The sequence below is a fragment of the Natrix helvetica genome (assembly GCF_964273705.1).
Source record: "Natrix helvetica genome assembly, chromosome: 9".
NCBI lineage: Eukaryota > Metazoa > Chordata > Lepidosauria > Squamata > Natricidae > Natrix > Natrix helvetica.
In genome coordinates, this window is record NC_138560.1 from 9,071,462 (window position 1) to 9,189,376 (window position 117,915).

The 117,915-nt window shown below is 44.8% G+C and overlaps 5 protein-coding genes across 16 annotated transcripts; 2 read left to right on the plus strand and 3 right to left on the minus strand.

Annotated features, from left to right (window-relative positions):
• The first annotated feature begins 862 nt into the window (after positions 1–862).
• UPK1A (uroplakin 1A) lies at positions 863–20,722 on the plus strand. Of its 3 annotated transcripts, none has more exons than XM_081962125.1 (8): positions 863–996; positions 11,921–12,024; positions 13,002–13,202; positions 15,113–15,187; positions 16,192–16,299; positions 17,741–17,920; positions 19,110–19,193; positions 20,491–20,722. In XM_081962125.1, exons 1-8 carry the CDS (start codon positions 981–983, stop codon positions 20,533–20,535), a joined length of 813 nt encoding a protein of 270 aa, XP_081818251.1. In that variant the 5' UTR covers positions 863–980; the 3' UTR covers positions 20,536–20,722. The 3 variants fall into 3 exon arrangements, with proteins under 3 accessions (XP_081818251.1, XP_081818252.1, XP_081818253.1); XM_081962126.1 differs by lacking the exon at positions 863–996 and adding an exon at positions 1,423–1,817; XM_081962127.1 differs by lacking the exon at positions 863–996 and adding an exon at positions 9,217–9,343.
• A 5,703-nt stretch (positions 20,723–26,425) lies between these two features.
• ARHGAP33 (Rho GTPase activating protein 33) lies at positions 26,426–68,973 on the minus strand. 2 transcript variants are annotated; one of them, XM_081962114.1, is made up of 22 exons: positions 68,638–68,973; positions 55,969–56,063; positions 54,586–54,670; positions 54,350–54,433; positions 53,481–53,618; positions 52,099–52,191; positions 51,187–51,309; positions 49,949–50,026; positions 48,119–48,185; positions 46,962–47,021; positions 46,677–46,826; positions 45,474–45,576; positions 44,293–44,437; positions 42,061–42,143; positions 41,799–41,906; positions 39,656–39,801; positions 37,762–37,951; positions 35,348–35,493; positions 34,436–34,510; positions 32,861–33,412; positions 28,717–29,075; positions 26,426–28,335 (listed from the first exon to the last, which is right to left on the minus strand). In XM_081962114.1, the coding sequence occupies exons 1-22, from the start codon at positions 68,641–68,643 to the stop codon at positions 27,226–27,228; spliced, it is 3,996 nt and encodes a 1,331-aa protein (XP_081818240.1). In that variant the 5' UTR covers positions 68,644–68,973; the 3' UTR covers positions 26,426–27,225. The 2 variants fall into 2 exon arrangements, with proteins under 2 accessions (XP_081818240.1, XP_081818239.1); XM_081962113.1 differs by lacking the exon at positions 68,638–68,973 and adding an exon at positions 68,331–68,410.
• A 5,566-nt stretch (positions 68,974–74,539) lies between these two features.
• On the minus strand, positions 74,540–95,008 carry PROSER3 (proline and serine rich 3). Of its 4 annotated transcripts, none has more exons than XM_081962118.1 (13): positions 94,874–95,008; positions 85,882–85,994; positions 84,816–84,924; positions 83,952–84,250; positions 83,609–83,754; positions 82,642–82,703; positions 81,733–81,812; positions 81,324–81,448; positions 79,198–79,385; positions 78,001–78,504; positions 77,105–77,276; positions 76,162–76,243; positions 74,540–75,433 (listed from the first exon to the last, which is right to left on the minus strand). In XM_081962118.1, exons 2-13 carry the CDS (start codon positions 85,890–85,892, stop codon positions 75,367–75,369), a joined length of 1,845 nt encoding a protein of 614 aa, XP_081818244.1. In that variant the 5' UTR covers positions 85,893–85,994; positions 94,874–95,008; the 3' UTR covers positions 74,540–75,366. The 4 variants fall into 4 exon arrangements, with proteins under 4 accessions (XP_081818244.1, XP_081818247.1, XP_081818246.1 ...); XM_081962121.1 differs by having other exon boundaries at positions 94,835–94,935; XM_081962120.1 differs by lacking the exon at positions 94,874–95,008 and adding an exon at positions 94,345–94,469.
• Positions 95,009–95,027: 19 nt separating this feature from the next.
• LIN37 (lin-37 DREAM MuvB core complex component) lies at positions 95,028–108,151 on the plus strand. 6 transcript variants are annotated; one of them, XM_081962138.1, is made up of 10 exons: positions 95,028–95,099; positions 100,091–100,144; positions 100,926–101,001; positions 101,573–101,623; positions 102,306–102,335; positions 104,308–104,393; positions 104,884–105,050; positions 105,992–106,141; positions 107,743–107,816; positions 107,971–108,151. In XM_081962138.1, the coding sequence occupies exons 2-10, from the start codon at positions 100,111–100,113 to the stop codon at positions 108,050–108,052; spliced, it is 750 nt and encodes a 249-aa protein (XP_081818264.1). In that variant the 5' UTR covers positions 95,028–95,099; positions 100,091–100,110; the 3' UTR covers positions 108,053–108,151. The 6 variants fall into 6 exon arrangements, with proteins under 6 accessions (XP_081818264.1, XP_081818261.1, XP_081818265.1 ...); XM_081962135.1 differs by lacking the exon at positions 95,028–95,099 and adding an exon at positions 97,318–97,397; XM_081962137.1 differs by lacking the exon at positions 95,028–95,099 and adding an exon at positions 97,329–97,362.
• Positions 108,152–112,522: 4,371 nt separating this feature from the next.
• On the minus strand, positions 112,523–116,575 carry HSPB6 (heat shock protein family B (small) member 6). Its single transcript, XM_081962142.1, has 3 exons — positions 116,315–116,575; positions 113,929–114,051; positions 112,523–113,068 (listed from the first exon to the last, which is right to left on the minus strand). Exons 1-3 carry the CDS (start codon positions 116,507–116,509, stop codon positions 112,877–112,879), a joined length of 510 nt encoding a protein of 169 aa, XP_081818268.1. The 5' UTR covers positions 116,510–116,575; the 3' UTR covers positions 112,523–112,876.
• Between the last annotated feature and the right edge of the window lie 1,340 nt (positions 116,576–117,915).

The window sequence follows — 117,915 nt, forward strand, 5'->3', positions numbered from 1 at the left end:
CACTTACACAGTTTCGCTTTCCTATATATAAATGTAATGATCCCTTCATTGAGGAAAAACCTGCATACATTACTAAGGGGAAAAATGGTTTGGATGATTTTGCAGCAAAAAGCGTGGAGGTTTGGGAGAAGAAATGGTTTAAAATGAGTGCATCTGGAGAAAGGGGCACAGTGGCTCAGTAACTAAGACACTGAGCTTGTCGATCAGAAAGGTCGGCAGTTCTGCGGTTCGAATCCTTAGCACAGCGTAACTGAGTGAGCTCCCATTACTAGTCCCAGCTTCTGCCAACCTGGCATTTCGAAAGCACATAAAATTGCAAGTAGAAAAATAGGAACCACCTTTGATGGGAAGGTTACAGTGTTCCATGCCCCTTCGGCGCTTAGTCATGCCGGCCACATGACCATGGAGACGTCTTCGGATAGCACTGGCTCTTCGGCTTTGAAATGGAGATGAGCACCGTTGGGAATAACTAGCACATATGTGTGAGGGGAACCTTTAACCTTTATATGGAGAAAAGACATGAAACGGCATACTTTTCACTGGTTGATTGCCATATTTGCAAGGGTTTTTAATAGAAATGCGTCATCAGCCCCAAGAAAAACTGAGAAAATTGTTTTGCAACACCCTATTCTTTAGACATTTAATTCCTATTTCCTTAGCCTGATTCATAGTTCTCTGGTTTTCCTTTCACCCTTATTCGTTAGTGTAAGCTCTGATTGCCATAACCAGAGCTTGTGTAAACCTAATTTGGAAACCACGGCAATTTATGGTTTGGCCAAACCTGAGATGGGGAAAGATCTCTAAACAGATGACTAAAAAGACTTGAAATTGAAATCAGCATATTTCGGTGAAATTATCTTCTGGACATCATCGTAAGCAACCTTTAAGCTTTGGTACCATTATCATCTAGTCATGATGTATATGATACACCCATCCTTATCAACTACCATGCAATTAGTGCTTTCAAAATCAAGGGGGACATGCTAGTTGGTGAAGGTAGGTCATATGTTCAAATCCAAATGCTGGACATTTAAACAATAGCAAATCCTTGCATTTTTCAAAAGGGACACCAGAGCATGTTCCTGCCAAGGAAAGTGATGCCGAATAGGATTATAGTCTAGCTGTGTGGCACCCCAAGGCAAGCTCTCAGAGGATTCTAAGCAGGGGTGAAATTCAGCAGGTTCTGGAAAACCAGTAGCAGACATTTTGAGTAGTTTGGAGAACTGGCAAATACCACCTCTGGCTGGCCCCAGAGTGGGTTGGGAATGGAGATTTTGCAGTGTCCTTTCCCCCCCCCCTCCCCCAGGAGCCAACAATGGCCTTTATGGTTAAACATAAATTGCACTTCAAAACGGTTGTTCACAAATGCAATTACAGTTGTTTGGTTCTAAATATAATATGTAAACCTACCGCTTTCCACAGCTGAGGATCAAATCGGAATCACTGCTTCTGAAATATATTGACCACGTTTGAACTCTTAAAGCCAAAGACATGACTGACTCCACCCAAAAGCTAAACTGGAGTTGATCTAATCATGATTGTCTAAATTAACTCATCTGGACTGTCGTTCACACAGCACCCTAGTCCGGAAACCAGATCTCTAACCTAGTTTGGTTGGCTTGACCTTCCCACGTTGTGTGAAGTACTTGTATTCCAGCTGAGTGCAATATTCCTTAGGGTGCTAGAGATAGGAGATAAAGCAGTTGAGAGAATCAGGATTATTGGTGGCACCAGAAGGATAGGAACAGAAAAAAGGTGTCTAGGGATCCATTCAGACTTCGGAAGTAGAGACAATTTGAAAGCTTGTTGCATTTGAAGTAAGTACCCATTACCATCTAAACAGCCATCAGTCCATGGATTCAACTTTGCCCAATAGGAATTATTTCTCCATTCCTGCCCCTCCCATTTTTTAGAACAGATGTTGGGATAGGCTACCAAAGGAATTATCATATACACTATTAATTTCCTGTATTTCGTTTCTAATTTCCTCAAGAGCCACAGTGACCCAGATTGTTGAGGTCAATATCAGGGGAGGGTTCCAGAAGGCACCACTGCTGATTCGCTTGTGTGTGCTTCGTGCGTCTGCGCCTGATGCGCACTGCACGGGCATGCACAGTGCAATAAAAATTGTTTTTCGCATGCGCAGAAGCAAAAAACAAGATGGCGGCACTTACGGTGCCACCTGGAGAACCGGTTCGGGGGCAGCACATGCCTATGTCGCTGCTGGTTCCATTGACCCAGGCTGCCAAACCACTACCGGTTCAGCTGAACCGGTCTGAACTGGTAGAAACCATGTGTGATTTTTTTTTAAAAAAAGCCAATTTGGTCTAGTGGTTAAGGCTCCAGGCTAAAAAACAAGAGACCGTGAGTTTAAATCCCACCTCAGCCATGAAAAACAGCTGGATAACTTTGGGCCAGTCGCTCTCTCTCAGCCCAATCCATTTCACAGGGTTGTTGTTATGTGAAAAAACAGGAGGAAGGAGGTGAGTTGGATAGGTTCTCCACCTTGAGTTATTTGTATAAATAATAAAAGCAGGATAAACATACGTAAATGAATCCCTTCTTTTCATATTTCCAGCATTGACTTGATATTCCTTTATAATTTTAGACAATTTAGCGTGTGTGTGTATGTGTGTGTGTGTGTGTGTACTGTATTTATTTATGTATGTATATATGTATGTATGTATATATACTGTATGTATACATATGTATATGTATGTACATATCTATCTATTTATCTATATCTATATCATATCTATATCTAATCTATTTATAATAAATATATATATGTTGTATTTGTGCTGATAAATATATATATTTATTATATATATATAATTTGTGAATGAGTGGGTTGTACCTGGGATTCTCCAAGGCAGTGTACTAACTTGATCATAACATCAAGGTATCAAATTATACAGATCATTCCTACCAATATTTGTAAAAACAGATTTTCCTACATGAAAGGAAACCTACAAACCTTTGCATCATATGCCTGATGATTCATCCATAGGCAAGAAAAGCCTGTTTGCGGAGAAGTGAATGTCTGAACAAACATGTCACACTAAGGCTGGTGCTGGAGCTTAAATGGACTCCAGAGGATGATAGAGGACAGGAAGGCCTGAAGGAACATTGTCCATGGGGTCGCAATGGGTCAGACATGACTTTGCAACTAACAACAAGGCTGGCAAAACTCTATATGTGTTTGCAGAGGACAAACATTCAGTATTCTGGGAAACCAAGATGGTCTATTACAGTGTTCTCAATCTTGGTCGCTTGAAGATGCATGGACTTCAAATCTGAGAGTTAAAGTCCACACATCTTCAAGCCAAGTTGAAAAATACTCGTCTATTAGATAAAATTATGAAAGATCTGCTTCTCCAAGGCAGTCTTTTCCATCCTGCTGTTTTCCAAATTGTTGGGACATGTGGGAAGTTCACCTCAATGAGGCCAAGGCAACTTTAAGTCTTCTGGACTTCAATTCCCAGAATTACCCATTTAGTATGGGGAATTCTGGGAGTTGAAGTCCACAGGTCTTAAAGTTGCCAAGGATGGATACACCTGCTTTAAAGTCTTGATTCCTATAGGTCTACTCCTTATATTTTACTAGTTCTAATTCTTGAATAAATTAAAGGAAAGAAAAATAGTCTTGTCTGAGGTTATTGGCTATATTTCCGCCTCTTACACATGAGACTGTAATTTTTTTTTCTCCAATAAATCTATTCACTTTAAAGTGAGTCTGAGTTTTATTATTTTGATTTTCACTTTCAAAAAGACAGGAAACAAATACTGTAAATAAATTAAATGTTAATGCTCATGAGGGGAGCATGTTATTTGGCTATGAAATATCTTCACAAAATCTCAATATATTGTTCCAACTAAACGTAAAAATTTAGCTGTTTGCCAAAAAACCTGGAAAGAATGTTGAGTTGATGAATATTAAATTATGTTTGAAAAATTTCCACTCTCAGCACACCCCCTCCAAAGTTTTTTTTTAATATTTATTAAATTGCTTTACAAAAGGACAATAGGATAATGTCACTATGTAGTCACTAGTGCAGAGGGGGGAGAGTTAATTTACTTGGTGCTGGTAGAGAATTTATGATATTTTATTATATAGAGAACTCATTCTTGTATGTTGCCCAAAGGTTGATGATACAGTATAAAAATACGGTTAATACATAATACAACTATGCATTTGAATTTTTAGTAGCATGTGTTTAGCTGTCTTTCCACATTAAAAAAAAGTAATTTGAGATAACAAATACGGGGGGAAATTAACATGTTATGCAAATTCTTAACACAATGTGTGAAATGAGCCCCTGTTTCCTCATCTATCTGCCTTGTAGACCTCCCAAAAATATTTAAGGGATCATTCTTTCTCTTCTATTGAACCACCCTTTGCTGAAAATGGTGTTGTTGTTGTTAGTTGCGAAATCACACCTGACCCATCGCAACCCCATGGACAACGTTCCTCCACGACTTCCTGTCCTCTACCATCGAGTCCATTTAAGCTCCCGCCCACTGCTTCAGTGACTCCATGCAGCCACCTCATTCTCTGTCATCCCCTTCTTCTTCTGCCCTTAATCGTTCCCAGCATTAGGCTCTTCTCCAGGGAGTCCTTCCTTCTCTTTAGGTAGCCAACGTATTTGAGTTTCCTCTTCAGGATCTGGCCTTCTAAAGAGCAGTCAGGATTGATCTCCTCTAGGACTGACTGGTTTGATCACCTTGCAGTCCAAGGGACTCGCAGGAGTCTTCTCCAGCACCATAGTTCAAAAGCCTCCATTCTTTTTTCTGGAAATGATAGTAGACAGTCAATCAAACAACTATTCCTGGGTGGGGCAGGAATAATTGAAAAGGCGGAAACAGGACACCAATCTTGGTTGCTGGTCCATCCAGCTTCTCAGCCAGAAAATCCAGTCCAGGTCCCTGACCCTTTTGCTCCCACCTCCTTCACGAATGTATAAAGGCCAATGTTGAGACGATTGTATCTTGCAGAACAGGTTAGAGTTGCCTGGCATACATCTAACAGGTAAGTGGGGTTTGTAAGGTGGGATCCCCTTCAAGAAAGTTGAGGAAGCAATTGTTGTCCTTCAGACCCATTGCTCCAAGTCTTACTGTAATAAATGCTGGATTAGAATAGTAGAATCAGAGCTGTACTTCATTAAAGTTCTTAATTGTGATGTTCTTCCTGAAACATAACCAGAATAATCAGCTGTAGCAAAAGCCAACTGGAGCCTTAATGCCATCTCACAGTCTAATGAGTTCATTGCAGTGAAAGCTTTGGGGACTTTAGATGTTTGTGATAAAAACGATCTCATCGTCGTCTTTTAGAGCACTTATAAACCCCTGACTTATTATGGTGATGGTTGTGCCTTGGATGTTCTACCAGTTCCCACAGGGGATGTTTACAACCTATGTTGATTAATAATGTATTAATAGCATGGATAGCTGGAAAATATGACTTTGTGTTGAATTGTTAGATCCTCAACAAGCTTAGCACTTTAAACAAATCTAACCCTTATAGTTCAGTATATCCAAAAACTTTGTTGGATGGATTGAATCGTGGATATTTGTGAAGGACCACCACCGAGAGAAAAGAAGATTTTAGGTTTCCAGAAATCTGAGTGGAGGATGGGTATTCAAATCTTGACGCCTCCCAAGTTTAACTGGGATGCAGAATCAATTATCCACTGTTTCCTGTGAAAAAATATGCAAACCAATATGATACAGTGATTAAAATATTGGGACTAGAAAGCAATACACGTTCAAGTCCCTACCTGTTCACTCTCTTAGCAAAATGTATGTCAACGAATAGCTTCTGTTTATTAAATTACAAGAGCCTTGGGCATCCAGAGTACATTATTGAAATGCAAATACATAAAAATAAATGAATGAATCATTCCTTGCAGCAACCTGGATATAGCCAAGTGCAGATATGCATGAATTTATATCAGATATCGCAAGGCCGGGTGCTATGATCCATTAAACCCTTTAATCTAGTGGAAGGGCAGATTGTCTCCTATGTCGTGGCTATCACAGTTAGAAGGCTTACAGCAGGAGTGTCAAACTTGATTGCATTGAGGTCCACATCGGGGTTGTGTTTGACCTCTGGGGGCTGGGGTGGGCGTGGCCAAAATGGGCATGGCCAGCTCAACATCATTCGTGCCGGGTGCCCCTGTGAAAATGGGCTCCTGAATTCCGTTTTCGGCTGCTACAGGCTCATGCAACCCTCTTCCAGGGAAAATGGAGCCAGTTCAGACTGGTTCGCCTGAACCAGTAGTGGAAATCGTGGGTGGCCGCATGCTCACATTTGCAAATCAGTAGGGAAAGTAAGTGAATACCACCCCTGGACAGCCCCTCAAATACTGGAACACTGGTATCGTGTCACCCCTAGTCCTTCTTTCCTGTAGACTAGCCGTACCCAAATCCTGCAACCATTCTTCATACTTTGTAGTCTTCAGACCTTTAATTATCTTAGTTGCTCTTCTCTACACTTTTTCCAAAGTCGCAACGTCTTTTTTGTCATGACCAAAACTCGATGCAGTATTCTAAGTGTGGTCTTACTTTCTTGCTAATTCCTGAGACAAGAGCAACATCACCATAGACAAGGTTCATTGTCTAATCTGGCAGCTGTTCAAACCAGGAGACGCTGCCAGAATTGTGAACTGTTACCACTCCTCCACACCCATCTCTCTGGAGGGATGGCCCTCCCATTAGAATAAGGTGGTGCCCCAGGGAAAGGCACTGATGTTTAAGCTCCTTTGCTGCTTTTAAATCAGAATCAGGATGGGGTGGTGTCCTTTGCTTCAAGCAATAAAATATCTTGATTTAGCCAAGGTATGCATTGTTAGCTTATTCCCCAATTTTATCCTCTTACCTTTCTAATATATAATATTCAAGATAGCTAGCAGTGATAGGGGCCTTCTCGGTCGCTTCACCTTTAATTCAGAAGGCCAAGTTGATGTTCTCTCTGTTGATTCTGTGGCTTGAGACATTCCTTTTTAAGACACCATTCACTCAGTAAACCAGGGGTGTCAAACTCAATTTCATTGAGGATCATATCAGGGTTGTGTTTGACCATGCAGGGATGGAATGGGTGTGGCCAGGATGGGCATAGCCAGCTCAATGTCACTCGTGTCAGGGGTTCCTGTGGTGGCCCTAGTGCTCTGCCAGTGAAAACAAGCTCCTGAGCTCTGTTTTCAGCTGCAATGGCCTCCTGTAGCTCAGGAGGGCTGCTTGCAGCCACCCTGCTGGCCACATCCATCCCACGGACCTTGAGTTTGACACCCCTGCCATAGACAATAAAAAAATCTTTTAGAAAGAACCTTTGTTTTCCTTTGCCTGTTTAAAGATGTTTTTGGAACTCTCCTTTGCATTTTTAGAAATGTATTTTTGGGGGGGAAGCTCTTTGTCTTTTTAAGTATTTTAAACGCAGTACCCTTTTCCAGCTTTGGTAATTGGATATGCTTGATTAACTGTCCCTGAACTCTGAAATGAAACAGAGTCAGGCTTTGCAAAATTCCTGGAGAGATAAAGTAGGTCAGGAAATCAAAACATCCTGGAAGAAGACAGGAGAAAGCCACTTTTCTACCGTTGCCAAAGAAAAAAGAAAAAGAAAAAAGAAAAACCATTGTATAGAGGATGGGTCCGATCTTAAAGCAAGGGTCACTTAACTTAAAGGAGACTTTTCTTTTCAATCATCTTTTTAAATGTTGTCATCGCTCTTGAATGAAGCACACACATTGAAAGAGCAAGGTAGAAATCTTTGGCGTGGGATGGGTGGTGTGTTTACCCAATAAAATTCATATCTTGCCAGTGTGTGTTTCTGTTGAGGCACGTGATGATGTCAGGGTGGGTGGGCGGACCCTCGCACCGCCACCACTACTAGATCTATCGGTGCCTCTGCCAGCGAAAACGGGCTCCGTTTTTGGCTGTGACATCCTATTACTACCCTCTGCTTTGGCACTCCCAAGCTCCGTTTTCACTGGCAGAGGCACCGTGAGCCATTCTCTCGCTGTTTCCAGGGTGGCCCCACAGGTCAGATCTAAGCACCCCAGGGATCGGATCCAGCCCCCGAGTTTGACACCCCTGCTATAAAGCAATTGCAGCTATTCCCAAGGTTCTTTGCTAATTGGCTTCGAAGGCCAACTCCCGCTTGGGAAAACACTAGTAAGGAAGCGAGTTGAATTTCTAAACCCACGTTCGTTTCTCTCAGACTCTGATCAGTAGATAGGCAGGTGCTCACCTCCTGAAAGAAAAGTTGGTATTTTCTCAGAAAGGTGGGGCAAAGCATACCAGGTGGGACTGGTTTAAGATGTAGAAAACTGGCTCTTGTTTTCCTCTCCTTCTCCTCGCAGAGCTATCCTGGATGGTGCAATGTGGGGCATCCAGGAATCTCTGCTATGCTGCCTCCTCAGCCTTATGTCCAACCTGACAAGTTAAACCTGCCCTTTGTGGATTCAACAGGGCAAGAAACAGGACTCGGGGACGGTCGCTCCCTGATCAGAGATACTTCCCCAGTAGAGTTTCAGTTGATGCTTGATTCTTTCCATCTGTCCCTTGCTTCATTCCGAGGCGCAAAGACGTTGCAAAAAGTTTTAATTCATCATTCCATGTCCAGTTTCGAAAGCAAAAAAGACGGAATCAAATGGCTGGATGTGTTTGTCAGGCACAGTGTAGACCAAGCATGTCCAAAACACACAGTCCATGGGCTGCTTGAGGCCCTGGGTAGCTAGTAATGTGGCCTCACAAGATTGCAAAATTTTTAACATTGTGGGATATACATATATTAACTACGTTATACATTTTATATATGGCCCAAGACAATTCCTCTTCACTCCGTGCGGTTGGACACCCATGGTGCAGACTATTTCTTGTTCTGAATTCAATCTTTTCTGAAGCTTCCTTCTCCCCCTCCTCCTCCTTCTTTCTTTCCTTTTCCTCCTCCTTCTCTTCCATCTCCTCCTCCTCCTCCTTCTTTCTTTCCTTTTCCTCCTCCTTCTCTTCCATCTCCTCCTCCTCCTCCTCTTCTTTCTTCTCTTCTCCCTTCTGCTTTTACTGTTCCTTCTCCTTCTCTCAACTCATTTAACAATAAATATGCTCTTTATCATGAATGATTTCGGACCATAAATACCTCTGGCATTCCAGATGGTACTTCACCATAGTCAGCTAACTCAGTCAGCAGTGAGGACTTCTGACACCTGAATGTCAACACCAGCTTTGTCCACCTTTGGATAATATTCCTCTAGGCTTCAGAAATGGCGAGCAGAACTTTCCTTGAAAATCTGGGGATTGGAAAAGAGGGAACGGGATTCCCTAAATTGCTTGAGGATTCCTTCTGCAGGTCAGATAAGATATATGATAAACAATATATTGTTGCATCTCTATTTTTCCCAAGCATTCCGTATTAAATTCCTTCTATCTTTCAGGAATGTTTCGGAGAGGTCAAAAGCAGTAGTTATATCAATGCACCTGTTGGCCTGGGAACCAAATGCATTTTCAAAATACATTCTTTTTCATTTGTATGCTGCTGCCTCCACCTTACACTTCTCACTTGTGCAAACTTGGAAGCATTTAAAGCAATGGAGTAAAACGACTGGGAGTATTTAGGAAGTTGCCGTCTTAAAATACATGTTTTCAAAAAAAGTAGCTAAGCATATCAGCAGGGCTACCTGGTGTACCATAGAAAACACCAAAAAGTATATGTTGATACAAATGGGCATGCCATGAAGCACCTGGCCCACAAATAACCAGCTTGTTAGCTAACTGGCAAACCAGAACATATTAACATTTTATGAAGTGCAGATGTGGAAGGTATGAAAGAAGCTGGCTTGTGCAAATGCCCTTCACTAGAATTAACTATCGTCCAGTCTCCAACCTCCCCTTTCTGGCGAAGGTTGTCGAGAATGTGGTGGCGCAGCAGCTCCCGCGACACCTAGACGAATCCGACTATCTAGACCCACGCCAGTCCGGCTTCCGACCCGGGCACAGCACTGAGACAGCCTTGGTCGCGTTGGTCGATGATCTCTGGAGGGCCAGAGATAGGGGTTGCTCCTCTATCCTGGTCCTATTAGACCTCTCGGCGGCTTTTGATACCATCGACCATGGTATCCTATTGCGCCGGTTGGAGGGGATGGGAGTCGGAGGCACCGTTTTGCGGTGGTTCGGCTCCTACCTCTCCGACCGGAAGCAATGTGTGTTGACAGGGGGGCAGAGATCGTCCCTGAGGCCACTCACTTGTGGGGTGCCACAGGGGTCGGTCCTCTCGCCTCTCCTGTTCAACGCATATGTGAAGCCGCTGGGTGAGATCATCCGTGGTTTTGGGGTTGAGTACCATCTTTACGCTGATGATACTCAGCTGTATATTTCAACCCCAAACCACCCCAACGAGGCTGTCGAAGTGATGTCCCGGTGTTTGGAAGCCGTCGGGGTCTGGATGGGGGACAACAGACTTAAACTCAACCCCTCCAAGACCGAGTGGCTGTGGTTACCGGCGCCTCGGTTCAGCCAGCTGACTCCATCGCTGGCCATAGGGGGCGAACAATTGTCCCCTGTGGAGCGGGCGCGCAATTTGGGCGTCCTCCTTGATGCCCGGCTGTCAATGGAGGACCATGTGGCAGCCGTGGCAAGGGGGGCGTTCCACCAGGTTCGCCTGGTGCGCCAATTGCGCCCCCTACTGGACCGGAGTGCCCTGCGCACGGTCACTCATGCGCTGGTGACGTCTCGCCTGGACTACTGCAATGCTCTCTACATGGGGCTTCCCTTGGGACGCGTCCGGAGACTGCAGCTAGTTCAGAACGCAGCCGCGCGGGTTATTATGGGAAGTACACGTTACTCCCACGTAACACCTCTCCTGCGCGAGCTGCACTGGCTACCTGTGGCCTTTCGGGTGCGTTTCAAGGTATTGATCATCATCTTTAAAGCGCTCCATGGCAGTGGACCTAGTTACCTGCAGGATCGCATCCTACCACACACGTCCCTGCGACCTATCCGCTCACACAGAGAGGGGCTCCTCCTGGTGCCGTCTGCTAGTCAATGCCAGCGGGCGACACCTAGGAGTAGATCCTTCTCTGTGATGGGCCCAACCCTCTGGAATGACCTCCCCCCTGACATTCGAACTACCACCGACCTCCGTTCCTTCCGGCAAAAGTTAAAGACTCACCTATTTCAATCAGCTGGCCTGGCACTTTCTTAGTTCTACCTCCCGGGGATTTATTCATTTTAATTGGGTTTGGGGTTTTAAAAAGTTTTTAATACACTATATACTATATTTAATATTTATTATTCTATGTACAGTCTTGCAACCTCCTCCACCTACGTATTTAATTATTTAACTGTTTTGTATGTATTTTATAACGTATTTTAGTGACTGTACACCGCCCCGAGTCCCTTTCGGGAGAGGGGGCGGTCTATAAATATGAATAATAAAATAAATAAATAAAAATAAATAAATAAATTGAGAAAAACAATGAATCTAATTTACAATACAATACAATAGCAGAGTTGGAAGGGACCTTGGAGGTCTTCTAGTCCAACCCCCTGCCTAGGCAGGAAACCCTATACCGTTTCAGACAAATGGCTATCCAACATCTTCTTAAAGACTTCCAGTGTTGGGGCATTCACAACTTCTGGAGGCAAGCTGTTCCACTGATTAATTGTTCTAACTGTCAGGAAATTTCTCCTCAGTTCTAAGTTGCTCCTCTCCTTGATTAGTTTCCACCCATTGCTTCTTAGTCTACCCTCAGGTGCTTTGGAGAATAGTTTGACTCCCTCTTCTTTGTGGCAACCCCTGAGATATTGGAACACTGAACATGTCTCCCCTAGTCCTTCTTTCTATTAAACTAGACATACCCAGTTCCTGCAACCGTTCTTTTCCTTCACTTAGCGAATTGTTTCTTGTTTGTTTGTCTCCCTTCTGCAGAATTTGAGGACTGGTATCCAAGGAACCCTTTCTGGAAAAATATGGAAGAAAAGAGATCTCCCTTTGTTGTGGGGCTGTTAGTGATGGGCAATGTTATTATTATGGTAAGAGACCTACAAGCAATACAGTGCTGTATCTCAGCAATGGGAAAATTCCTGAGTATTGACTCTGGTATCTGAAAAATAAGATGGGGATAGAATGACCTAGTTCGTGTTTCTGATTTTTTTAAAAAAGGTTTTGAAATGTTGTCTTAATCCAGGGGTGTCAAATTTGATTTCATTGAGGGCCACGTCAGGGTTGTGTTTGACTTTGGAGGCCGTGGTGAGTGTGGCCAGGGTGGGCGTGGCCAACTCAATGTCACTCATGTCAGGGGGCCCTGTGGTGACCCGATCACTCTGCCGGCGAAAACAGGCTCCTGAGCTCCGTTTTCAGCTGCAACAGTCTCCTGCAACCCTCTGCCAGCAAAAACAGAGCTCAGCATGGGCGCACGTAGTCCTCACGAGCTCTGTTTCCAGCTGCGACAGCCTCCTGCAACCTTCTTCCAGTGAAAACGGAGCCCAGCATGGCCAGACATAGTCCTCACAAGCTCTGTTTCCAGCTGCGACAGCCTCCTGCAACCTCCCAGTGAGAACGGAGCTCAAGGGTATGCATGGGGCCCTCCTGAACTCCATATTCACTGACAGAAGCACTGCAGGCCGGTCCATCGCTGTTTCCAGGGCAGCCCCGCGGGCCAGATCTAATCACCCCACAGACCGAATCCGGGCCCCGGGCCTTGAGTTTGACACCCCTGACTTAAACCATCATTCCCTGTATTTTGTTGAATGAATCATCATTGGCCACATTCCCATAAACCACCATGATGGGGTTCCTATAACACATGAAATGCAAATGCACAATTTGAGGGCCTTCCAAAATTACACAGGACCCTGAACCAGTGTGGGTGTAGCACCGGGAGATTACAAAAGGAAGCTGAACTAAACTAAACAACTCACTGCATCATGCCCCTTGGACATGCTAGATGACAAAGAACCTGGTTTGATTTCCGGTAGTTTGGTGGCTAACAACCTTCCTGTTTCTACAGCTTTCAGGGCTGGCACTTTGTGCTGAGTCTATTTGGGTAACAGCTGATCCCTATAAAGTCTACCCCATCCTGGGAGTCACCGGTAAAGACGATGTCTATGCAGGCGCCTGGATCTCCATTTTCACCGGGTTTTGCTTCTTCTGCGTTTGCGTCTTCGGTATCGTCAGCCTTGTGAATGGCAACCGCTTCATGGTGCTGTTGGTGAGTAGCAACAAGAATTGGACTTCTCTAAACTCTACATTTTCTCAACGAAACTCCAGTTAGCAATGGGAAAGAACCAGGTCAATACAAATAGTCCTCGACTTACAATGATAATTGAGCCCAACATTTTCATGGCTGAGCAAGGGAGTGGTGAGTTTTGCCCCATTCACGACTTTGGCTGCAGTTGTTCAGTGAATCACTGGGGTTGTTAAGTGAGTTGCAATGCCGTTAAGCGAATCTGACTCCCCCCACCCAATTGACTTTGCTTTCTAGAAGTCAGCTGGGAAGTTTACAGATGGGGATCATGTCATCCTGGGAAACTGCAGTTGTCATAAATACATGAAAATTGCTAAGCATCCAGATTTCCATCCCCTGACCAAGGGGCTACTGAAATGGTCATGTGAAAAGGGGGCATAAGTCACTTTTTTCAATGCCATTGGAACTTCAGATGAAAGGTTGTTACGTTGAGGACTACCTGTAATGCTTTCTCTTTTCTATGGGAAGAGATGAAGGTCAATGGAAGTGGAGATAACCAAGACAAAGTAGAAATGACTTGGTGGCAGCCAAAAAAAGGCAATACGATCCTAAGATAGATAGATAGATCGATGGATAGATAGATAGACAGACAGACAGACAGATAACTGATAGATGACAGAGGGATGATAGATAGATGATGATAGATAGATAGATAGATAGATAGATAGATAGATAGATAGATAGATAGATAGATAGAGACACAGACAGACAGACAGACAGATAGCTGATAGATGACAAAGGGATGATGATAGATAGATAGATAGATGATAGATAGATAGATAGATAGATAGATAGATAGATAGATAGATAGATAGATAGATAGATAGATAGGGATACAATCAAGATCAAAGGAGGTACTAATACCACTCTATAAAGCCTTAGTAAGACCACACTTAAGAGTACTACATCCAGTTTTGGTCCCCACGCTATAAAAAAAAGATGTTGAGACTCTAGAAAGAGTGTAGAGAAGATCAACCAAGATGATTAGGGGACTGGAGGCTAAAACGTACAATGAATGGTTGCAGGAACTGTGCATGGCTAGTCTATTGATGAGAAGGATCAAGGGAGACATGATAACAGTCTTCCAACATTTGAGGGGCTGCCACAGACAGGAGGAAGGGGTCAAGCTTCTTTCCAAAGCACCCAAAGGCCAGACAAGGAATAATAGACAGAAGCTGGACAAGGAGAGATTCAATCTGGAAATAAGGAGAAATTTTCTGACAGTGAGAACAATCAACCAATGGAATAAAAGTTGCCTTCAGAAGTTGTGGGAGCTTCATCACTGGAAGCTTTCAAGAAGAGACTGGACTGCCATCTGTCAAATATGGGGTAGGCAGGGTCTGCTTGGGCGGGGGGGGGGGGGGTAGACTAGATGACCTACAAGGTCCCTTCCAACTCTGTTAATCTGTATAGCTCCTGGCATGCAATTCCATTGTTGTCTCTGGTCGAAAAAGTACTTGTATTTTTCTACCTGAATCTACCTGATCAGAGAAAAAACACTGAAAGCTCATTAGAAATTTAGCTTGTAATCCAGCATTAAAGACAATACATTTCCGTCTCAGCCGTTCCTCTCCAGCATATGGAATCTACATACGGTCTCCAGATCAGTTCAAAAATGGTGTAAATAATGAACATTCATCAAAATCTCTTCTATATGGATTTGCTTATCCTTTTTTGAAAGTCAGGCCATCATCATGTCCAACTAGAGAATGGGAGAACAACAACAATAGCAACTAATCTGCATTATCTACAGATCAAGGGATACAATAATTATCTCTAATCCATAGTGAATATCCTGGGGAGGAAATGTTTCCAGGTGTGGTTTTTTTTCCCCTTTGACACTGAATTTTAATCTCTATTTTTTAACTTTTTAGTACCTGGTCCTGATCCTGGTTGTCTACTTGTTTGAATGTGCCTCTTGCATCAGCTCCTACACACATCGTGATTTTGTAAGTACAGAGTGCAAATTCTTCCCAACTTGGTCTTCTAAAAGATTTTGGCTCACTCTTTCCCAATGTCTGCTTTTACCATGGTAAATGATCCACCCAAAACATAATTCAGTCTGGGAATTTTAATGAAGCTTCCTTTTCCTTCCTTTGTCAGCCCCATTACTCTGATCAACTTTATGGTTGTGTTGTATAGTACATAATATGGGAATGTTGGTGAATTTCTTTGATCCATTGGCTCTTCAAAAACTTTCGTGAGAACCAAAGCTTAGATAAAGCTTGTACATTTTTGTCCACAAATAGACAGGAAAGGCCATAATTGCTTATTGAATAAGGATATGGATCCTTTGATCCTAAAAAGGTAAAATTAAGGTTCCCCTCGCACATATGTGCTAGTCGTTCCTGACTCTAGGGGGCGGTGCTCATCTCTGTTTCAAAGCCGAAGAGCCAGCACTGTCCAAAGACGTCTTCATGGTCATGTGGCTGGCATGACTAAGCACCGAAGGCGCACAGAATTCTTTTTCCTTCCCACCAAAAGTGGTTCCTATTTTTCTACTTGCATTTTTTACGCACTTTCAAACTGGTATTTGGCAGAAGCTGGGACAACAGGAGCTCACTCCGTTACACGGCGATAGGGATTCAAACTGCCGAGCTGCCGATCTTTCTGATCGACTAGCTCAGCGTCCGTTGCAGAATTGGCGTAAGATAGTACTAAAATCATTTCTGAAGGGGGACAAAAGTCATTTTGTCTCATTCTAAAAGACCAAGACAATCTAGAAACATTTGGGTTTTTCTTCTCTTTTTTGAACGGTATTTTTTTCCTCATAGATTGCAGATTAAAAAAGAAAAACCAGAATTGCAGTGCAAAGAGAAATGCATTTGGAAATGTAGAAATCTGTTTGCATATACAGTATTTATGTAAGCGGAAACTTTGGAAGTGAAATGTTTGTGTACCTGGGCTTGGGGAATGTAGTTGACCAACATTCTCTCCTTCTTCCCCACCCCAGGTAGTATCAAATTCCAGACTGGTAACCAAACAGATGCTGGGCTTCTACGCATCTGACACAGACCAAGGGCGGGAACTCACCCGGATGTGGGACCGTTTCATGATGGAGGTACATACCATCGTCCAGCCTGTGAGAATGCCCTTTCCTTGCGTCCTTCATCCAGATGTAGATCCAGAATGCATACATGGAGGGACTGTGAAAGCAATGCAACTTTGCTGCCAAGCTGGGTCAAAATGCTAGGGATTGGGAACTGGACTTCCTTGTTTTTTCTTTGAAGATGTTTCGCTTCTCACCCAAGAAGCTTCTTCAGCTCTGACTTTCAAACCCCACCACCAGCCAGAGCTGAATAAATTTTTATTTTATTTATTCATTCATTTTCTATTTGTCAACAAGTGCAAGGAAACAAGTATGAAAACACATGAAAAAATGGCACAAATAAATGGATATAAATGAGCAAAACATAGCCATAAACACATAAAAAGAGTACATATGAATGGGACAGTAGGACAGGGACGGTAGACACATGGGTGCGCTTATGCACGCCCCCTTAGGGACTTCTTAAGAAATGCCTAAGATTGTTGGTGGCGCAATACTGGAAGAAGGAAGAGTTGCCTACCATCCAAGAATGGACATTAAAAGTAGCAAACTTAGCTGAGATGGCCAAAATTTCAGCGTATTTGAAAGACCACTCGGATGAGAAGTACAAGCTGGATTGGATAAGATGGATTGACTACATTCAAAATAAATACCGGACTAAAAAATTTCAGTTAGCGTATGAATGAAGGCATAAAGGACATTACAATTTATTTAAAACTAGTTTAATAAAGAGGGAGTTAAAGCACAAGTATAGTAATAGGTTAAAATTAGTTAGCTTATCTTAGCGTATGGTTGTTAAATGTTTATACCCTGTACTTTGCTCTGGAAGGTCGGAGGGAGGGAGGGCGGGAAGAGGGAAGGGGTGATAATTGTAAAACTTATTGAAAATTTTAATAAATAAAAAAAAGAAATGCGTAAGATCCACGGTAGACAGCTTAAGCTTATTATAGGTTTAGTATATAGTAAGATTCATTTATATGTTTATGGAAGGATTTATAATAATAATGCCAAAGCTAAAGAAGCTTCTTGGATGAGAAGTGAAACATCTTCGAAGAAAAAACAAGTCCAGTTGCCTCTTGAAAAAGCACCTTTAGGACAGCCAGGACCAGGATGACTGAGAATCTCCATAGACATTTAGTGATTTGGAACATTGAAGATAGGGAAAAGATTGGAGTGAAACGGAAAGGCAGCATAAGGTATGGAGCAATAGCTATGCTCAACAACTAGCCAGGAAAAGAAAATAGTTTTCATCAGCTCTCCGTCCTTTGCAAAAATTGATAAAAGCTTCAAAGCTGCGAAATTCAAAGCAACTCAAATCAGTCTTAACTTTCTAACAGAGAAGTTGGATGGCAGAAAGTCTAGTCAAGAGAAAAGGCAGCAAGATGTCCTTTATAATGTGGCTCTTGGAAATAAATACTGCGTATGATCTTTCTTTTCACCGGTTCACTTTTAGCAACAGTGCTGTGGCGCCAATGATCCCTTGGATTGGGTAAACTATACCTCCGTCTTTCGAAGTAGATTCCCCGAAGCCGTGGCACCTTGGCCATTCTACTGCTGCAAACGTGATCGGAACTTTATCATGGTCAACGAGGAGGGCTGCAGATTGGGCCACATTGATTATATCAACACTAAGGTACCAAGGTCTTCCATTTTCGTCCTGATGTTTTACCTATCATTTTGGCATACTTGGCAGTGGTGGGATTCAAATTTTTTTACTACTGGTTCTGCGGGCGTGGCTTGGTGGGCATGGTAGGGGAACGACACTGCAAAATCCCCATTCCCTCCCCACTTCTGGGGGAACGATACTGTAAAATCCCCATTTCCACCCCACTCCTGGGGGAAGGATACTGCAAAATCTCCATTTCCACCCCACTCCAGGGGAAGGATACTGCAAAATCTCTATACCCTCCCCACTCCTGGGGGAAGGATATTGCAAAATCTCCATTTCCACCACACTCCAGGGGAAGGATACTGCAAAATCTCTATACCCTCCCCACTCCTGGGGGAAGGATATTGCAAAATCTCCATTTCCACCCCACTCCAGGGGAAGGATACTGCAAAATCTCTATACCCTCCCCACTCCTGGGGGAAGGATATTGCAAAATCTCCATTTCCACCACACTCCAGGGGAAGGATACTGCAAAATCTCTATACCCTCCCCACTCCTGGGGGAAGGATATTGCAAAATCTCCATTTCCATCCCACTCCAGGGGAAGGATACTGCAAAATCTCTATACCCTCCCCACTCCTGGGGGAAGGATACTGCAAAATCTCCATTTCCACCCCACTCCAGGGGAAGGATACTGCAAAATCTCTATACCCTCCCCACTCCTGGGGGAAGGATATTGCAAAATCTCCATTTCCACCCCACTCCAGGGGAAGGATACTGCAAAATCTCTATACCCTCCCCACTCCTGGGGGAAGGATACTGCAAAATCTCCATTTCCACCCCACTCCAGGGGAAGGATACTGCAAAATCTCTATACACTCCCCACTCCTGGGGGAAGGATATTGCAAAATCTCCATTTCCACCACACTCCGGGGGAAAGATACTGCTTTCCAGCTCCATTCTCCTGTGCAAGGCAACAAAAGAAGACCCAGCCAATCAGCTGGGACTCTGATCAGCTGGGACTCAGGAGGCAGCGAAGAGATGGGGGCGGGGCCAATCAAAGGTGGCATTTGCTGGTTCTCCAAACTACTCAAATTTTCCGCTACCGGTTAGCCAGAACCGATCAGAACTGGTTGAATACCATCTCTGATTCTTGGTACTGTCGGCAGCTCCTCTTCAAGGCAATCTCATTGGTTTGTCTTTCCCTTCTCAGGGCTGCTTTGAACACATTAAGCACGCGGTACAGAGCTATGCCTGGGGCGTCTCCTGGTTTGGTTTTGCCATTCTTATGTTCACAGTAAGTCCTAGCAGAAATGCTTTTTTTGATGTGTTGGGGCTGCAATTCCAAAATTCTCTGGTGGGAACTATAGGAGCGATGGCTTAAGAACTCCGAGATTGAGGAAAGGTGGTAACTTGAGAATTGAGAGCCCACTTTTCTGAAGTTCTGCTTATCCATGAAGCTTATCCTGAATGTACTCCACTCTATCTGTCCTCAAAAACGTCTACAGCACTACAGTTTTCACCAGAACCAGCCAAGGAAACTCACCACCAGGCTAGAGGACAATAGTCCCCTCCTCCTGCTACTCTTCAAGAACTTCAACAGAAGACAATATATGTAGTTTTGAGATTGAACTGTAGAGTTCTTGGTGCTCTTTTCAGCTTGGTTGTTTGCTTGCCGACATTTCATTACCCAACTCTGTAGCATTATCAGTATGTCTGATGACGCAAAACTCCAAGAACTGATATGTAGCACATATTTCTGCTTTTAGATAACATCTAGTTGACATGCCTTCGAGCCAAGCTTTCTCAACCTAGTGCTCCTTAGATATATTTGGCCTACAATTCTTCATTGTGCCTACAAATTCATAGAACATCATCCCAATTCATCTGTAGGCCATCGAATAAGCAATGCTTCTAGAAGTCTTTCCCATAATTGGTGTTTTCCATTTCAAAACCAATTTAATTTAGATTGTGGTTGCTTACCCTTGGCAAGGGATTGGATTGGTTGATCTCCGAGGTTCCTTCCAGTCCTTCTGATGCATGAGTGTGTGTGAGGATAAAATTGAAGAAGAGGTGGTGGTGGGATGGGACATAAAATTCAGCTTGAGGTACTCAGGATAAGAAAAGGCACCACGCCATTACAAAAAATTAAATAGGGGTGTCAGGGTTCCTACGGATGCCCTGATTAAATCAAGAGCCTCGAGCCAAGCTTCAAAAGAAATCCAGTTAACTATTAGAAGCAACATGTCAGCACACACCCAAGTGAAGCCAACTCTGACCCCACGTAATTTACAGCCCAATTATGACCCTGTTTCCCCCCCCCCTTTCCCTCCCCAGGGTGTGTCATAAATCACATTCTCCAATGGAGCACTTTCGTGGGCTGTAGAGATCACTTCCATCCGGCTGTTATGGGTAACTGGGGAGACAGCCTTGAGAAAGATATGCCTGGAATATGCTTCTGTTTGTGGCTGCCAAGCTGCTTCGACAGTTTCCCGTCCCCCTTGCCTATGGCAATTTGAGAACAGGCTAGGGATGCTTTGCGAGTTGACAAGGGGCTTGCAGTAAATGAGGATTATTGTTGTTGTTTTCCACAGTGTCCTGTCGTTCTTCTGGCTATATACCATTACACCACGATGTGAACAATTCCAGCTGAGTAAATGGAATTTTTCCTAAGAAGAGGAAGATGATGAACAAAGGGATGAAGCCCTTCTTTGAAGGGGGTGGGGAATCTCCATGGATTCCCTCTGTACTATAACATGTTCTCCAAGGCCTGACTACTCCCCAAGATCACTTTGGGCGTAGAGGTTATTGAGCATCTCTGGAAAAATCATCACAACTACTTTAGTAAAACCTTTTTTTTAATAAAAAATATGTATATGTTCTTTGGTAGGAGTGAAGAGATTTTTTTAAAAAAACATGCTTTGGGAAATTCTGTAAGGAACTTGATGTGCGACTGAGCTATGTGTATTCACAGAGAACGCCCCAGGAATTCAAATCAACTCGATCTGACAATTCAATTTGGGTTTCTAAAAATAGGATCGCAGTGATAAAAAGCAAAATCCTATAATCTCCTTCTCTTTTTTCCTCCTTTCTCCTCCCCTCTCTCTATGTATATAACTAAGCCAGTGGGATTTACAAAGGTTTTAAATGGCATGAAAACTCACCCTGCATTGACCTAGAAAATTATTCAGACACGGAGCATTTGTCATAAGCTAGATAACTCCCAGTACTGTACTGGGAATAGACCCACTCCCAGTCAAAACAGATTGGAATGGATTGGCAAGGAGAGATGGGGCTGGTGCTCAAGGTGGATCAGTCCGTCCGTCCATCTATCATTCTGTCCTATCCATCCTTCTGTCCTGTTTATTCATCCATCTTTCAGTCCTGTCTGTCCATCTGTTCATCTATCGGTCTGTCCAACTTTCTGTCCTCTCTGTCCATCCATGCATCAATCTGTCAATCCGCCTATCTTTTTAACCATGGCTAAAACTCATGGGTGTTACCGATCACGTAACCGCCAACCGCCAACCGTGTAGAGAAGTCTCATCAAAGCATTTAGTCTCCAATGGACCAATGACTTGCACAGAGTAAGAATAGAATAGAATAGAATAGAATAGAAGGGACGCGATGGGATGGGGATGGAATAGGAAGAGATTCTTTATTGGCCAAGTGTGATTGGACACATAAGGAATTTATAACTAGTACAGCAGTTTCTTAGCACTTGCTAGCAAGAAAACCAGTTTAGCTTCCTTGCTGGTGTGCCTACTCCAGGACAGCAACTAATCTCCATTGTAAAGGCCAATCGGCTCAAATGTCTCAACTCCTAAACAGATGAGAGATCCAAGAATTTCTCGCTGCAAATACTAAACGAGGAACCAAGTGGCCCATTGACCGTTTCTTAAATATGATGTAAAGGTAAAGGTTCCCCTCACACATATATGCTAGTCGTTCCTGACTCTAGGGGGCAATGCTCATCTCCATTTCAAAGCCGAAGAGCCAGCGCTGTCCAAAGACATCTCCGTGGTCATGTGGCCAGCATGACTAACCACCGAAGGCGCATGGAGCGCTGTTACCTTCCCACCAAAGTGGGTTCCTATTTTTCTACTTGCATTTTTACTTGCTTTCGAACTGCTAGGTTGGCAGAAGCTGGCACAAGTAATGGGAGCTCACTCCGTTACGCAGCGCTAGGGATTCCAACCGCCGAACTGCTGACCTTTCTGACTGACAAACTCAGTATCTTAGCCACTGAGCCACCACATCCCAAATATGATGTATACATACATACATTTTCATCCCGTTTCACCTCTGCAGACAAGTGAGACCACAGTGAGACCAAGATTGCCAGTTTGCCTTTATTTGTTAATTGGTTTGAATTAAGCCATTTAGTACAAGAATCCCAGAAAAAAAGGGAAGTCAACTTATATCCAAAAAAAAAAAAAAAAGAGAAGAACTGCAGCACATCAGAGGCAACAAGGAAACATGGGCTGTTAAAAACACAGGCACATATAGACAGGCCAGTATGGCAGTGATCGCTTCACAGTATCGGGGGAACATGGGACGGTCACGTCATCGGCTTCCCATTTGTAGTGCTGCCTCGCTCAGGGAGGCATCATACGAAGGAAAGAGCAGGGAGCCATTTTCCTTGGGGCCGTCAAGCCGTGGCTGGCCCACATGCTGCGGAATAAGGTGGCAGAAAAGCCACGGTGGGAAAGGGAGGGCAACTGTGCCCACTTTAACTACAGCTGCAACTAGGATGCTTTGGTGCTCCTGCGTACATTGCAGACGGGACAACAAACTCGGTTAAGAACAAAGCATCGCAATCTGCACACGTCAAGGATTCCAAAATCAGCCGCAGGCTGCAAGGATGACCCCGCCTTCCATCTCAGAAATCTAACTTCCAATTTTGTGCAATGGGTAGAGGCAGAGCTAACCTGCCAGGGAAAAAACAATGATCAGCCATGGAACCAGTTCCCTGCAGATTCCCACGTCAGAGTCTGCACCGTGGTTTACACGTAGTCCTCGGCTTACAGCCATTCGTTTAACGACGGTTTGAAAGTTAAAATCGACATGATCAAGGTAATAGATAAGCCACCCTCAAAGTTACGACCATTCCATCAATGATCAGTAGTCCTCATTATATACCTTGACTTGCGGCCACAAATGAGCAACAAGTTTCTGCTGCTCAGCGAGACACGCGCTTAAGTGAATCTTGCCCCATTTTATGACCTTTCTTGACTCATTTGTTAAGCGAATCGCTTCTGTGGTTAATTTAGTCACAGGGTTGTTAAGTGAATCAGACTTCCCACATCGACATTGGAGACACTGCAACTGTCATAAATATGAGTCACGGCGCCACGGTCATTAAGAGTGAAAAAATGGTCCTAAGTCACTTTTTTCAGTGCTGTTTTAACTTTGAACAGTCACTAAATGAACTGCTGTAAGTGGAGGTCTACCTGTACATCATCCCTGCAAGGATAACATCATGACTGTGATTTGGTTGCTTGGCAACCAGCTCACATTTACAATGGTTACAGCATCCTGTAGCCATGTGATTGCAATCTTAACCTTAACCTTCCCAGCTAGCTCCTGGCCTTATGATTCACATAACAACTTTATTTGCTTAACCACCATAGCAAAAATGGTTGTCGATTTGGGTCCAGTCGCATGATGATTCACTTAATCAACGCATCATTAGCGGCCAAAACTCTGGTTCCAATTGTGGTCGTAACTCGAAGACTAGCCTCTGTAGTCAAGGGCATTAAAAGATCCTCCCACAAGCTGCATTTAAGCTTCAAATCCAGTAGCACATAATTTCGGAACTGCAATATGTATCTCTCTGATCAAATGAGTATTGATAGAACGATCTTGTAACTATCCAACGTTTAGTGATATTGAGGTGGAAATAAGTCACTGCCCACCCAGCCAAGTGCCAGAAATTCATGAAATTGAAAGAAAAAGTGCTTGGCAATCACTTTAGCACACCCATAATCAGTACATTGCACCATAGAAGATTGTAGACCCCCTACATCTATTTTCATTTTCAGGACATTTCAAGATTTCGTTTAGCGTGGCCAGGATTTATTTCTGAACCTGGATGGTCTCAAGAACTTGGGACATTCAACCTTAGGTAGAACTAACAATAGTGAAAACCATCCCCAAGATTGCTCCGTCTCCCCTATCCCGATACAACCCACCACATGGATTAAGTTCCAACATTATCTTCTTTCATGGATCATTCAGCCCCTTTTCGCTCCCCCCGTGTGTCTTTGCAAAACTACGAGGGAAACAGCTTCCAATGTTTTTCAGGTTCCTGGAAAAACAAGGAATAGAAGCCATTGAGGATGTGGGACAACCAGGAAGTGTTTTTTTACCAGGGTGGGAGGTTTTTTTTTTTTTTGTTTCGTTACAAAAAGTGGTAAAGCTAGTGCAATTTCTCTGTTAAACCCAGATGTGGAACCAGAGGAGGGAATCAATCCCAGATCTAAAACTCTTAGCGCAGGTCCGAGACATCCTACGCCGAAAGCTGTTTAGTTGAAGATGTCGGATTCAATTGCATAGCCTTCTGAACGTAGAGACGGATGAAGCTGTGGATCAGTGGGGAACGTCTGCAGTGAGATCCTCTAGATCTTGCCACACAAGAGTGCCAGCCAGCTGGGGTGGCCAAGATCCCAGATCCCAAACTCTGGAGGAATTCAGCCCCTTTACCCACCCCACCCCACCCACCCCCAAAAAGATCCCTACGGGTGGCTTCAAAATAATGCAATTAAGGCTGTTGTCCTGTTGTGCATAAACCCAGGCATCAGTCTTGCATTCCTTTGTGGGGTTGACTTCCAAGAGAGCGTGCCCAGGAGCAGGTGATGGATTTCAGGGGGAAAGAGACTTAGAATTTGTGCTTGGCTCTCTCTGAAAGCAATAGGATCCCAAAGTGCTTGAATTAAAATTTGGAGTGCATTCAAGAATGTGTGTGTGTGTGTGTGTGTGTGTGTGTGTGTGTGTGTTATGTCACTAAGAATATGACTAGCTGATTATATGTGTTTGTGTGTGTGTGTGATGTCACTAAGGGTACGGCTAGCTGATGAGAGCTAAATAGCTTGAAATACATCTATACTAGTCTCCATTTATTTATTTATCAGCACAAAAATGATGTGTGTGTGTGTCTGTGCATGCGCGCGCTGGTCTTGTATTCGGGTCTTTTCCCATGTAAGATTGAGATTGTCTTGGCAACGTTTCGGCGAGGTCTCACTCACCATCTTCAGGCTGGGTTTCCAGCCTGAAGATGGCGAGTGAGACCTCGCCGAAATGTTGCCAAGACAATCTCAAACTTACATGGGAAAAGACCCGAATACAACAAGTCCAGCATATATATATATATATATATATATATATATATATGTATGTATGTATGTATGTATGTATGTATGTATGTATGTATGTATGTATGTATGAATGATGTATGTATGTATGTATGTATGATTGATGTATGTATGTATGTATGATGTATGTATGTATGATGTATGTATTTATGTATACACACACATACACACACACATATGCTGGAGGTACCGAAGAGGGGGGAGGATTTTCTCCCCCCCCCCCAGTCCAATGTTTCTCAGCCTTGGCAATTTTTAAAATGTGTGGACTTCAACTCTCATGAATTCCCCCAACCAGCATATTAAACATGAGCCACGGTGGCGGCGTGCTTAGAGTGCAGTACTGCAGGCTACTTCTGCTGACTACCGGCCGACTGCAATTTGGCAGTTCAAATCTCACCAGGCTCAAGGTTGAGTCAGCCTTCCGTCCTTCCGAGGTGGGTCAAATGAGGACCCAGATTGTTGGGGGGCAATAGGCTGACTCTGTAAACCGCTTAGAGAGGGTTGTAAAGCACTGTGAAGCGGTATATAAGTCTTAAGTGCTATTGCTCCTATCTTAAAATCACCAAAGTTGAGAAACTCCACCCCATCTGGTCCCCAACCACTGCTTCAGAGGAAGAAAGGCATAAATGTCCTTCTCTCTTCTTCCTTCCCCATATATCTAAAATACTGTCTTGTGGAACATGCACAACCACTTTCACAGACACACACACACACACACACACACACACACAGGCCAACTCCAGACATGAATGTACATATCAAATAGACGTGAATCCCGCTCTCAAGCACACCTCAAAGCCTGCAGCTCAGTCACACAGAGCGCTCCCATGCTAGGCACGTACTGTATGCATCTTCTGTCTTCCGCACAACCCGCCCCTCCCTGGTCCTTTTGTAAAACACACACACACCCATTCCGAAATCCTAAATAAATACAGAAATGCACGAGACCAACATGCTCCCCCTGGCTTTTTCTCAACGTGCCACTCTGCCTAAGCTGCAAACTCCCAAGGGGTGTGTGCTCTTGCAAGAGGAGGTGGCGAGCGTGCCCACCTGCCTTCCTTGGTGGCATCTTGGACATTTCCTTGGACGTCAATGTCCCAGCGCAGGGGATGGCTTTCTTCCGGGAATTGGCTTAATCTCTGGGAAAACCAGCAGGGGAAAGTGGTTAATATTTTAATTGAGTTAAAAGGGATGCTTATTACAAGTTAGGACTATTTTGGTTTGAATGCTGGAAGAGAAGAGGAAGACCGGCTGGGGTAGTTAACGGCTGACTCTCTCTCTCTCTCTCTCTCCTCCAACGCCTGCAGTCTTCCCTAGCGGTGAGCAAAACACAGTCAACAGCGCCTCCCTGTGTCAGTTCAGTTCACGGTAAGCAGCCCTGGCTGGATTTCCAAGCATCCTATTGTGATTCACGTTGCCAAAGCGGCCGAGATGATGTCATCCGGAAGGAATCAGCTGCAGTCATCCCATTGGAAGCAAACACTTTCCTCTGAGGTTACACGTCCCTGGATGGAAAGAGGACCAGGTGGAACAAAGCAACATGGGGCGTACCCAAAACAGGAAGATGGGACACAGAAATGGAACTGGCAGGGGTGTTACGGGGCCCCAAAGGCTGAAATGATGCCCTCGAATGTTCTTCGGTGTGATGTCCATGCTGATTTTCTGGAGGGAAACCACCTGCAGGGATAGGACCTGCCTTGAAAGATTCGTGCGCTCTCCAAACCTTACAGAGGTCCTCCAAATGAGGCAGGCAAAAATCGCCCGATGCGGGAGCCAAAGACGCGACCTTTGCATTAACCTAGTCGGATAGATCCTTCTGAAATCTTTAATTTTTTTTTGTTCACGGCAATCCGTACCGTGTAATTCCATGAATACTGGCAAGGAAGAGGAGAGGACAGAAACCTGGAGCCCAGCCCCGAGGATCCACACTCTGCATCTGGTCACACCGCCTGTCCTTCAGCAGTAGCTGTGCGTCTGGCCCTCAGCATACACTGTCCAGCTGGGTCCGAGGTAGCACCCGGACGGAGAGCCCTCTCTCCTTTCCACATTGCCGTACTGTGGGGAGGATTCATCCAGCTTCTGCAAAGGCGCCAAGGCCTGGCTCCCCACGCGGGGGGTGGGTCCATCATAGGTGATAATGGGTTCCGGACCGTAAGAGGGATGACCCCAACACGCAGAAGGTGGGCGGTAGAACTGCCACACGGCACGACTGCAAGGCAAAACGTCCATCAGTTGGCGGTGTTGCCCCGAGGGCGTGTAGCCCCATGCCAGCTTCTGCTTCTGAGGCAGGGGAGGTCTGCTGGGCTGGGGCAAAGACTGAGGAGCGCCCGGGTCGGAATGGCTACGGGAATGGGATGCTTCGGGGGGAGGAGACGGCATGGGGCTGACCGAGGGCTCGGGGAAGGGCACGTTGACGTAGATGGGCTCCTGGCGTGTGACTGCAGGCGGCATCGACTGGATCTGCAGCTGGGAATTCTTTAAGATGGGCTGAAGAGAGGAGGCAGCCGGGGAGAGATGGGTCTGGCGCCAGGGCCTCTCAAAGACCCCGTAGGAGGCGTTGAAAGTGGCCAGATACTCGGGGGGAGGACAAGAGGGCCAGGGCCGTGCCAGGCCGGGATAGGCAGGAGGTTCCCCCACAATCTCGTAATAGAGGTTCTCGTGCTCCAGCTGAGAAGGGGGGCTCCCATTGACCCCCAGTCGAGAGGAGGCCGGGAAGTGGCTGTGATGCCGGAGAGGGTGGTCCGTGAGGCAGGGCTGAAAAGTGGAGGACCTCGTTTTGAGGGGCAAATGACTGGTCATTAGGGGAAAGTGGGGAGGGGGCGGAGGCTTAGGCGGGGCAGCCGAAGGGCTGGACGAAGGGAAGGCGTCTTGAGGCTGGTGGAAAGCTGGATAGGGGACCGACAGGGGTGGGGGATGTAAACTGTAGGCGGGAGACGGGGAGGACAGGTAGTAGGGGTCCGAGAAAGGAAGTGCCTGAGGGTCCCTCTGGTCTAGCTCAGCGAGGACCCTCCTGTAAGGGGAAAAGGAATCCGAGCTACCCAAGGGAGAAGATTGGCTGAGAGGCACCTGCAGAGAAACAAGGCAAACTGAATGAGCAGCAAGAAAGCATTTCAAGCAGGCAAACACCTCCCACTCTCGCCCCTTCCTTCACCCTCTTCCTCTTCTACTCCATCCCATCCTCCTCCTGGAGTTAAAGTCTCCATCACGTGGGCCAGAAAAGCCAGCGCGGGTTTCCTCTGGATCGCGAGGAAGCTCAGGACAAGCGGGGGCTCTTTACCATACTCTCTTATCTTTTCGCCCAGATTGCAACATGGTGAGAAAATTGCAGCAAGAAATAACCGGGAGGGAAAAAAATATATCCTTCTAGAAATATTCCAAAATCTGTACCCTGCCTAATGGCAAAGTTATCCCAGCTCGGTCCCAGCCCTTCGTGAGCTGATCCCTCACCTGGCTGCCTCCCTTTAGGTTGCGGGTTTGACTGCCGATGCTCCTGCCCCTGGCCTGCGCCTGGAGAGGGGAGAGGCCAGGCGCCTTGGGGCTGGGGCGCACCATGGAGTAGAGCGCTTGTGCGCCGCTCGTCAGCTCCCCTGCCTTGCACTCCAGCGACAGAGAGCGCCGGAAATGCGTCCGGGGTTCCCGCTGCTTCAGGCTGGCCTGACGCTTTTGCTGCAAGGCTGCCTGGTGGGCACTCTCAGCCAGCGCCAGCGCCATCAGGCGAGCCGGGTTCTTGGGTGGAGGAGGAGGCGGGATATGCCGCAGCAGGGACAATGCACCAGGAGACACGGGAGCGGCTTCAGACTTTGGACCTGAATTGGGAAAGAAAGAGGGCAGCGTAAGGATTGCGTTAAGAAAAAACAAAGGCAAAGGTTTCCCCTGTCCAGTTGTCTCCCACTCTAGGGGGCGGTGCTCAACTCTGTTTCTCAGCCAGCATTGTCCAAAGACCCTTCTGTGGTCATGTGGCCAGCAGGACTATATGCCGAGGCACAATGAACACTGTTACTTTCCGACCAAAGTGGTACCTATTGATCTTCTCGCATTTACGTTTTCCATATTTTTATTTATATATATATGTGTGTGTGTGTGTGTGTGTGTTGCATTTGTGCTGATAAATAAAGGGAGACTAGTATAGATCTATTTCAAGCTATTTAGCTCTCATCAGCAGCCATACCCATATCTATACTAGTCTCCCTTTATTTATTTATCAGCACAAATACAACACAAATATAAAAAGACATTAAAAATAAAAATATGGTTTTCTGCCTACACTCATACACACACACACACATATATATGCATATATACAGTCCGTTTTTGAAAAGTAATAATAGTAGTAATAATAATATTCATATCATTAATAATAATTACATGATAATAAGAATATTTGCTTGTACATATTAATAAACCTTCATTGTATAGTTAATCATTCTCTTACATTTTTAAGTTTCTAAGTTCTGTTTCTGTTAACTAATCATTGGTAAAACAAGTCCCATGTTAAAACGTATTCTGTTTCTTCTTTCTCCTTTATTTTGAGTATTAGTCTATCCATCTCTGCGCATTCTAATTTTTATTTATTTTATTTTTTTAGTAAACTTTCCCCTTTAGGGATCTCTTCATTTTTCCACGGTTGTGCCCAAAAAAATTCTCGCTGCTGTTAGCACATGAATTTGCACGTTTTCCAACTGCTAGGCGGGCAGGAGCAAGAACGGGGACTCACCCGTCACGTGGCGCTCAGGTCTTGAACCTGGGCTGTCAGCTTTCCAGCTACAAGCGTTCCAGCTGACAAGCTCAGCATCTTCAACTGCTGAGCAATCGTGCCCCCCCCCCCCCCGCTTGCATTAGGAAAAGGGAGCACCAGCTCAGTGCAAGTTTAATCTAGTGGGTTTTTTTAATTATATTACTTAATAAATATTGTTAATCTAGATTGGAAGGCTGGGAGTATCATCATAGTCGGGAAACGACAGCCCTCCAGATGTCACACTTTTTTATTACTTCATAAAGTAATAATAAAGGGTTTTTTTATTACTTAACAAAGTAGGGCTGGAATGCTCATTGGAGTTGGGGAAAGGATGAGCCTCCAGATGTTACATTCCCCAGCAGCCCTCCCCAACACACTGCTGGGTGTTGCAGTTCAGCAAAACATATATATATGTGTGTGTGTATGTATGTATGTATTTATGTTACAACCCCTGGTATGACTAAATATGGGAGGAATGTCACTACTCCCTCTTTCTGTCCTTCGGCTTATCACAAAGACCATGCAGGCAGAAAACCATATTTTTTTTTTTACTGTTGCCTTTTTATATTTGTGTTGTAATTGTACTGATAAATAAATAAAGGGAGACTAGGATAGATCTATTTCGAGCTAATTAGCTCTCATCAGCTAGCCATACCCTTACTGGGATTAGAACCCGGGCTGTATGTATGTATGTATGTATATATATGTTACGGTGAAAGACCGAAATCTGGTGAATGTCGACATTCACCGGTGAAAGACCGAATATTTCATTACATTGTTTTACATTCGGACCTTCACCGGTGAATGTCGACATTCACATAGTCGCTTGGTGTATGTCCGAAAATACCCTTATCCTCTCGACACCCTTACCCTAATCCCCTTACCCTAATACCCCGGCTCCTCGCTTCCTTTGAAGCGTCTTCTTAAGGATCGCAGGTTTTTTTTAAAAAAACTCCGCGAATAGAAGACGCTTAAAAGGAAGCGAGGAGCCGAGGTATTAGGGTAAGGGGATTAGGGTAAGGGTGTCGAGAGGATAAGGGTATTTTCGGACATACACCAAGCGACTATGTGAATGTCGACATTCACCGGTGAAGGTCCGAATGTAAAACAATGTAATGAAATATTCGGTCTTTCACCAGTGAATGTCGACATTCACCAGATTTCGGTCTTTCACCGTAACATATATATATATGGAATTTTTATTTTTTAAAGATAAACGTACACAAACAAAATATAAAACATAAAAACATCTTCCAGTTACATCCAGCGTGTTGATGGGTTACAAAACCTTTGGGCATCCTCTCCATAATCCTCATGTACAGTTTATATAAAGTCTCATATTATCAATCTAATATATATGTATACATTATCATTATTAATCTTTTATTTGACTATAACTATTATTCCTTCATTTTACACGGGATATTCTAAATTTTGAATTAATTTATATTATAACAATTCATTACATCCTGCTAAATCCATCCAATAATAGTACATCTTTATATTATATTCTGTGCGATTCAATTGTCCTTGTATTGTAAAATTCTCAGTCATATTTCATTTCCATATTTTTTTGTCTAACTATTGGTAAAATAAATCCCATATCTTATAAAATTGTTTATCTTCTTGTTCTCTAATTTCAATTGTCAATTTACTCATTTCAGCACATTCCATTATTTTATGAATAACTTCCTCCTGCGTTGGCATTTTCTCATTTTTCCAGTTTTTAGCAAATACAATTCTAGCCACTGTTAACACATTTACAATCAAATATTTCAATTCTCTACTATATGTTTCCGATAAAATCCCCAATAAAAAGATTTCTGGTTTAAAGTCAATATGTTTTTCTATCATTTTCTATCAGTTTAGCAAAATCTTGAGGCCATAGAATCCCCTAATTCTACAGGGCATCCCGAAAATAGCAAACTAAAATTTGGGAAGATATTGATAACAGGGGAAAAGGGATTATGTAGTGTAAGGGTGAGAAACTCAAGGCCCGGGGGCCAGATCTGGGCCATCGGGTGTTTAAATCTGGCCCATGGGGCCACCCTAGAAACAGCAGCCCCGCGGTGCCTTTGCCATCAAAGCAGACGGCCGTCCTGAGCTCCGTTTTCGCTGGGAGAGTGCTTGGTGAACAACAAGCGTCCCCGACATGAATGATGTTGAGCTGGCCATGCCCACCCTGGCCACATCCACCCTGCCCCCCCCCCCCCAAGGTCAAACACAACCCTGAAATTGAGTTTGACACCCCTGATATAATGTGTTCATTTCAAAAGATATTTTTTCCTCAGTGAAAATTTTAGGACATCTGGAAATCGGGATGGGAAACAGACCTTTGGGAACTGCAGTATGCCTATAGGCAGAGGTTATGTTTTATGGAGCCCCGGTGGCGCAGTGGTTAGAGTGCAGTACTGCAGGCTACTTTTGCTGACTGCCTTCAAATCTCACCAGGCTCAAGGTTGACTCAGCCCTCCCTCCTTCCGAGGTGGGTAAAATGGGGACCCAGATTGTTGGGGGTGATAGGCTGACTCTGTAAACTGCTTAGAGAGGGTTATAAAGCACTGGAAAGCGGTATATAAGCCTAAGTGCTACTGCTATTTCTAACTGTGCCCACTGCCAGGAGTTTGATCCTGACCAGCTCAAGATTGACTCAGCCGTCCATCCTTCCGAGGTGGGTAAAATGAGGACCCAGATTGTTGGGGGCCATAGGCTGACTCTGTAAACCGCTTAGAGAGCGCTGTAAAGCACTGTGAAGCAGTATATAAGTCTAAGTGCTATTGCTATTATTCCACTCACTCTTTGTGTTAAGCATAGCTATGGCGGTAATAACAGTGAAGAATGTCAAAAAGTACTTACTGGGTGGAGACAAACGATCTTGGGCTTGAGCAATCTTGCCACGGACTTCCCGTTCACAAGAGTTGCTGAGTTGTCCACCTGCTGTACTCAGGAGCATGGAGATCATATGAGGAGGGGAGCTCAGCCCTCTGGACTCCCCACCAGCAAACATTTCCAGCACTTTGTCGGGCAAGGAAACAGACAACGTTTCTGATGCATCTTGGCTGACGTTGGGATGTGAGCAGGGGGAGAGCGCTGCAACGGGACTCGCTGAGCTGGAGTCGTCCGAGAGGGAGGGCTGCTGCACAGGCGGGCTACACTGGTACGTTAGCGGATCAAAGTCCAGCCCACGAAGTCCAGGAGGACTTAATTCCAACTCAGAGTCCAGCTCCGAGTCACCTTCCAGCCAAGAGGAACGCCGACGGGAGGCCATGTCATCTGCCCCAGTGGCCAAGCCTTCACCATGGCCGGACACAGAGGAACCCAGAGAAGAACACGAATGGCATTGTTTGAGGGTAGGGAAAGCATCACTGCTGGAATGTGGACGTCTCAGGGAAGGCAACTTGGGGAGACCTATGGGCCAAGACCCCAAAAAGAAAGAAACGACATAGATCAAAGTTCTCCAATCTGTTTATTCAACAGGCTAGATATCCAAGAGTCAACACTGTGAAGAAGAATAGTTCTGTCTCTGAAGAACGGATTGCTGGCAGGGACCCAGATTTTGGTAGAAGGCAATCGGTGCTTAGCAGATTCTTCTCTAACTGCATGCATTCACTTATCTGAAATGGTATAGGTTCTCCCGCTTGAGCAGGGCGCTGGACTAGAAGACCTCCAAGGTCCCTTCCAGCTCTATTCTATTCTATTCTAATTTCTCTTCTCTTCTATTTTCTACTCTACACTACACTACACTACACTACTCTACTCTACTCTATTATCCTATCCTATCCTATCCTATCCTATCCTATCCTATCCTATCCTACAGGAGCTTCAGTAAATGATGGCGGTACCTGCATTCCCACTGCAGGAGTTATAACTCAATGAAGAACAGCCTTCACATTCAGAGGGTCTTAAGGTTAATGCCTAACATGATCAGGTAAACATGTGATGAAAAAGCCTTTGCCAAAACCTGGAGAGCAGCTGCCAATCAAATCAGAAGATGATCAGCCCCTGGTTTGGACAGCAAGTGAAGGTCCCTGTGGGACACTCAACAGACAAAACACTCCTAACATCTGGCGCTTCTTTACACATCTGGTTTCATGCCAAACCCAGGTAATTGAGAGCAATAAGAAAATGTCCTACAGATCGATAGTCACATTGCTTGAAGGATGAAACCAGCTCCTGATTCAGAAAAGCTGCAGTTGTGCTAAAGCCTTGGCAAGTTCCAGCTAGCTGGACATCAACTCCTGGAACTGTCAGCAATGACCTTGCTGGCTATGAAATGGTGGGAATCGAAGCCCTGCTTGTCTAGAAGTTGCTACACTTGGGGAAAAAGCACTTTGAAGAAATATTTTGGGTGGGTCACCTTCAGTTCATGCAGAAAATTTTGACAGAGCAAAATCACGGGGGTTTCAGCAGACAGAGGGGGCGTTATATTACCTGTTAGACTAGCCTGAGAGGTTAGAGATTCTTCACTTTTGGCAGATCGCAAGGTGACCGTCTCACCACGGGTCCCTACAGAGAAAGAGGACCAAGGAACAGATGAGCGTTATCAGGGGGTGAGCTGCTATGGCTTCGCCCATGTTCAGGAGAACCCATAGCTAACATTATGGGCGGTTTGGAGAACCTCCAAATCCCAACCCTGGCTGGCCTCGCCCACCCCACCCCTCCACTGCCACCCCACCCCTCCCAGGAGTCTCCACGCAGCCCGTTTTGGATGCGAGGTAAGTGCAGGGCCCGTGCGGAGCCACGAGGAGAGGGAAAAATGGGCCTCCGGAAGCCGCCGGAGCCCAGGTGAGGCAGTTTTCGCCCTCCCAGAGGCTCAAGGAAAGCCTCCAGAGTCTGAGGAAGGCAAAAACAGCCCCCCCCCCCCCGTGTGGTGCAGGAGGCCGACTAGGTCACGCCCACCATGGCCACGCCCACCCAGCAACTGAGCAGAGAACCCGTTGCTGAAATTTTTGAAGGCCACCCCTGAGCGTCAGCCCTCTTAAACAGGCCCCACATTTGCAATCTCTCCTTGGCCTTGAATCTGTGGAACTCACGTTTTGCCCATTTAATATACGAAAAAAGATAACGGGATATACTGCCTTATCTGGTTCCATCGCATTCTGCTGATATCAAAATTCTGTCACAGTGAGCAAATTGACACAACATGTAAAACCCATAGGTTTAAAAAAAACCACACAGCATTCCTTACCGATAGCCATTGACAGGGATGCTGAGAGTCGCAGTCCAGCCACACTTAGTAAGCCATAGATTCCCATATTTGCTCCAGCTTACGAGAAACTTGGAAATACGTATGTGCTTGTGATGTTAAGAGTGATTTAAAAAAACGGTGTGTAGTTTTCCTACCTGGTAAAGATTCTCCAAGTCCAAAAAGCTCTCCCAAACGATGTGATTTTTTGCGGAACGGGACGGGGGCCTTGCCGATGGCAAAGAACGTCTTCCAACTTGGTCCAGATATTTTCCGCAGCTTCCCATTGTTTTCTGTCTTTTGCCTACAAAGTCATTTTGGAGCAGGGGTGTAAAACACGACTTCATTGAGGGCCGCATCAGGGTTGTGTTTGACCTTAGGGGGCTGCAGTGGGCATGACCAGGGTAGCATGGCCAGCTCAACATCACTTGTGTCAGGGGCGCCAGTGGTGGCCCAAGCTCTCTGCCGGGGAAAACAGGCTCCGAGCTCCGTTTTCAGCTGCGGCGGCCTCCTGCAACCCTCTGCCAGCGAAAATGGGGCTCGTGAGTGCCGCCGGCAGCCCTCCTGAGCTCACTTTTCGCTGGCAGAGGCACTGCAGGCCGGTCCTTCTCTGTTTCCATGGCAGCCCTGTGGGCCAGATCTGGCCCCCAGGCCTTGAGTCGACACCAGTGGTGGGATTCAAAATTTTTACTACTGGTTGTGTGGGCGTGGCATGGCTTGGTAGGCGTGGCAGGGGAAGGATACTGCAAAATCCCCATTCCCTCACCACCCCACCAAACTGTTTTCCAGCTCCGTTTTCCTGTGCAGGACAACAGAGGAAGACCCAGCCGATCAGCTGGGACTCGGGAGAGGCAGAGAATAGATGGGGGCGGGGCCAGCCAGAGGTGGTATTTGCCAGTTCTCTGAATTACTCAAAATTTCCACTACCAGATGGCCAGAACTGGTCAGAACCGGCTGAATACCACCTCTGGTTGACACCCCTGTCTTACAGCAATCAGCACCAACAACTAAACGGCACCAACAACTAAGCGGCACCAACAACTAAGCGGCACCAACAACTAAGCGGCACCAACAACTAAGCGGCACCAACAACTAAGCGGCACCAACAACTAAGCGGCTCAGATCCTGTTCCGGATCGGACAACTGACTGCTAATTCTCAGAAGGGGCTGAAATTTTTCCCTATGATTCTTGGCCAGGGAGGTAGGGAGGGATCCCCCACATAGCAAGTACAGGTAGTCCTCGACTTACAACCACAATTGAGCTCCAGATTTCCATTGTTAAGTGAGAAATGGATTTTTACCCCATTTTACAACCTTTCTTGACACAGTTAGGCAAATCACTGCAACCATTAAATGAATAATACAGTTGTTAAATGAATTCCCCATTGAGTTTGTTCATTAGAAAGTCATCAAAGGGGATCACATGACCCCAGGATACCGCACGATACCGTCATAAATATGAGTCAGTTGCCAAGCATCTGAATTTTGATCACGTAACCATGGGGATGCTGCAATGGACGTTAAGCATGAAAAATGGTCATAAATCGCTTTTTCCAGTGCTGTAGTAATTTCAAACAGTCACTAAATGTATTGCTGTAGGTCGAGGACTCTCTGTATTACAAATTCATTGTATATAACAATCTGATAGTAGTCTTTCATGAAAACATGAGAATTGGGTCCCTAAATCACCATATTCTTTCAACAGCAAATATTAATAAACAATTAACTGCAATTAGTTCCCGGGAGCTGGTTTCTACTTTTTAATAATAAATTTTATTACAAGTTGCATTGAAAACTAATAAAAACTAATAAGGACATGAGGAACAGAAAGGAAGAAAAAGAAAGAAAAGTTAACAATAGAAAAAGGGCTTCTGGTTTTCTTTACCGCAAATATACAGTAAGTTCTGATTATAAAATTATCTCTTATTCTTAACTCACTTTTTCTGTTATGTATATTTTTTCTAACCATCAAAAGTTCAAAACCACAAATCATAAGTGCATTTTTCCCCCGCTTCATGCAAAAAAAGTCTATAAAGGGTTTCCAGTCAGCCATAAATGTAGATATTGTTCTTGCTCTAATCAAAGACGTCAATTGAACCATCTCTGCAAGCTCTTATCATCTTCACCAACCATTCCTCTATTGTGGTCAAACTTCCCCACTTTGGAGGATACAATAATCTCACTGCAGTTGTCATAGACAAGAACAAAGTTCCATTTATTTTTCTAACTGCCTATTCATTAGTCTCCAAAGAAGCATCTCTGGTTTCAATTGTACTTTAATCTTTAAAACCTTCTCCAGCGCCTAGTGTCTAGAGCAGGCGTGGGGAGCTATGGCCCCTCTATGACTTGTGGACTTCAACTCCCAGAATTCCTGAGCCAGCCTGGGAGCTGAAGTCCATAAGTCATACAGGGGCCATAGCTCCCCACCTCTGCCTTAGAACCAGAGTCTTACATATTAAAAGGCTGCCTCAGGAATTCTGGGAATTGTAGTCCACTAAGGCATACAAGGGCCATAGTACCCCCCCCCCACTTCTGATCTAGAGTGTCTCGGGTCCATGGATATCACACTTACCTGGTATTAGGTGATCCCAAAACAGCAGAGAGCTTCCCTTGATCCTGTGGATCTGGAGATCCACGTCTGGTTTCCAGCTTGGTGATCTTACAGAGGGCCTGGGTGCGTGCTTGTGCTTCTTCGAGAGATAACAAGCGGGTGGAAGGGCAGCTGACCAACTGGGATTTGGGCCGAGAAAGGAAGCACCGCCCTGTTAGAGGAGACAGGGGATAATATAGCGATGTAAAAAATCATGGTGCACCATCAGGATTGGGATGAAGTCTCCAAAGAGACATCAGGCGATGCTTATTTATTTTATTTCAGAGGCAGGGATTCCTCAAGCTCTGCAGTTAGGCTCAGAGAGTCCTCGACTCCCAATAGTTCATTTAGTGACCGTTCCAAATTACGACACTGAAGAGACCTATGCCCATTTTTCACCGTTAAACCTTTGTAGAATCTCCATGATCATATGACTAAAATTCAGATGCTTGGCAAACTGGTTCATACTTATAACCGTTGCTGTGTCCCAAGGTCATGTCATTCCCTTTTGCGACCTCCTGACAGGTAAAGCCAATGGGGGAAGCCAGATTCACTTAACAACCGGGTTACTAACTTATCGACGGCAGTGGTTCCCTTAACAACTGTGGCAAGAAAGGTTGCAAAATGGGGCACAACAACTCACTTAACAAAGGTCTCACTTAACTATAGAAATATGGGGCTCAATTGTGGTCATAAGTCGAGGATTGCCTGTACCATGTTTTAATTGAGCCATGGTGGCGCAGTGGTTAGAGTTCTGTACTGCAGGCTACTTCTGCTGACTCCTGGCTGCCTGCAATTTGGCAGTTCGAATCTCACCAGGCTCAAGGTTGACTCAGCCTTCCATCCTTCTGAGGTGGGTAAAATGAGGACTCAGATTGTTGGGGGCAAGAGGCTGACTCTGTAAAGCCGCTTAGAGGAGGCTGTGAAGGACTGTAAAGCGGTATATAAGTCTAAGTGCTAATTGGGATGATGGAAAGACCATTTGTGAAATGATTGGCTGATTCATATGCTGTCACTAACACATAACCCCTCTCCCTTAAAAAAAATCTTGAATCATTTGCCAAGTATTTCTTAAAAGTTTCATGGGTTTATAAACAGAAAAGTGAAACCCACAGAAATGAGTATGCATCTGCCTGATTTAAAAGAGAACCTGTCTTGTTTCCTAAGGGGAGAATGAAGACTAGCACACAGTGGTGAAATTTATTTTTACTATTGGTTCTGTGGGTGTGGCTTGGTGGGCGTGGTGTGGCTTGGTGGGCGTGGTGTGGCTTGGTGGGTGTGGCAGGGAAAGGATACTGCAAAATCCCCATTCCCTCCCCACTCCTGGGGGAAGGATACTGTAAAATCCCCATTCCCTCCCCACTCCTGGGGGAAGGATACTGCAAAATCTCCATTCCCTCCCGATCAGCTGGAACTCGGGAGGCAGAGAATAGATGGGGGCAGGGCCAGCCAGAGGTGGTATTTGCCGGTTCTCCAAACTACTCAAAATATCCGCCACCCGTTCTCCAGAACTGGTCAGAACCTGCTGAATTTCACCCCTGCTAGCATATGACCCAACACCGGGCCAGATGCATTTGTTTAATCGTAGGTTGCAGCTTAGAAGCTGCATGAATTGCAACCAGAATATCCTTAGTATTGTCGTTGGAAAGGTTTAAGTGGAGGATCGTTTGAAAGGCATTTGCAAAGCTCCGGAAGAGCGTTTCTCCACCTTAGCAATATTGAGATGTGTGGACGTCAACTCCCCTGGGCAGCATGCTGGCAGTGGGGAATTCTGGGAAGGGAAGTCCACCTTTGCCAAGGTAGAGAAAAACTGCGCAATGGGGTTGCTATGAGACCTCTGAGCAACTTTGGAAGTATTTGCCATTTCTTGAGGTACCTGTGCTGTCCTTGCCGATGGAGGTGAAGGTGTCACTGAAGAGAACCTGAACGTTGGTGAGGAGGAATTCGACCACAAGGGACTGAACTCGGACTTCCTGAAAGGCATCGGCTCCACACTGGGCGACGGACTCCAGAGCCATCGACCTGGCATTAAAAGGGGAACAGATGATTAGCCCCATCCGACAACAGAAAGACCCAGAAAAGAAAAATATGATAGCCAAGGCTCAGGAAGCCATGTTTATGCCATAATGGGGACACAAGGCCTATGACAGCAGGAAGGGCAGCCCAGTGGTGAAATTCAGCATTTTTTACTACCGGTTCTATGGGTGTGGCTTGGTGGGCATGTTGTGGCTTGGTGGGGATGGCAAGGGAAAGATACTGCAAAATCTCGATTCCCACCCCATTCTGGGACCAGCCAGAGGTGCCATTTGCTGGTTCTCCGAACTACTCAAAATTTCCACTACAGGTTCTCCGAACTACTCAAAATTTCCACTACCGGTTCTCCGAACTACTCAAAATTTCCACTACCGGTTCTCCGAACTACTCAAAATTTCCACTACTGCTTCTCCAGAACCTCAGAATCTGCGGGATTTCACCCCTGGGGCAGCCCAAATCCATAAAGCATCATGTCGGAAGACCTTCATGTGTACAGACAGAGCAGTACACCATGGTGGATTATGGGGAAAATGAGGATGAAAGGGCATTATGGGTAAAAAACAGCAGGGACAGAATAAGACAGGCAGATGGGGAAAATAAAATGCTAGTAAAAGCCTGGAGCAGCATTTCAAGATTCGTTAGAACAAACAACTTTCGGGGAGAGTGATCAATGTTATAGGGCAGGGGTGTCCGAACTTGGGAACTTTAAGACTTGTGGACTTCAACTCCCAGAATTCTATGCTATGCTGGCTGGGGAATTCTGGGAGTTGAAGTCCACAAGTCTTAAAGTTCCCAAGTTTGGACACCCCTGTTATAGGGGAAGCAGTAAATGATAATAATGTGGCTATTATCACATTATAAAAATCAGTGGAACCAAGGTTTTCTGAAACATTTTTCAAGGGTTTTTTTTTGGGGGGGGGGATGCTGGTGTTGTTTTTTTAAGTCACCCTAAGCTTATTATAAATCAAGCACATTCTAAAAATGGCAGGAAACCCCTCCACTGATTTTCAACCATCTGGATGCTGGAGAGAGTTGCAAAAAATCCTTTGAAGCCTGCTAAAAGGTCTCTTCCAAAATGGCTGGCTGGCAAAATTGCAATGGGGGAACCAAAGCCCTCTGCCATCCCTTTAGCTCAAGGTACCACCAGATGGTGGGAACGAAGCAGAGGGACACCCAAGGGACATTCAAGACAAGTGGCTTCATCTCTCCAGCAGAAAGGCCGAGTTACACGTTACCGTGTTAGCGCCGACGGTAAGGGTTAGCATAGGGAAGAATGGCCAGTGACTCCAAAAATATTTAGAGAGCGGCGCAGAAGCCAGTGGAGATGATGCAAGGCGGAGTTGCGGAGGATGTGTTGTGGCCCACCAGCAGCCAATGGAGCTGGTGGCAGACTCAGACAGTGAGGAGGTTGGGGAGGAACATGGGCCAGTCCTGGAGTCTGGGGAAGGCTCTGATGAGGGCTCTGCGTCGAAAGCAGAGATGGAGCCAGGGCTGTCTGACAGTTATCAGCTGCCTTCGGAGTCGGAATCAGTGGGGCAGAAGAACAGCTGGAGCCTGTTCCTAATGTGCACATGCACAGAGCTGACAGGAAAAGGGAACAGCTAAGGAACAAGGGCAGACTAGGGAGTAAAGGCACAGGTGGACGGTGAATGGCCCCTTCCGTAGGGAATATAGAGGAGCAAAAGGGGAGTGGAGTTTGCAGGAGATAATTAGCTCAATTCATTCGGGTGAAGATCTGTTCCTGACTCCTTGCCAAGTAATTGCTGCTACAGCTTGGTGTTTGGAAGATATCAGCCTGGCAGCTCTCCAAGCCTGTAGTTTTGAAATCTCATGAAAGACTGTTGGCCAGGACTTTGCTGGAGAGGAATTCCCTTTAACCTAAATAAAAGAGGTTTTATCGGGATGAAGAGTCTGCTTCATGAACTTGGGAAGCCTAGGTTAGAACAGGGAGTGCCAGGGGAAAGCCATTGGTCTGGACGTCTCACCGCAGCAGGTTGGGTGCCCAAACGATGGCTAAGTTGCGGATGTGCATGCTGGTGTTTTGACTGTGCATAGCCATGCGTGCCAGATGCCGTAGCAGGAATTCCAGGGTCCTGTTGGGATAGAGCAGAAGCTGCTACAGGGAGAATCTGTTTCAACACAGTGAGCCCTCTTCCCCTTCAGTGGCTTTCTCCCCATCCAACACCTCCCCGAACCATTTCATCCCGTTCTCTCCGAGCATTTATCCATGTCCCCAACAATACCTACCGGTAGTGCGGTGGGGGCAATTGCTGGATCACATCATGTACCCTCACTAAGCGCTCTTCGTTGCCAGAAACTGAGACAGCCTCCTGTAAGAAGGGGAGGAAGAAAAGAAAAAGAGAATTGAAGGAGGGGGACTAGAACTCACCGTATCCCAGTGATTGGCCCATCCAACCAGCTTTCATGACTAAGGAAGGACTAAACATCAGTGTCTCCTGATGACTGAGCCATGTCAGCCTGCCAGCTCTCGTACCTAATGTGGGACTAGAAGTCACAGTCTCCTGGTTCTTAGGCCAACACCTTTACCACGAGACTAAAAAAAACTAATTTTTTCCTGAGTTTCAGCTTTCAGTTTCACTTAACAGCCAGGTTACTAATGTAACAACTGCAGTGATTTGCTTAAAAATGTGGCAAGAAAAGTCATAAAATGGGGCAAAACTCACTTAAAAGTACCTCAATTTTATGGAAACATAAACTTTGGGCTCAATTGTGGTCATATGTTGAGGACTACCAGTATTGTACTAGTTGTCCTGTTGACCTCAATAGGATGAAAGCCTGATTGTCAAGAGTAGCTGGCAGTAGTTAGCAAACCATGGTTGATCCCTCAATGCTAAGCAAAGTTGGACTTTGTCCAAAGTTGGCTAGGAGACTACCAAAAATTACTAGGATTAAAACCTGGATGGGGCAGTCAAAAACTATCCAGAAGAAGAACAAAATGGCAACTCTTTTCCAACTCTAATTACAGTTAAAAGAAATCAATAGGAACACATCCATGAACTCACAAAGAATTGAGGCCAACTCAAAAGAGTCTTCCCTTTTCCCTAAAGCCTAACTAAGGTTCTTCCCGCCTGTAACTTCCAGTTGCTATGTTTAATGGTGCCAAGGATGGGAGTAACGTTGGCTTTGTTTCAACAAAAGTGGAAGTTCGGAAAAGGGATCTGAAACATGACGAGAAGGAGAAGGTTCCAAGACTATCCTTGAGCAATAAAATTGAACGTCTGGGTTTTGCAAGATGGCCTCTTATGAATAAGAAATGCCACCAAGGTAAAACAAATACAGTTCAAAGAGAATGGAAAGGAATGGGGGGAGGAGGAAAAGAAAAAGGGGAGGGCAGTCAGGAGTTAACTCAGCTTAAAATAGCACCACACAAAGAACAGGTAACACAAAAGAATAATAGAGCAGGAGAAATTGCTGCTTATTATGTGGGCAACACAGCCGTGGGAGGGCAATGTAACTGTACTCCTGCTTTTCCACCTCCTCCCTCTCTTTGTTCTACAACTCCCAATTCCACTGTTCTACCAAGGAAAGGGGGTACAGCTCAGAAGGCTGTGGAGAGTGTGGTGCCAACGCTCCCTTCATCACGTGCCTCTCCAGCAGGTGAACACAGGAGTCACTAGAAGGTGTGGAGAAATGACAGGCTCCCTAAGATAGGTAATAAAAGTCACATGGGTAGTGGGGGAGGGATCTTCTTATTAACGTTAAATGCGGCCTAATATTACGGTGTTGTTAACCAATTTAATTTGCTCTTTCTTCCGGGTTCCCTTATTGATAAAGGAATGTATCTTTTCAGTTTGTGGCACCAAGAGTATGTCACGACTCCTAAAGGATCCGTCTTGCATTTCTTGTTATCATTTGGTTAGTTTTTAAGAAAGGTCTCTATTGTTACCAATTCTTTCAGAGTAATATAGGATGGATGGATGGATGGATGGATGGATGGATGGATGGATGGATGGACGGATGGATGGAAACAATGAGAGGGGAGGGGGAAGGAGGAGGAGGAAGAGAAAGAAGACAGGAAGAAAGAAAAAGAAAGAAAAAAAGACAGAAAGAAAGAGAGAAAAAGAAGGAAGGAAGGAAGGAAGGAAGGAAGGAAGGAAGGAAGGAAGGAAGGAAAGAAAGAAAGAAAGAAAGAAAGAAAGAAAGAAAGAAAGAAAGAAAGAAAGAAAGAAAAAGAGGAAAATCAACAATTAGAATAAATAAGGAGATGTTCTAAAGTCTAAACTGAGTAAGCAAACTCAAAGGCCCATGCAAAATGTTCCTCTATTTTTTAAAAAAGACATATTTTCACACAACTGAACCCTCAACAAAAGGCTCATGAAACTCAATGCAACGAGGAAGCAGCTTCCCCTCAACTGAACGCACAGGAAGGTGAGCTGCTAAGGTACAGCACACTGGAGGCGAGAGTTACAAGAAAGGGGATCTTCTCTAATGTGTGTGTTTTTTTAAAAAAAAACCTACCGCAAATTTGTTGTAGAGCTGATAGGTGAGCAGAGGGTTCGGTAACTCCCGGAAGTAGAGCTTGCAGAGAGAGCTGACCGAATGGATGTCTTGCAAGTAGACATCTTTGGAGAGCTCAGGTACCCGCTCGCTATCAAATTCATGCCTGGGGACAGAGACGAAGAGAATTCATCAGGGGGCAGGATAGATTGCAGGGGTACATTGTCACGTTCAGTGAGGGCTCCGGTGGAGAAACTTGTCTGGTAGAAAGACAACAGCAGGCAGCTCAAGGATGCAAAGCGGGTGAGACTATCGTCTATGCCAGGGGTGTCAAACTCAAGGCCCAGGAGCCAGATCCGGCCCGCTGGGTGCTTAGATCTGGCCCGCGGACCTGCCCTGGAAACAGCAAAGGACCAGCCCATGGTACCTCTGCCAGCAAAGCAGGCGGCCATCCTGCATTCCGTTTTCGCTGGGAGAATGCTTGGGCAATCACAGGCGCTCCAGATATGAGTGATGTCAAGCTGGCCATGCCCACCCTGGCCACGCCCATCCAAGGTCAAACACAACCCTGAATGAAATCGAGTTTGACACTCGTGGTCTATGCTATTAGGATTTTCCCAGTTTTTATGTATTTGATTTTTATCCTGCCTTTATTATTGCTTAATTATTGAATAACTCAAGGCAGTGGATATACCTATTATTCCTTCCTCCTCCTATTTTCCCCATAACAACAATCCTGTGAGATGATTTGGGTTGAGGGAGAATGACTGGCCCCAAGTTATCCAACCAGCTTTCATGCCAAAGGGGAGACTAGAACTCACTGTATCCTGGAGATATATAGTCTAAATAACTTTCCTTTCTCAGAGAGTCAAGGACATCTTGACCTGCACCTGGAGTGGTGTGACTGGGAGGCATCTCCAGTTGGGACGGTGCCCGATTGGACCATGGGATGGACATGTGGGTGCTAGGCAGGGACTTGAACTTTCACTTGGGTGGGGAAAACCTGGAAACTGTCAGATTCGGGTTTTCCCAGACGTACCAATATGACATCTCTAATAAAACGGAACTTTGAGGAAACTCAAGCTTCAGCGCCTTATTTCGTTAGGGGTATTACTTGGAACCCCGATATTTGCATTATTAATTGTTCTTTGCCTTACTTTTTACAAGTTATCTCTATTGTTCCTCCCATGGTCTACACTCACCGCAAACGCTGGATGTTGGAGGAGACACCAGAGAGGCGGTAAATGCCATCCACAATGCCATGTTTTTCGATGAAATCAGAACAAGAACGTAATACCTGAGGGACTGACATAATAAAAAATGTCATGTCTTCATAATTCTTAGACAAAAACAGACAACAGAAGACTAATGTTTCCTGCTGACATTACATCATTTAGGAATATGGCAGGGGGTTGAGAGGGAGAGAAGGTGGACGTGCACGAACATATGGCTACCTTTCAAAATGTTTAATCATACGCCCACACACTTCTAACTAACCTTCTGTGAAGAGGGTTTCATCCTGCAATGGATTGACTCAGCATGATGATTGATGATGACATTGATAGGAGGAGGAGGAGGAGGAGGAAGAAGAGGAGGAGGAGGAGGAGGAGGAGGAGGAGGAGGAGGAAGAAGAGGAAGAAGAAGAAGAAGAAGAAGAAGAAGAAGAAGAAGAAGAAGAAGAAGAAGAAGAAGAAGAAGAAGAAGAAACACACATGTTCTTGATGATTAGTTGATTCCGTGGATTTTCACAATACACTGAGCCATTAATTAACTCTCAACAGACTGGATTCATGCAACATATGCTAAGTCACAAAATAACACGAACCAATGGTTAAAAGTAGCCATGCGTGGAGTATGGATGCAGCCTCTAGATTTATAATCATCCTAGTTAAGGCTGGGGTCCCCTCTAGAGTTGTACTCATCCTGTAGGGCAGGGGTGAATTCCGGCTTCTGTTACTGCCTGTTTGTTCAGGGACGCGATCGAACAGGTTCGGGGGGGTGGCCAGCCAAGTTACTACCTACTCAGCCGAACTGGTCCAAACCCATCTCTGGGCAGGGCTCTCCAACACCTGGTCCACGGTCAGTGGCCTGCCAGGAACTGGGCCACGTAAGCAAGCAAAGCCTATTTTCACATGCACAGGATTCAGGCAGTGCAGGAAACGATGCCCCCCCAACACACACACGGTCCACGTAAAAACCCCTCTCCATTAAACTGGTCCATAACTATAAAAAGGTTGGGGGTCACTGGTGTAGGGTGAACACTGCCATAATTTTGTGATTAGGAATGGGGATGAGGTGGGGTGGGATGAAGCAGGAAACTACATCTTCTTGGAAGCAGGCAATGAAAAATAAAGTTGAATAGCAGACCAGCCATTCTTCCCTGTACTACAGAAGAGCCAACTTACCATCACTGCCTGAGTTTTTGAGGTGTTCTCCTAAATCACAGCCAAAAACCCTCTCCCTGAGGATCCCCCGCTGCTTCAGGCGCTGTTTGCTGGGCCTAGACTTCATAAAGGTACGAAGGAAGCCAATGAGCTTGCCATGTTTCTTAGACACTGGAAGAGAACGAAAAATAGGGAGGATGGAGTGGAATTGAGCTTTGGAGCAGGGAGACAAACTTTTCAATCAGCTTTCCTCCCAGCTGATCATTGGCTCCCGTCTTCCCTTATTCCATTGAGGTGATACTTTACCTGAGGTTGGGGACAGGAGGCCGGGAGTCCTGGGGAGGACACAGCTTGTCCCCTCTGCATCTACACAGGGAGACAAGAAGGAAGTCGCCAAAAATTCAGAGAGAAGACAAAAATCCACATGACCAGGTGGGAAGAGGACAAGAAAACCAAAAAAAGCACCTTTGGGGACAATCATGACCTGGATGACTGAGAATCTCCACAGACACGAATCAGAGGGTAGATCGAAATGACCACTTACAGACTCTTGAATTCCAGGATCCTATGTTCTTCTGTAGATCTTTCCACCACCTCAAAATAGGTAACCGCAGGGGAGAGCTTTTCCACAATGGCAACTGCTTTATGTAGCTTTCTCCATACGGTCATTTGCTTTATCAAGGGGCCAACTACAAATCACTCCATTGCTAGACAGCGGGATGAAAAGGGACTGTAGACCATTTAGTTCACTCCCTTGGATGAGGGGTATCAAACACAAGGCCTGGAGGCTGCAGGGGGCCCGTAATGAGGTTGGATCTGGCCCATCGGCCCGCGTTGCTTCGGCCCGGCCTACCCAACGTGACGAGGAAAAATCAAACCAGCATGGCTTTGGCCCAGTCTACCAGTGCGAAGAGGAAACATGCCAGCAGTTTGGGGAGCGGCGTCCAGTTGGCCACGCCCACCCAGTCGGCCATGCCCAGTGAGTGGCGTCAAGCTGGCAACGCCCACCGAGTTCAGTGATGGCAAACCTTTTCGGCACTGAGTGACGAAAAGGGAGTGTGCACTTATGCCCATCAGTGTTGCCATTCAGAAGAGGAGCTGCCCAGGGGACATGTGAGCGCCAGAAAATGAACTTCTAGATTCCAGTTAGTCTTCTGCTAAGTGGCGCACATGCACGCATGATGGTCAGCTGGGGCAGCGCGCATGCTCACAGCAGAAATCAGAGACCAGCTCTTCCAGTTTCCATCCCCCAATGAAATTGAGTTTGACACCCTTGCCTTAGATCAGTGTTTCTCAACCGTGGCAACTTGAAGATGTCTGGACTTCAACTCCCAAAATTCCCCAGCCAGCAAAGCTGGCTGGGGAATTCTAGGAGTTGAAGTCCTGACATCTTCAAATTGCCAAGGTTGAGAAACACTGCCTTAGATTGAGGCAGGAAGTCCAGAGCACAATGAGGCACTCACCTGGTTTGACTCCTGGACTAGGACGTTCTGAGAACAGTTCCACGCATTCGCTGGGAAAGAAACCCACCTGGGGGGGGGAAAAAATACAAAATCCCTCTAGGTACAAAGCCCCACCGTTACAGGAAGTCCTCAACCTTTAACCATTTGTTTAACAGCTGTTCAAACTTAAAATAAGCTGCGACCGACAATCAGTTCTCATGCTTATGACCACTGCTGCAGTGTCCCCCCCCCCCAGTCACACAATCACAATTCAGGTGCTTGGCAACAGGCATGTATTTATGATAGTCGCAATGTCCTAAGCCACCTGGTTGCCATTTAAAACCTTCCTGGGAGGCTTGCGACAAACAACGTCAATGGGTGAAGCCAGGTTTGTTTAACAACCATGTTGATTCACTTACCAACCTGTGGTTTAACAAAAGGTTGTAAAATGGGGCAGGATTCACTTAACAGCAGCACCCTTTGGCAATGGACGTCCTGGTCCCAATTGCGGCCATAAATTGAGGATTACCTATGTGGGAATAACTCACTCTGTCCCTATTTAAACTCATTCTTTGTGAATAAGGAAGAATTTCCACAGGAATAAATCCAGCCAGATTTTAAACATATACTGCATTGGTTATGCACCGATCAACACTTTTTTTCCACACCTTAACAATTGCTTAACAATTAATTTAATCATTGTTGTTTTTTTTGAAAGGAGAAGAGTGTTGCAATGGCCCAGAGGTGGGGCTCTCGCCTCACAATCAAGAGGCTGTGGGTTTCAATCCTAGGTAGCGGCAGATATTTCTCTCTCTGGGCGCAGTGAGAATATATCTGCTGAACAAAACTCCGCATTGGTGACGGGAAGGGCATCCGGCCATTAAAACACTCTGCTAGCTCCCATTCAGTTGCCCAAATTCCAACCCCAAGGGATTATGGGCTCGTTAAATGATGATGATGGTTTTTAAAGGAGACTTAAAACATGTTTCACATTAACTAAGGGACTGGAGACTAAAACAGGTTCAGCATTAATTAAAAGACTGGGAAAATAGCAGAGTGCTCAAACTGGAAAGGGAGCTAATTGCACTTTCAAAAAAAAATCTGTTTCATTTGTGCTGAAATATTTTAGACAGCAATTATCAATGGTTCCCCACTGATTCCTTCCTTCCAAAGGAATTCATATAACAGCAAGCAGGAGAAAGCTCCAAGGGGAAGCAATGGGTAGGAGAAAAGGCTCAGAATCCTGCTGATTATGCGTCAATAGGTGATAACCTGGCACTCTCCGGATATTTATTTATCCCAACCCTCTTTCCATGAATGTTGCTGCGATTTCTAATGTTGTATTTTCCCCTTTACCAGAGGGAGCCCCCTTGTGGAGTACTGTGAAGCCGTTATCCATGGCAACTCCACAGCACTGTACAGTAGAAGCCATTTTACAGCAGTACGGTAGAAGCACAAGAGGTTGTATCTTACCCCCACAGTATTTGTTTCCAGAGAGTAAGTAATCTGTGTACAAAGTGTGGTTAAAATTGCTCAAGGCATTCCAGAGTTACGCTGGAACATACATATACACACACACACACACACACACATGCATGCATACATACATGCATACAATTGCCCTATGTATGGCCTTGTCCATTTTTCAGATAAAATGTGAACACAACAGTTCTTGTCCAATGTTTTCCAATACAGCCACATTGGTTGCAGAATTCAGTACCCGAAATCGACACCCCTGGAAGTTAATCATGTTGGGAACCATGATTTAAGCCCAAGTGGCCGTGAAATGCATGAATGGTGGTCAAGCATCCCAGCTTCATTTACACGGCCGCTTTGTTCATCAAGTCTAACCTGGAATGCATGCTTCCCACGCCACCAGCTCCTGTCCTCTTTGGGGGGCATGTCAATCACGGAAATGATGTCTCCGACCTGCGATAAACAGATTTTTTTTAAAAAAAATATTATATATACCATGCTGACCAACATCACACGGATGGATGCCAGTTTATTGCCAACACATCAAAAAAGGAAAAATCATTTACAGATAGACCTTGTTTTAAACAGTCACTTAGTGGCCATTTGATGTTACAAAGGATTTGCCAAAAGCTACTCGCAGGCCTGATTTTGAAGTTATGACAGCCACGCATTCACTGTGGTTATATAATTGCATTTTTGGGCACTTGACAACTGGCTCACCTTTATGGCCATTTTGCAGTTTCCACAGTCATATATTTTTTGACATTTTTTGCCAGTTTCTGGTATTTATTTCCAGTTTCCAGCAAAAACACCCATTCAGTAAGATGGATTGGCTTAAAAACCATGCCATTCAATTAACAACCACTGCAAAAAAAAGGTAATAAAATCAGGTCCGATTATGTGGTGAACCACTGAATGACTCCAATGACTTACAACCATAATTCGAGGCTCAATTATGGTCTTACATTGATGCATCTTTTGAAACGTGCAATGCACTAGAGCAGTGTTTCTCAAGTCCTAGCAATTTTAAGATACGATCTGTGGGCTTCAACTCCTAGAATTCTGGGAGTTGAAGTTCACATATCTTAAAACTGCTAAGGTTGAGAGACATTGCTTTCTTTTTGCTAAAGAACAGAAAACAAATTTTAAAATAGTTCTTTTATATCTAAGAATAGAGATGGACTTGGTGGCTCAGTGGCTAAGACTCTGAGCTTGTCGATCAGAAAGGTCGGCAGTTGGGCGGTTTGAATCCCTACACCACGTAACGGAGTGAGCTCCTGTTACTTATCCCAGCTGCTGCCAACCTAGCAGCTCGAAAGCATGTAAAAATGCAAGTAGAAAAATAGGGACCACCTTGGTGGGAACGTAACAGCGGTCCATGTTCCTTCAGTGTTTAGTCATCCTTGCCACATGACCACGGAGAGCTGGCTCTTTGGCTTTGAAACAGAGATGAGCACCGCACCCCAAAATCAGGAACGACTAACACATATGTGCAAGGGGAACTTTTACCTTTACGTTAGAGATGGAACTGTAGTTTGCCTAACAAGCTTAGCGAGCCATGAACCTACAAAGATAAGTTGGTAAAAGTCATGTGTGTTGCTGGCAGGGCTCACCTCAAAAGAGAGCTCATCACAGGCCTGTGCCGTGTAACGTTTAACGACGTGAGCAGCTGCAATGGCAGGAACATTGATGGAAGCTTCTTCATTTACCAAGAGTCGGTTGCCATGATTGTCAATCTGAAATGAAACAACCAGAAGCGGCCAACTTAATGTCTGTGGAGATTCTCCACTCCCATTTGCACCCAAGTCAGGTGACCTTGATGACGTAGATAAACTCCCGTGGCCTTAATGACTCGCTAAAAGGATGAAAATGACCCGCCGTCTGCAAAGAGTATAAATGCTTTCATTCCCCACTACCATCCAGTCAGAAGCTCCTTGGATGAGAAGCGAAACGTCTTTCAAGAAAATGCAAGGAAGTCCAGTTGCCTCTTGAAAAAAAAGCACCTTTGGCACAACCAGGATTTGGATATGACTGAGAATCTCCATAGACATTTAGTGATTGGGAACTTTGAAGACAGGGAAAGGATTGGAGTGAAACTAAAAGGAAGCATTAAGTATGGAGCAATAGCTATGCTCAACAACTAGCCAGAGCTCCATTTTTGTTGGCAGAGGGTTACAGGAGGCCGTTGTAGCCGAAAACAGAGATCGGGAGCCTGTTTTCGCTGGCCGAGTACTTGGGCCGCCACAGGCACCCCCAACATGAGTGACGTCGAACTGGCCACACTCACCCTGGCCATGTCCACTCTCCCCTCCCCAAGGTCAAACACAACTCTGACGCAGCCCTCAATGAAATTTGAGTTTGACACCCCTGACTTAGATGATGTTACCACCAACAGTTGTGATAGAATTGGGTAGCCATATAAATTTAATAAAAATAAATGTTACCGTGTTTTCTATCTCCCACCCCTCCTCCCCATATCTTTAATTTGATGGCTTCCGGTTCACAAACATGCTCGGGAGTCTCACCTCCATCCAGGTGAGAACTGGGCTGCAATTGATATTGCTATCCACGATAGCAGAGAGCTTCTCAAGGTACTGGGAAAGCATGGGCACCAGGAGCTGTAAAGGAGAAAAATAAACCATATAAATAGTGATAGTCTTTTCCAAACTCAAGCCTCAAGAAGAACCAACAACAGTTTGAGAGAGAGGTTGGGAAACTTCCCATTTGGAAAAATTCTTCATAGCAGTTCATCTTATCCAGGAATGTTTATTCTGAATAGCAATTAGTTTGTAGAGCAGTATTTCTCAAGATCAGCAACTTTAAGAAGTGAGGACTCCAATTCCCAGAATTCCTCAGGCAGCATGCAGTGCAAGGGGTTCTGGGAATGGAAATCCATACATCTTAATATTCCTGCAGCTGAGAAACAACGTTCTAGAATCTTCTAGATGGCTTTCAGTTGACCTTCCATTTGAACCTCTCAAATGACAATATCAAGGAGCTTCTGGCTGCAATTTATGCAACTTCTAAGCTACAACGCATTCCTGTATTCCAGGTGAGGTTTTTTCCCCTCCAAAATTTTGACAGAAATTTTGATGCTCTTAGTGTAACAGGAGGCCACTCTGTTTATTCTTCCATTATTCATCATACAACGTGACATATTATGGTTGTACTGTATCCCAATGGTGGCCAGCGGAGCTGGCAGCAGCGTCGGACAGTGAGGAGGTTGGGGAGGAACATGGGCCAGTCCTGGGAGCTGAGGAAATCTCAGACGAGGGCTCTGCGTTGCAGGCAGAGAGGGAACTAAACAGCAGTGAGGCAGAGGAACAGGTGGAGCCTGTTCCCAGTGTGCGCATGCGCAGAACTGCCAGAAGACAAGAACGACTAAGAAAGCAGGGTCGATTTAAGAGTAAAGCCACACCTTGGGAGGTGATTAGTCTCTCCCATAGGAAACAAACAAAAGAGGAGTGAACGGGGAGTGGGTTTTTACAGGAAACCATTTGTTCATTCAGTCGTTTCAAGACTGGAAAGTTCTGTTTGTGACTACAAGAGACTCTGTGCCAGGTTTTGCCTTGCCCTGCGTTTGGAAAATAATTATTTGGCAGCTCTCCAAACGAGATAAGGTTCGTGTGGATAAACATTCCTCTGAAAGACTTGTTTGCTAAGCCTTGCTGACTGTGAATGAAAGGAATTCACAGACCTGTAAACAAAAGGGGGTTTGCCAGGACCAAGTCTCTGCTTCTTGCTTTCTAAGGAAACCTGGGTCAGAACAGGTTGCTCCCAAACAACAAACCTGAAGAGGTTGAGCAACCTTCATCTTTGCTGAACTTAAAAGGTCAACCCCATGATTGGGAAGCATTAGCTGGCAACACAAAAAGTCTTCCCTTACACGCACAAACCAGTCAGTCACCTCAGGATGAGCTTGCACATGGCTGAGCGGTGGCAATTCAGGAAGCTGAGAGAAACGCCGGTCAAAGATACAGCAATGTAGGTGAGCATCCAAGGTGCGGAATTCCTCATAGCTGCGATGGACCTGCCAGCTTTTCCCCTGGACCAAAATAAGGAAACGTCATAAGTGGCTTTATCAGAGGAAGACGGAAGCCTATCAACACTACGCCTATTTCTATGTCAAATCCAACATGTATAAATGTACTTAGTTCTTATGAGAACAACGTGTGGTAGGTGATTACAGATCACGAGACCAAGGTTTGGGTCCAGCTTCAGCCATGGAAACTTTGAGTTAGTCAAATGTCTATGGAGATTCTGTCATGCAGGTCATGGTTGTCCCAAAGGTGCTTCTTCAAAAGGCAACTACACTTTGTTTTTCCTTGAAGACGTTTCGCTTCGCATCCAAGAAGCTTCTTCAGTTCTGTCAGTCAGAACTGAAAAAGCTTCTTAGATGAGAAGCGAAACATCTTCAAGAAAAAACGAAGTCTAGTTGCCTTTTGAATTAGCCGTTCTCTCTAAGCCCAACGTATCTCATAAATATGAACAAATGGCTGAAGGAAATAAGAGGGAGGAGCCCTTTGTAAGCAGCTGTGATCTTCTACAGAAACAGTGGCACAGCAATCTCACAAATAAATAAATAGCCTTACACTGGACAAGGCCCTTATATCTATAGCAGAGTTTCGGTAATTTGCACAGTGGTTAATTATATGTGTAATCTTTCCTTCTTGGATTAGTAGCCACTAATCAGTCGAAAACCCTGCATTAGATGAGAAGAGTGTAACTCTTAAGAAACTAACTCAACAGGTTTTGCCTACCGTTTTTGTCTCTCACCTGACAGGTAACCTGAACAGGGAATAAAAGGCTGCCCTCTTCCAAATTGTTGAGGTTTTCATTTTGATCAGGGGCAAACTGAAGCTGGAAAGAGCAAGCAAAAAAACAGTTATAGATATATTTCAATTTGAACATCATTACACCTACCCGCTAAATTACCTTTTTGTCAAAGACATCTAAGCGCCAAGGAATATTCATGTCCTTGGAAAAAGAAGGGGGGGAATGCATTCACACACCTGGATGTGTCCAAAGTCCACGGCCTCATAGTGGAAATGGGCACATTCGGTCAGCTTGGGAAAATGGCCTCGTGTGATGGAAAGCCTGCGGAGCAAGAAAACGATGCTGGGAATGAATCAAGGAAATTGAAAATTCCAAGTTTTCAATCTCATCAGGAAGCCAAAGCATTGTGATCTGTGGCCAAGGTGAAGAAACTGTGAAATTGTGCAACTATCAGCATCCTTCATCATTGACCATGCTGGTTAGGGCTTCTGGAAAGCATAACCTCTTCATCTCTATCTTAGGGAAAATATTAAAAGTAATCACTCTAAGCCCAGCCTTACTGTGAACTTTTGAGCCTCTCTCTCCTTAATTGCTTTGTGTTTGTCTCCATTTTAATTCCACTGCTTGATGTGGACCAGTCTTCTGCCACCTGGAACCTCCAGATGAGGCTGCAAGACCCAGAAATCCTAGCTTGCTGGCTAGGAATTCTGAAAGAAGTCCCAAGACATCAGGAAGCCCCCAAGTTTGAGAATGCTGGATGCCTGAAACCTTCTTCAGCATCAAGATGCTTTCAGACTTTATTATGTGGTCACAAAGACACACTCATATCTTGTACTAAATAGGAGCAAGATTGCACCCTTCATTTATTATACTACCTGAGACTTCTCAGGAAACAACAACTGAATGAAAAACTGCTGGTGACCTTCTACCTCTGTACCATAGAGAGTATTTTAACTTACTGCATCTGTGTATGATTGGCCAATTGCACAGTGGCAGGTAGGACAGTGCTCCAGAGGGTCAACGTCATTGCCTAGAGGTTCATTGGTTGCCCTCTCCCCTCTTTGGAAGAGCTTTATAGCTTCCGCTGTCTTAAGAAAGTTCAAAACATTCTTAAAGATCCATCTCATCCTGAGCACCCTTTTTTTTTTTGAACTATTACCATCTGGCAGACGGTACAGGGCAATAGAAACAAGGACAAATAGGCTGAAAAACAGCTTCTATCCCAGAGCAGAAACTATACTGAATTCTACTGTATAGTGCAATATTAATGCAATATCAGGGGGTTTCAATTCAATTGTATAGAATGTGAAGGATGTTTGCTTGTGTTTTATTTTTATTTTTATGTACAATGTACACTGAAGATGGCATTTAAAAGATGGCGCCATGACAATAAAGTAAACTAAACTAAACTAAATTTAGGTCCCTTCTATATTTTGCTACCACTTCTATTTTTCTTCCTACTGTTGCAAATCCATTAAGAACAGAGAGAGAAAATAACTGCAGATTATCTTTGGAGTGAGATGTTAAAAGCCCTCCAGCTGGGAGGAGCTGACAAAACTCAGGTTTGCTCGCACATCCCAAGCCCATGATCCCCAGCACTTCCTCTGCCTCCGAGTTACCTCTTGATTGGTTTTCCCTTGAGGTTACTGGTGGCGTTTCCCAAAGTACGGACTTGTCCCTCGCCTGTTGCATCAATGCCATCTGTGCTCCGAGCCTGCATGGTTTAAAAACAAGCAAAGTATGCACAAATTTAACTTATCACATGCTGCGTCGTTCAGAAAGGTTCTCCGGAGGTCACTTGTCTTCACTCAATTGTTGTGCTCTATTTCCACACACCAACCAAGAAAAGAAATAGCTGTCAGAGAAATTTCATGGGGGCTCAAGAAGCTAATCCTAGGGATTGTTATCAGATGTGGTATGAGTAGACATCCGCTTATGCAACAGAATTTCCCCTTCTTCCCTTCCCCCTCTTTCCCCCCGCTCCACTCCTCAAATATATTCCAGAAAGTCTTGAGTGGCTGCACAGGAAGAAATAGATTTATCTGACATATCCATCCTCCTTCCCTCCCTTCCTCCCTCTCTCTCTCTCTTTCTCTCTCTCTCTTTCAAACAGCCTCCAAAAATGTATTTAGAGAGTCAAAAAGAATTGGAGATACTGGAAGATACCTTTGAAAGGGAGATAGGGGCACGGGCAGAAATCCTGGAAAGTAGGCAGTGGAGAGGGTAGAGGTGTGAAAAATACTCAGATTGAACTGCCAAGAAGCAGATGTAAAAAGAGATAACGATCTTAGAGAGGAATATGGGAGACAAGTAAAAAAAGAAAAAAGCATAGCAATTAACGAATTGAAGCGGGCAAGAGATGATGGATAGATGATTTTTCGTTTTTGGTGTTGTTTTGATTTGCTTCTCTTTTCCTCTCTCTCTCCTTTCTTTTCTTTTTTCTTTTTGTGGGTAAGTGACATGATTAGAAGAGAGGTAGGATAGAAAGAAAATGTTTTTTTAACAAAGGATGATATGATTAAAAGTTGGAATAAGAGAAAGAAATAAGAGAAAAGGGGAATATTAGTGTGTACGTTTTATATAATAAAATAAGAGCAATGATGAGAGAAAACATGGAATAATCGAATAGTGACAGATTGCAACTTTATATAAATATGTATTACTAATAGAAATATATAAGTTGGCTGAAAGTAATAACTATGACTAATGCTATTAGTTTTATTAGTATTAGAATCCATGACCCCCAGGTGCCACACTGTCCACACGATATGTTTGTATAAATAAACAAAAACAAAAACAAAAAATGTAATAATCCAATTTTGCCATCCTGCATCAAAAGCAAGTAGACCATGTATTATTGGGATTTTTTTTTTAATGTCAAAAATCTGCTTCAGGGAAGATCAAGGAAAAGGCGTTAATCATTCTAGATATCTCTGGTCATAAACTGCTGCAAAGAGGAAAAAGTTATTTTAACACCTTGAAGAGTCCAAGCGTTACAGCAAAAAATGTTTAAGCTGTGTGGCGCAGCGTCCAATTCAAGTGTTTCTGACAGACAATAATGTATATCTAATTAAAGAAAATATACCTCCATTGAAAGTTAACTACTAAAATTACTATCGTCGCTATCATCTCAACCATCCTCCAAAGAACTCAATGGAATGAAAATATGGATACCCTCCTTATGTCCCTGGAAGAACCCTGTGAGGTAGGTGAGGTTGAAGGAAAGTGGGTGGCTCAAAATGCAGTGAGCTTTGCAACACAAGGATGGTTTCTAATGCTGGTACTTTCCCAGTGTAGCAATAGCACTTATTTACCGCTTTACAGTGCTTCACAGCTCTAAGAGGTTTACACAGTCAGCCTCTTGCCCCTAACATTTGGGTCCTCATTTTACCCACCTCGGAAGGATGAGAGGCTGAGTCAACCTTGAGCCTGTAGAGATTCGAACTGCCAAATTGGAGGCAGTCAGCAGAAGTAGCCTGCAGTACTGCAGTCTAACCACTGTGCCAATAATTATACCTACAGTAGCTGATTTGCTTGTTGACTTCTGCATAGCATAAAAGAAAATATATAGGTATCCTCCAATAAACTATAAATGGAAGAGAACCAGCAAGAGAAGTACAATACTACAATAGTATCATTTGGATTCCAATGGTACTATGGATGAGCTCACAATTTGCCTTGGACAGAACCATAAGAGTTGGAAGGTGATCTTGTCCTGCAGGAGATCGACTCCTTTAAAATCCAACTTTTGCAATTCCTGCTTTGAGATTCTTGTGGTGAGTCTTGCCTCCAGAAGTTCTGGGTGATCCCACATTAGAGGTTCTTAAGAAGAGATTGGATAACTATTTGTCTGAAATCGTCTAGGGATTCCTGCTTAAGCAGGGTGGGGGGAGGTTGGACAAGGAGACCTCCAAAGTCCCTTCCAACTGTCCTCCTGTCGTTCTATTCGTCTACTACCTTGCAAAACAGTGTTTCTCGACCTTGGCAACTTTAAAATATGTGGACTTTAACTCCCGGAATTCCATACTGGCTGGGCAATTCTGGGAGTTGAAGTCCACATATCTTAAAAGTTGCCAAGGTTGAGAAACAATGCTGTAAAATATTTTTCTCTACAATCAAATACATTGCCTAATCCATAAACTGCTCTATATCTTAAATCAAAACACGCTATCTTCAAACCAGGCTTATCCTGAAGTAAAACCAAATAAAATGAATGATGGTAACCAACATATGGCTGAAATCACCTATCACATTGATGCTTAACTCTACCCTCCAATTGTAGAGCTTGTCTCCAAGTTCCTTGCCATTTCCTCCCACTTTGTGGCATCTGATGAACCGCTAAAGTATTAATAACCGAAGAAAGCCCGCCATTTAAAGTGCGATCAAAGCAGAGCACAGCCATTCCTTTCATGATACAAAAACTACATTTGTTGTTAATGTAAACCACAACATAACCGGACACTGATCACTGTGCAAACTGTGCAAACTTCAAACCAACACTTCCTTTTTCTTTCAAAATCATAGGTTGCAAAATCACATGTCTATTGGTATTGCCGGTCCCCAGCTTCTCCTTCCGGGCTGTTAGTTAGTCTGTGGTGAAGTGTGGTGATGTCCTCTCCTGTGTTGTATTTACTACGCATTTCTGGAGAAAAAGAACGCTTTCTGAGGCCACCATCTGGCTCCTAAACATTTTTGATGCTTAAGCCACAGACCCAAAATCTATGTGATCTTCAAGCCGCACAGTGCTTCAGGAGCTGCTTTTGATCTTACTACCTTAAACTGGTTTTCTGTTCCTGAGCATCCTTATGACATATTGAGTTACAACTCACATCATGCCCAATTTGGGCAGGTGATCAGAAGTGGTATTTAACTGGTTTGGACTGTTTGGGCAAACCGGTAGTGACGATTGTGGGTGGGACCGCCCACCCATCCCGGCGCTATGCGGTCCTATTTAGTGACATTTTTTAGGCTGGGCGCATGCGCGGAAGGCGTGCGCGCGAGCAAAGTGCATGCACGGAAGGCCAGGTGCATTTACGGAAGGTGCGAACCGGTGGGAGAAATAAATGAAACTCACGGCTGCAGGTGACACATAGGAATTGTGACTCAAAACACCTGACAGGATAAAGCTGAAGAAGGCTGCTGTAAAAGGCCAGGACTAGAAGAGATGAAGGAATTACTATCTATCCTATGGAACTGCACATTTACTTCTATTGGGGAGAAGCACCTGAGTGAAGAGGGAGCACAAGGTATTGTGTTTGGGTGGAAACCTTCTCCAAAAGTGGGGCAAAATATCCACCACCCCGGAGGCCACGACATGAGCCAGCAAACTTGTTGGATGATGTAAGGTTTCTGACTCAAAGTGGCTTTGAAATTTTCAATGGGTCACTATTAATTAAGCTGCTCGAGGTTATTGTTATGAAAAAGAACCTGCAATGTAATGGAATAATTTTTTTCCTTCTCCCTCTAATTTTCCTTTCCTGGGAGCCTGGTTGGAGAACAAAAGCCATCCTCCAACTTGGCCTTCAAAGCCTAGCCAGGGGTTGGCAACCTGCGGCTCCGGAGCCACATGTGGCTCTTTCATCCCTCTGCTGCAGCTCCCTGTCACCGCGTCAGCTCCACAATTGATAGAGCTTTCAGTTAGGAGAGGTAGAGGAAAAAGGATGCCGCGCTAGGAGGAGAGACTCTATGGTGGGGGAAGCAGACTTCCGGTCGGCTCCAGAACTGAACAGGGGCTTCCGGTTAGGACCTTTGTGGCTCTTAAGGGTGCTGCCCCCTGGCTTAGGCAGATGTGTCTACAGGGCCCTCTTAGTTGACAAAGAGAATGGAACTTGGAAAGAAAAGAACCATCAAATCCCTCCACATCATCCCAGTTTCCAATCAAGCAGGCAAAAGTTCATTTCCCCCCCCCCAGAGGAAAAAAAGGGGAAGGGTGTTGCTATACATCAGGGGTGTCCAAACTTGGCAACTTTAAGACTTGTGGACTTCAACTCCCAGAATTCCCCAGCCAGCAGAGCTGGAAGTTGAAGTCCACAAGTCTTAAAGTTGCCAAGTTTGGACACCCCTGCTATACATAGTTTATTGAACAACTGCAATTGGTTTATAGTCCCCATCATTTATAAGCCACATTACATGCTACGTATCTACCCGAAGTCAGAACTACAAAATGCACATTATCATTTAGTATGATGCATGTATCTTTAGGGTTGTTTGGAAGGAAATAGCCCTGTCTGGAATTCTATCCTCAAATCCATCTGATGCTGTTTGACATCTTTGGAGCAACAGGTTAAAAATTGGATTTGCTCAAGTCAGCTAATTACTTCGTTACAGTAATTTTTAAAAAAAAAATGTTTACACTAATTTAATTTGCCTCATAAGCCATGCTAACAATCCATTGGGACCGAAGAGCAAGCTAAAAAATTTGAGGAGCAGGCTTTTTAAATAGCAATCACGTTTCCATAGGAGCTGCTGAAAATAGAACTGGAGAATGTTGGTATCTTGCTCACACACGTTTGCAAGATATTAAACAGAAAATAAACAAATACAGTGACAGAGCATGGAAATACGCTGAGATCTTGGCTGTCTGGCCAAGATCACCCAATAAGTGCTATAAGTTCGAGAGATGGTCTTCAAAAATTTTAGCAAGCAGTTTTCTGCCCGGTGAGTATGGTCATGGTGGGTGTGGCTTAGTCGGCCTCCTGCACCATGGGAGGGGAGGTGTTTTGCCTTCCCTGAGCCTCTGCGTGTGCCCTGCACTTACCTGTATCCAAAACTGACTGCGTGGGGGACTCCTGGGGGGGTGGGCGGGGCCAGCCAGGAGTGGGATTTGGGGGTTCTCCGAACTGCACAGAATCTTAGCTAGAGGTTCTCCCGAACCCCTCCAAACCGCCAGCAGCCCACCCCAACTATAACTAATGAGCAATTGAGCCCAAATCTCTGTAAACTTAGTCAAATCAATGCATTAATGCAATTCAATTCATTTAAGGATCTTAAATGAATCCCTGAGAGTTTCCATTTATAAAATCCTGATTTGCAGTTAGAAGTCGACATTGGATCATAAGCGTAAAATGCAAATTGTTAAAATATCTAGTAAACATAAAACAGATGCTTGATGCTTTTTACCATCTTTCCTAAGGACTCAACCCTGATACATCCAAAAAATGCAGAAAAAGAACCAGAATCTTGCCACTTTAAATTGCCTGTACAGGTAGTCCTCGATTTACGACCACAATTGAGCCCAAAATTTGTCATTAAGTGAGACATTTGCTAAGTGAGTTTTGTCCTATTTTACGGCCTTATTTGCCTTATTTGTTAACTGAATCACTGCAGTTGTTGTTAGTAACACAGCTGTTAAGTGAATCTGGCTTCCCCATTGATTTTGTTTGTCAAAAAGTTGCAAAAGGTGATCACAGGACTTTGGAACACAGCAATGGTCATAAGTATGAACCAGTTGCCAAGCACCTGAAGTTTGACCCCATAATCACAGGGACACTACACTGGTCATAAGTGTGAAAAATGGTCATAAGTCACTTTTTTCAGGGCTATTGCAACTTTGAACGGAACAACTAAATGAACCATTTAGTTGAGGACTATCTAGATGAGGACTATCTAGATATAGATTTTTCATCTGAAAACAAGAATTCTTGCTGGAATTCTTGAGTTATATTCTCAACTTTTTTGCTAATAAATACCATTCATCAAAACCAGAGGTGGTATTCAGCCACTTCTGACAGATTCTGGAGAATCTGTAGCGGAAATTTTGAGTAGTTTGGAGAACCGGCAAATAGGCTGGCCCCGTCCCCGCTGCCTCCCAGCCTCCCAGGCGATCTTCTTTTGTTGCCCTGAACAGGAGAACAGAACTGGAAAGCAGGTTAGTGGGGTGGGGAGGGAATGGGGATTTTGCAGTATCCTTCCCTTGCCACACCCACAAAGCCACGCCCACAGAGCCGGTAGTAAAAAAAAATTGAATCCCACCACTGATCAAACCTCTATTGAGTTTCTTTGGCTTAATTCTTCGCAAGCCATGTTGTTACAAGAAAACTCCAACAATGAGCTTATTTCCTCAGGCATTGCAACAAATGTTGTGTACTATTTGGAAATCTGGTGTGGATATTGAAAAAGGAACTGCCTCTTAAATGCCACGGTTGCGTATTATGTGGAGACTTCCCTTTATTTGCTGCTACCCATAAAATTATGCCCCAAACTGATAAGCGAGGCCACTATCGATCTTCAAAAAAGCAATCTTTCCTTCCAAAAATTGTTTTTCCCTACTGTGTGCGTTTTCACGGAAAGTACCTCTCTGGCTTGTTCTGCATTTAATATCTAATCTTGCTCCATCATCAATTTTCTAAAGCAATATCTCAAACCCACATGGAGCTTTTCATTACAGATTGTGAAAAGCTAAAAACTGATTGCACCTAACATCAACACCTGGTTTCTCCCTTCAACTAGAAATCAGGTTGAAGTAAGTCAAGTCTTAGTTGAAGCTGGCAATAAAAATTGTTATCTGGAAAGCTGTAGAGGACTGTCAACAGAGGTGGGTTTCTATGTTTTGTTACCACTGGTTCGCTGCGCATGTGCACACTTGCTTCACAGGCACATATGCCCCTTCCGTGCATGCGCCTGGCCTCAAAAACGTGTCTAAATGGGATGGCGTAGAGCCAAGGCAGGTGGGCAAGGCCACCCGCGATTTCCACTACTGATTTGGGCAAACCAGTCCGAACTGGATGAATACCACCTCCGGCTGTCAATGTTCATATGTGACATATGTAGCTGAGGCTGTGAGTATTTACTGTATGTGGAAGAACCAACTGGGGCTGTCAACATTCATCACGCTCTGGATACTCTCCATAACAGGTATAATTTTCTTTTTTTTAAAGCATTATATAAAGTCTTTGCAAATATTCACTCTACACCCAATGATGTCTTTGAAATCATTTAAACTATCCAGGGCTCCTTTTCTTTTCCAAACTCTGCATTTATTTAGAACAGCGGTTCTCAACCTGTGGGTCGGGACCCCTTTGGGGGTCGAAAGACCCTTTCACAGAGGTTGTCTAAGACCATCAGAAAACAAATATTTTCGATGGTCTTAGGAACCGAGACACCAATTTTATGGTTGGGGGTCACCACAACATAAGGAACTGTTTTAAAGGGTCGTGGCATTGGGAAGGTTGAGAACCACTGAGTTAGAACATATTTTGGCAGGTAAATTTTAGTTCTCCATCTAAGTCAATCGGTAGAGTGAATGGTTAAGCTGTCCTCAAATCTGGAAATCTGGAAGTTGCCCAATTCTACTTAATTCCCAAAGGATCAATCTGCATGGAAGCAAAATAAAAAGTACTCTGCTATAATAGAGCTTAACATAGGTGTGGAGAATGGTAACAATTGTGGGAAGAGAGAGACTGATTGAGAGAGAACCCAATAGAACAATTCAATCCAGTTGAAGCATTGTTTTTGGTGACCACAGAATAATGTTTCCTACAATGGGATAGAAAACCAAGGAATAGAAAGTAATAACACCACAACGAAAAGGTCACACTTAATTGGCTACCTGGCTAGTATACCGAGCACTAGAACATTTTATTGCGGCTCTCACTTGTGCTGTCATTAACATTCGCAACACTTAATAAAAAGCTCACCGTCCAAAAGATAGCAGAGTTATTAGGTTTATTTGGCACAACATAACCCAAAGGACACCACAAACCAAAGCATCCATTATGTTGAAAATAAGTGCCCATTAGATGCTGTACAAGTCAATGATGAACTAACCAAAACAATAAGGAGTGAAGAGTAGTAAGTTACTAACATTGGACTGATGACGTTACCTAGTTTGGTAATGAAATGTCTGGCAAAAAAAAAAAAAACAACTCAGAGAGCACCAAGAACTTCACAATTCAACCCTGAGCTACAAATATTCTCTTCTGTCATTAGGTTAACTTTCTCTCAAGTGGGCAAGATATAATGATTTTCTGATATGATCATTATCCTTTCCACCCAAACTAAGAAGCTGGATTTTTTAACCAAGACATTTCTGATTTCTAAAAAGCAGAGCAAGATTCATCACTTGGGTATCTTTCTCCGTTTCTCACAATTGGGAAAGGAAGTATTTATGGTCTTTCTACACTATCTAAAAAAAACCTGTCATTTCAAATAAATGTAACTATCAGGTGCACCTTTCTAGGAAAGCTGGCAAAATGGGACACTGCGCAATGATAAAAGAAGGGGCACTTTTTTTTCCCTATCCTAATTGTTCAGGTCAGGACTTCAATGTCTTCTTTGCACCTTCCTGCTGGTCTAAGATTTGAGCAACACTGGTTGTCAGAATACGGCATTCAACATGTAATTACAACAGCCAAGGTTAACCAAGAAGAGCTTGCTATCTTTTTTTTAATGTTTTTATTATACATTTTCCTTTATAATACATCACATTTTCTATTTTACAACAATCCATCTCCTTCTGTCTCCTTCCTTCTCCTTCCCTCTCTCCTTCTCCTCTCCCCTTTCTACTTTCCTCTCCTTCTCTTCTCTGTCCTCTTCTCCATTTCCCTCTCCTTCACTTTCTCCTATTCCTCTCCTCCCCTCGACTTCCCTCTCTCCTTCCCTCTTCTTGTCTTTCCTTCTCCTCTTTCCTCAGCCTTTCTCTCCTCCTCTCCACGCATGAGCTTGCTTATCTTTTTAAAGTTTTTATTATATATTTTCCTTTATAATACATCACATTTTCAATTTTACAATGACAGTCCGTCTCTTTCCTTCTCCTTCCCTCCCTTCCCTTCTCCCCTCTCCTTCCCTCTCCTTCCCTCTCTTCCCTCTCCTTCCCTCTTTTCCCCTTTCCTCTCCTTCTCTCCCCTCTCTTCTCCACTTCCCTCCTTCCCTCTCTTCCCTTTTCCTCTCCTTCTCTCCTCTCCTCCACTTCCCTCTCCTTCACTTTCTCTTATTCCTCCCCTCCCCTCCCCTCTCTCCTTCCCTCTTCTTGTCTCCTTCCTTCTCCTCTTTCCTCAGCCTTTCTTCCCTCCTCTCCTCTCCTCCACTCCGAGTATAAGAGCTTGTTTATCTTGTAGCCATGTTTATTTGTTTATTTATTAGATTTACATAGTGCCCATCTCACTAGAAGTGGCTCATAGGCCTATTTGTTTCATACTGACTTTACTGGCCAATGGCTCTTACTTTAATGGAAGTAGGCCAGAATTGTCCATTACGGGGTTTGGGTGGAGGGTGGAGGGGAAGATTAATGTTAACTTAATGAACATAGGTTTGGTTGCTTGGCTCCAACATAAGGAGTACAGATGTGCCCACATATAATGAGTTGGGGATGAGCTGCTATACAAGCCACTCAATCTACTCCATGATAAGGGTCTCCTAGGAATAATCCCAAGGGACGCGGTGGCTCAGTGGTTAAGATGCTGAGCTTGTTGATCAGAAAGGTTGGCAGTTCAGTGGTTTGAATCCCTAGCACAGCGTAACAGAGTGAGCTCCCGTTACTTGTCCCAGCTTCTGAAAACCCGGCACTTCAAAAGCACGTAAAAATGCAAGTAGAAAAATAGGAACCACCTTTGGTGGGAAGGTAACAGCGTTCCATGTGCCTTCGGCGTTTAGCCATGTCGGCCACATGACCATGGAGACGTCTTTGGACAGTGCTGACTCTTCAGAAATGGAGATGAGCACCGCCCCCTAGAGCCGGGAACGACTAGCATATATGTGTGAGGGGAACCTTTACCTGTTACCTTAGGAATAATCCCAGTTATCATTGAACCTCATTGCCATTGTATTCTGTGCCTAGACCAGTGTTTCTTAACACCAAACACTCAATAGTTTGAAGATGTGTGGATTTCAACACCCAGAATTCTCGCTATGCTGGCTGGGGAATTCTGGGAGTTGAAGTTCACACATTTTCAAGTTGTCAAGATTGAGAAACACTGACCTAGATCTTAAGCGAGGATTTGTTTGTGTTCATTTTACAACATTTGCATTTTCACTGTGCATATATATGTAGGAATAGAGGATGTTGTTCCTGCTTTAGAATAAATATGAAACATGACTTATTTACTTTTTTATGTGGGCTCACAGTTATGCAGTGTGGAAGGAAGCCATTATCTCTAAGGGGATAGGAAGAAAGGGAGTAGGGCAAGGGGGGGGGATTGCATTGAGCAAGCATAGGAACAATCGTTAAGGATAGCTGAGAATATTATTTTGCTCAAAAGAATAACGTGAAGTAGTTACAAGGGTGGACAGTTCTGGAAAAAAAATCCAGAAAATGACCCTTCCTTATGCATGCATCATAGCTGGGGGGGTGGGGGGTGGAAAGCTTTACAGATTTTTGGATCTGTTTCAAAAAAACCTGAAAAACCTGTTTGATTAGTTGAATAGCAGGAGGACAGCTTGTGAAACCAAACCCATCTTTAGCCATGTTTTACTTTCTTTTTAGACAGATTTAAAAAAAATAACTATTATTCCTGTCCACTCAGCCAAAGTATACATAGGACGAGATGTGAATAAATAGATTCATCCATCACTCTAAAACCATTATATGACCGGTTTAACGTAGGCTACATCTATCCAGCTACTGATGTTTACAAATCATGGTTTATGGCTTTAACTTTAGCCCATATGTTGAAGATACTGAGGCTTATTCAACAACCATAACGAAAGCAAAATAGCACTCCATAGGATGTGCCTTATGTCGGATTTCTTTTAAGTATTAGATTCCAGCTCTCATAAGCCATTACCACTCAGCTGTGGACGATGGGAGGCGATGCACCAGAATGGGAGGCCACAAAAACATGGCCTTTGGACCTGATTGGGTTAAGGTTGATGGAAGGGACTGCCTTTTTTATTTTAGGTGTGTCTATCAACCCCAAATATCAGGAAACTTTGCCTGTTGGTTTTGAAAATAACACACTGGAAGAAAGCCTGGAGTCAGAAAAGAGGATAATATTCCACTTGGCATCAATGACATTTCCATTCCTCCTCTTAATGGCCTACTTCTGCCTTTCTTGCTTCTTAAGAGTTCAATCCAGCTGAGTTCCAGGCCTGGGAACTCATCTCAACAGCTTCCCAAGAACTGAGCTTATGTAAAATGGAGAAAGGTAATAATGGGGGAATGAGGATTGTATCTAACATTTTACCATATGCAGATCCGATCTAATATGGACGATAGATAGCCAGGGTAAGGAGGGCTTGGAGATGTCCCCGAGGGACCTTTTTTTTAAAATACCCTGTTTCTCCCAAAATAAGACCTACCCAGATAATAAGCCCAATAGGGCTTTTGAGTGCATGTGCTAAAATAAGCCCTCCCCTGAAAATAAGCCCTCCCCAAAAATATTGCAACCCAGCAGCAGCCATGAGGTGCTGGCCACCTGCACCTCAAAAATAATAAGGCCTCCCCAAAAATAAGGCCAAGTGCTTCTTTCGCGGTCAAAAGAAAATAAGACCCTGTCTTATTTTCAGGGAAACACAGTAATAATTTTTAAAAATTGTTAATAATAAAATAATTGAATAATAATAATAAAATTATTATTAATAACCTGTGAATCTCACCAAATATTAACAACATAATAATAATAATAATAATAATAATAATAATAATAATAATAATAATAATAATAATAATAATAATAATAATACCACCTCTGCTCAGATCTTTTTTTATATTATTATTATTATTATTATTACACGATTGTATCACTGCGGCCAGTAGTTTCGCTGGATTTGGCAGCTGTGATACAATCGTGTAATAATAATAATAATAATAATAATAATATAAAAAAAGATCTGAGCAGAGGCATTTTAGCCTTGTGGGGGGTCGGGGGTCTGCTGAGGACATCCAAACCGTTCCCTGCCCTGAGTTCAAAGACTTTTCCTCACGTCTGGTTCTCTGGAGCTGGGGAGAGGGAAACCAGGGGTGGGGGAGAGAGGCGATGCGGGGAGGGGGGAATCCCCTCGGAATGAATCCCTCCCGCCCCCCCATGCCCCTCCCGGGACTCCTGACCTGAGGGGGGGTCCGGAGGAGGCAGGGGCTGAGGTCGAGGAGGTTCGCGGAGACTTTCATCTCTGCCCGCTTATGCAACCACGCGCGTGGCGTGGGGAGCCGAGCCAACGCGGCGGCGGCGGCGGCGGGGCTGGGTCGCGCGGGGCGCCCCTTCTGGGTTTCGATGGTAACAGGTGCATGTCGCGGCAGGCGGAGAGCAGGGCTTGCCCAATGCCCACCCTCCGCCGACGCCCCCTCCCCTCCCCCCCGAGCCAGACGGACAGACGAGGGACCCCTCCTGCCCTGCCCACCCCGAGCCTTCACTCACCACCATGGCGCCGCGAGCCCGCTGTGCTGCCGCGCCGACGGCCGCCCGAGCCAGTCCCGAGCCGGAGCGGAGACAATAGGGGAGGGCGCAGCGCAGCCGCCCGACTTCGACTCCAACGACGCCACCAGCCGACCCGCTCCGGTCCGGCCCCTCGGCTGCTGCTGCTGCTGCTGTTGCTGGTCCGTCCTCCTCCTCCTCCTCCTCCTTCCTGGTCTCCAGCCGGCCCTGGAGGCGAGGCAGCAGCCGGGGCGAGCGGAGGCGAGGTGGCGTGGGATGGCGCACTCGCGCCTGCTTCGCTCGCTCGTTGCCTTCGCTTCCTCGCTGGCTGGCTGGCTGGCTGGCTGCGGGGGCGGGCTCAGCCTTTGGAGAAAGAGCGGAGGAGGAGGCGGAGGAGTCGGAGTAGCGGGGATCGATCGGTCGCTTGCAACAAAAGGGGATGCGAGCCGAGGCCACGCGAAAGCGGCGGCGGTGGTAGTGGAGAAGCAGATTGTTCCTTCTCTCACGGGCTCTTTCTTAGTGCAATCGCCCCCTCCCCGGGGGGGGGGGGAGTGGAAAGGTGTTTTTTTTTTTTTGCAAAGTATCGATATATAAATCTATGGATCGATAGATGTATATATAAAATATAAAAAAACAAAAGGGGCGCCCGGCGAAGCAGCTGGAAGGGGCTGCACAAAGGAGCTTCTGTTAGCGCAGCCGGCAACTCTATCTCCCCCCCCCACCTCCGCCGCTCCCAGAAGCAACCTTGAGCACTTTCCCTCCTTCCAAGTCTTCGTTATATGGATACTTTCTCTCTTGCGCCCCCCCCCTCCAGAGACACCGATATCTGCCAGGTCCTCGGTCCAGTTCATTCGCCGCCCCCACCCCTGCCCTGTAGAAACCCCAGCGTCGGGGGAGAATTCCTCTTCCTTTTTAGCACATTAAAAAAATATATTATTTATTCTTTCTCCCACATTCCCCGGTCCTTGTGTAAAACAGCCACCTCCCTTTTCTAGGGCTGGTAGTGGCTGTGTTAGGAAAGCGCTTGGGTTGCTCCCCAGGAGGGTTGTCACCTGGATGGAGGCAGGCCCCCTTATCTAAAGCCACCCCTGCCTCCAAAATCTTCATTTTGGAGGCAAAACTTCAAACAAAAAACCCCAAGCCTGGATGATTGCCCAGGAATAAGACAAAACAATTCAGAGGTATTGAAGAGGCACAGAAGCCCTCACCCCTCTCACGCCCAAAGGTCACTCTCCAGATGTGATGGGCAGGAACTCCCGGAAGCCTCATAGCTAGTTGAGGATTATGGGGAACAAAGTCTGGAATTCAGGAAGGGAGAGGTTGAAAAAATGAATCTGGCTTCCTTATTGACTTTGCTTGTCCGAAGAGCAGAAAAAGTGATCACATGAGCCCGGAACATTGCAGCCGCCATAAACATGAGTCAATTGCCAACCGTCTGAATTTTGATCACATGACCATGTGGTCATAAGTGTGAAAAACTGTCATAAGTCACTTTTTTCAGTGCGGTTGTCACTTCAGTCACTAAATGAATGGTTGGAAGCCAAGGACCCACCTGTACCATCCTAGAATCTCCATTCACCTGTCTTTCCTACATTGTTTTTTCTACCTTTTTATTCCAACAACATTAGGCTTCATTCGTATCACAGCATTACACTCAGGAAATGATCAACATCCAAGTTCTGCTCAGAAATGGCCCCACCCTCCATCCCAAGGAACCAAACAGAATTTCTTGCTGTCTCAGAAGGTCTGCCTTATCCTGTTATTTATGTTCTCTAAGATCATCAAAAACGCTCTCCCAGAATTTCATCTGTGGGATACACATGAGCGACTTTCTGTTGCTGTGGCTAATGCACTGAAACCACCTTAGCGCCTCTGGGCTCTTTTAATGCTCTTGTATGGTCAATCAATTTCTCCTATCAAAGCTATTTTCCAGATTTTCTGTATCCAGTGACAAAGTGCTTGGTTTGCAAAAAGGACAATGTTGTCATTTACTCTCAACAAGAGTAACAAGAATGTTACTTTCTGAAGGTCTTGGTCTATAAATCATCCTGTAGCACTATAATACAATAATACAATAGTAGAGTTGGAAGGGACCTTGGAGGTCTTCTAGTCCAACCCCCTGCCTAGGCAGGAAACCCTATACCGTTTCAGACAAATAGCGATCCAACATCTTCTTAAAGACTTCCAGGGTTGGGGCATTCACAACTTCTGGAGGCAACTTCTGTTCCACTGATTAATTGTTCTAACTGTCAGGAAATTTCTCCTCAGTTCTAAGTTGCTTCTCTCCTTGATTAGTTTCCACCCATTGCTTCTTGTTCTACCCTCAGGTGCCTTGGAGAATAGCTTGACTCCCTCTTCTTTGTGGCAACCCCTGAGATATTGGAACACTGCTATCATGTCTCCCCTAGTCTTTCTTTCTCTTAAGCTAAACATATCCAGTTCCTGCAACCGTTCTTCATATGTTATTTACAAATGACAAACATGAATATTTCAGGTTTTCTATAGATATATATTTTCACTAGATTCTATAAATTGGAATTTGGCACATTGTGGGTGATTGGGCATGAAGCCAGCTGGGTGACCTTGAGCCAGGCACTTTCTCTCAGCCCTAGGAAGGAAACAATGGCCAACCACTTCTGAAAAACCTTGCCAAGAAAATTGCAGGGACTTATCCAGGCAGTCTTCGAAAATCAGACACAATTGAACAGAAGGGAAGATGATGGTGTGAGTGGCCTGAACTTTGTACACACACACAAAAGTGAAACAGGGCACAACTGGAACTCATCTTTCAGCCCATTTCTTCCTTCCTTTCCAAATCGGTTTAATACTGAAGGGATAGATCCTTTTGCAAGAATGCAACATAGTCCAGGAGCATTGAGAGATCTAACTTCAAGTCCTCATTTGAATACAAAATCAAATGGATGATGTTGGTTGTAAGTGTGAAAAATGTTACTTTTTTGTTGTGACAACTTCAAAAGGTCATTAAGTGAACTGTTTGTAAGTGGAGGTCTACCTGTACTGTGTACTGGAGAAGTACTGTTACAGTTGTAAGTCACTTTTCGGCTGCCGACATAATCTCCAAACACGGATCCAACTATTTAAAATGGGTTTATTTGCAATAAAACAATTTTAAAAAACAATCGTGTGAGGACAGTTGGGTAAGCTAAAAAAGGAGAAAGCCTAGAAAAACAATACAAGCAGTTCACACTTGAATGCAACTGAAGTTAATTTACATGCTGTTGGGTAAGGTATGTTCAGTAAATGAGTAGTTGCAAAAGAATTTTAAACCTGCACTTTGGAACTTCGTTTCCCACCCAATGCTCAAGACCATTAACAATTTCTTTACATATCTGGGTAGAGGGGATTTTACTGTTACACCCCTGTCATGGTCAGATCACTCATGTCTCCGGCTTGACTTCCCTGGCGCTACCCCCCACCGCGAGGAGGCGGGACCAGACGGTCCACGCTGGTACCGCCCCAAGCACCTGATGGAGCCGGATAGGTTCCAGATGTAGCTTGGGCCATTACCTGTAGCCCTGACCCGCGCTCGGTCGGAGGACCTAGCGGCCGCCTGGAATAGGGCGGCGGCTGGGGCCTTGGACCGGGTTGCGCCTTTGCGACCTCTCCTGCGGCAGCGACCCACCCGGGCTCCTTGGTATACCGAAGAGCTGAGGGTGATGAAGCGCCACAGGAGAGGTCTAGAGAGCAGGTGGAGGTCCTCACGCTCCGAATCTGATCGAACACAGGTAAGATCCTACTTGCGGACCTACCTGGTGGCATTAAGGGCGGCCAAACGTAGATATTGCGCCACCCTTATTGCGTCCGCGGATAACCGCCCTGCCGCCCTGTTTAAGGTGACCCGCTCCCTCTTGTCAGAGGACGCAGGGGGCACCCTTACAGGGCAGAGCAGAGGAATTTGGGGAATATCTGCAGGACAAAGTCGCTCAGATCCGGAGCGGATGGGCCCCACTCAGTGGACCAGACGGGCCGCCAACAGCGAGTCTTGTGAGACCATCCTGGGAGGAGTTTGATTCTGTTGCCCCCGAGGATTTAGATGCGTGGACGGCTGCGACCCACCACATGTTTAATGGACCCGTGTCCCTCCTGGTTGGTACTGGCATCTTGGGAGGTGACACGAGGCTGGCTTCTGGGCCTGGTGAATGCCTCATTGGGTGAGGGATCCTTACCAACCGCCTTGAAAGAGGCGGTGGTGAGGCCCTTACTTAAGAGGCCCTCACTCGACCCAATGGAGCTAGCTAACTATCGTCCAGTCTCCAACCTTCCGTTTCTAGCGAAGGTTGTTGAGAATGTGGTGGCCCAGCAGTTTCCACGACACCTTGACGAATCCGAGTATCTAGACTCACGCCAGTCCGGCTTCCGACCTGGGCACAGCACAGAGACAGCCTTGGTCGCGTTGGTCGATGATCTGTGGAGGGCCAGAGATAGAGGTTGTTCCTCTATCCTGGTCCTATTAGACCTCTCGGCGGCTTTTGATACCATCGACCATGGTATCCTATTGCGCCGGTTGGAGGGGATGGGAGTCGGAGGTACCGTTTTGCGGTGGTTCGGCTCCTACCTCTCCGACCGGAGGCAATGTGTGTTGACAGGGGGACAGAGGTCGACCCCGAGGCCACTCACTTGTGGGGTGCCACAGGGGTCGGTCCTCTCGCCTCTCCTGTTCAACACATATGTGAAGCCGCTGGGTGAGATCATCTGTGGTTTTGGGGTTGAGTATCACCTCTACGCTGATGATACTCAGCTGTATATTTCAACTCCAAACCACCCCAACGAGGCTGTCAAAGTGATGTCCCGGTGTTTGGAGGCCGTCGGGGTCTGGATGGGGGACAACAGACTTAAACTCAACCCCTCCAAGACTGAGTGGCTGTGGCTACCGGCACCTTGGTTCAGCCAGCTGATCCCATCGCTGGCCATAGGGGGCGAACAATTGCCCCCTGTGGAACGGGCGCGCAATTTGGGCGTCCTCCTTGATGCCCGGCTGTCAATGGATGACCATGTGGCAGCCGTGGCAAGGGGGGCGTTCCACCAGGTTCGCCTGGTGCGCCAATTGCGCCCCCTACTGGACCGGGATGCCCTACGCATGGTCACTCATGCGCTGGTGACGTCCCGCCTGGATTACTGCAACGCTCTCTACATGGGGCTGCCCTTGGGACGCGCCCGGAGACTGCAGTTAGTTCAGAATGCAGCCGCGCGGGCTGTGATGGGGAGTACGAGGTACTCCCACGTAACACCTCTCCTGCGCGAGCTGCACTGGCTACCTGTGGTTTTCCGGGTGCGTTTCAAGGTGCTGATTACCATCTTTAAAGCGCTCCATGGCACGGGACCTAGTTACTTGCGGGATCGCATCCTCCCACATACATCCCTGCGGCCAATACGCTCACACAGGTAGGGACTTCTCCTGGTGCCGTCCACTAGGCAATGCCAGCGGGCGACACCGAGGAGTAGGGCCTTCTCTGTGATGGGCCCAACCCTCTGGAATGACCTCCCCCCCGACATTAGAACCACTTCTGACCTCCGCTCCTTCCGGCAAAAACTGAAGACTCACCTGTTCCGATTAGCAGGCCTGGCATAATTCAACTGTCCCTCCTGGCAAACGTATTATATCTGGTTATTTTAGGGTTTTTTTAATTTACTGTATTTGTTTTTAGGGGTTCGAATTTATTTTATATCTGCTTTGTACAGTTCTTTTAACGGCATTTTAACCTCCTCCATGTCAACTGTCAACTGTACATATTTAATTTTATTGTATCTTGTTATATTTTGTATGAACTGTACACCGCCCCGAGTCCCTTTCGGGAGAGGGGGCGGTCTAGAAGCATTAAATATTATTATTATTATTATTATTATTATTATTATTATTATTATTATTATTATTATTATTATATAAATAAGTTAGGCAGGCAAGAATCATGACCCCCTCACTAAAAGACCCATCACTGTGAGACATCCTTCTCAGACTGAAGCTGGCCTGTGTTTATTTTCTTTTGTAGACTCTGTTCATCTGTTTATTTTCCTGTCTTCTCCAGCTTGAATTCTGGTACTGTTTTTGATCTCGTATGGGTTTCCCAGCAGATCTAATTGTTTTGCTAAAAGATGTCATTAACGGGTTTTTGTGGATTTTTGAAAACATTTTGATGTTTTGATTATCAACTGAAATCAACTTAATTTGGGTTGGAGGGTGAGATCTTTAACCTTCTTTTATGTTCCAAAAGAAATACTCTTTTTTCCCCTTTCCCCAAAAGGTTCCCCTTGTTCTTTGTGCAAGGAAATATTCATTCCCATTTCTCCAAGACAAATGAGTTTGGACTCCATTGATCCACTTTTCATTAGAGGCGATGTTATCTGGATAGAGTGTACACTGCAAATTATCACAATTTGTTTTGATCCAAAAATACACATTTATTTTAAATGCAACGTGAAATATACGCCGAAACCATGGAAACAGCACACTGAATATAAAGTGGAGGCATCCCTACACATCATCGCTTGGCTATTCTGCAATCCCAGCTATCTTCTAGGAAAAGGCTGGCCTGCTAAATGCAGGCAGACATCGGAAAACCACTACGGTTAATAAAAAAATAAATTAAAAAAGCACCTTCAAAACCCTTCGACTGAATTCATCCTGAAGTGCCTGATAAAGCTGGACTCGAGCAATGCCTTGAGGGGAGGGACCTTAAACCACCCAAGGGTCAACAAAGCGAGCACAGGAGGTGGTCATCGGTGAGAGACGCCCTGATCAAAGGAGTTACTTTCCAGCTGAATGATCTGGAAATCCACAGCTCTGCAAGAAAATGAAACGTAAATGCATGCCACTTTCAGGGCCAGAGGGCACCAGAGCAACATAAAACATGAAACCAGAGTTAACAGCGAAAACAATGGCCAGCAGAATCTGATAGATCTTGAATGGGACCACGGTTGAGAAGCAGGGAGCAATGCAACTGCACCCACAAGAAAGCAATCAGCATTCCCACCCTGGGTTCTGGAGAAAAACCAACAGACATTTAAGCAAGAAATGCATGTACATTAGACAAATTTACATGCTTTGCAAAAATTTGTTCTGCTTTTCCAGAACAAGCAAGATGACAAACTTTACTGAACGTTTTAAAAATAAGCTGGAACTTAAAACTCTGAATTTTTAAATACTGTACTCTGGCATTCGAGCGCATGGTTTCCATTTTATACAGGAGCCCTAGGAATTTGAATCTTAAGTAGCACTACCAAAAAAAACCCACCCTACAGTCAGATGATCAAGCTGAATTCTACACTCAGTCCTGTAAGATGCTTCTTGCAGCTTTTTCAGGACTAAATACACACGTTCCTGTTTATACCCAGAAATGCACTTGAGAGGAATGGATAATGATCACAGTGTGTTACAATATTAGAAGGTCTGATCAAACTAAGGAGAAGCAGATTCAATTTAATGACTAAACAGTTGCAAGAAGCACATCTGAAGAAATCACCGTCCCAAAGAGAGGACCTCCAAGCATTTGGGGAAGGATGGCTACTTACCGAAGCTCATTGCGCAATGATTCCCTCTGACCTCTCAACACTTGTAACAGAGGGTCGTCTTCAAATTCCAAGCCATCTGAGTCTACAAAAAGAAAAAAAGAAAAATAGCATCTCCGTTATTTAACCATCTCTTTTATTTTAAGCCACTTCTGTTAAATTCCACCACTCACTGTCCCAATTAAAGCCAAGCCATATTTCTATTCCTAGGACTCCCATTGTATCCTAAAGCCCAATGTCTTAGGATCTTTTTTTCACTCCCTCACAAATACAGAACTCTTCAACTGCTGTAGACTTCGTCTCGACTTCCTTCTCCCCTGCCCCCTCTCTGTCCAGATCTCACAAACCTTTCTTAATTGAACTTGACCGGTGCCTTTGGCTCTGTTCCCATCTGCGCTGGATAGCAAGGGAACGACACATGCTGAAAGGGTTCCTATTAAAATAACCATGGAGCAGCATCCAGCCACGAGGATTGGAGCTGTCAACTGCTTCCTTCTTGGATCAGGGCTATGCCAACTAGTAACGCAGTCAGATTGCAGAGCAAGCCAGTAAAATAAAACTTACATGCTACAGCTATACAACATGACACAGTTTGTTTGTATCATGCCTCTTTCATGTGTTCATCATCTCATCTCCAACTAGATCCTTATTTCTTTCCAAGTATGATGAACTTAAGTTGTGGAATTCAAATTATATTGACCCCTTGCCCAAGAGAAGCACTGCAGGGGGATCACACACTAGCCCCATGCTCAGGGACAACCAACAATCAGAATATTGATTGTTGGTTGTCCCAGCTTAATGGAAAAACTCCCCAAATGGGAAGAACAACTTTTCACTAAGAAATGCACAGCAAAATGCAGTGTAATCCCCCTTCTCAAAATTGCTGCTGTGATGAAAATATGCATGATATTCAAGCCACCTGTCCCGTCCCCATGGATTCTACTACCTTCAGCCTGCTCCAGCAGTTGAGCAGCCATATTCAGGAGTTGGGGATGGGAGGGAGTGACGACGTTCTTTGGAATAGCCTCCTCTGGACCCAAAGTCCTTGAGCTTCTCTTTGGTTTGTCCTGAGGAAGAGCTGGAGAGTCAGGTGGGGAGAAAAGCCTTTCAGCAACTACCTGGGCAAGACAGGAAAAAAGAAAGGCCATTCAAACTGCCTTCTGCTCTCAGGACCTTAGTAGGAAAGTAGACACGAAAGAGGTTAAAGCCGACCTGCTTAATGCTCTTATGAATCCTGGGCCTTCCTCTCAAAGGTAAACAACAGTGTTTCTGTGGGATCAGGCCAAGAGACCAGCTAGATGAGTCCAGTGCTCTTGTGTCTAATGAATCTAATGAATCTAAGGCCCCAAGATTGGAGAAGAGGGGAAATAACTTCTTTCCTCAGAACATAATTTTAAGTCATTGTTCCCAAAGGAAAATCCAATGACATGGGATCTTTACAATTCAGTACTGTTCAGTTGGCCATCCTGATGATCCCAGGAAGACACGGCTACTTTAAAAACGTGCATCACGAAGGCCTATGGATTCCAAAATACCTTTTGAAACTGAAGCACTGCAGTTCTATTTAGGAGGTGGCACAGCGGTTAGAATGCAGCATTGCAGGGAACCTCAGCCCACAGCCAGGAGTTCGATCCTAACCGGCTCCAGGTTGACTCAGCCTTCCATCCTTCCGAGGTGGGTAAAATGAGGACCCAGATTGTTGGGGGCAATAGGCTGACATCATAAACCACACAGAGAGTGCTGTGAAGCACTATGGGGCGATATATACCGGTAAATCTAAACGCTATTGCACTTGTCAATGACACTGAACTGTCAGGCAGACGGATGGATTAGGGATTGTACCTCTGATAGTACATGTTGAACTGAATGCTTTGTGGGGCTGCGTGTTGGCTGTCTGGGGTCTGGAATTGGTTTTGATTGTCTCTGCTTGACTCTGCATAGCCCTGGTCTGCTACTGAGTTCCGGGCGCATTCCCTGGTCAGATGGAGCTGCCTGTTGAACATGACGTGAAGTTGCTTGGCCCAAAGACTTGTTGGCTTTTGCAGGTCTTGAAGGAGAACTTTCCAGGTAATCAGGGATGTGATCTTTTTGTGGGGTTGGATCCTTCACAATGGGCTCATCTCTGCATTCAGGGCCTCTAGTTACCACTATCCCATTACCGGAGGGAACGGTTACAATAAGCTGCCCAGAAGTGACTCCATTCCTCAGCATGCCTACACAGGAGCAAGGATGGCACTGACTCTGGGTATATTTAATATCTAGGTGGGGCTCGGAAGTTGACAACACTTTTTGGTCTTTGTCCCTCCGAGGGGTTGGCTCAGCTGACTTCAGAACTTCTCTTTCCATCTGCAAGGAGGAATAAAAAATAAGAGCATTTCTGGCCTTCTGTTCCTAGCACGAAATGAAGAAGCAGCACAGCTGTTGTCTCCTACGTTACATTGATACTGAATTTTACTACACAAGAAAGCTAAATACTACTGTGATGTAATAGCCGTAAGCCATTTTAACTAATACATGTCTTCACTGGCTCATACAGAAGTCATTTTACCAATGTATGCATTACTTGAAAAAATCACTGTAAACATCTGGTTAATTTTGAACCAAAACCACAGATATCTTATACGCCTCTTTTGCCACAAAGTTACACAAAAATGAAAGAAAGCAGTCCAAAAGTTATCAGGAGCCATAACACTATGTTCTTTCTCTTAATGGGGCTTCTGTATTTACCCTGTCAATTTTCTTGATGTGCAACACAGGGCTAAATTCTGCTGCTGACTTTCAGATAAAAAATAACCTAGGCTGCTTGCTAAAATATTCATGAAAATGAAGCGTTCTTGGGCTGGAGAGTTTATGTGGAGGTGGATGCATATGCGTGGTTTGCAAAAATAGGTATTTTACAAAGTTGTTTCTTTTGCAAATGCTTGTACAGCAGTCAATTCAAAATCTTCAGTTCAATGGAATGAAGCGGCGACTGGAGAGAAAGCATCTCTTTCAGTTCCAAATCTACACGTATTCCACTAATTGATTTCAAATCCTTACTTTTCCAGAGGCGCAGGTTGGTTGGAAGCATGGATTCCTCCAAACTTCAAGAGGCATTGCAGCAACGGCTTTGCTTGCTTCCTCCATCTTCCGCCGCAGGCGCCACTGGAATAGGATGTCGTCTTCTGGTTTTAAAGAGTGGGCTATATTAGAACTTGGAGTGGTATGATAAGGAAGAACTAAGCTTTCTGGAAAACAAAAAGACATTGTTATGAATTGGAACTCATCAGTGCAAAAGAGCTATATAAGTGATTCATGGATGTCTGATAAAATTGTAGAGTTAAAAGGTGCCAATAGATTCATCTAGTATATCCTCTACAAAGTTTTATACTTCCCCTTGGGATTGAACATGCCAAATTCCTTCAGCCTATCTTTACCAAGACATGTCACTTCCCTCTTGTGAACTCTGCTTAATCAGGCAACAACTCCTGGAAAGGTAGACCCAGAATTAGATACAACTCCAGGTGTGGTTTCACCAATGCCAAGTAGAAAGGAATAATTATTTGGAGATCTCAGGTATCATGCTGCTTCTAATGCAGCCCAGAAATGCAATACCTCTTCTAGCAGCTGTTTCAAGTTCAACTTATCAATGATCACATTCAAATCCTTCTCAAATTAAAGGTTTCCAGGCCCTGAATCCCCCATCTTTTATTTATGTCCTGCATTTTCTTCTCCGTAACAGATTAATTTTCATAAATAAACTTACATAGATTATCTTTTCTGACTGAACATGGGTTCTGTTCTGACCGAGGCTTCCCAAGAGCATGAAGCAAACTCCTTGTCCCAACAAAAAACCCTTTTATTAATTTACTCTGAATTCTGCTCATTCACATCCAGCGAAGTCTTTCAAGGGAGGATTTCACAGACCTTATCTGGCTTGGGGAGCTGACAGGCCGATATCTCCCAAACTTGGCAAGGAGTCTCAGAGAGTTACGAACCAATTAAGTGAACGAATTTTCTCCTGCAAACTCCACTTCCTTTTCGCTCCTCTTTTATTCCCTCTGGGAGGGGCCATCCATCGTCCATCTGTGGCCTTACTCCCAAATTGGCCCGTTCTACTGCAATGCTCTCTACATGGGGCTTCCCTTGAGATGCACTCGGAGACTACAGTTGGTCCAGAATGCGGCCGCGCGGGTGATTATGGGAAGGACTAGGTACTCCCATGTAACACCTCTCCTGCGCGAGCTGCACTGGCTTCCTGTGGTCTATCGGGTGCATTTCAAGGTTCTGATTATGATCTTTAAAGCGCTCCATGGCACAGGACCTAGTTACTTGCGGGATCGCATCCTGCCCCATACATCCCTACGACCAATCCGCTCACACAGAGAGGGACTTCTCCGGGTGCCGTCCGCTAAACAATGTCGGGGGGCGACACCCAGGAGCAGGGCCTTCTCTGTGATGGGCCCAGCCCTGTGGAATGACCTCCCCCTTGATATCAGGATTACTTCCGATCTCCGCTCCTTCCGTGTAAAGCTCAAGACCCACCTCTTTCAACTGTCTGGCCTGGCTCAACCGTAGTTTTATCCTTTTCCTCCTGACAGTCCTTTTTAAATTGTATTATTATTTCGGGGTATTTTTAATGACTAATTTTTATTATTAATAATGTAATGTATTTTTAATTATTACCTCCTCCATGCATGTATGTATATGTATGTATATGTGTGTATTTTTATGTTTATATGTATGTAAGTATATTTTATTGTACGCCGCCCCGAGTCCCTTGCGGAGAGGGCGCGGCTAACAAATTAAATTTCTATTTCTATTTAGGTGTTCCCTTTGTCTGGCAACACTGCGCATGGGCACACTGGGAACAGGCTCCAGCTGTTCGTCTGCCTCACTGATGTCTGACTCCGAAGGCAACTGATAACTGTCAGAAGGCTCTGGCCCCCTCTCTGCCTCCGACACAGAGCCCTCATCAGAGCCTTCCCCAGACTCCAGGACTGGCCCATGTTCCTCCCCATCCTCCTCACTGTCCAAATCTGCTGCCAGCTCTGCTGGCCGCTGGAGAGCTACAACAGGTTCTCCCATTCCCCTTTCACTCTCAGTAGCCATTTCTTTCACTTAGACCATAAATACCGAGGGAGGGGTGTGTGTGGAATCATTCTAGATCACAGATCTCTCCCTACCTTTCACTTGGTGCGCTGCAGGGTGTCGTAGAGCATGTTGAGGCAAGTCTGGGGTGCTATTTGGGTTGGTGGATGTAGCAGTAGAATCGAGCCCCCCGGACCTGAAACTATTCAGTGGTGAGATGCTATAAGCAGAAGACAGATTGAGAAAGACATCTTGTTAGAAAGAAAAGGGGGGATATCAGTTTCCTGAGACCCCAAACAGAGGCACATCACTAAAAAATGGCGTTGGTCTATCGCAGTGTTTCTCAACCTTGTCAACTTGAAGATGTCTGGACTTCAACTCCCAGAATTCCCCAGCCATCTGGCTGGGGAATTCTGGGAGTTGAAGTCCAGACATCTTCAAGTTGACAAGGTTGAGAAACACTGGTCTATCGGGTGATGGACAAAATGTAAGTCAGGCCAGTACCTTCTGCTTATGACCTTAGCTGCTCTTTCCTGCAGGCTCACTGTCTCAGCGTCAAATGCAGAAGCAGCTTGCATTTCTCCCTGCAAAGAGCATATAAAGAAAGTGAAAAGCGGGAAAGCTCTATATGGGGAAAAAAGCAGGCCAAGATTCTGCCAATTGGAGAAGAGTGGAATTTTCGACACCTCTGGAAATGCACACCAATGCAAAATATGTAAGTTATTTGGGGGGGGGGGTGTTGGGTTGATGGTGAAGTCAGTACTATGCAATGTGGCCATGGAAAGTAACTCTCATGAAGGCGAAAGGTAAAGGCAGAAAGGGGGAGGGGGAGATAAGGTCTTCAGTAACAGAAAACTCCAGTGATGGAAGCAATGAAAAGTTGTCTGCTGCTCATTTTAGGTGAACATTTTAAAAGCAAGATTTCCCTCCTGTGGAAATTCGGGATTTCTAAACGTTAAGTCCTTGATAAAACAACAAGGAAGTGACCGGGGGAACCAAACTCAAGAAATCTACTGAAACACTGTAACACATCTTACATTTTTCTCTACCTCGAGCCAGAGCAATTACTCCAAGTATGCATTTGACAAAGCCTATGCAGCCACATTTCATCAGATGACCTTCCTATGTATCTACTGCCGTTCTATTCTGGCCTCCCTGAAAGAAGCTCAGGGCCACAAAGATGGGCACATTCTCTTTTATTCTCACAGTCTGAAGGAGGCAAAGCTCAGAAGCCACCTCAGCTCAAGGTCATTCATGCAGGCCGAGCTTTATGGCAGATAAGGATTGATCCCCACTGTCAAATACAGGTTTCTCAACTCAATGGGCCCAAGACTATCTGTGAGCTGGAAAAGAAAGAAGCCAGCAGAGATCTTACTTTCTGCCTCTTGTCTAGGACAATATCTTGTTACTCACCAAGGCAGTTTGAGCCAGGATGGGACTGAAAAGAGATAACCTCACTTCACTTTGGCTGTTATCTGCAAAGAGAGGTCTCCATTAAAAGTGAAGGATTTATATAAAGCAATCGTCTTTCTAAAGGAATAGCTTTTCAAAATATTTTACATACAAAGAAGAAGAAAACAAATCACAGGACGCTTCAATGGGTTAGGAAATTTTTTATATTTGCATCAGACGTATCTCCATGGAGCTGCAGAGTTGCCTCTGAAACCATTATCCCCTACACGCCTTTCCAGCAAGTCTACAAAAACTCTATGAACGGACCACTTACAGGAAATGCTAGGGATGCACAAAACATTTAAGAACCAAGGAGATTATCCAAGTCTCTGCCATTCTCAGGATCCCTTTACTATTACTTTTATTTAAAAACAAACAAACTTATACCACATGCCCAATAGTTACAAAGCGGATGAAGACAATGCAATACTTGTTGTCCTCTTGACAAGGCTGTTCATTATCCACACTTGCTAAGAATTACTAATAACACTTCATGTCTCCCAACTGGGAACAGGAAAGTAGAGGTTGCCCAAGGATAACATGACCCTGTGTGCCTACAGCCATATTTACAAACTTCCAAATGAAAAGTTCTTCCCATCTATTGCAACTTTACCTGTACCTAATGCAGCTTTATTCCCACAAGAGAACTCGGACTTTGCCTTGGTCTGACAAAAGCCTCTGTGTCTCTAAGAACTATATTCACACGTCATGTTAAAGTCACAATGTGGTTTGGTTATTTTGGCAGAGCAAAGTGTTACGAACTCAGCCACTGAACCAAATAAAACATAAGACAAACGATGACTGAGTACTTTACTTTACTTTACTTTTATTGGATTTGTTAACCGCTCCCTCTCCCCTAGGGGACTCGGGAACAGGAAAGTACAATGCATGAACCTAGCCAGATTTCTGTTCTTTTGGATTTAAGTACCTGAAGATAGCGATGCTTCCTTCTTAGAGCTTTCTACATCTGGGAGAAATGAGTGGCTAAGCCACCAAAACTCAGTTGAACCGCCACTAGACGCCCAGCGCTCTTTACGATCAGTGGGCTTCCCGTAGCGGAACCGTTCAATATACCTGCCAAAGGAAAGAAAAGGAAGTCTGGCTGGTAGGCCATCCTCATCTTCAGGCGGACCTGAAATCAGGACTCTTAAGGAAAAAGGGTCAATAGAAAAGCCACCAAGGCCATCATTCAATGTTCATCTACAAAGCCCATCCATGTGTCCCTCAACTTCACCTGCCTTTTCAAAGGTGACTCTTACAACTGGACTCACTTGGCAACAATGGATTCACCGTCTGAGGCAGAATCTGGGAGCCTTTGTGCATCCATGGTCTTAGCCTCTGACGACCACTCTGCTGGAAGATCCTTTTTTCCTTCTGGAGTCAGGGAGGAAGAACTGCGTTCAGTTGAGGGCCATGACTCGTTGAAGGGGCTTATGGAATTCGATTTAGGGGGCCTTCCCTCATGGGAGGTGGAGTCTGGCAGTAAATGAGGGTATGAAGCACTCAGTAGTTCTGGCTGCCCAGAAAGGAGAGAGCAATTCCTATGTTGCAAACGAGACGGACTCAGGACCTAAGAATTAAAAAAAATAAAGAAGACCTGATTCCCCTCTGATCCAAACTTCAGAGACCATAGCTTCATTCCATGACACTTTATACATCCCAGATTCCTGTAGATAACATCTTTAGAATTATCCACCATAGCCTTGTGCTTTAAGACATCTGCTTTATCTTTACATTTCTGGAAAGAAGGATAGAGCAGGGGTCTCCAACCTTGGCAACTTTAAGCCTGGAGGACTTCAACTCCCAGAATTCCCCAGCCAGCTTCGCTGCCTCAAAAAGATCTTTGTTGCTGAGTTGATTTCAACCTGCTCTCTCTAGGAAAAGGCTAATGATTTCGCTATATCCATCAGCTCTTTGAATGTCTAACTCCTGCAGGAAGGTGGCTCTTCTGTTTCAGCCTCCAGGTCAGAAACATAAAGGGGAGAAAAGTCTTTATTCCTAATAAACTAGATTCCCAATTCTTATCATCCAATTCCATAAGGATGGATCACCGGATATCCAAAAGAACAGTCTGATTTCAGTTGCTGTTTGCTTTTCCTTAGAGACCACATGGCATGACTTTATCCTCTTCTCACCGTCTGTTGCTTCTTCTGCCTCAACGGCTGGGCCTGGGAGGGATGATAATGGCTTCGGGAACTGGATGCCTCCAAAAAGGGGCTCCCAAGAGTGGAGAATACAGCTAGGCTGTAAGTAAACAAGAAATGTCAATTAGACAAGTTTCTACATTTACCATTAACCACAATTCTGGGGGAGTGGGGGGGGGAGGAATCTAATTTTTTGAAATCTAGGAGGAAAAAGAATGGCGTGGACATGATAATATGGACCTTTTGGTGAGATTGAATTACATATTGCGACTGAAATGTTAGAACTGTGGGTACACCAGACAAATGAAATTGAGTGTTAAAAACATACACGCCTAGAAAACCAGAACATTAGGAGAAGGATGTCTCTAAACCTTTCTCTCTGGGATGTGCTATTAAATAGACAGGTTTTATATATTGTTGTTTAGGTTTCTGAGAGCATCCAAATTTCCATTTTTAATCCCTAACGTTTGTGTCTTTCTCAGTTAACTGGAAAGACACTTAGCTTCTCCCAAAGGAGACTAGACAATATTGCCAAAAATAAATGTGTCAATGGAAGCAATCACATCATAGTGTGCCACTCAGTGACAATCTCTGGGAAAGCTGAACAAGTGGATCCAAGCACATCTGTGCCCAGCTTTTCATAGGGCTTTGACTGGATTAGATGGATTGTGGGTGAACTCCAGCATATCTATAGCTGTACTTTACACACTATGGGAAATGAGGCTGCCAGAATAAAGTGATATAATTCAAAGTTGTTCCTGTTCTCGGTGCATTTAGCAACATGGCATACAGAGAAAGATTTAGAAATGTCTTCTCCTTCTTGTTTCCAATATACAAAAAAAAATGTAACAGCAGGAACCTTAAAATTACATTCCTCTGGTATACTCAGAGCTCTATTACTTCAATCTGTGTACAGTAGTTGGATTTACAGAGAAAGTCATATTATGGTATCACCTTGTTTCTTGGATGCAGCTAACTGAACTTATTATACCGGTATTTATTCTGTTCACCTTTGCCACAGTATTCCAAGACAAAAAGTAGGTACCCACTTTTGTACCTAGAATCCATTGTTCTCCACGACGATATTTGCAGAGGGCTGATTTAAACCATCTGGAAATATATTTGCCTGCTGTCCTCATGAAAATGATGTCAGGTTTTCCAAAGTGTGTTCTATGAGCAAACAAACAGAAGAGGTTTTGGTAATAATGATGAAGATGCTTAATGCAAAGATGCAGACTCTTTTGTTCTGCTAAGGACCATCCACTATAGAGGAAATATAGTCTGTGTGTGTATATGTACACCCACACCCACACACCTCTTAGACTTACATACTGCTTTACAGTGCTTTACAGCCCTCTCTAAGTGGTTTACATGGTCAGCCTATTGCCCCCCAACAATTTGGGTTCTCATTTTACCCACCTCTGAAGGATGGAAGGCTGAGTCACCCTTGAGCCTGGTGAGATTTGAACTACCAAATTGCAGATAGCCAGCAGTCAGCAGAAATAGCCTGCAGTACTGCACTCTAACCACTGTGCCACTGTGGCTCACTGCTGGTTTGAAGAATATATATGAACAGGTTAAAATCTAACCTAAATAAATTGGAAAGCACAGATGATGAATTCATATATCAAAGGAAGCCTCAACATGACTGGTTAATTTATGGCTTAGCATTATATGAGAACCTGGTCGTGACCACTTATTCATCAAACTCTGTTTAAAATACAAATTTGCCATATGTGAAATCAGTAAAAGAAAGTGCCAAGACACAAGTCCTTTAATCATTACAAACAGGGTACAGTGTGGGTGGGAGACAAACAGAAACACTCCCATGTATAGCAAATTAATAATCCTTTCAAAGTCAACCTTTAAATTATGCCAGCACAAATATCCCAAGGCTACAAATTTGCTAAGCAGCAAATGATGCAGCAGCCTTGTAGAAATTAAGGACATTTGATAGGTTTGCCCCATGAGGAGCTTCCTAGGAATCTCACCAATGCCATCCTGAATCCCAGTATGCAATTATGCATAGTTGTGTCTGTTTTGTTTTATTGATTAATAGCTGCTTACTGACTTGACTTTTAGTATTAGGTCATGACTAAACTTTATTGAATTCATTGTAATTGCTTTGTGCCATTCTCATTTGTACCATGCCTTGGTGAAAGCAGTTAATAAATTATGATTTATTGTCCACAGCCTGTAAATATAGGTGGCTGTAAGTGGAATAAATAGTAAACAGAAAATAAACAAACAATCATCCCTAGAGCCTGGCCCACAAAGCCACTGAGAATCGGATACAATTGAACAGATACCATCATCAGGGGGTAAAATATACAAGTCATGTTTGGGGCGTTTTGCTTTCAAGCGCCCCCCGTCTTGCAAAATGTTAAAAATCCCCTCCAGAATTGCCATGAAGTAGCCTTTTTCGATGCCCACTCCAGAGTGCTCTGGAGCTGCACCTGAGTATTCAGCAACCACAGGTGGTCCAGAGACTGATCCACATTCAAAGGCATTTCCTGGTTAGCTCAACCCATACTTGAAATCCAATGCAATTCCAAAACTACTGGAATAAAATCCCAGCTTGTTCCCATCAGCTGTCATGCTGCTCAACAGTCTTTCCGGTCTCTAACTTTCCTGGGCTTCCAAGCAAGGAATTCTTTGCAGCCACCTCTTGGGCAGTTGGGAAGGAAATTTCCATGGTGCTATGGCACGCCCCCCCCCCCATATGCAGTTGCCAAGGCAACAGGTTTTTGTCCTTTTTTTCCCCCTTCCATATCCCGTGAATGCGCCTCATTCACTGACCCTACTATAAGCCGGCAGAGTGAACAGCACGATGCAACAAACAGCACAGAATCCTTTGCTCTGGAGGAAAACGGTAGGAGGCCAAGTGATCAAAGGTGGCGTAGTTCCTAGTGTAGCATCCCAATGTGTTGGGTTTTTTTTTTAACACAGCTCCGCTGCTGGTCCTAGAGACTGAAAGGCAGCAGCATTTGACAGGGTAATGCAAGCCACTGCTTTGCTAGTCAGGATCCCTAGTATGGCTTAAGAATCATGAGGGAGGAGAATGGTCCAGAGTCAGGGCAGGAAATATCCCCCCTCAAGGCTCGGAGGAATAGGCTGTTCTGTTGACTGCAGAAATGAAATCGCATTGCAAGAATTCAGGGCATGCCTGTAGCTAACCGTAGTTCCCAATTACCCATACATGCTGCATACTGACAGGAAAGCTTCGTTCCTACAATCTCAGCATGGAAGAGAGGAATTCCCCTTCTAATGAAGCTGCCAGCGGGATCCAGCTCTTTCCTACCAAACCTTTACGCACCAATGGCTTCCAAGATGGCTTGTCACAGCAGTTGACGTTTACTGATTAGGAGGTTGTTTCTTGCATCTGAGGCACCAGTTCTATCTACAGCAGCCTGTGATCCCAGGGGTGGGTAGAGATTGCCCTCTGTTTAGGAAACCAAGTCATGGCTGGAGGAATACGGCCCTCATGCTGCAGCAATTCTTGGATACTTTGGAGTGATTTGTGCTTCTGAGACCATTTCCTGCCTCAAACGGTGTCTTAGAGGAAAGGTAAAAGGGCTGCCCAGCCAATGCCTTTGTTCTCTTCTTTCTCTACATTTTTAAAAGAAGAGAAGCAAGCTTTAAGCAACTTAATTCAGAACAAAGCTGGAAGGGACCTTGGAGGTCTTCTAGTCCAACCCCCTGCTCAAGCAAGAGACCCTATACCATTTCAGATAAGTGTCTCTCCAGTCTCTTCTTGAAAACCTCCAGTGATGACGCAAACCACAACTTCTAAAGGCAAGCTGTCCCACTGGTTAATTGTCCTCACTGCTAGGAAGTTTCTCCTTATTCCTATTGCTAGATAAAGGCATAGCCCCCTTTCTCCCAGCTTAGAACACAAATCTTTCTAAGCTCCAGAATGTCTTCTCCTAAAATGCTGGGGAGAAATGCAATCGGATTTTCAATACATTCTCAGTACAATTTTTTTTAAATGTGCCAGACATGTGAATTCAGCAAGATTAACATTTGTGCAGACAGCAGAAATTACACAATTCCCAAGCTACAAACTCCTCGGAGATCACTCTACAAAACACACGCATTTTCTTGCATCATTCCTCCCACCGCTCCTGTTTGGTGCCAATTCTTGCCACCAGCGGAGTCTGATCAAATACCAATGAATGAACCAAGTACCAGGGCATCTGCACCGTGCTACTGCACACCAAAGCTGGAGAATAAAAGCAAGTGCAATATTAAGCACAGCGTGAGTGCAGGAATTCCCATAGGCTTTTCAGTGTGAAAAAAAGCAGAGCCGATAAGTATGACACGTTCTTTGAAAAACAGTCGACTGACCTGCCCCCTCCAACTCTACAAGATGGAAATGGAAAACCCATCATTTGCACAGGCAATACTGGCACTGCAGTTACAGGCTTGATGAACTAAGGATGGCAGCCTCGGTTCCTTTCCAAACCTATCGCTCATCTTGCATTTCTTGAAAGCCGCCTATTCTTTTCACCCAACCGACAGAACTGTAGGGAAACATGGGCCTTGTCATGTGTTGCTAAAGAGTTTGGACTGCCTCAGTGTTTTTACACTGGGTTTCAAAGTGGTGTCTTTAGGCTGGCAGGTTTAAAGAATTCCTCTGTGCCTTGGCACTCAAAGCAGACTGGCTTTGCATTTTAATATGGTGGCACAAAGAAGAAAAACTCTTCAATCCAGATGGGCCTTAAAGTAATAGCTCGTGGTTTATTTCATGGCACCTGCTCAGGCTCAAACAACCCTTCGCTTGACAGGGTCATCTGTTTCATTTTCTTTTTCTTTTTTGGCTTCTCCTTTTTTGGTGCCAGAAATTCCAATTATCAGCATTTATGGAACAGAAAAGGGGAAAAAATCCTTAGATCTGATTTCTCCTCTTGTATGATCATTCTAGGTAAATGCTTATAAACACAGCAGTATATCACATACTATTCAAGCCAGTAGCCAAATTCAATAGTCCATTGTGTGAAATCTAATCTAGACCAATCTTTTTCTTAAATTAATCATATTTCACCATAGTGATTGTAAGATATGGGAAATCTTCCAGATAAACTACCCTACTGTCACTTTATGCAAGACCTAGGTAATATCTAACTTGCTTTTTTCAAGTGCTCTGTAAGGATCGTTGTTCCTTCTAGCTAGACAATTACTTTTTGTGTTCATTTCTAGTGGTTACATTAATGGGATGCAGATTTAGGGAAGATTACCTAAGCATTTTATTTCTGAAGCACCTCCATAGCTATATTATGAGCTGCATTATGAGTATTTAACTATTTTAGCCAGTGGTGGGATTCAATTTTTTTTACTACCGGTTCTGTAAGCGTGGCTTGGTGGGCGTGGCAGAGGAAAGGATACTGTAAAATCTCCATTCCCTCCCGATCAGTTGGGACTTGGGAGGCAGCAAATAGATGGGGCCACACAGAGGTGGTATTTACAGGTTCTCCAAACTACTCAAAATTTCCTCTACCGGTTCTCAGAACTGGTCAGAACCTGCTGAATACCACCTCTGGTTTTAGTCCTTAAGTATAAGCACAATTTATAATCACCTCAACAGTAACATGAAATTATATTAAACAAATTGGGGAAAGAGGAACAAAAAAATATAGTGCAATCAGAATTTTAAATTTTCCTTGACAATTAAATGTATGAGTAGAACTAAATCTGCTTGAATTTTTCAATTTTATAGACAAGCTTAATGAAACAAGGAGATAATGCTATGCTGCTTTCTTCCACTTGAAAGCCAAATGGTTAGTTGGATGCTTCAAAGACATACAAGCTGTATTTCCATTTCAATAAAACCCAAGAGTTGTTTATTATAGTCCAAAGAATTCATCCTAGTAAATTAGCATTAATGATGCAGCAGATACAAAAGCAGTTATATAGGGCATCATATAAAATCTACATCCGCTAGGCTCATTTAAAGCGGCTGCATTGATGAGAGAAAGAGACATTTGTGTATTCCCAAAAATGATGAGAAGGATTGACAAGGGGGAAGAAGGGGGGGGTTAGCCCAACCTAGCAAGTAAGGCCTTAAAAGTAGTTTTCTTGGGCCATATATTTATAAATGAAATAGCCTGAAAGGAAACAACTCCCATTTACCAGTAGAATATGACTATAGTACTTCCAAGATGGCTTCAATTAGCAATTTGTACCCAAGAACAGAGTTTCCACTTCATCTACCTGACCTTTTAAAAGGCCAAATGTCCAGAAAGGTTCAGAATTATTACTAAATGTTCAAGTGACAACTATTCTGAATGCAAAAATGAACTACTGTTGGAAAAAGCTTGAAGGCAGTTGTCCTATACAGGCTAGTGAGAATATAAGCAACGTTGTAATTAGCACAACGTGATTTCAGAGCATCTGCAAGGGGACGCAAAGGGCAAGACATCACAGGCACATACTGCATGGCATTTGACGGGAATGATGCAAACTTTATATAATTTGTATTATGCATGTAACATCAGAATACCTTCTACTGGATGCCCAGTTCAAAGGTCATCTCTAGTCCAAGCTGAACTCCAAAGCAACTGAAATCTGCACTGCTTGTGTGTATAAACATAGGTAGTCCTTGACTTACAATGGCAGTGAAAAATGTGACTTATGACCATTTTTCACAGTTACGACTTTTGCAGCATCCCCATGGTCAGGTCATCAAAATTCAGACACTTGGCAACTGGTTCATATTTATGACCGTTACTGTGTCTCGGGGTCACGTGATCCCGTTGCAACCTTTCAACAAGCAAAGTCAATGGGGAAGCCGGACTCACTTTAACGGGTTACTAACGTATCAACAGCAGTCTTCTTAGGGGTTTTTTACAGGGTTTTTTAAATCAAATTTTAAGGGGGGGGGAGTTGATTTGGATGGCTCAGACAGACTTGGGGGGGAGTCTGCCAGGACACAGGCCAGAGCTAACTAATGGGCGCGGGACGGGAGTGCTGGAAAGGGTTGGGATTCCGGGGGAGACATTAAACCATTCCAGTCGGGGATTTGCCATCTCTACTGTATGTGGGAGGGGCAGATACGGTGGGGGCCTAGGGCCAAATTATGTCCGGGGGATGCAGGTTTGCTGTTTAAGAGTGATTGCGCACTCCGACCCTCATTGCCCCTCTCGCACCCCTGGGTGCTTGGGATTACAGGATCCGGGTCTCCGGCTGCTATCGCTTAACGCCAGGTCCGTGGTACATAAGGCTCCCCTCATTTACGACCTCATACAAGAGGGGAGAGCAGACCTGGCGTGCATTACGGAGACCTGGTTGGGCCATGAGGGGGGTGTTCCCCTCATTGAATTATGCCCACCAGGCTTCCAGGCGTTTCACCAGCCAAGAGCCCAGGGCAGGGGCAGGGGTGTGGCGGTGGTTATTAGGGAAAGTCTTGGACCTCAGAAGGTCACTGTGCTTCAGATAGGCGGGTGTGAGTCCCTTTTTGTGAAGTGGGGCCTTGGAGTCCAGGTGGGCCTTTTTGTTACATACGTGTCTACCTGCTATGTTTGATCAGCCCTGCCAGAGCTACTGGATGTGTTAGCCGGATTCACAGTTGATTTCCCCAGGCTTATGGTCCTGGGGGATTTCAATCTGCCTTCCATTGGCGAGACATCTGAGTGAGCTCGGGAGTTCATGGCTTCCATGATGGCTATGGACCTAACTCAATTAATTCAAGACCCCACTCATATCAGGGGACACACGCTCAACCTGATTTTCGTCTCTGGACAGTGGATGAATGATCTAGATTTAGGGGATATTTCTATCAAGGAACTGGGGAAGACCCCTTGCAGGATAGGGCTGAGGAATTTGTTCAGTATCTGCAGGATAAAATCGCTCAGATTCGGACAGGCTTGGAATCTGACTGGGTAGATTCGGGCAAGTTGACAGGGATGAATCTTGTGGAAACTATCTGGGATGAGTTTGACCCTGTGACGCCCGAGGGCATGGACAAGATTATGGGGAGACTCAGTGCTGCCACTTGTGTGCTGGACCCATGTCCCTCTTGGTTGGTTTAACCTAATTCACTTAACAACTGTGGCAAAAAAAAAAAGTCGTAGCATGGGGCAAAGCTCATTTAACAACAGAAATGTTGGGCTCAAATGTGGTTGTGAATTGAGGGCTACCTGTACTTCTTACATACAGAAAAGCTAGTAATCCTTAGCAAAGGGAACAGACTTAGATTCTTTTGTCAAATAACCTGACCTTGGATGTTATTATCAGGGTTATTTTTTTAAAAAAATCATCCAGTGAAAAAAATGTAATCCGTGGTACATAAGGCTCCCCTCATTTACGACCTCATACAAGAGGGGAGAGCGGATGTTATTTCATTTATGATTTCTGAATAACTGGGAAAGTCACAACAAGCTGCTCAATTATATCATTCTCAGAGTTGAAACACGATCTAAACTTACTAAAACAAATGCTCTCCTTCCTCTCCCCCAGATTAAGCAACTGGCTTAATCAAGATTTTTGCAATATTCCTAAACGGGTGTTAAGAGTTGGGGTTAGCAAGCCCCAATTTGAGACAAGATTGACCCCAAACCCCCACAAACTCCAGTGCTTGGCTTATTTTCATAGCAACTTTATCTACAAAGATTGCAGGTGAGTGTTTTCTTCACATTAAAACAAAATCAAAATACTTATGTCTACCGATGAAACTTTTCAAGAAGCCCAATAAAGCTGGACTTCATAGGCACATTCATATAGACAACAAGATGGAAGCTACTGCTATCTCCAGTACGTTTCCCCTATGTCTCCATTTATCTCCAGTACGTTTCCCCTACGTCTCCATTTATCTCCAGTATGTTTCCCCTACGTCTCCATTTATCTCCAGTACGTTTCCCCTACGTCTTCCATTTATGGCCCTAGTATTTGTTGGAGGTTTCCCATCCAAGTGCCAGTCAGCTCCAACCCTGCTTAGCTTTCAAATCTTGGCTGAGATACAAAAACCAATAAATCATTCAAAGTACCAAGGAAAGGAATTAAGAGAGGCAAAGAAGAGATAAGTGTTCCAATCTAGCATCATATCAGTCAACACTTAAAAGATGTAGGTAGCATTTGGAGTAAAGAGTAAAGGAAAAGGTTCCCTTTGCATATATGTGCTAGTCGTTCCTGACTCTAGGGGGCGGTGGTCATCTCTGTTTCAAAGCCGAAGAGCCAGCGCTGTCCGAAGACATCTCCATAGTTATGTGGCCGGCATGACTAAATGCTGAAGGCGCACAGAACGCTGTTCCCTTCCCACCAAAAGTGGTCCCTATTTTTCTGCTTGCATTTTTACCTGCTTTCAAACTGCTAGGTTGGCAGAAGCTGAGATAAGTAATGGGAGCTCACTCCGTTATGTCGCGCCAGGGATTCGAACCACCGAACTGCCAACCTTCGGTGCAGTAACACACCGCAGTCAGGGGGGGGGCAACTCCCCAGCCCTTCTCATCCCAGACTCAAATCCCCACAACTTTCACGCTCGACGCCCCCCACGAAGTTCTTCCCGCTCACCACAGGATAAACTTACCGCCTTTCCGGTCGCTTAGCAACAGGGGGGGAGGCGGTCCCTGCGCGCGAAGGATGTAGCGTAAAACAGCGCTTCGCTTCCCCCCCCCCGCCCTGCCATGACAGAGCAGGTTCCAGGACTACAATTCCCAGAAAGCATTGCGTGCCGTAGGAGATACGGTAGGAGACCTCTCCGGCGTACGAACTACACATCCCGCCATGCTCTGGGCCAGCCTTTGAAAAGCGTTGTGTGCGCTAAGGAAGTACGAGCGTAGATCGAAGCAATTGTTAAAGTGAATAAAATAGAGACATTAAAAAAACCGCATGTTTTCAACGGGGCTGAGCAATCCTACAAAACTACACGGGCATTCCAGATCCAACCTGTGCATCCTCGTCGGGGATTTTTTTTATTTTTTAAAAAAGTGACAAGGAGTGAAGTTCAAAGACTACAAAATATGAAAAGATTGCAAGTGACCGCTAGACTTTTTTTTTTTTTTTGCAAACACACTTACAGCCCTTTGTTGGTTACCGATCGTGTGTGAACGTTTTACCTTGGCACCGCTTGTGTGGTGAGAGGGAGCAGAAGGAAAATTAGATCCGGCTTGAGATCTAAGCGAGCAAAACCCAACTGAGGTTCGAGTTTTAGTGCAGAAGCTGGGACTGACGTCTTCCGGATGATTTTCGGTTTAAAAAAAGGAAGGTTTTTCGAATTAGCTGCAGGACAAGAGGGACTTTTGCAAATGGAAACAGCGCCTCTTGTGCAAGGATGACGCTCATGTGAGCTAAAGGCTAGTGGGGGCGGGGGGGTTAAGGAAGTTGTCCCTTCCCCTCCCCACGTGATGCTGAATCAAAGTTTTGAAGAAGTTGTTGTTCATACTGGGTGGTTTCAAAAATGCACTGTAGGAAGTTAGCACCGGCCCCTCTCCAAGGAAAATGAGACAATACTTTAGTAAATATTAAAAGGGCAGAATATTTCCCCTAAAAGGGAGGCAGAAAATCAGCCACCCCCTTTGTCAATGGACCATTAAGGCCTGGGTCAGGCTATTCTACATAACAAAGATCTATCTCCTTCAGGCAGAGCCATAATAGGAATTGCCCAAAGCCCTTTCATTACATCATCACCCAGCATGAGTCAACCAAGCTTGGGACTCAGGACAGCCTACAGAGTTGCCCCTGCATGACCCCATTGGAGTCTGACAACAGATCAGAATACAAGCTCAAATTCAAAGCTCAATAGAGGATGTGTGCATTCGTAGATTTTCACGGGTACAGGTATGCAGGTCTTGGCATATTCGGGTCTTTTCCCGTGTAAGATTGAGAGTATCTTGGCGACGTTTCGACGAGGTCCCACTCGCCATCTTCAGGCTGGTGTCTTCGGCTTCGTGCTTGTGCGAGCAAAGCGTGATCGGAGTTGCCGTCTTTCTATAAATATTGGTGGGGGTGGGGGGAGTGCTGCCTTTGTTGCTGTAAGCGGGTTGGTTGGCTGTGTTGTTACATCTTGATTAGATGTAACAGCATCTACAGCAGCAAAGTCAGCACTCCACACACCCCCACCAATATTTATAGATAGATAGATACATTTCGGGTCTGAGCCTGGTGCCGAAGCCAATGATGGACGCCAGACACGAGGTGCAGGTTTTCTGATTGCTTTTTATTGGAGGGATCCAAGGAAAAGGGTTCCTGGTCTAAAGGCCAAGAACCAAGAACAAAGGATTAAGAAAGCTTTATACATTTTCACTAAAGGAGAAGGCGGGATAAGGTGAAATAATAAGAAATATCCTCTAATAAACATTTTAGCAATAATTCTACAATTTGTTCTATTGGTCTATAGCTGTCCCATTCCTAAGCCTTGGCTAATGAATGCTCCAGGAGTTATCTAATAGACATTTCATTTGCTGCAGACCATCTCCATTGCTAACATTTGGCTGAAGTCTGCAGGTTGTCTAATCCTTGTTCTTTTTATCAACTTTCTAACTACACTTAATTGCTACAAGCTTCACACATGCATATTTCCTGTTGATAAGCAGTCTTTGTTCTTGTGAGACAGACAGACCCCCACACACCCCAATTACAGTCTTCCTGGTTTACTTTCAAGTGTGTGCCATGACCTTGCTTTAGCAGCCAGCCAGCCCATCAGCCCATCTCTGGAGATTTTCAGTCATCCAAGTCCTGGTTGTCCCAAAGGGGTTTTTTTCAAGAGGCAACTGGACTTGCTGGTTTTTCTTTGAAGCCGTTTCGCTTCTCATCCAAGAAGCCCCTTTAGCTCTAACTGGATGGAAGGGAATGGAAGGACCCAGTCAGAGCCGAAGAAGCTTCTTGGATGAGAAGCAAAACATCTTCAAAGAAAAACCAGAAAGTCCAGTTGCCTCTGGAAAAAAACCCCTTTGGGACTAAGGAGCTGCCACAAAGAAGAGGGGCTCAACCAATTCTCCAAAGGCCCTGAAGGCAGGAGAAGAAGCAATGGATGGAAACCAATCAAGGAGAGAAGCAACCGAGAACTAAGGAGGACTTATTTCTTGGCTGTTAGAACAACTAGTCAGTGGAACGCCTTGCCTCCAGAATTGTGGGTGCTCCAACACTGGAAGTTTTTAAGAAGACTTTGGACAACCATTTGTCTGAAATGATATAAGGTCGACTGCTTGAGCAGGGGGCTTGCACTAAAACAGCGGTCTCCAACCTAGGCAACTTTAAGCAGGGAGGACTTCTGGGAGTTGAAGTCCTCCAGGCTTAAAGTGGCCAAGGTTGGAGACCCCCCTGCACTAGAAGACCTCGAAGCTCCCTTCCAACTCTGTTATTCTGCTATTCTGTTGAGACGACAACTTCCTGAAACAAAATATAAAAAAAATAGCAGTTGTCTCTGACTCAAAGGAGCGCCATCCTTGCACAAGAGGCGCTGTTTCTTTCTATTCGCAAAGGAGTGGGGTGGGTGGGTTAGAAGTGGGGGAGGGTGGGAGGAAAACCAGGCTGGGTGGAATCGCCCTGCCTACAATTCCCAGCATGCAATGCACCAGAGGCGGTTTTTCTGCATTCGTGCGAACGGGTAAGCGATCCAGAAGAAGCAGATTTTCGTTGGAGGTAGGTGTGTGTGTGTGTGGGGGGATCCGTGGAGTTGCGCGCGAGCGGGGGTGCAAAGCTAAGGAAAGGAACCGAGTCAGCCAGCAAGGCTAACAACAGCGACCCCCCCCCCCCAAGGGTTTTGGCTTGGATCTGATCCTTTGGAAGAGCTGGGATCGCTCCTTTCCACCAAAAGTAAGAGGGTGCAGGGGGCGGGGGTTTGTTGCCCGCTCTTGGGCTGTGATTGCGGGATCGGGCAGGAGGGAGATCGGGGTCTGCTGTAGAGGTGCAACCGATCCCCACTGCTTAACCCGAGCAGCGAAGAAGCGATTCCGCCCCCCCACCCACCCCCAAAAAAGAAAGGGAGGTGAAAATATTGGAGGATGGAGAATTGATCGGGATGCAATGAATTCCTATTGCATGGAGGGTTACACGAGCTCAGTCTTGTCTATGCCCAGGGTTCTTTAAGTCTCCCACCGGCTGGATTCACACAACACGCTAAACTCCCATCCAAAGATCGCCGTGGCTTTGAGATCGCGTAATGCAAAGAGTCCATAAAGGTGGAGGGACGGGATGGCTTTGATTCAGACTAAAAGCAGGGGGGCGGGGGGCAGGACTGACGGATGAAACTGGCCAAGGAGAGATTCAACCTAGAAATAAGGAGGAACTTTCTGACCGTGAGAACCATCAACCGACGGAAGAGAAGTTGCCTTTGGAAGTTGTGGGAGCTTCATCCCTGGAGGCTTTCAAGAAGAGACTGGGCTGCCATCTGTCAGAAATGGTGTAGGCTCTCCTGCTTGGGCAAGGGGGGGGGTTGGACTAGATGACCTACAAGGTCCCTTCCAACTCTGTTATTATGTAAGACTTCCCGAAACAATCCTGAGCTCAAACCACCTGCAAATCTGACTCAGAGCTGCCTTTAAGAGTCCCAACTTTAAGAAAAGAAAAGGAAAAAACGCCAAAACTTTACAGTTTCTCTGCTTTAACATTTCCTCTGCCTCTGTTTCGTTATTGTTGTTGTTGTTGTTTTGAACAAAATTTTATTGGTTTTTAAAAAAATATTCAAGGAAAGGGGTAATGGATAAAGTACAAATTTTGACAGTTACATTATTCAGGAAATGGCCCTCCCCCCCATTCTCATAACTTTCATTTGCTAATACATTAGATTGTTATTACTTAATAATATTTTGTCAGCATATAAACTTTTATCTTAAAATAGTTTCAATCACTTTATATCACACAGATTTTCAAGTTCATTTTTGTGATCTGAGTTTTCTCAGTGTTGCCTCTTCTCCCCCACCCACCCCCTGGCAGAGCTCCGGCACCTCCCGTGTCCTGTATGTCCTGTGTAATGTCATCAGGTTTATCTATTTTTTTCCATGAAGGCCTCAGCCTCTATGGTTGTGTTGATTCTAACTCTCATGTCCTCCCAGAATATTAGCATACCTTCTGGCAACAGCCATCTAAACCAAAGAGTCCCAACTTTAAGAAAAGAAAAGAAAAAAACTCCAAAACTTTACAGTTTCTCTGCTTTAACATTTCCTCTGCCTCTGTTTTGTTGTTGTTGTTGTTGTTGTTGTTACTTTAAGGAAATTGCTTCCAAGCTGACATTCTCTAAGTGAATTTGATGACATATTTCCATTCTTGTTGGAGCAGGGGCTTGTAGTCTAACACATTTAAGGGGTTGATTTTGTCCTTTCTTGAATCCATTAGGTTTAACTTTCCATACTATTTTTCTCATATGTCCCAGTATACTAATTTTACAGGGAGACTAGAAGTATATACAATAGTATTTTATTGAGATAGGTTAGAATATTTTGCAAGGCTGATTGTGCTTTTCCTCCTCTTCCTCTTATATAGCATTTTTTTTTCAACTTTGGCCTTTTCAGATGTCTGGACTTCAACTCCCAGAATATCTCAGCCAGCCTTTCCACGCTGGCTGGGGAATTCTGGGAATTGAAGTCCACACATCCGGCAATTGCCGAGGTTGAGATATACTGTTATTAAATATACAGGTAGTCCGCAACTTACAACCGTTCATTTAGAGACCAGGTGAAGTTAGAACAGCACTGGAAAAAGTAACTTATGCCCATTATTCACACTTACGACCATTGCAGCATTACCTGACCATGGTAATCAAAATTTGTGCTTGGTGCTTAGCAACTGGCATGTTATATAAGGCGGTTGCATTATCCAGGGGCCGTGTGATCCCCATGTTGTAACCTTCTCGGCTGGCTTCTCACAAGCAAAGTCAATGGGGAAGTCAGATTCGCTTAATGACCATATGATTCACTTAACAACTGCAGTGATTTGCTTAACAACTGTGGCAAAAAGGTTGAAAAATTGGGCAAAACTCGTTTAATAACTACAATCTTTGGTCTCAATTGTGGTCGTAAGTCAAAGACTACCTGTAATAACAGGATCTTGAAAACTGGTCCAAGTTTGTTCCTTCTTATATTACAGTAATACAACACAATACAATAGTAGAGTTGGAAGGGACCTTGGAGGTCTTCTAGTCCAACCCCCTGCCTAGGCAGGAAACCCTATACCGTTTCAGACAGATATTAAGCAATATTAAGGTTGGATTGAGTTTCTTTGTCTTTCTTTCCTTTATTTTTGAACTCTTATCATCTTTTGTGGCTGTGTGATGCCTTCCCCAAAGTCAAAAACTGAATTTGAGATATTTTTTCCTCCTCACTCTCTCACTCCTGCAGGGAATTGCTTCTCAACAAACATGTTACATACCAAAGTCAAAACAGAAAAACCAGGTAAGATGCCTCAGGAACGGTCTGCGGTAAAACTCCAAGGCTTTGAATGTTATCCAACCTCTTCTCTCCCATTCTTCAGCTTGGATTGCATTAAAAGTAAACTTTATTTAGCTTTTTAAGAGAGCAATCCACAGGCCTTTGGGATTTGCCCGAAACCTGGAAAAAAAACCAGGCAACTTAGAATAACTTTATTGTCACTTGGAATCTACGCTAATTGGGACACATTAAAATGAAATGTCATTGCATGAAGCTCTCAAAGGTTCGCCCCCTCCAACATACACTGTATAAACATGACTAAATAAATAAATACAAAATTTATAATACAAAATTATGCTGTATACTCACATATATTGAAGGAAGGAAGGAGAGGGAGGTAGCAGAGGGAGGAAAGATAGATAGATAGATGATAGATAGATGATAGATAGATGATAGATAGATAGATAGATAGATAGATAGATAGATAGATAGATAGATAGATAGATAGATGATAGATAGATAGATAGATGACAGATAGAGAGATGAGAGAAAGAATAACTTTATTGTCAATTTGAATGTACACTAATCGACATACATTAAAATGAAATTTTGCTGCATTCAGCTCTCAAAGGTTCACCCCCTCCAATATACACTATATAAACATGACTAAATAAATAAATAAATACAAAATTATGACTATAGCCACACATATTATAAGATTGAATTTAGCTTAAAAAAAGATAAACCATGCATTCTTCTCATTGCTTTATGCTGGAGTAACAATATCTCGCCAATCCATCCTCAGATCTTGAAACGGCCAATGCTCGAAACCGTCTTGATGCCGTCCTACAGTGTCTGCTGGAGAAAACGGATGTTGACAGGTAAGAATCAGCAAGGCAACTGTTCGAAAACACATAAAAATGCAAGTAGAAAAATAGGGACCACCTTTGGCGGGAAGGTAACAGCATTTCATGCGCCTTTGGCGTTCCAGGCGCCCTATTTTCGGCCTCCGCATCCCATTTTCAGCCTATGCATGCCCTATTTTCTGCTCGTTCTGGGCAGCAGGGATCAGAATGGGCAGGAAACAGGGCATGCAGAAGCCAAAAATGGAGGCAGCAATAGTCAATGGCAATCCCTGCAGCCTGAAACAGCTGATGGTCAGGAGGCCGATCCAACCAACAATCAGCTGCTTGTGCTAATCAGGCTGTGCTGAATCTGAAACAGGCTGTTGACTCTTTGCTGCAAGGAGGCAAATTGCTGGGAGGCAGAGGCCAAAGGGTGGGGGCCGGCGGGTGGGCAGGGCGACACTCAGTGTATAAGGTGGGGGGGGATGCGTCTTATACTCCGAAAAATACAGTAGTTGTCAGGGGGAACCCTGAAGGGAGCATTCATGTTTTGGACAAAGCCGGTTACATTTTCCCCGTTTCTTTTTTTTTTCCTGATTCATCTCAGGGATCCAATGGAAGAGGACCCTGGAAAGACATCATCAGATGCGCTCAGCAAGTAAGGGGCAGCCATAATGTTCAGCCTTCTCCTTTATCTTTGCACTTTGACCTGCCTCAAGCCATTAGCTGAATTCAGGCAGAGAAAGGATTTTTCTAGAGGGGTTCAGTTGGCAGTCAGGCATTGAGATGGTTGGCTTGTGTCTCCTGCAGCATCTTTGAAATCCTTTGCTTTGCTCTTCTTTCAGAAGTACCCAAGAGGAATTTGAGAAATGGGTCCCAAAATCTCTTCCCCAAGCAACCTCCAACTTTTAGAATATCCCGTACAACAACCAGCAATTTATCTACCTAATTATCCTTCTTTCTGCTTGCTTGCTTTTGAAAAGCTTTTTCAAAAATGATGCATTAAAAAAGTATTTACAATATTTTTACAGATATTTATAATATTCATGATTACCAAACTTTCAAAAAGTTTACTAGTGGTCTGGGACAGCAGGCCCCAAAGAGCTGAGGAATTTATATCCTTCCGGGTGTAACTGGACTACAACTCCCAGAATTCACTGTTGGCCATGCTGACTATGGCTTCTGAGAGTCATAGTCCAGCAATATCTGGAAGCTACAGCTTTCCATCCCTGCTCCGTCTATAGACTTGCTAACCCCAACTTCCTAGAAAAGCAATTTTCTTTCTGGTGGGGCTGTTGCCTGCTAGGTATTTCCTAACCTCTCTTGCTTTGCGGTTGCAGGGACCCTTCTCCTATTGCTACAGGAAAGAGGTATGGTTCTTAGCCCTGTCCTTCTTGCCTACTGATGACCACAGAGTGGGAGAATAGAAAGTTTTCTTACTGAGTTCAACTGAAGATCTAAAGGAAAACGGAAAAAAAAAGCACGCGAGCGTGGGGCACAGAATTCTGCAGCCTGGTTCACACGCCATTGTGTCGAATGCCATCGGGGTCCGGTTAACACATTGTTTCCAATGCTGGGTGTGAACTTGGCCTGCGGGTTTTGTTTTGGGATTACTTCCCTGGCAGGTTCTCGCAGCCAAAGAGACAAGCAAAGGGGTGACTTGCTTGTTCAGTTGTGGGAATGAGCGCAGCCAGTGCCTCCTGCTCCCTTCCTTGCAACAGCATTTCGGATGCAGTGCTTTCTTGAGAACGGCCTTCTCAAAAGCAACACCCCGTCTCTTCTCAATTTCAAGGCATCTCCAGCTGCAACTGTGACCGGAGACACTACCCCCCCCCCCCCCAAAAAAAAGGTTTATCATTTCGTACTCTCCGTTTCCTGGATTTTCAGTTTTGCTCTTTGCAGCCCGGAATAGTTTGGAATGGGCGTGGCCTAGAAATACTGTCAACTCATATGCAAACCAGGCAAATGACTTGTCGTTCTTGCTGCGGTTGGGTTTTGAAAAGCCGATCGCAAAATTGACAGGAAGGAGAGCAATTTGGATGGTCAATGATCCATTTCCCCATGGCCCCTTGGGTTGATTGTGTTATTTATTCAAAGTGTAGATGTTTTATACCAGGGGTCTCCAACCTTGGCAACTTGAACACTTGTGGACTTCACCTCCCAGAATCCCTCAGCCAGAGGAACTCTGGGAGTTGAAGTCCACAAGTCTTAAAGTTGTCAAGGTTGGAGACCCCTGTTTTATACTATACTAGCCGATACCCCAGCGTTGCCTGGGTATTTATTTATAGGGGGGAAATGTCCGGACCAAATGTAATTTCTAATGTTGGATTTTCCACCTTACCAGAGGGAGACCCCTTGTGGAGTACTGTGAAGCCTTACCGTGGCAACTCCACTGCGCTGTACAGTAGAAGCCATTTTAAGGCACAACAGGCTGTATCTTAACAGAATACACACCCCAAGGGGTGTTTAGGGGTGCCTTACCCCATTAGTATTTGTCTCAAGAGACTAAGTCATTGTGTACCAAGTTTGGTTGAAATTGCTCGAGGCTTTCCAGAGTTATGCTGAAACATACACAAACACACATCCATTTTAATAGAGAGAGATGAAGTAAAGAAAACCAGGCGTACACATTTTTCTTCAGGGCCAAGCTGAGAAAACAGCACGCAAAAGAAACTAAGAAATTGCAGATTTGTACACTTTGTGGACACACCATGACTTGGTTTCCAATCGTCGTGTATGGCTGCTTGTTGTTTCCAATCATATATGATAGCCGCGGAAGTGCAGTGGTTAGAATGCAGTACTGCAAGCTACTTCTGCCGGCTGCCTGCAATTTGGCAGTTTGAGTCTCACCAGGCTCAAGGTTCAACTCAGCCTTCCATCCTTCCAAGGTCGGTAAAATGAGGACCCAGATTGTTGGGGGCAATATGCCGACTTTATAAACCGCTTAGACAGGGCTGTAAAAACACTGTGAAGTGGTATATTAGTTTATGCGCTGCGTACTACTGTTACATCTGCCAGTGTTCAGATTCATGGAATCCTAGTGCAGGAAGGGACGGTTAAGTCCAACGTCCTGCCCAGTGCAGGAATCCCAATTAAGCCTCCTTCACAAAAGGCTCCCTAGCCTCCTTAAAATGAAAATTAAAAAAGCTTGAACGTCTTCTCCATTCATTCTGGGTGTTCCAGGTACCTTGTCCCAGGACACCTCTGAGATCAGGTTCTTCAGAGCCCATGGAATGAGTCATAACAGAATTGGAAGACATTCTCAGAAGTCTCCCTGTCCCCTCTGCTCAGTGCAAAACCTCCGGTTACTTGCATCACCCTCTAATGCTTTTGTGTTCTCAGGCCTTCCACCCGATTCTCCCATCACCGTCGGAAGAAGAGGAAGGAGATGGACGACGGACTCACTGAAGGAGGTCCACAAAAGCAGAGTGAGTGGAAACACCAGAGCTACCTTGGTGACCCCTGAGCCAAGTCATTGACTCTGGGGAGAGATAAATCACTATAACTCTGGAGCAATTTCAACCAAACTTGGTACACAGATGACTTACTCTCTAGAAACAAATACTGTGGGGGTAAGACACTCCTCGGGGTGTGGGTTCTGTTAGGATACAGCCTGTTGTGCCTTAAAATGGCGTCTACTGTACTGCCGTAAAATGGTGCAGTGGAGTTGCCGTGGTAAGGGCTTTATGGTACTCCACAAGGGGGGGGTCTCCCTCTGCTAAGGGGGAAAATCCAACATTAGAAATTATGTTTGGTCCGGACATTTCCCCCCTATAAATAAATACACGGGTAACGCCAGGTTTTCAGCCAGTTATCTCATAAAAACTCGATTTCTGAAGGGAGGGAGGAAGGCATCATCCAGCTCTGATTTAAGATCTGTCTCTTAATTTTTTCTTTAACGCATCTTTATCCTTGCAGACACTTACATCATTAAGCTGTTTGATCGAAGTGTAGACCTGGCCCAGTTCTCCGAGAACACTCCACTGTACCCTATCTGCCGAGCCTGGATGCGGAATAGTCCGATGGTGCGGGAGCAAGAGCGGTCTCCCAGCCCAAATCTGCCTACCCTGATCGAGGACGAAGAGGTATAGAGCAGGATTCCCTAATCCAGTTTCTAGTGGGAAAAGTCTTTTCTCACCAAACAATACCTGAGCTTACTGCTTTCCACCAACTTTGCTCTGGGGGCTTAAAATCTATTGCGCACCTTTCTCTCCATTGTTGTTAGTTGTGAAGTTGTGCCCGACCCATCGTGACCCCATGGACAACGTTTCTCCAGGCCTCCCTGTCCTCTACCATCCCCCAGAGTCCATTTAAGCTCACCCCGACTGCTTCAATGACTCCATCCAGCCACCTCCTTCTCTACTGTCCCCTTCTTCTTTTGCCCTCAATCTTTCCCAGCATGAGGCTCTTCTCCAGGGAGTCCTTCCTCCTCATTAGGTGGCCAAAGTATTTGAGTTTCATCTTCAGGATCTGGCCTTCTAAAGAGCAGTCAGGGTTGATCTCCACTAGGACTGACCGGTTGGATCGCCTTGCAGTCCAAGGGACTCACAGGAGTCTTCTCCAGCACCAGAGTTCAAAGGCCTCCATTCTGGACCATAAACACTCAGCCTTTCTTATGGTCCAACTTTCACAGCCATATTACCATCTGGCAGACGGTACAGAACAACAAAAACAAGGACAAACAGGCTGAAAAACAGCCTCTGTCCCAGAGCAGTAACTATGTTGAATTCTGCTATATAGTGCAATGTTAATGCAGTATCGGCGGTATTCAATTCAATTGTATAGAATGTGAAGGATGTTTGTTTGTGTTTTATTTTTTTATGTATAATGTACACTGAAGATGGCATTTAATTTCGTGGTACGAGGTGCAATGACAATAAAGTAAACTAAAATAAAATAAACTTACGCACTGCATTTCAAGAACAAGTCCGATGAAGGCTGCGAAAGTTGAACCCATTATTTATTTGCTTATTGCTTGGCCCTCAACTCATCTTTCTCTCCTCTCTCTTCAACTCTGGGACCCCAGGGTGTCGAAGTCTTAAACGGGAAGGTCCAGGATGTCTACAAGCTACCGTCGCCTCTCCCTTGCCAGACAAATCCCGCGGGGGAACCCGTTAACCTGCGTATCCCCTTCCCGCCAGCATCCGAAGAGGAAACAAAAGTGGCTGCTGAAACGGTCAGACCATCCTGCAAATTAGGGGGGGGGGGTGATGGGGATGAGAATATACAGGTTGGATGATAAAATAGCAAATGGTAGGGATTTTAATGACCTTTTCTCATCTGAATCCCCTCTCACTATGACCTGGGGCAGTGTGCATCAGACTCTTAAGACAGCACTAGCATTTTGAATTTGAAATGTATTTTCAATTGTCTGGCTGGATTCACACAACATCTTCTTCTTTTAATGACCCCATAATCCAGGGGTGTCCAAACTTGGGAACTTTAAGACTTGTGGACTTCAACTCCCAGAATTCCCCAGCCAGCGATTCTGGGAGTTGAAGTCCACAACTCTTAAAGTTCCCAAGTTTGGACACACCTGCCGTAATCCCTTGCGGGGCAGAGTTTGCGCAACTGAATGGAGCTAGTAGAGTGTTTTCATGGCCAGATGCCCTTCCTGTCGCCAATGTGGAGTTTTGTTCATAAGATGTGTTCTTTGTGTGCCCAGAGAGAGAAATATCTGCCTCTACCTAGGATCGATCTCACAGCCTTCTGATTGGGAGGCGAGAGCTTCACTTCTAGGCCACCGCACCACTCCTGGATTCACACATGTCAAAACCTAAATCAAAGCTAAAAAAAACAAACTGTATGTTGCTATATCACATCCTAAATAATTTTGTTAAATTATCTCCCTTTTTCTGGGTTTTCACAATGCCATAAACGAAACATCCTGGATTCACGTAATGCAATAAATTATGCAGCCGTATGCACACGCAATAACAGAATAACAATCCCACCAACCAAAGCTTGTGGTTTGTTGTATGAATCAAGCCACCGCATTTTCAACTGATTTGATTGTGTGGTGTGGACAGAGTAGGCTTTTGTGCCAAGATGTTGGAGGGGAGGATTATTTTAGAACGCTTGTCTCAGTTCAAGTGAGGAAATAATACTTAGAAGAAGTTTTGATTTAAAAGAACGGGAGGAACAGAAAACAGGAAGCTGAATGAGTCAGAATAATCTTAATATATATAAATGGCAGTGTGTGTCTATGTATGTTCCAGCATAACTCTGGAATACCTCGAGCAATTTCAACCAAACTTGGTACACAGATTACTTACCCTCTGGAAACAAATATTGCGTGGGTAAGACACCCCTAATACCCCTTGGTGTTCTGTTAAGAGTCTGTCCTGCCTTAAAACGGCTTCTACCGTACTGCCTTAAAATGGCTTCTACTCTACCGAGTGTGGAGTTGCCATGGTAACGGCTTCACAATACTCCACAAGGTGGCTCCCTCTGGTAAGGGGGAAAATCCATCATTAGAAACTGTGGCGACGTTTATGGAAGGAGGGTTGGGATAAATAAGTATCTGGGCAGCACCGGTTTATCAGCTAGTGTACAGTAAGTGCAAACTTAAAAATGCAGCTAAAAACTGAAGATGTGCCACCAATTAAATCACTATAAGTAAAATAAGCCAAAAAGGGAAATAGGATTTCAAGTTTCACAGACAGATATACTCTTGTTAAATTGAAGAGGCTCATTAGGACATTTGTACAGTATCTTAGCTTCATAGCAAATAAGTGATCTTGTCTTATCTTTCTCCTCTCCCATAAACCCTCCCAGACTTCTGAAGCGGTCCCTTCAATGTCCACCCTCATCTACAAGAACATGGAGAGATGGAAGAAGATCCGACAAAGGTAGGGTTTGTGTAAGAGAAAGCCAAACTGTGGGCCAGAGGCAAGTGTTCCAGCTATTGGTCCCGTGGGAGAATCACCGTGTAGCGGGAAACAGTTTGTGGAAAGGGTAGTGCAAAAATCCATGTGTAGTGGTTGACTTGTGGCCTGTTTCCAGGTGGAAAGAAGCTTCGCAGAAGAACCAGTTGCGCTATGCTGAGAGCATGAAGATCCTTAAGGAGATGTATGAACGGCAATGAAGAGTGAGGGGGCCTCATGTCTTCCTGGAATCCCTTGTCTTCTCAGCTGACATGATTGCTCCCGAGTTTGTCTATCAATAAATGCGGCTTTTGTTTGCAGATTTTGTGAGTTTGTAGATTTTGTGAGGTTGGGACTTCACAAGAAGACATACCAGGACCCCTATAAATTGTGCATGCTATGACCCATGCCTTTCCCAACCTAGTTATCCATGATTAGCTGAGCTGTGGCCTTGGTTCACACAACATGCTCAACTATAGGTTAATGACACTAGCTAGGTTCCTTCCACATTGGCCACAGCCTGACTTCAACCGGTATATTGTGCAAATACGATTCATATGTTTAAAGAGGTCATCTATGTCAAAATTGAACAGCCCTCTCTCAACAGAGGGGGAGGGACACGACATCATCTATCTCCAATCTACAACACAATCCTTTCAACAGTTCCAAGAAGGCTCCACACCCATTTGCACATCTCAGGTAACCCTGAGGACAAAGATAAACCTCCAAGTGGCCTCAACAACTCTCTTAAAGGATGCAAATGACCAGCAAGGAGTATAGATCTTTCCATTCCCCACCATCCAGCCAGAGCTGAAGAAGCTTCTTGGATGAGAAGCAAAACGTCTTCAAAGAAAAAACCAGAAAGTCCAGTTGCCTCTTGAAAAAAAGCACCTTTGGCACAACCAGAACCTGGATGACTGAGAATCTCCATGTACAATTCATATGGTTAGTTAATCGTTCCAGTGTTGTCCAGTCCTAGAAAATTTACCTAGTTCTTTGGGCTAGCCATAAGGAAATATATTATGCAGACATGGTCATAGACTTCTGAACAACTACGCAGCTTGGACCTCACCCAATATGATTTCAAATTCAATATTGGCATCCTTGAGGACGTAGGCATGGTCCTCAAGGGAACAGTCTGTGACATCCATGCTTTTCCTCTCCTTCTCCCCGTAGAGGTTTCAGTGTAATAAATCGATCTTGTAAATTGCCACGTATTATAATAAATTGCCCATGTAAATTAGCTTGGCATTGGGATACATTAATTAAGCAGCTGATGCATAACAGCTGCTCACTCTACTGGGCTGTGTAAAGACTTTCTGGACCTACCTAGATTGCCAAAATAGGAACCGAGATTGTATTTTGAGACAAAAAGTTCTCCCCTATTGGGAACAGTTAGAACTTGTTAGCCAGCCTAACGTTTCCCACAATGCACCTTGATAATGTGCTTTTTATAGTAGGTATTCTTAAAGGAGAAAGTAAAGATGATGAAAGCTCAGTTAGTTGAATGCAAGGTCCTTCTTTTCACTAGACTAGCCACGCCCAGCTCCTGCAACCATTCATTGTATGTTTTAGCCTCCAGTCCCCTAATCATCTTGGTTGCTCTTCCCTGCACTTTTTCTAGAGTCTCCACATCTTTCTTTTATAGTGTAGTGACGTAGGCCTATCTATAGCCTATTATGCAAACGTGTCTTTTTCTATCTTCCTCCACAAAGTTCATGATAGGTTCCAGAGAGCGTTCTCAACTTACTCTTTGCAACTGGGCTGCGAGCCAAAGATCATTGTGACTCGACAAATATGGCAAATTTTGTTATTCCTGCCACCCCTCACATGCAAAGGAATACGATGCTGTAGCACCCGTCAATAATTCTTGTGAGCCCTGCTAAGTAGGCAGGTTTTCTAGCCATTCAGAGATGCATTTTAGGGGGAGAATCATTGTTAAGATGGCATATGCTTCAACTCTAAGGAGCAGCCTGGTTTAAGATGATCCTGTGCAGCTGGTACATCAATCACGGGCACACATGACTCAGTTGTTCCCTAAGGTACAAGGTGAAGAGCCAACATCTAAAAATCCTTCCCTGACATCAGCTTTCAATTGTGGCTGCCTCTGAATGTTCTGTTCTTCTGCTGTGGTTGAACTCCTAAAACATCATAATGACAAATCAGAGGTAGACAAGCTATAAAACAGGGTTTACGATCCCAGTGCAATGTTAGATAATATGCAATGTTAAAAATATGGCGTGATATGTTGAAATGAATTTGGAGACCGCAGGGCTGAAAAGGGACACTTTGGTTGTGTTTTAATCCTTATGCTAAACAGTTGTGTTTAGTGGTGGGATTCAAAAAATTTTACTACCGGTTCTGTGGCATGGCTTGGTGGGTGTAGCATGGCTTGGTGGGCATGGCAGGGGAAGGGTATTACAAAATCCCCATTCCCACCCCACTCCAGGGGAAGGATACTGCAAAATCTCCATTCCCTCCCACTCCAGGGGAAGGATACTGCAAAATCCCCATTCCCTCCCACTCCAGGGGAAGGATACTGCAAAATGCCCATTCCCTCCCACTCCAGGGGAAGGATACTGCAAAATCCCCATTCCTTCCCCACCCCACTAACTTGCTTTCCAGCTCAGTTCTCCTGTGCAGGGCAACAAAAGAAGACCCAGCCGATCCCCATTCTCTCCCTGCTTCTGGGAGAAGGATACTGCCAAATCTCCATTTAAATGTTTAGGAAGTAATTTGGACAGAGGTATGATTTAAGATGTTATAGATAGCTATAGATAACTATAGATAACTAGAATCCAGAAGAACCTAAAATCTATAGAAGAATCTAGATCAGGGGTGTCCAACCTTGGCAATGTTAAGAGTTGTGGACTTCAACTCCCAGAATTCAACTTGTGGACTTCAACTCCCAGAATTCCCCAGCCAGAATTCTGGGAGTTAAAATCCACAAGTCTTAACGTTGCCAAGGTTATAGACACCCCGATCTAGAAATTCAATATAGAATCTATAGATAAATATATAGGGCAATGCTATACCTATACACCAAAAGCGAAATAGAGATAGTTATAAAGGGGAGTGGAAATCACATTTAGAGCAAAGCCAAAAGTAAAGAGGGCAATGTGGCCAACTCCCAGGAAAACAATATGCCAAATTGCCTGTTAAATCTTTGCAAAAAGCAGGTTTTTTTAAAGCTGTGTGGCACCAACCCAATAGTTGCTCCAGAACTGCACCTTGAAAATATGTGCTTTCCCTGTTGGCTAAATGTTTAAAATAACTTTGGTAGCTTTCCATTGGATTTGCCACACCTAATGTATCTTGCGTCAATGCCACCCACCTCCTTCACAATCCATTCAGGGAAGAATGCAGTTAAAAGCCATCTCTATTAATTCTGGGTGGAGATTAGCTTTTTTTTTAATGTCCTCATTAAACCTAATATAGACAAGTAGCAACAGATTTGAGAAACAATTCCTTTCATGGACATTGTGTATCTTGGTTGTATGATGTGCATCCACCTGGCTGCAAGATTCTCCTTGGCACAATTCAAAAGTCTTTTATTCTCTATCTCGTTAACTAAAAGCGTTTTCTTTTTCTTTCAACCTGGGAGCTAGAGATTATCATCTCCAAAGGATGGTTATTGATGTACATCTATCCCACTCCCTGCTCCTGCCTCCTTTCTGCAGAAGAGCCCATAACTCCTTCTCCTTAAGTTCATTAGCAGGGAAACCTTTTTATGTGCTGTTCTAGTTGATCATCCATAAGATTTGTTTTGTGCATCTGCACCCATTCATTAGAAATTTCATCTGTTTTCACAAAGCACAGATTTCATTTCCCCCTCCCCAAGATATTGTAAAAATAAAAACCAAGGAGCACATGGAAAACCTGGACAGATTAAACATCAAGGCCAAGCTAATGACAACAGATGCATCAACCAGCCTTAGGTATTGAAACAGCTGATAAACACCAACATTTAGGATCTATTGTTTCAGTGTCAAGAGACCTTTATTGGCAACTAGCCGATAACCTGGCGTTGTCCAGGTATTTATGTATAGGGGGAAAATGTCCGGACCAAACGTAATTTCTAATGTTGGATTTTCCCCCTTACCAGAGGGAGCTCCCTTGTGGAGTACTGTGAAGCCGTTACCATGGCAACTCCACTGGACTGTACAGTAGAAGCCATTTTAAGACACAACAGGTTGCATCTTAACAGAACACACACAGACACACCCGAGGGGTGTTAGGGGTGTCTTACCCCCACAGTATTTGTTTCCAGAGAGTAAGTCATCTGTGTACCAAGTTTGGTTGAAACTGCTTGAGGCGTTCCAGAGTTATGCTGGAACATACACGCACACAGCCGTTTTTATAGAGAGAGATTATGTGTTTGATGCAAACAAACTGTATAGTAACCCGGTTCCTTTCTCACACCAACTTGAAGTCGAGGCAAAACTAATTTAGTCAAGGGGCAACTCATTGCACAGCTCAAATTCTAGCAACAAGGAAGCGAGCGTCCCCAGCCCTTCGAAAAATTTACTTTCTCTGTAATATCCCACACATTTCTAGAAGATCCAACCATGTCCAACCCCTCCCCCCCCCACAGCTCCTTCCCTTCAAGCTAATTGCATCCTTTCCATTCCTCTAAACCAAGGATAATAACTTCAGGTTTATGGGCAAGTATCCCTCGGGCAACATTTGGCTCTTAAGCAAAAAAAAGCACTTTATTGCAAATGGGCATTTATACAAGGAAGTCAGTTCAATATGAAGAGTGGTACAGAGTAAGCCTACAAAGGAAGAGAGAGGTTTCTAGCCAGAGGCAGAAAACGACACCCTCTTCTCTAGTAGATGGACTGAAATTTTGAAGACAACCGTGTCTTTGCTGTCAGCATCCCCAGCAGCCAATAGCAGGGTAGGAAAGGAACGTCACTTCCTTAAAGGCTTAAGAGTGAACAAACCTTGTACCTAACAAGCAAAGGAAGTCCAAGCTCACATTGCCGGTATCTAATAGGGGGGGAAACAAATATGAAAAATCCTGGGGCAGGCTGCTATTCTCTTTATTTCCCAGTGACAGCCGGCTTTTCTTGGCGAGTGATGGGAATGCTCCGTTCCAATGCGGGGGTTTTAGTGGGGGCAGTGATGGAGAGCACTCCCTCCGGAGACAAGGCGGAGGTGATAGCTGCCGGATCGACCCCCTTGGGGATCGTGTAGCGACGGTGGAACTCCCGGGAGATGTAGCCATGTTCGTCCTGTAAGAACAGAGTGAGACCAGAGGAATGAATGGCGAAATAGAGAAGTGATGTTACCTGATACTACAGGTAGTCCTCGCCTTACACCACAATTGAGCCCAAATTTTATGTTTGCTACGTGAGACCATTAAATGAATTTTGCAGGTTTCTCGCCACGGTTGTTTAAGTGAATCCCTGCAGTTGTTAAGTTAGTAACGTTTTGGTTGTTAAAAGAATCTGGCTTCCCCATTCAGTTTGCTGATCCGACGGTCACAAAAAGTGATCCCATGAGCCTGGGACACAGTAACCATCATAAACATGAAGCAGTTGCCAAGCATCCAAATTTTGATCATGTGACCATGAGAATGCTACAACGGTCATTATGGGTGAATGGTCACTAAACAAACTCTTGCAAGTCAAGGACTATCTGTATTCACATACTCTCTGTTCAGAGTATTTTTTCTACTTGCATTTTTTTACGTGCTTTCGAACTGCTAGGTTGGCAGAAGCTGGGACAAGTCACGGGAGCTCACTCTGTTGCGCCGCGCTAGGGATTCGAACCGCCCAACTGCCGACCTTTCTGATCGACAAGCACAGCGTCTTAGCCACTGAGCCCCCGTGTCCCCTCATGTTGAAGATTACTAATGTATAAATTGTAGCGTATATTAACCCAAGGGTAGGATTAAGCACTTTGTGTAAGATCAACCTTTTCATACCACACCCTAAATGCATCTTTGTGTGAAAATGCTGAGGAATGCAAATTCAATTTGAGTTCCAAGTTAAACACAGGTTTAAAAATGCGGCTTTAAAATATGGTTTCCCCCTCGCCAGTCTGGTGTTTTTACAAGGTAAAACAGCAGAAGGTGTCACAAGCTACGTACCGGACGTTCCTCGTGCTTAGCGTGTACTTCAATGTAGTCGCCTACCACCTTCACATGTATCTCTTCGGGTGAAAAGTGCTTGACATCCAGCAAGACAGAGAACTTATCCTTGTCCAGCTTCATCTGGAAACAAGAATGGGGGGGAAAGTGAGTGAGAAACTACCAGCCTTTTGGAATCTAGCAGAAAACATTTGCCTGGGTAGTTGTGCAGACACACACACAATTAAACTGTATTGGTTTTTAAGCCAAAGCTGTTCAACCTTTTGCAACGTTAAGACCTGTGGACTTCAACTCCCAGAATTCCTCATGGCTGCCTGGGGAATTCTGGGAGTTGTAGTCCATAGGTCTTAAAGTTGCCAAGTTTGGATACCCCTGGTTTAAGCCATTTCTACTGGAAACAGATTCCACCCGTAATTTAATCCCCAGCCAGAAACTGCTTTATGTCTCTACAGTACATCTATAACCCGTGTTTTCATATTTTTAAATCCATGGCTCTTTTAACACCTGAAGGTTACCAGGACAGGTTTGAGCTCAGACTTCCATAAATCATCTTTGAACACCTTTCCCATTAAGTCACAATGGGGCAGTGCTTAGAGTGCAGTACTGCAGGCTACTTCTGCTGCCTGCCGGCTGCCGGCAATTTGGCAGTGCAAATCTCACCAGGTTCAAGGTTGACTCAGCCTTCGAAGGTGGGTAAAATGAGGACCCAAACAGTTGGGGGGCAATATGCTGATTCTGTAAACTACTTTGAGAGGGCTGTAAAAGCACTGTAAAGTGGTATATAAGTCTAAGTGCTATTATCCTTGGCAGCAGGTAGAATGCAAGATTTCCCCACCGCACCCCATCTCTCTCAAGGACTGCCTGGAAAACATGAGCATGCAAGTATCTCATAGGAGCACAGATTACAAGCATGCCTGTAGTAGGGCATCTGTATTTCTATAACAACCAATCAGAAACCATCCAAGTTATATAGGGTGGGACCACTGCCTATGTTACTAGGCAACAGTCATCCATCAAAGAACGATTGGTCCAATGGCCAGCCTCTCTTGCTACCATCCAGATGTTAAGTTCCAAGTCTTTGTAGTTAGAAAATGATTTACAAATGGACTCTTTGTAAGATCTGCATAAATTGGAGCAGCCCATTATTTGTATTTGTTAATTCAACCTGCCGAAACAAGAAACCAAGTTACTTGATTGGCTTCCTCGGGTTGCTTTGTGGGTTTAAAAGTTTGGCAGGGGTACCTTGCAACTAAACTAACAGCCTCCTCCTCACTGCCCAAACCTTCATGTTCAATCATGGATAGAAGGCAAGAAGTCAAAATCTAGGGAAAGACGAGGTGCTCTGTACCCCAAAAGCTCCCCAGGGTAGGATTTTTTGGCGGTGAGGGGGGGGGCAGATAGTAGTTTAACAGGAACATCATCTATCCTGCTCCAGAGAAAAGTATTGTGAATTTAACTAACAGGTGAGTTTGGAGAGTGCCCTACGCCACAGCCTACAGAAGAAACTGCAGCTGGCCAAGTTCATGCGATCCATTAAACCTTAACTAATTAATGACTGACAAGCCTTCATAGGTGGGTTTACTTAACACGAGCCAAAGTGGCTCCTTATTGACTTCACCAGCCAAGTTGCAATCTGGCCAAGGAACAGCTTCTTCTGTTCCCCGCTGACTTTCTAGTCAAGGGAGCCAAGGGGAAGGGCAGGCAGCCATCCAACAGGATAGTGTTTCTTCTACGCCTTTAGGGCTGCCCTGTGCCAGTCCGCCAGCCTGGAGGGCAATTCGGTTGGCATTGTCCTTTCGGCTCGGCCAGGGAGAAAGAACGTTACCATAATAGGCAGCAGGGCTCTGTCATTCCACCTGGCACACTCTTCTATGCCTGCCCTGGGTCCTTTCATTCATGGCCCCGGCCCTTTTCGCCCCTTTGCCCGCTAGATGCGCGCAGCCCCGTTCCCACGGCGCCCTTAGCACGAGAGTCCATGGCGGAGGAGCGGGGAAGCCCAGAACAAAGCCACCCAAGATTCGACACAAGTCCTTTCCCAAGGTGGCCAAACGGGCAGCTGGTTCCCCAAGACCCTCCAAGTCCCGAATAGAGAGATGGGGGAAGAGAGAGGGGGGGGGGAAAGACAGGGGGAAAGAGAGAGGGAGGGAGAGAGAGGGAACGGAGGAAAGAGAGGGAAAAGAGAGAGGGAAGAGAGAAGGGGAAAGAGAGAGGGGAAAGAGAGAGGAGAAGAGAGAGGGAGGGCGAGAGAGGAAAGGGGGAAAAGAGAGATGGAAGAGAGAGAGAGGGATGAGAGAGGAGGGGAAGAGAGGGGGAGAAAGAGAGGGGGGAGAGGGAGGAGGGGGAAGACCCCCTAAAGTTGCCCTCTCCGCTCGGTCGCTGCGCCTACCTCAGACAGTCCCGTGTCCGGCATGCTGGGCATCTGCATGGGGGGGAAGCGCATGTAATAGGGGCAGAGAGAGCCCGACAGCAGGTCGCTCTCCATCAGCCCCTCTCCGAACCGCTGGTCGAAGAGGCGAGGCGGGAAGAGCGAAGGGAAGCCCATGGGGCGGCGGAGCCAGGGGTGCTGGATGGCGATGTCCATGGCGCAGGAGGGGAAGGCGGCGGCTCTGCAAAGTTTCCACTGCACCGCGGAGACGCAGACGGAGAGCCGGGCCTGGCCCGTCCCTTTTATAGCTACAGCCGCCGCCGCCGGTCCGCCCACCCCGGCTCTGGAACTCGCTAGAAGCCTTTCGGCTCTTCCCGGCTCAGCGCGTCGCTTCGGTCCCTGGGGGTCAGCCCGCCTCCTCGGGGCAGCCGCTCGTCTGAAAGCGGCAGCGGGGCTGGGAAGCCCTCCGAGCGCCAAAGGAGAGTTGGGGGGGGGGCAGCTGTTCCAGCTGTTCCCTTGCCTTTGAGAGTTGGGTCGGGAGATCGCAAGTGGACCCGGGGGAAGCTGGTCGATCCATGGGAGGGGCTGCTGTTTGCCAGTCTGGATTTGGGTCAGGAAAAAGGATCGTTCCCCCTCCCCAGCTAATTTCAGACGTTACTTTATACACGGGTAGGGGAACTAAACGCGCGCGAAAAAGAGCGAGCTAATTCCCGACGTTGCTTTATACACGGGTAGGGGAACTAAACGCGCGCGAAAAAGAGCGAGCCCTGCCCTTTTAGATAGATATGAAAGGGAAGCGCGAGGACTGTTAATGCTCCGGATTGCGAGGACGGGATGGCCACTAGAGCGCAGCAGGGGGTTATGGTGCCCTCTAGAGGCTATCCGGGGTACTGCAAGACATTTTCTGATAATAGTAGCCGTTGTAACTTTATCTATTGTACTACGTTGCTCTTCGACAAATGACTCAGCCTTTTTCGGGGGGGGGGGCATGGCGATGTCATCGTTTCTTTAAAACAGCTTTTTTGAAAGGGTCTATCTCAGAAGGCAGGAGAGCATCTGCAGATGGCCAGCAGTGGTTATTGTATTTGTATTTATTAGTTTGTCAAACGTGCAAGATACCAGGTATAAGTATGGACATGAACAAAAGAAATGAGTACAAATAAAGGGGGACAGTAGGACAGGGACGGTAGGCACGCCCCCTTAAGGACCTCTTAGGAATGGTGTGAGGTCAACAGTAGACAGTTTAAGGTTGAAGCTTATGGGGGGTTGAGGATGTAACCACAGAGTTGGATAGAGCATTCCAGGCGTTGACCACTCTGTTGCTGAAGTTGTATTTCCCGCAATCGAGTTTGGAGTGGTTAACCTTGAGTTTGTATCGATTGCTTGCCCGTGTATTATTGTGGTTGAAGCTGAAGTAGTCATTGACAGGTAAGATGTTATAGGAGACAATTTTGTGTACTGTGCTTAGATCATACCGCAGGCAGCACAGTTCCAGATTGTCCAAGCCACAAATTTCAAGTCTGCAGGCATGATCTCTACTCTATTGTGAGTAGAGGAGTGGAGTACTCCTCTAGTGAAGTGTCTCCTAACACTTTCTGGGGTTTGCACAACTGGACTAAGGC

What these genes read in the sequence shown, in the direction of transcription:
- HSPB6 (XM_081962142.1), bottom strand. Translation starts at nt 116,509, where the DNA reads ATGGACATCGCCATCCAGCACCCCTGGCTCCGCCGCCCCATGGGCTTC. An exon ending in CGGACACGGGACTGTCTGAG is followed by an intron (nt 114,052 to 116,314) that starts GTAGGCGCAGCG and finishes TCTTGTTTCCAG; the next exon opens with ATGAAGCTGGACAAGGATAA. An exon ending in CTAAGCACGAGGAACGTCCG is followed by an intron (nt 113,069 to 113,928) that starts GTACGTAGCTTG and finishes CTGTTCTTACAG; the next exon opens with GACGAACATGGCTACATCTC.
- UPK1A (XM_081962125.1), top strand. An exon ending in GGGACCGTTTCATGATGGAG is followed by an intron (nt 16,300 to 17,740) that starts GTACATACCATC and finishes GTTCACTTTTAG; the next exon opens with CAACAGTGCTGTGGCGCCAA. An exon ending in TTGATTATATCAACACTAAG is followed by an intron (nt 17,921 to 19,109) that starts GTACCAAGGTCT and finishes TTCCCTTCTCAG; the next exon opens with GGCTGCTTTGAACACATTAA.
- LIN37 (XM_081962138.1), top strand. Translation starts at nt 100,111, where the DNA reads ATGTTACATACCAAAGTCAAAACAGAAAAACCAG. An exon ending in AGTCAAAACAGAAAAACCAG is followed by an intron (nt 100,145 to 100,925) that starts GTAAGATGCCTC and finishes ATCCATCCTCAG; the next exon opens with ATCTTGAAACGGCCAATGCT. An exon ending in CCTATTGCTACAGGAAAGAG is followed by an intron (nt 102,336 to 104,307) that starts GTATGGTTCTTA and finishes TTGTGTTCTCAG; the next exon opens with GCCTTCCACCCGATTCTCCC.
- ARHGAP33 (XM_081962113.1), bottom strand. Translation starts at nt 68,390, where the DNA reads ATGAAAGTCTCCGCGAACCTCCTCGACCTCAGCCCCTGCCTCCTCCGG. An exon ending in ATGTGCAAGCTCATCCTGAG is followed by an intron (nt 52,192 to 53,480) that starts GTGACTGACTGG and finishes TCTCCTTTACAG; the next exon opens with CTCCTGGTGCCCATGCTTTC. An exon ending in AGCTCTACAACAAATTTGCG is followed by an intron (nt 42,144 to 44,292) that starts GTAGGTTTTTTT and finishes CCCTTCTTACAG; the next exon opens with GAGGCTGTCTCAGTTTCTGG.
- PROSER3 (XM_081962118.1), bottom strand. An exon ending in GGTGAATCCATTGTTGCCAA is followed by an intron (nt 83,755 to 83,951) that starts GTGAGTCCAGTT and finishes TTCCTTTGGCAG; the next exon opens with GTATATTGAACGGTTCCGCT. An exon ending in GCTAAGGTCATAAGCAGAAG is followed by an intron (nt 81,449 to 81,732) that starts GTACTGGCCTGA and finishes TTCTGCTTATAG; the next exon opens with CATCTCACCACTGAATAGTT.